Source organism: Emys orbicularis, chromosome 21 (genome assembly GCF_028017835.1).
Source record: "Emys orbicularis isolate rEmyOrb1 chromosome 21, rEmyOrb1.hap1, whole genome shotgun sequence".
Taxonomy (NCBI): Eukaryota; Metazoa; Chordata; order Testudines; family Emydidae; genus Emys; species Emys orbicularis.
This window is the reverse complement of record NC_088703.1, coordinates 15,957,458-16,101,636: the sequence shown is the minus strand read 5'-3', so window position 1 is coordinate 16,101,636 and position 144,179 is coordinate 15,957,458. Positions and strand designations below refer to the sequence as shown.

General features: G+C 44.2%; 2 protein-coding genes across 2 annotated transcripts; both read right to left on the bottom strand.

Moving 5' to 3' along the window:
* Positions 1–4,953: 4,953 nt before the first annotated feature.
* LOC135893191 (butyrophilin-like protein 2) lies at positions 4,954–23,445 on the bottom strand. The gene is made up of 4 exons (XM_065420990.1): positions 23,364–23,445; positions 11,764–12,105; positions 10,248–10,532; positions 4,954–5,549 (listed from the first exon to the last, which is right to left on the bottom strand). Exons 1-4 carry the CDS (start codon positions 23,443–23,445, stop codon positions 4,954–4,956), a joined length of 1,305 nt encoding a protein of 434 aa, XP_065277062.1.
* A 37,043-nt stretch (positions 23,446–60,488) lies between these two features.
* On the bottom strand, positions 60,489–106,606 carry LOC135893053 (E3 ubiquitin-protein ligase TRIM39-like). The gene is made up of 31 exons (XM_065420842.1): positions 106,603–106,606; positions 104,682–104,702; positions 104,007–104,027; positions 102,093–102,113; positions 101,437–101,457; positions 99,514–99,534; positions 98,858–98,878; positions 96,973–96,993; positions 96,298–96,318; positions 94,376–94,396; positions 93,720–93,740; positions 91,526–91,546; positions 90,876–90,896; positions 88,954–88,974; positions 88,298–88,318; positions 86,115–86,135; positions 85,443–85,463; positions 83,521–83,541; positions 82,865–82,885; positions 80,682–80,702; positions 80,010–80,030; positions 78,088–78,108; positions 77,432–77,452; positions 75,547–75,567; positions 74,872–74,892; positions 73,453–73,473; positions 72,786–72,806; positions 71,458–71,478; positions 66,162–66,182; positions 64,429–64,455; positions 60,489–61,015 (listed from the first exon to the last, which is right to left on the bottom strand). Exons 1-31 carry the CDS (start codon positions 106,604–106,606, stop codon positions 60,489–60,491), a joined length of 1,146 nt encoding a protein of 381 aa, XP_065276914.1.
* Between the last annotated feature and the right edge of the window lie 37,573 nt (positions 106,607–144,179).

Below are 144,179 nucleotides of genomic sequence, written 5' to 3'. Positions count from 1 at the left end.
AAAAGATGCCTTTTTATTTCTCAGTGCTTCTTTTACATGGTTGTTAAGCCATGGTGGCTCTTTTTTTTAGTTCTTATACTGTGTTTTTTAATTTGGGGTATACATTTAAGTTGGGCCTCTATTATGGTGTCTTTGAAAAGTGTCCATGCAGCTTGCAGGGATTTCACTCTAGTCACTGTACCTTTTAATTTCTGTTTAACTAACCTCCTCATTTTTGCATAGTTCCCCTTTCTGAAATTAAATGCCACAGTGTTGGGCTGTTGAGGTGTTCCTCCCACCACAGGAATGTTAAATGTCATTATATTATGGTCACTATTTCCAAGTGGTTCTGTTATAGTTACCTCTTGGACCAGATCCTGAACTCCACCCAGGACTAAATCGAGAATTGCCTCTCCCCTTGTGGGTTCCTGTACCAGCTGCTCCAATAAGCAGTCATTTAAAGTATCGAGAAATGTTGTCTCTGCATTTCGTCCTCAGGTGACATGTTCCCAGTCAATATGGGGATCATTGAAATTCCCCACAATTATTGAGTTCTTTATTTTGATAGCCTCTCTAATATCCCTTAGCATTTCATCATCACTATCAGGTGGCTGATAATATATCCCTATTGTTATATTCTTATTTGAGCATGAACTTACTATCCATAGAGATTCTATGGAACATGTGGATTCATTTAAGATTTTTACTTCATCTGATACTACATTTTCTTTCATATATAGTGCCACTCCCCACCAAGCACTTTAAAAACTTGTCCCTGTTTATTTGTCTGCCCTTTTCTAATGTGTCAGATTCTTTTCTTATGTGAATGTTTCTTGTCTGATGTGACCGATACTTTATCCTCTTCCATCCTCTCCTCCTGACTAGAACCCAGAGAATCTCTATCAATAGACTTTCCTCTAAGAGAAGTCTCTGTCCAATCCACGTGCTCCGCTGTAGCAATCGGCTTTCCCCCATCTCTTAAAAACTGCTCTGCAACCTTCTTAATGTTAAGTGCCAGCAGTCCGGATCCACTTTGGTTTAGGTGGAGCCCATTCTTCCTGTATAGGCTCCCCCTATCCCAAAAGTTTTCCCAGTTCCTAATAAATCTAAACCCCTCCTCTCTACATCATCGTCTCATCCACACATTGAGACTCTGAAGCTCTGCCTGCCTACCCGTCCCTGTGCATGGAACTGGAAGTATTTCTGAGAATGCCACCATAGAGGTCCTGGATTTCAGTCTCTTTCCTGGCAGTCTAAATTTGGGCTCCAGGACATCTCTTCTACCCTTCCCTATTTCATTGGTACCTACATGTACCATGACCACCAGCTCCACCCCAGCTCTACACATAAGTCTATAAAGCCCTGGCCTTCCTGATAGCCCCACCCCCTGACTAAAGCTCAGCCAATGAACAGAGGCTTCTAGATTTCAAACCTTGGTTAGAAGCTCACAGCTTCCAACTGCCGGCCACAGCACATAGTTCTTCAAAGAAACAATCAGACAGACAAACACAAGCTCAGCACACAGCAAGTAACCCCCAAACACAAACACACACTACAGACAGACACTTACCCCAAGGGTCCTGTATTTGCTCCTCCTTCACCTGGAGAACTCCCTTGCGAAAGTCCCTGTTAGCAGCCCCTGTTCGCAAAGACACAAACACTTTTCATTATATTCACTGTATGATCTGATGAGGAGCCTAATCCTGCTCATTCTCATGTAAATCTTTTCATTGATTTCATTGTGAGAAGAACTGGGCCCTTGATTACGTAATTATAATTCTCTGGGAAGAGCACAACCTGATACACCCTTAAATGTGTGATTGTAAATTTAATGTTTTCCCCTGTTTCTGTTCTATGAAACAGACACAAGGGTTTGCACATGTGATTCTGTCCTAGAAGAAAGAGGCCTCAAGGAAGACAAAGGAAACTTCTCTCATACATCTTATAGTGATACAAAATCAGTGCAGGACCAGATCCAAATTCACTGAAGTCAATGGGAGACTTTCCTTCACTTCAGTGGATTCTGAATCAGTCATTTGACACCAGATTCACAGAAGACCGTAGCCATCTCAATGCCTCTTTAGGTACCTAAATCCAGCATTGAGGCATCACTGACATTCTCAAACCCAAATCTCATCTACCAACTAACCCCATAGGTGACCGAAGTCTGCATGGTGTCTACATTTCTCTGGTCAGCAGGCACAAAGCAAATTAAATCCTGATTCAGCTCCACAGCTAATGAGCAGCTCGGAGCTCTCATGCATGTGTAACCCCCAGCATCCTCAAAGTGCTATTCAGAAAAGCGGTATCTCCCTGTCTATCCTGTCAGGGGGCCTTATCTCATAGCCTTGGTTAGAGTTGGCCAACAGGCTGAGGTCTGCACAAAAGAGAAGGGATGTGCTTGTCCCAAAATACCCAATAGCTCAATTACAAAGGGATCTGACAAAGCCAGATGAGTAGGAAACAGATTGGCAGGTGAAATTCAAGGTTGATAAATAAAAAGCAATGAACATTGGAAAACATAATCCCAAATACACATACAAAACGGTGGGGTTTAAATTAGCTGTTTCCACTCAAGAGAGAGATCTTGCTGTCATTGTGGATAGTTCTCAGAAAACATCCACTCAATGTGCAGCTGCAGTCAAAACAGCCAACAGAATGTTAGGAATCATTAGGCAAGGAATAGATAATAATAAGAAAATATCATAATGCCACTATATAAATCTATGGTACTCCCACACCTTGAATACTGTTTGCAGTTCTGGTCACCCTATCTAAAAAAAAGATATATTAGAATTGGAAGAAGTAGAGAGAAGGGCAACAAAAAATGATTAGAGCTATGGAACAGCTTCCATATGAGGAAAGATTAAAAAGGGTGGAACTGTTCAGCTTAGAAAAGAGACGACTAAGGTGGGATATGATAGAAGTGTATAAAATCATGAATCGTTGAAGAAAGTGAATAAGGAAACATTATTTACCCCTTCATATAACACAATAAACAGGGGTCACCCAATGAAATGAATAGGCAGTAGGTTTAAAACAAACAAAAGGAATGACTGCTTCCCAGAACGCTCAGTGAACCTGTGAACTTGTTGCCAAAGTATGTTGTAAAGGCGAAAAATATAATGAGGTTCAAAAAAACCAAAAACAAACAAACAAAAAAAGAATAAGAGAATAAGATAAGTTCATGGAGGATAGCTCCTTCAATGGCCATTAGCCAAGTTGGTCAGGGATGCAAGCCAGTGCTCTGGGTGTCCCTAAGCCTCTGACTATCAGAAGCTGGGACTGGATGTCAGGGAATGGATCATTAGATAAATTACCCTGTTCTGTTCATTCCCTCTGATGCATCAGGCACCGGCCACTGTCAGAAGACAGGATACTGGGCTGGATGGATTATTGTTCTGACACAATATGGCTATTCTTACGTTGCTTCCCTACAGCAGGGGTGAAAGTGAGCTGGTTGGGGCCAGTACTCTGTACTGGGAAGAACCCGCACCAGCCTATACCCAGCCCATATTAAAGCGCTGCTGCGGCAGTGCTTTAAAGTCCCTGCCCCTGCCGACGGGGGAGGCAAAAGGGGCAGGGACATTAAACTATTGTGTTGTTCGGGTGCTGGGTTATATTTCTTGTAAATAGATAAGTAGCATTAGTCATTTTCCAAAGAGACAGCATCTGTATGTCCCAAGCACAGGCGCTGAAATGAAGAACCCAGGACCCAATGCATGCCTGGAGGGAAGACAAGCCACTCCGATTAGCAAGCAGCAGGGAAGAGGCTTAAGCCACAAGGCGGGTGGGGGAGGGAGGGGGCTACATGAAATACAATGTTGGTATTTCCCTCAAAGAACTGTCTCTGCAGCAGGGGGGACTGAAGTAGCCTCTGACTCTTGTGTGGCACAACAAAATTGGCCGGGAGTCAGGGACTGCAGGGGATGGGGAATTCCCCTGCTGCCAGTGACAGACAAGTTTGATTCTGAACCCAGGCTGCAATCAGGTAGAGGTATCCGTCCCTTTGAAGGGAGCTGGGATCCCTAGTAAAATGAAGAAACACCCACATATCACTTTCTATACTAGGCGTTAGGTCTGTATAACTACGTCGCTCAGGGGTGTGGATTTTCAATACCCCTGTGTGACGTTGTTATACTGACGTAGAACTGTAGTGTAGACCTAATCTAAGTTTCCTGGAAAGTTAATGGGATGCCTCCAAAGTATCTAAGGACTTGTCTCCATGGGGACACTCAGGAAAGTTAATCTGGATCAACTTTTAAAATGGATTAGTTAAACCACAGTAAACACATGTTGACATTCTTATTCAGAATTAAAGTGGCCTTAATGTGATAGAGCTTAGTTCACAAATCAAATTCAGGCAACTTAAAATCTGACTAAGGATGTCCACACAGGGGGTTTATGAAATTTAACTAATCCACTTTACATTCAAACTTCAGTTAATTTGAATTAATTTTCTAGAGTTTTTCTGTGTAGACAACTCAGTAACTTTTGAAAATGGGAGTCAAGATCCTAAATCATTTTACCACTTTTGAGAATTGTATCCGTATGGAAAAAAATGTACTTTTTTCAACCTGAGTGTGGAAAGAAAAACATCTGTTCTCTGTTGTAAACAAATTGTTGCCAAAATAACTCTCATAAAATTCTTGAAATCCCTTCCAGCCACACATTTCTTTCATTCTATGTCGTTATGGCTGAAGGTTCTCCTGTTCTTAGGATGCTAACAAACTCTGTTATAAAATTAAGAATTCTTCAAAAGGGCCTATTAAAAAGTAGTTTAAATTACATTCTAACATCACTTTAATTTTTAGAAGATAGATTTAATAATACAGCTCCAAGAATTGGTATTTTAAAGGCAAATAAAGGGGAGAGTGATTATTATTGGTATCCCTTCTAACAGCAGACAGTCTGAAATCACTTCTGAAATCAGGAAACTGATCTCACAGTGACATGCATTAGAGCATCTAATAGCTACCCAATGGAAGAAGTGGAAATTCCATTATTTGGGGGTTTTAAAACAATAATAGACAAAGCAATAAAATGTGCTGTGGAGAAGGGACAAGCCTGCGCTGGCTCCTGGGGAGACAGAATAATAGAGTTTGATAAATCTGCTTTCTCCAGTTCTAGGCCTTTCTTACCTATAACCAAGACTTCAGTGATGATCTCTCTGTGAAATGAGTTGGCTGTGGCAGAACATACATATTTCCCTTTATCTTCCACATGAATATTGTTCAGTTTCAGAGAAATATTTCCTTTCCCAAACTCCTTTCCTTTAAAAACTTCTGCCTTTTTTTCATATTTCTTCCTGAGCCATTCTCTGCTGTTGACTCCATTTGGAGATAAATAACTCATTGAGCATTTGTCATCCTGTGGATAAGAATTAACCAGGGGGCTGATTGCATCATAGAGGTAGAGATAGATTGTCTTATTCTTCCCAGGTCCAACTTTCCTCCACTGCAGCTCCATGCTGGGGGGCAGATGTTTCGTAATCAGCCGGCAGGGAAGAATGGCATTTTCTCCAGTTACCGCAGTAATGATGCCATGTTCTGCCTCCACATCAAAGAAACCTGAAAAATGTTCAGGGGGTTATAATTGCACCAGCAGCACATAATGACTCATATTAATGTGTAAGAGAGAGTGAGTGAAAAAGAGGACAGCCCTAATTCTCCTCTTATTTATACTCTTTTTATAATAGTGTAAATTCAATAGCTTTGGAGGATTCACTCCTAATATACACACAGATAAGTAAAACAAGAATCCGAGCTATACTATCTTTTACATCTGTAGTGATCTCAAAAATAGTATTTGAAAAGAAACACTGAGTGGAACAGGTCTGAACTATGCTGCACCAAAGGCTTGTCTACACGGTGGGGTAATGCGCACTATGAGAGAGTGATTAATAAAATGCACCAATGTGTTGTGCATTAATTCGACTGTGTAGACTTTGATGACGCACACTAAAAGTTCCCTAGTGTGCTTTCCGGAATTACTGCTAACATAAGAACATAAGAACGGTCATACTGGGTCAGACCAAAGGTCCATCAAGCCCACTATCCTGTCCTCTGACAGTAGCCAATGCCAGGTGCCCCAACGGGAATGAACAGACAGGTTCTCATCAAATGATCCATACACTGTCACCCAATCTCAGCTTTTGTCTAACAGAGGCTAGGGACACCATTCCTGCCCATCCTGGCTAATAGCCATTGATGGACCTATCTTCCATGAATCTATCTAGCTCCCTTTTGAACCCCATTATAATATTTACCTTCACAATACCCTCTGTCAAGGAGTTCCAGAGGTTGACAGTGCGTTGCACAAACAAATGCTTACTTGTGTTTGTTTTAAACGTGCTACCTATTAATTTCATTTGGTAGCCCCTTGTTTTTGTATTATGAAAAGGAGTAAATAACACTTCCTTATTTACTTTCTCTATAATTTTACAGACCTCTATCATATCCCCCCTTAGTCACCTCTTTTCCAAGCTGAAGAGTCCCAGTTTTATTAATCTCTCCTCATATGGAAGCTGTTCAATATCCCTAATCATTTTTGTTGACCTTTTCTGAACCTTTTCCAATTCCAATATATCTTTTTTGAGATGGGGCGACCACATCTGCACGCAGTATTCAAGGTGTGGGGGTAACATGGATTTATATAGAGGTAATATGGTATTTTCTATCTTATTATGTATCCCTTTCTTGATGATTTCTAACATTCTGTTTGCTTTTTTGACTGCCGCTGCATATTGAGTGGATGATTTCAGAGAACTAACCACAATGAAAAGGGGAAAGCAGTGGATGTGTTATTCCTTGACTTTAGCAAAGCTATTGATATGGATTCCCACAGTATTCTTGCCAGCAAGTTAAAGAAGTATGGGCTGGATAAATGAACTATAAGGTGGATAGAAAGCTGGCTAGATCATCGGGCTCAATGGGTAGTGATCAATGGGTCCATGTCTAGTTGGCAGCTGGTATCAAGCAAAGTGCCCCAAGGGTCGGTCCTGGGGCTGGTTTTGTTTAATATCTTCATTAATGATCTGGAAGATGGCGTGGATTATACCCTCATCAAGTTTTCAGATGACACTAAACTGGGAGGAGTGGTAGATACGCTGGAGGGTAGGGATAGGATACAGAGGGACCTAGACAAATTAGAGGATTGGGCCAAAAGAAACCTGATGAGGTTCAACAGGGACAAGTGCAGAGTCATGCACTTAGGACGGAAGAATCCCATGCACTGTTACAGACTGTGGACCGAATGGCTAGGAAGCAGTTCTGCAGAAAAGGACTTAGTGGTTACAGTGGACGAGAAGCTGGATATGAGTCGACAGTGTGCCCTTGTTGCCAAGAAGGCTAACGGCATTTTGGGCTGTATAAGTAGGAGCATTGCCAGCAGATCGAGGGACGTGATCATTCCCCTCTATTTGACATTGGTGAGGCCTCATCTGGAGTACTGTGTCCAGTTTTGGGCCCCACACTACAAGAAGGATGTGGAAAAATTGGAAAGAGTCCAGCAGAAGGCAACAGAACAAGGAGTAATGGTCTCAAGCTGCAGTGGGGGAGGTTTAGGTTGGATATTAGGAAAAACGTTTTCACTAGGAGGGTGGTGAAGCATTGGAATGGGTTCCCTAGGGAGGTGGTGGAATCTCCTTCCTTAGAGGTTTTTAAGGTCAGTCTTGACAAAGCCCTGGCTGGGATGATTTAGTTGGGGATTGGTCCCGCTTTGAGCAGGGGGTTGGACTAGATGACCTCCCGTGGTCCCTTCCAAGCCTGATATTCTATAATTCTATGAATGACTCCAAGATCTATTTCTTGAGTGGTAACAGCTAATTTAGACCCCATCATTGTATACGTACAGTTAAGATTATGTTTTCAAGTGTGCATTACTTTGCATTTATCAACATTAAATTTCATCTGCCATTTTGTTGCCCAGTCACCCAGTTGTGAGAGATGCATTTGTAGCTCTTTGCAGTCTGCCTGGGACTTCACTATCTTGAGTAGTTTTGTATCATCTGCCGATTTTGCCACTTCACTGTTTACTCCATTTTCCAGATCATTTATAAATATATTAAATAGGACTGGGCCCGTTACAGATCCCTGGGGGACACCACTATTTACCTCTCTTATTCTGAAAACTGACCATTTATTCCTGCCCTTTCTTTCCTATCTTTTAACCAGTTACCAATCCATGAGATAAACTTCCTTCTTATCCCATGACTGCTTATTTTGCTTGAGAGCCTTTGGTGAGGGACCTTGTCAAAGGTTTTCTGAAAATCTAAATATACTATATCCACTGGATCTCCTTTGTTTGCTTGTTTACCCCCTCCAAAAATTATAGGAGATTGGTGAGGCATGATTTCCCTTTATAAAAACCATATTAACTATTTACCAACAAATTATGTTCATCTATCTGTCTGACAATTTTTTTCTTGACGATTGTTTAAACCAGTTTGCCTAGTATTGAAGTGAGGCTCACTCACCTGTAGTTGCCAGGGTCACTGCTGGAGCCCTTTTAAAAAATTGGCTATCCTCCAGTCATTTGGTACAGACGTTGATTTAAATGATAGGCTACAGATGACAGTTAGTAGTCCTGCAATTTCACATTTGAGTTCCTTCAGAACTCTTGGGTGAATACCATCAGGTCATGGAGACTTATTACAGTATAGTTTATCAATTTGTTCCAAAACCTACTCTAATGACACCTCAATGTGGGACAGTTTCTCAGATCTGTCACCCCAAAAGCATGGCTCAGGTTTGGGAATCTCCCTCACATCCTAAACAGTGAAGACCGATGCAAAGAATTCATTTAATTTCTCCACAATGGCCTTATCGTGCTTAAGTGCTCCTTTAGCATCTCGATTGTCCTTTGGCTCCACTGGTTGTTTCGCAGACTTTCTGCTTCTGATGTATTTAAAAATATTTTTGCTATTACATTTGAGTCTTTGGCTAGCTGTTCTTCAAATTCTTTTTTGGTCTTTCTAATTATATTTTTACACTTCATTTGCCCGAGTTTATGCTCCTTTCTATTTACCTCATTAGGATTTATCTTCCAGTTTTTAAATAATGCCTTTTTGCCTCTCACTGCTTCTTTTACTTTATTGTTTAGCCATGGTGGCTTTTTTTTGTTTCTCTTACTATGTTTTTTGGGGGTATACATTTAAGTTGAGCCTCTATTGTGGTGTCTTTAAAACGTTTCCATGCAGCTTGCAGGGATTTTACTTTTGGTGCTGTACCTTTTAATTTCTGTTTCACTAACCTCCTCATTTTTGCATAGTTCCCCTTTCTGAAATTAAATGCTACAGTGTTGGGCCACTGTGGAGTTTTCCCCGCCACAGGGATGTTAAATTTAATTATATTATGGTCACTATTTCCAAGCAGTCCAGCTATATTCACCTCTTGGACCTGATCCTGTGCTCTACCTCGGACTAAATCAAGAGTTGCCTCTCCTCTTGTGGGTTCCAGGACTAGCTCCTCCAAGAAGCAGTCATTTAAGGTGTCAGGAAACTTTATCTCTGCATCCTGTCCTGAGGTGATATGTACACAGTCAATATGGGGATAACGGAAATCCCCCATTATTACTGAGTTTTTTTTACGTTAATAGCCTCTCTAATCTCCCTGAGCATTTCACAGTCACTAACACCATCCTGGTCAGGTGATCTGTAATATATCCCACCTGCTATATTCTTATTTTTCAAGCATGGAACTACTATTCATAGATATTTTATAGTACAATTTAGTTCATTTAACATTTTTACTTCATTTGATTCTACGCCTTCTTTCACATATAGTGCCACTCCCCCACCAGCACGACCTGTTCTGTCCTTTCGACATATTTTATACCCTGGTATTACCGTGCCCCATTTTTTCCCTCATTGCACCAGGTTTCTGTGATGCCTATTATATTAACATCCTCATTTAATATGAGGCACTATAGTTCACCCATCTTATTATTTAGACCTTTTTAATTTTAAGTGCCAGCAATCTGGTTCCATTTTGATTTAGGTTCTGGTTTGGCTTTGGTTTACCATATTATTGCTTCAAACAATAATATGGTAAAGGAGACCTGGGAAACTTTAGTTAGCACCAGCTGGGGTCTACATGGACTAATTAATGTGCAACCCTTTAATGTGCTTTAGAAATCACACCCCATTCATGTGTGTTGGTGCTCCGTGTAGGCAAGTCTTGAATGACATGGTTGGCCACGAGGCAGGTGCATTTAGCCCGATTTTGTAAGAGCAGGAATATTTCCTTTGATGGTACTACATCTCTTACCAGAAATTGCAATAACTTTTTTGTGGTGCCTCTTCAGCAAGGGATTTCTTATAGTGCATGAGATAGTGTCAGAAGCAGTATCTGCTACCCTGAGTGTACTGTGGATTTGATACAGATCTGTCACATCTTTTTGGATTCTTGTTTCAGCCATAGCAGTTATTTTGTGTCCTGTGCTGTCAGTCCAGCGTACTTCAGGTTTTGGGTACCACCCTTGGGACGTACACCTCAGAGTGATTGAATTATTCTGCTGATGTTCTATAGTTAGGCGAGGTGCAGATCCAAAGCCTAGAGTGAAAACCAATTTCAGAAAATGTTAAACAGGCTGAAGAACTAGCTAACAAACCAAACAAAGAATGCTAATGATGAATGATCACCACTATCATTACAGTCACCATGTCCTATTGAATCTACACTGAACTATAATCTTACATTTCCAAGTATCTTAAATTCATAGAGAGCGATGTCCACCTCAAGAGATCACCAAACACTTCACCAGCTGATCCCAAACTGTATGTAGACATGATTTCATCGTATGTATGTGACAGCTTCACTTTTGGGATGGCAGCAGGTTAGTCAGCAAACAGTATTTTCAGAAATGGGGAGATCCACCTTTGTGCGGCCCATATTTTGGGCACATTCAGGGGCCCCACTAGGTCCCAATGTAAGTCAGAGCAGCTTTAGGGCTATTCTAACTTACACTTTGTTTCCCATTATCCCCTATGAGCCCTGGGAAGCAGAGTATAGCCAAAGCACAGTGTGCTCCAGCCATACCCCTACCAGCACTTAGCCTGCTCCCTCTCTCCCACAATCCTGACACACCCCTTACACCACATCCGGAAGCAAGGCCACTACAGAGCCCTTACATCAGTTCTACACTGGCCAAGGAGACCTTTCTCTGTACAAGGGGTAATATCAATGGTTCATTTCCATGTAAAAGGGCCTTAGTGTAACTGAGAATCAGGCGCAGTGTGTACAAACCACAGGTGGACAGTGACCTCACAGTTCCGCAGGACTCTAATGTACTGCCTGGGTGCATGTGCGTGCATGACGGGAGGTAATGGCCCAGCTTTCCCCCTTCCCTTTAGTCATTTTATTGCTGTTGTACAACAGCAGCACACACAATGCAGGGGGATGAGGATTGCACATGCCACCAGCAAAAAGCCAGAGAAAAAGGTACATGAGGTATGCATGTTGTGTGCATACACTGTGTATAATTTGCATATACTATGTGAGATGGACACCAAACTGCTGAAGCTTCTCTGACTCCCAGTCCAGCACTTCTCTCCTCTTCCTTCCCAGTCCATCACTTCCTCTGCCCACCTCCCATAACACTGCACACACATGGGTGTTTCTCCTTCCCCTGCCAGCTGATGAACCCTCCCTGTTGGGAGGAAAGGATTAAATGGAAATACAGCTGCTACACACAGTGCAAGGCAATGGAGAATCAGCGCCACTGTGATCAATGCAGCATTGTTCCCTGCCAGCAACACTCTTCTATCGACATCTCCATGCTTACCTGGAACAGTCACCTGGACGATGTCTTCTTTATAGACACCATTGCTTGTCACTGCACACACATACCGCCCACTATCTTCTACTTGCACTGGAAGGAGCTTCACCATAATGACTCCATTCCCATATCGTCCTTTGATCCTGTGCCGGTCCCCAGCCCAGCCCAGCTCAGTCCCTTTTTCTGTGCTATTGTAAAAATATAACGTCGTATTTTTGTTCCTTTCCAGTTTGTACCAATGCACTTGAATGTTAGCGGGGACCTTTCCTATGAGATGGCAGGACAATGTCATAGCTTGTCCAACCAAGACAACTGCAGGAGCAACATGCGCAGTGAGAGTAAAATCACCTGCAAGAAAGGAAATAAATCATGATCACTGATTTTCTTCAAAAGCTTGAAATTGGTGTAGACAGAACAAAAGAAAAACTAGATGCAATTTCTGAGATACAACAACAGTGCTATCTTTCCTGGGAGAAATTCACCCCATCTAACCTAATTACCCCCTTCAGAATGGAGAGAGTGTTTGAGCTCCTCACTGATAGCTCAGTTATGCACAGATTTGAGCACGAGGTGGTGCAGACTGAACTTCTCAGGGGTCAGTGCAGGATGCAGGGCCGGCTCTAGGTTTTTTGCTGCCCCAAGCAAAAAAAATTTTGTCTGCACCCCACCCCCTGGGCTCTCTCCTTCCCCCCTCCCAACTGCACCCTCCTGCCACCCCAGCCCTGGGTCACTGGTAACTCGCTCCCAGGGCGGGTCATTCAGCAGGAATTTTGGATGTTCACAGCACACAGACAGGATTGGTTCCCATATGGTTACAGAACTGCAGTAAAGTGGAACAATTTTCAGCTTGTGTGATGGGAGGATATCTGGATGCATATTATAAGACTGTCCTACATAAATGAGGAAAAGTTGAGGTGCCTTTATTATTCTTTGTTCCATTCTTTGTTTCTATGGGGAATTTGCCAATGCACTCACTGTCTTCCTTTTAAACAAATAAAACTAAAACTAAAAAAAAAAAAAAAAAAAGGCAATGGCTATTGAAAATAGCAATTCCAGTCCTAATAACCACTGGGAAGCATTTCTTGCTCAATTTATTCTACTTTTTCCTACAGCAAGTTACAGTGGATCAGTATATTTGATTTGGGAGAAATGAAGTAACGGCTGCCCAAATTGAGCTTGAGCACTCTTGAATTTTGAGGGTGTTCAAATCTGGAAGGCAGGTGCTAGATTCCCTTTCTGAATATTAGCTAAATCTGGAAAAGAAAAGACAATTTCTGCTTCCATGGCTCAGAAGTGTAAATCCTCCTATGTGCCTGGTACTGTATCTAAAGCTGCCCAGTCTAGTAGAGCCTCCCCTCCCTTACTTTTCATTTTAAATTCTAGTGGGATCCATGTACCTCCCTTGCTAGGCTTCAGATAGAGAGGTGCACTGTCCATTTAGTCCTTATCTTAGATCGACACCCCCCCCCCAGTGTAGACCAGGCCTCTTGTACACATGTATATACCATACCAGTAGCTCCTTTCCTAGATCACTGATAAAACCATTGGCAGGTAGCTACCCCTCCTTCATGTGCAGGTGATACAAAAGCCTTGCTAAGCAATCTCTCATCCTGAGTGACCCCCATCATTAATGATCTGGATGATGGGATGGATCAGCAAGTTCACAGATGACACTAAGCTGGGGGGAGAGGTAGATACGCTGGAGGGTAGGAATAGGGTCCAGAGTGACCTAAACAAATTAGAGGATTGGGCCAAAAGAAATCTGATGAGGTTCAACAAGGACAAGTGCAAAGTCCTGCACTTAGAACAGAAGAATCCCATGCACTGCTACAGGCTGAGGACCAACTGGCTAAGCAGCAGTTCTGCAAAAAAAAGACCTAAGTATTACAGTGGACAAGAAGCTGGATATGAGTCAACAGCGTGCCCTTGTTGCCAAAAAGGCAAACGGCATATTGGGCTGCATTAGTAGGAGCAATGCCAGCAGATCGAGGGGAGTGATTATTCCCCTCTATTCGGCACTGGTGAGGTCACATCTGGAGTACCGTGTCCAGTTTTGGGCCCACCACTACAGAAAGGATGTGGACAAACTGGAGAAAGTCCAGCAGAGGGTTACTAGGGGGCAGGGGCACATGATTTATGAGGAGAGGCTGATGGAACTGGGCTTATTTACTCTGCAGAAGAGAAGAGTGAGGGGGGATGTGATAGTAGCCTTCAACTACCTGAAGGGGGGGATGTTTTGGTGAATGTGATTTAAGATAAAGCCAGTGAAAACAATGGGAAATAATCTTCCTCTTTCCAGAGCAGATGCACTTCAGTCTGCCTGAACAAAGATGAAGGTTCAAGTGTTGCTCTCATTTACACCTGTACAACCTCAGTGAAGCTAATAAGGGGCTAATGGGGTTAACAGAGGGGAGAATTTGCCCTGGATATTTTCACTGCATTGAATGTGCTCCACAAAGAGAGAGACTGAGCTCCAGCCAAATCCCCAATCACTGCACCTTTACAGATTGTGCCTCAGCCTGAACAATCCCATCACTCTTCACAAACTTTAAAAGAAAAAAAAATCAATCAAAAAATGGACAAATATCACTGTTCTTTGTCCTTAATAGACGGTGTTAGGATACAGATACTCAGGCCTGACTGCAAAGGCCTATACTTTAAGAATTTAGGTGTATTCTTATCACTTAGCTAGTTATAGAGATAAAAGAATCAAAATCACTGTCTGCCAGTTTAGGAGGAGTGCTAGGCAGAGATGGGCTCCACCTTAGGAAGAGAGGGAAGAGCATCTTCGCAAGCAGGCTGGCTAACCTAGTGAGGAGGGCTTTAAACTAGGTTCACCGGGGGAAGGAGACCGAAGACCCAAGGTAAGTGGGGAAATGGGATACCAGGAGGAAGCGTGAGCAGGAGAGTGCAAGAGGGGAGGACTCCTGTCTCAGACTGAGAAAGCGGGACGATCAGCGAGTTATCTTAAGTGCCTATACACAAATGCAAGAAGCCTGGGAAACAAGCAGGGAGAACTGGAAGTCCTGACACAGTCAAGGAACTATGATGTGATTGGAATAACAGAGACTTGGTGGGATATCTTGCATGACGGGAGTACTGTCATGGATGGTTATAAACTGTTCAGGAAGGACAGGCAGGGCAGAAAAGGTGGGGGAGTTGCATTGTATGTAAGAGAGGAGTGTGACTGTTCAGAGCTCCGGTATGAAACTGCAGAAAAACGTGAGAGTCTCTGGATTAAGTTGAGAAGTGTGAGCAACAAGGCTGATGTCGTGGTGGGAGTCTGCTATAGACCACCACACCAGGGGGATGAGGTGGACGAGGTTTTCTTCTGGCAACTAGCAGAAGTTACTGGATCGCAGGCCCTGGTTCTCATGGGAGATTTTAATCACCCTGATATCTGCTGGGAGAGCAATACAGCGGTGCACAGACAATCCAGGAAGTTTTTGGAAAGTGTAGAGGACAATTTCCTGGTGCAAGTGCTGGAGGAACCAACTAGGGGCAGAGCTCTTCTAGACCTGCTGCTCACAAACCGGGAAGAATTAGTAGGGGAAGCAAAAGTGGATGGGAACCTGGGAGGCAGTGACCATGAGATAGTCGAGTTCAGGATCCTGACACAAGGAAGAAAGGAGAGCAGCAGAATACGGACCATGGTCTTCAGAAAAGGAGACTTTGACTCCCTCAGGGAACTGATGGGCAGGATCCCCTGGGAGAATAACATGACAGGGAAAGGAGTCCAGGAGAGCTGGCTGTATTTTAAAGAATCCTTATTGAGGTTGCAGGAACAAACCATCCTGACGTGTAGAAAGAATAGCAACTATGGCAGGCAACCAGCTTGGCTTAACAGTGAAGTCCTTGCTGATCTTAAAAACAAAAAAGAAGCTTACAAGAAGTGGAAGCGTGGACAAATGACCAGGGAGGAGTATAAAAATGTTGCTCAGGCATGCAGGAGTGAAATCAGGAAGGCCAAATCACACTTGGAGTTGCAGCTAGCAAGGGATGTTAAGAGTAACAAGAAGGGTTTCTTCAGGTATGTTAGCAACAAGAAGAAAGTCAAGGAAAGTGTGGGTCCCTTACTGAATGAGGGAGGCAACCTACTGACAGAGGATGTGGAAAAAAACTAATGTACTCAATGCTTTTTTTGCATCTGATTTCACAAAGAAGGTCAGCTCCCAGACTGCTGCACTGGGCAGCACAGTATGGAGAGGAGGTGACCAGCCCTCTGTGGAGAAAGAAATGGTTCGGGATTATTTAGAAAAACTGGACGAGCACAAGTCCATGGGGCCGGATGCGCTGCATCTGAGGGTGCTAAAGGAGTTGGCGGATGTGATTGCAGAGCCATTGGCCATTATCTTTGAAAACTCATGGCGATCGGGGGAGGTCCTGGATGACTGGAAAAAGGCTAATGTAGTGCCCATCTTTAAAAAAGGGAAGAAGTAGGATCCGGGGAACTACAGGCCAGTCAGCCTCACCTCAGTCCCTGGAAAAATCATGGAGCAGGTCCTCAAGGAATCAATTCTGAGGCACTTAGAGGAGAGGAAATTGATCAGGAACAGTCAGCATGGATTCACCAAAGGCAAGTCATGCCTGACTAACCTAATTGCCTTCTAAGATGAGATAACTGGCTCTGTGGATGAGGGGAAAGCAGTGGATGTGTTATTCCTTGACTTTAGCAAAGCTTTTGATACGCTCTCCCACAGTATTCTTGCCAGCAAGTTAAAGAAGTATGGGCTGGATGAATGGACTATAAGGTGGATAGAAAGCTGGCTAGATCGTCGGGCTCAATGGGTAGTGATCAATGGCTCCATGTCTAGTTGGCAGCCAGTTTCAAGCGGAGTGCCCCCAGGGTCGGTCCTAGGCCGGTTTTGTTCAATATCTTCATTATTGATCTGGAGGATGGCGTGGACTGCACTCTCAGCAAGTTTGCAGATGACACTAAACTCGGAGGAGTGGTAGATACGCTGGAGGGTAGGGATAGGATACAGAGGGACCTAGACAAATTAGAGGATTGGGCCAAAAGAAACCTGATGAGGTTCAACAGGGACAAGTGCAGAGTCTTGCACTTAGGACAGAAGAATCCCATGCACTGTTACAGACTGTGGACCGAATGGCTAGGAAGCAGTTCTGCAGAAAAGGACTTAGGGGTTACAGTGGACGAGAAGCTGGATATGAGTCGACAGTGTGCCCTTGTTGCCAAGAAGGCTAACGGCATTTTGGGCTTGATAAGTAGGGGCATTGCCAGCAGATCGAGGGACATTATCATTCCCCTCTATTCGACATTGGTGAGGCCTCATCTAGAGTATTGTGTTCAGTTTTGTGCCCCACACTACAAGAACGATGTGGAAAAATTGGAAAGAGTCCAGCGCAGAGCAACAAAAATGATTAGGGGGCTGGAGCACATGACTTATGAGGAGAGGCTGAGGGAACTGGGATTGTTTAGTCTGCAGAAGAGAAGAATGAGGGGGGATTTGATAGTTGCTTTCAACTACCTGAAAGGGGGTTCCAAAGAGGATGGATCTAGACTGTTCTCAATGATAGCAGATGACAGAACAAGGAGTAATCGTCTCAAGTTGCAGTGGGTGAGGTTTAGGTTGGATATTAGGAAAAACTTTTTCAGTTGGAGGGTGGTGAAGCATTGGAATGGGTTATCTTGGGAGGTGGTGAAATCTCCTTCCTTAGAGGTTTTTAAGGTCAGGCTTGCCAAAGCCCTGGCTGTGATAATTCAGTTGGGAATTGTTTCTGCTTTGAGCAGGGGGTTGGACTAGATGACCTCCTGAGGTCCCTTCCACCCCTGATATTCTATGATTCTATGATAAGGGCCTTCTCTTACTGTGACAGTCTGCGACCTGGTTCTTAGACTAAGCCTTTGGCTAAGCAGTAGAGGCAGCCATAAACTGGGAAATGTATGGTCACATCCTCACATTCCAAACTAGTCACATTGAAATAAGGTGTTATTGGGCTCTTAGGAATACAATTCTGTCCTGATATTCCTATCACCTCCAGAGAAAGGGAAGAGCCTAGAAGATGTAAAAGGAAACTTAGTTTGATAGCATCCTGTCTGGCAATGACTCACTTATCAATAGCTGGGATGTGAAATCCTCATTTCTGTATTGTTCTATCACTGTAGTCTCCACTTCCCTATTGTTTGTCTGTATAATCTCTGTCTGGTTCTGTAATTGTTTCTGTCTGCTGTATAATTAATTTTGTTGGGTGTAAACCAATTAAGGTGGTTGGATATAATTGGTTAAATAATCATCTTACAATATGTTAGGATTAAGCAACAGAGGGTCCTGTGGCACCTTTAAGACTAACAGAAGTATTGGAGCATAAGCTTTCGTGGGTGAATGCCCACTTCATCAGACGCAAGTTAGGATTAGTTAGTTAAATTTCAGTAAAATGATTAGTTAAGGTATAGCTAAGCAGAACTCAAGTTTTGCTATATAGTCTGCAGTCAATCAGGAAGTACGGGGGGAATGGGAACAGGGACTGGGGGTGGGGGAACTGGAATCATGTTTTGCTAAGGGGGGGAATGGGAACAGGGAATGGGAACAGGAACAGGGACACAGGTAAGGCTCTGTGGTGTCAGAGCTGGAAAGGGGGACACTAAGGAAGGAAACTGGAATCATGCTTGCTGGAAGTTCACCCCAATAAACATTGAATTGTTTCCACCTTTGGACTTTGGGTAGTGTTGCTCTCTATTCATGCGGGAAAGAAAGACCAGGGAAGTGAGAGGGTGAAGGGATAAGCCCCCTAACAGACGGCTGCCATACTAACAGTGGCATGGTTGAGCAAAAGGGCACATGAAGGACTCATGTTAGAATCATAGAATATCAGGGTTGGAAGGGACCTCAAGAGGTCATCTAGTCCAACCCCCTGCTCAAAGCAGGACCAATTCCCAACTAAATCATCCCAGCCAGGGCTTTGTCAAGCCGGGCCTTAAAAACCTCTAAGGAAGGAGCCTCCACCACCTTCCTAGGTAATGCATTCCAGTGCTTCACCACCCTCCTAGTGAAATAGTGTTTCCGAATATCCAACCTGGACCTCCCCCACTGCAACTTGAGACCATTGCTCCTTGTTCTGTCATCTGCCACCAATGAGAACAGCCGAGCTCCCATCCTCTTTGGAACCCCACTTCAGGTAGTTGAAGGCTGCTATCAAATCCCCCCTCATTCTTCTCTTCTGCAGACTAAACAATCCCAGTTCCCTCAGCCTCTCCTCATAAGTCATGTGCTCCAGACCCCTAATCATTTTTGTTGCCCTCCGCTGGACTCTTTCCAATTTTTCCACATCCTTCTTGTAGTGTGGGGCCCAAAACTGGACACAGTATTCCAGATGAGGCCTCACCAATGTCGAATAAAGGGGAACAATCACGTTCCTCGATCTGCTGGCAATGCCCCTATTTATACAGCCCAAAATGTCGCTAGCCTTCTTGGCAACAAGAGCACACTGTTGACTCATATCCAGCTTCTCGTCCACTGTGACCCCTAGGTCCTTTTCTGCAGAACTGCTACCTAGCCATTCGGTCCCTAGTCTGTAGCAGTGCATGGGATTCTTCCGTCCTAAGTGCAGGACTCTGCACTTATCCTTGTTGAACCTCATCAGGTTTTTTTTGGCCCAATCCTCTAATTTGTCTAGGTCCCTCTGTATCCGATCCCTACCCTCTAGTGTATCTACCACGCCTCCTAGTTTAGTGTCATCTGCAAACTTGCTGAGAGTGCAGTCCACACCATCCTCCAGATCATTAATAAAGATATTAAACAAAACCGGCCCCAGGACCGACCCTTGGGGCACTCCGCTTGAAACCGGCTGCCAACTAGACATGGAGCCATTGATCACTACCTGTTGAGCCCGACGATCTAGCCAGCTTTCTATCCACCTTACAGTCGATTCATCCAGCCCATACTTCTTTAACTTGGCGGCAAGAATACTGTGGGAGACTGTATCAAAAGCTTTGCTAAAGTCAAGGAATAACACATCCACTGATTTCCCCTCATCCACAGAGCCAGTTATCTCATCATAGAAGGCAATTAGGTTAGTCAGGCACGACTTCCCCTTGGTGAATCCATGCTGACTGTTCCTAATCACTTTCCTCTCCTCTAAGTGTTTCATAATTGATTCCTTGAGGACCTGCTCCATGATTTTTCCAGGGACTGAGGTGAGACTGACTGGCCTGTAGTTCCCCGGATCCTACTTCTTCCCTTTTTTAAAGATGGGCACTACATTAGCCTTTTTCCAGTCATCCGGGACCTCCCCCGATCGCCATGAGTTTTCAAAAATAATGGCTAATGGCTCTGCAATCTCATCCGCCAACTCCTTTAGCACCCTCGGATGCAGCGCATCCGGCCCCATGGACTTGTGCACATCCAGTTTTTCTAAATAGTCCCAAACCACTTCTTTCTCCACATAGGACTGGTCACCTTCTCCCCATATTGTGCTGCCCAGTGCAGCAGTCTGGGAGCTGACCTTGTTCGTGAAGATAGAGGCAAAAAAAGCATTGAGTACATTAGCTTTTTCCACATCCTCGGTCACTATGTTGCCTCCCTCATTCAGTAAGGGGCCCACACTTTCCTTGACTTTCTTCTTGTTGCTAACATACCTGAAGAAACCCTTCTTGTTACACTTAACATCTCTTGCTAGCTGCAACTCCAAGTGTGATTTGGCCTTCCTGATTTCATTCCTGCATGCCTGAGCAATAGTTTTATACTCCTCCCTGGTCATTTGTCCAATCTTCCACTTCTTGTAAGCTTCTTTTTTGCGTTTAAGATCTGCAAGGATTTCACTGTTTAGCCAAGCTGGTCGCCTGCCATATTTACTATTCTTTCTACACATCAGGATGGTTTGTTCCTGCAACCGCAATAAGGATTCTTTAAAATACAGCCAGCTCTCCTGGACCCCTTTGCCCTTCATGTTATTCTCCCAGGGGATCCTGCCCATCTGTTCCCTGAGGGAGTCAAAGTCTGCTTTTCTGAAGTCCAGGGTCCGTATTCTGCTGCTCTCCTTTCTTCCTTGTGTCAGGATCCTGAACTCGACCATCTCATGGTCACTGCCTCCCAGGTTCCCATCCACTTTTGTTTCCCCTACTAATTCTTCCCTGTTTGTGAGCAGCAGGTCAAGAAAAGCTCTGCCCCTAGTTGGTTCCTCCAGCACTTGCACCAGGAAATTGTCCCCTACACTTTCCAAAAACTTCCTGGATTGTCTGTGCACCGCTGTATTGCTCTCCCAGCAGATATCAGGGTGATTAAAGTCTCCCATGAGAACCAGGGCCTGCGATCTAGCAACTTCTGCTAGTTGCCAGAAGAAAGCCTCATCCACCTCATCCCCCTGGTCTGGTGGTCTATAGTCTATGTTGTGTAGCAACTAATGGGTGCAACTTCCCCCAACTGCTCAGAGATAAATACGTTATGTTAATAAGATGGCAAGAAAAGAAAGAAAATATATGGAATTGCCACAGGACTCTATTTGCAGGAAAATGACAGTAACCAGCTGCACCTGTCAATATATTGCACTAGGGTTACAGGGTCCTCTACCTGTTCCAGTCCTCTCCTGGAGCCGTCTCCTTCCTAGGCCCAAAAGAGCCAGTGTATCTCATGTATCTCTTTATTATCAATTTTAAGTTCACACATGAAGAGAAAATTACAATTCCATCATAACTCATTTGCTACTCTCAGCCTTTGGTTTTCTGTATTTGCTTTTGTATCTCTTAAATAATATCCAGAAGACAGCCCTGGTACCAGCGTCTCATCCGGTGAGAGAGATGAGGGGGTCAAGGACATAAAATGACACTAACTGACAACAACTGCTAATTATAACAGCACATTTAAAGATGGAACAAGATGAGAGCATGGTCCCACCATCGAGCCTTCACAGTAAGAAGGAACTGAAGGATGCGTGGAGTGGCTCCACCCTTTATCTCCCTGGCTCAGAGCATGAGGGACACCAGGGCACAGGTGAGGTCCCCTCTACTGGTACCATTAGCAAAAACTCTCTGGAACTGGCACATGAGAAACACAGCTAATGTAATGGGCATAGGCAATTACTCAAAGCACAACAAAGATGGCTTATCACAATGGAATCAAGTCTGACAGTCCAAAAAGATGAGAGAAAGAGCAAGCAAAAATACCTCCTTTTTCAGCCGATGTTTTTTGTTTATTTCTGTTTTGGCCAGAAAATGTTGATACTTACATTTACAACAAAAATTGAAATTTTCTGTGGAAACAATTGACTCCATTACTGAATGAGTTATTCTAACCAGGTTTAACTCTGTTTAGCTTAGTAGCTCTGAAAGTTCACAGGGCACTATGGAGTGGGTCTCTGCCAACAGTTAAAACTCCCCTTTAGACTGTGATGTGGGAAAGCACAGGTGCCTAACTTCTAGATTATGATGAAACTCCTCCATGCCGTATTCCCTGTTTATAGCAAAATTGCCCTTCTGCTTTTGCCCTGACCCCTGGGCTGCTCCAAGCCAGAGCAGAAAAGTCTCCCCATGGAAGGCAGCCCCAGAACATTTCATGGTGACAACTGAAACCTCAGCAGCTAAGGAGCAAACAAGTCTCACTGAGAATGATCGTGCATGGTGGGATGGAGAGCAGAGCTAGGCTTACACACACACACACACATACAGAGACACATGCACACACACACACACACATCTATAATCAATGTTTATTTTTAAGCATTTTTTCTATGTTTATCTATTGAAATTTTCAGAGTTTTGCAGAATTATGGGGTTTAGACTTTTAAATTTTTTTTTATCAATTTAAAATTTCAGAGTTTCGTGAAATTTGAGGGGAGACACACACCGACAATTATTTAATGACTGTAGATTCTGGGATTCAAAAAGTGAAAGCATATAACCATTAAAACAGAAACTGTCAACAGCATATGTTGAAATGTTAGCCTTAAATCAAACTCTAAGAAATTCTCAAGCCCCAGTTTTAGATTAGCAGCAATGGAAATATTTTCTCGTCAGTTTGTGTGCATACAGTGAAATCAACATTTACCGATACCAATAAAAATCTAATCCTTCCAAGCTTAGTTATGGTCCTGCTTTCTGCCTAACCCTTTTGGGTGGCTTGTGCATCTGGAAGAAGTAGGAGAGAGTAGTCCCTGAATGCAGGAAAAGCAATTGTACCTGGCCATTGCCAATCTTTCTGGTTCTTTGGAATAGGAACAATCATTCTGTTAGTTTAGGCTTCTCCTAACAATATCCACTGGTAGGGTAAATGTCCCATCTAAGCAGCAGTGTCACTGTGCTTTCATCCTGAAACACGGCTCTTTGTACTTTTCAGCAGCTTGAGGAGGGTGACTAATGACTTGTGTCCAGACAAGGAGCTTGTCTGGTCATTCCCCTCTCCCCCGGTTAATGAAGCAGGGTCACTGAGATTTTACACACATCTGAGATCATGTAAAAACAGCTGAAGAGATAGACAGGCTCCAGAACATAGTGATGTTATTCCCACCACAATGCCATTAGATCTCCCAAAATTTGTTTGGATTTTCCTCTTTATATTGCATCATGGTTTCCTTACACAGTATTTAGATAGGCAGCAATGGATATGTATATATTTATTATCTAATCAGTAGTTAATAAAAAATGGTGTTCTTACCCTGAAACCAGTTCATGTAATAAATAAATGGAACGCTGGAGAAAACGGTGGAGATGGACAATATTTTGATTCCCATGTGCATTGTGAAATGATTTCAATATAATTCATCCAACTCTCTGCCAATGAAAATTGTAAACATCACAAACTGTAACATGAGGTGTACACAGAACTAGAGCTGGTCAGGAATTCTTCTACAATGTGACTGCATCCAAAAATGCTTATTCATCAAAATCAAACAGCACGCCTGGCCAGGGGAGTCTGGACTTCTGTATCAGAGGACTCCCCAAACTTTAGGGGACTCCCAGGGCCGGTGCAAGGAAGTTTCACGCCCTAGGCAAAACTTCCACCTTGCCCCCCTCCAGCCCTGCTGCAGCTCCCCGCCCCCCCTCCGCCTTGAGGCGCTCCCCCCCCCCCGCAGCAGCTTTCCCATCCGCCCTGAGGTGCCCCCCACCGCGGTAGCTGCCCCCCGGGAGCCGTGCGGCAGCTCCCCACCCCAGCTCACCTCTGCTCCACCTCCTCCCCGAGCATGCCGCCCCCGCTCTAATTCTCCTCCCCTCCCAGGCTTGCGGCGCCAAACAGATGATTGGCGCTGGAAGCCTGGGAGACGGGAGAAGTGGAGCGGCGACCGTGCGCTCGGGTAGGGGGCATAGGAACGATGTAAAAAAAAATTTGGGGCACCGCTTTTTGGTGCCCCTAAATCTTGGCGCCCTAGGCAACCGCCTAGTTTGCCTAAATAGTAGCACCGGCCCTGGGTACTCCCCATATAGCTAAGGGAGTCTCTAGGACTTGGGGCAGCCAGCTGCTCGATTTCATTTTGGGAAAGCTGAATCAAAACCATTTGATTTTAAATAAATATTTTTTCAGAATTTCCTTTATCTGAGAAACTTCAAACTTTCCACAATGTGTTCGGAATCAAAATTAAAACTTTCAAAATTTCAGAATTTACAACAGAACGGAAGTTTTGAATTTTGACCAGATCTATACAAAACTGCATTCATTTTACATGGCAACTTTTACTTTCCTGAAAAACAAAACACTAAGAAAAAATTACTCTTTGTGGAAGTAGACTGAGGGAAGACAAGGTAATTCCTGTGATATTTAGTTAACCCTAGACACTTTCCCCTGTCAGTGTCTGCATGTGGGTGACGTAAACTCAGCACATTCAGTGATTCTATTCTGGGCTATGTGAAATATGCTGATTTTTCAAGCCAAGTTGCTAACAGGAAAATGTTCTCACTGAAAAAGTGAAACAAAACACACACAAAACAAATTAGTACAAATCTCCTCCTTTGCTGGATGGGGCTTGTGTAGAGTAAACATGACATGGCATTCACCCATTGTGGTCTGTAGAACAAGACTGGGGAATTTGTGCTTCTTTTTTATTATTATTTCTGCGGAAGATGTTATGAAGGAATTTATCCTCCGCTGATCTCACGTGAGAACTTTTCACTAACACAAAAATTATTTAAAAGAGAAAATTCAAATTCTAACTCACGATGTATTGTCTTGTATTGTCTTGTAAATTCACCGTATTTCTTTTTCCAACAATGCTGATTCAACTGCTACTCAGATGACAGTCACACACCTTGTAAAGTAGAGACCAACATAGGAGAAGTAAGTACTTAATGTCTCAGTGAGTGAGCCTTGAAGAAGCAGGCCATGTAGTAACAATTTATGTTCAGCTACTGCAGTATTTTTCTTTCCAGAGGGCTTCACAAACATAACAAATTCAAATATCAATTACTTCCTTGTACAAAGTACAAAGTACAATGCTGCTAGAACAGGAAATTTAACACTTCATTCACCTGAATGCTACCTTTAAAAACTGCCACTGCGTAATTGCTGCTAGTGAAGCCGGAGCAGTTATTTCCCAAAGTTATTTGTTAAGTGAGGAGTGAAAAATGAAAGCAGCTTTCTCGGTGGGGGATGGGTGGAAAGGGAGCAGGTAGGGCTGTGGATTTATTGCTCTGCAAAATAGGAATTTTGAGCTGTGCTCTGAAAACAGGGTGAGAACACAGTATAGCTGTGTACAGCAGTTCACCACAGATCTCACTGGTTTGTTGTTTAATGCACTCCAAGATCATTCCGTGGTGTCAGAAGTGCTGAATGAGAATGAGACTGCAGTCATTTTGAGGTTAACTTCTGTGTTTGAAACTGAAAGCACAGTCACCAGGACCAGATGGTACTCACCTAAGAGTAATGCACCTTGGAAAACATAATCCCAACTATATGTATAAAATGATGGGGTCTAAATTAGCTGTTACCACTCAAGAAAGAGCCCTTGGAGTCACCATGGATAGGTCTCTGAAAACATCTACTGCCTCACATGACCTTCTCATAAACAAACTTGGGAAATGCAATCTACACAAAGCTACTATAAGACGGGTGCAAAACAGGTTGGAAAAATGTTCCCAGAGAATAGTTATCAGTGGTTCACAGTCATGACAGAAGGGCATATCGAGTGGGTCCCTCAGGGATCAGTTCAAGGTCCATCTAGCTCAGTATCCTGTCATCCAACAGTGGCCAATGCCAGGTGCCCCAGATGGAATGAACAGAACAGGTAATCATCAAGTGATCCATCCCCTGTCGCTCATTCACATTTTCTGGCAAACAGAGCCTACGGACACCATCCTTGCTCATCCTGACTAATAGCCATTGATGAACCTATCCTCCGTGAATTTATCTAGTTCTTTTTTTTTAAACCCTGTTATAGTCTTGGCCTTCACAACATCCTCTGGCAAGGAGTTCCAGAGGTTGACTGTGTGTTGTGTGAAGAAATACATCCTTTTATTTGTTTTAAACCTGCTGTTTATTAATTTCATTTGGTGACCCCTAGTTCTTGTGTTATAAGAAGTAGTAAACAACACTTCCTTATCTAATTTCTCTACACAGTCGTGACTTTATAGACTTCAATCATCTTTCCCCTTAGCCATCTTGTTTCCAAGCTGAAAAGCCTCAGTCTTATTAATCTCTCCTCATACGGAAGCTGTTCCATACCCCTAATCATTTTTGTTGCCATTTTCTGAACCTTTTCCAATTCCAATATATCTTTTTTGAGATGGGGCGACTACATCTGCACACAGTATTCAAGATGTGGGTGTACCATGTATTTATATAGAGGCACAATGATATTTTATGTCGTATTACTTATCCCTTTCTTAATTATTCCCAGCATTCTGTTCACTTTTTTAACTGCTGCTGCACATTGAGTGGATGTTTTCAGAGAACTATCCATAATAATTCCAAGATCTCTCAACAAGGGCACACTGTCGACTCATATCCAGCTTGCAGATGACACTAAACTGGGAGGAGTGGTAGTTACGCTGGAGGGTAGGGATCAGATACAGAGGGACCTAGACAAATTAGAGGATTGGGCCAAAAGAAACCTGATGAGATTCAACAAGGACAAGTGCAGAGTCCTGCACTTAGGATGGAAGAATCCCATGCACTGCTACAGACTAGGTACCGAATGGCTAGGAAGCAGTTCTGCAGAAAAGGACCTAAGGGTTACAGTGGATGAGAAGCCAGATATGAGTCGACAGTGTGCCCTTGTTGCAAAGAAGGCTACGGCATTTGTGGCTGTATATGTAGGGGCATTGCCAGCAGATCGAGGGACGTGATCATTCCCCTCTTTTCGACATTGGTGAGGCCTCATCTGGAGTACTGTGTCCAGTTTTGGGCCCCACACTACAAGAAGGATGTGGAAAAATTGGAAAGAGTCCAGTGGAGGGCAACAAAAATGATTAGGGGGCTGGAGCACATGACTTATGAGGAGAGGCTGAGGAAACTGGGATTGTTTAGTCTGAAGAAGAGAAGAATGAGGGGGGATTTGATAGCTGCTTTCAACTACCTGAAAGGGGGTTCCAAAGAGGATGGATCTAGACTGTTCTCAGTGGTACCAGATGACAGAACAAGGAATAATGGTCTCAAGTTGCAGTGGGGGAGGTTTAGGTTGGATATTAGGAAAAACTTTTTCACTAGGAGGGTGGTGAAGCACTGGAATGGGTTACCTAGGGAGCTGGTGGAATCTCCTTCCTTAGAGTTTTTTAAGGTCAGGCTTGACAAAGCTCTGGCTGGGTTGATTTAGTTGGGAATTGGTCCTGCTTTGAGCAGGGGGTTGGACTAGATGACCTCCTGAGGTCCCTTCCAACCCTGATATTCTATGATTCTATGATTCTCATCCACTGTAACCCCTAGGTCCTTTTCTGCAGAACTGCTCCCTGGCCATTCCGTCCCTAGTCTGTAGCAGTGGATGGGATTCTTTCGTCCTCAGTGCAGGACTCTTCACTTGTCCTTGTTGACCCTCATCTTGTTTCTTTTGGCTAGGGTGCCCAGACGTCCCGATAAAATCGGGACCGTCCTGATATTTAAGTGTTTGTCCCGCATCCCGACCGATCTTTGGTCGTGACGCACTTTGGGTCGGCAGCACTCGGCTTTTTTTTTCTCTCTCTCTCCTGTTCAGCCGGCAGCATTCGGCTTTTTTTTTTTCTCTCACTCTCCTGCTCAGCCGGCACGAGCCGGCCTCTCCTGCCAGATCCGGAATGGGTTACTACTGGCCGCTCGGCCGGAAGTGACGCCTTGGCCGGTGGGGAGCCGCCGGTTCCCCCACCCCACTTATAGGACTTTGCCAAGAGCCTTGCGCACCATGAGGGGGCGCGGGGTGGGGCCAGCTGGGCTCCAGCGGCTCCCGGGCGCGGTACGGGGCAATAGCAGAGCCCTGCGGTAATGTCACCGGCTCCCCAGGGCATGAGGCAACGACAGAGCCCCAGGGCGGTGAATCGCGGGGAGCTCTGGGGGTCAGACCCCGGAGAAGCCTGTGGGAACCACGTGTCCACTTCGCGGCAGGGACGGCTCCGGACTGGCTGCCTGAGGGCCAGGCGCTGGGCTGAGCTGGCGAAGGCAGAACGGAGAGAGGCCTCGGGCCAAGCTGCTAGGACACGTGTGGGGGAGGCCGAAGGAAACTGGGCATCCAGCCAGGGCCTGTGGCCCCAAAGAACCCCCAGCTGTGCAGCCCGGGCGGGGGGTTTGCTACTCCTGGGGTGGGACGTTTGGCATGGGAGGCAGCAGTCTCCGCTTGAGGGTGCTCAGAAGAGACGTTTGAGATTTTTTTCTCTCCTGCTCTGCCGGCAGCAGTCGGCTTTCCCGCCCCCCCCTCCCCCCCGCCCCTTCGCCGGCAGCACTCGGCTTTTTTTTTTTCTTGCGACTTCCCCCCCCCCCCCCGTCCCGATATTTTCTTCCTCTCAACTGGTCACCCTACTTTTGGCCCAATCCTCTAATTTGTCTAGGTCCCTCTGTATCCTATCCCTGCCCTCCAGCGTATCTACCACTCCTCTCAATTTAGTTTTCTTCCCCCTTAAAGCTTCAGAGACAACTGCTAACTACCAGAAGAGCAATGCTATTAATCCGGTAAATTATGCATCTGCTCACTTGAAGCAACGCCAGTTAAACACAAATTATGCACAAGCCCCCCTTTCCCCTCTTTCTCTTCTTTTCACCAACTGACCCCCAGTTGCCTACCCATCCCATTTACACACAGTACCCTAGTATATTTTACATCAAGATATACTTTCTGAGATACTGCTGAGTGAGGAGGGAGAAACAATAATGGAAAATTTGGGAATGGCAGAGGTGCTTAATGACTGCTTTGTTTCGGTCTTCACCAAGAAGTTTGATGGTGACAGGACACCCAACATAGGGAATGCTAGTGGAAATGGGGTATGTTTAGAAGTTAAAATAAAAAAAGAGCAAGTAGCAAATTACTTAGTAAAGTTAGATGCCTGCAAGTCACCAGGGCCTGCTGAAATGCAAGAAGTAACTTTTAAAAAACCAAAATCAACAGTAAATATAAGAAACTTATTTTAGAAATCACTTCCCCAGATTATAAATTATATTCACACACAGCAAGTTTGTGTACTCACCTCAGAATTCTCTCTGCAGATAAAAATAAGCCCGCCAAAATCCGTTGGACTGTAAAAGCAGGTGAGGGCAAAGAGCAAATGTTTATACAAGCACTCAGGAAAATATGGGAGGGGCCTGGAAGAGAATGAAAGAAAAATGCTGTGAGTTTCTGTGTGTGTGTGTGTGTGTGTGTGTGTGTAGCGTTTGTATCCTACCCCATCCAGGTAGGAATTTTATTCCCAGAATCCACAGGCCCCAAGATCTCTACACTGGCTTTCCAAAAAAAGGACAAGTTAAAAATTAATTAGAAAAGTTAGATGTCTGCAAGTCACCAGGGCCTGATGAAATGAATCCTAGAATACTCAAAGAGCTGATAGAGGAGGTATCTGAGCCTTTAGCTATCATCTTGAAAAGTCATGGAAGTCAGGAGAGATACCAGAAGACTGGAAAAAGGCAAATATAGTGTCCATCTATAAAAAGGGAAATAAGAACAACCCAGCAAACTACAGACCAGTCAACTTAATTTCTGTGCCAGGGAAGATAATGGAGCAAGTAATTAAGGAATTCATCTGCAAACATCTGGAAGATAATAAGGTGATAGGTAACAGCCAACATGTATTTGTAAAGAACAAATCATGTTCAACCAATCTGATAGCTTTCTTTGATAGAATATCAAGCCTTGTGAATAAGGGAGAAGCGGTGGGCGTGTTATACCTAGATTTTAGTAAAGCGTTTGATACGGTTTCACATCACCTTCTTATCAATAAACTAGGGAAATACAACCTAGATGGGGCTACTATAAGGTGGGTGCATAACTGGCTGGATAAACATCTTCAGATAGTAATTATTAATGGTTCACAATCCTGCTGGAAGGGCATAGCAAGTGGAGTTCCGCAGGGGTCTGTTCTGGGACATGTTCTGTTCAATATCTTCATCAACAATTTAGATGTTGGCATAGAGAGTACGATTATTAAGTTTGCCAATGATACCAAGATGGGAGGGGTTGCAAGTGCTTTGGAGGATAGGGTTATAATTCAAAATGATCTGGAGAAACTGGTGAAATGGTCTGAGGTAAATAGGATGAAGTTTAATATGAACAAATGCAAAGTACTCCATTTGGGAAGGAACAATCAGTTTCACGCACACAGAATGGGAAGTGATTGTCTAGGAAGGAGTAGAGCAGAAAGGGATCTAGGAGTCATAGTGGACCACAAACTAAATATAAGTCAACAGTGTGACACTGTTGCAAAAAAAGCAAACCTGATTCTGGGATGCATTAACAGGAGTGTTGTGAGCAAGACACGAGAGGTCATTCTACTGCTCTACTCTGCATTGATTAGGCCTGAATTGGAGGCACCACATTTCAAGAAAGATGTGGAAAAATTGGAGAAGGTCCAGAGAAGAGCAACAAAAATGATAAAAGGCCTAGAAAACATGAGCTGTGGAAGAATTGGGCTTGTTTAGTTTAGAAAAGAGAAGACTGAGGTGGGACATACTTGAAAACTGTTATCTAAAAGGGTGTTACAAGGAGGAGGGAGAAAAAATGTTCTCCTTGGCCTCTGAGGATAGGACAAAAAGCAATGGGCTTAAATTGAAGCATGGCAGGTTTAGGTAGGACATTATGAAAAACTTCCTAACTGTCAGGGGTGGTGAAACACTGGAATAAATTGCCTAGGGAAGTTGTGGAATCCCCATCACTGGAGATATTTAAGAGCAGGTTGGATAGACATCTATCAGGGATGATCTAGATCAGGGGTCGGCAACCTTTCAGAAGTGGTATGCCAAATCTTCATTTATTCACTCTGATGTAAGGTTTCGCGTGCCAGTAATACATGTTAATGTTTTTAGAAGCTCTCTTTCTATAAGTCTATAATATATAACTAAACTATTGTATGTAAAGTAAATAAGTTTTTAAAAATGTTTAAGAAACTTCATTTAAAATTAAATTAAAATGCAGAGCCCCCCAGACCAGTGGCCAGGACCCGGGCAGTGTGAGTGCCACTGAAAATCAGCTTGCGTGCCGCCTTCGGGACGTGTGCCATAGGTTGCCCACCCCGATCTAGATGGTGCTTGGTCCTGCCGTGAGAGCAGGGGACTGGAGTTGATGATCTCTAAAGGTCCCTTCCAGTTCTAGTTTTTTCTATGATTTCTATGATCTGATACTCAAACTATTGTTAAAAATAAGTATTTTTTGTATTCGAAAGCTCTAAAGACACATGTCTAGTTCTCTCATCTCCACAGCTCTGTCAGAGCAAATTTCTGCCTTAAAGCTCTAATAAGAAAAGGTGAGAGTTTTTGGTTACAACTTGCCTCTTTTGAAAAAAACAATAAAATAAAACACGCCCAAAATGAAGTGCTTGCCTCTCCTTAGCATTACAACACTGAACCCTACATTATGTGACAAGGAAACTAGTGTCTCTTGCTCTCTTCTACACACTCAGCAAGATTCAGTTAATACAGATCAATGTTAGTCCAATCTCTGTATTTGCCCAAAACTTCTTCTGATCATATGCCACTGTTTTATGAATGAATTGCAATTTTTTCCCCATCTTCAGTTATAAAAACGTCCCTGTGATGCAAACTTTAACTTCAGTCATTCCAATTACTCTAGAAACAAGAAGTAACTTTTAAAAATCCAAAATCTACAGTAAATATAAGAAACTTATTTTAGAAATCACTTCCCCGGATTATAAATTACATTCACACACAGCAAGTTAGTGTACTCACCTCAGAATTCTCTCTGCAGACACAAATAAGCCCGCCAAAATCCGTTGGACTGTAAAAGCAGGTGAGGGCAAAGAGCAAATATATAAACAAGCACTCAGGAAACAGAGGAGGGGCCTGGAGGAGAATGAAAGAAAAATGCTGTGAGTTTCCGTGTGTGTGTGTGTGTGTGTGTGTGTGTGTGTGTATAGAGTTTGTATCCTACCCCATCCAGGTAGGAGTTTTATTCCCAGAATCCATAGGCCCCAAGATCCTACATTAGTGTACGTGACTACAGGAAGTGCAGGGCAATGATGAATTGTCTCAATGCACAATCTTCCCCATAAGGATAAAGACTAGTGAGGCCTCGAGGTGGCTATGCCTTGGCTTTCCAACCATGGAAATATCCCAACATAGAGGGGCACTTTCACAGACCTCAGTGCAGATGTTGAAGTGGCGGTATCCCTCCATGCGGACACTTCAGCCTGGCATCCACAGTGGTAGTCTGCCTCACTCAGGAGCCTGTGTTGTGTCTCCTTGTAACGGGGCTGGACTTATCAATTAGGTCCCCAGGTAACACTTTCCCCTGTCCCTAGCATCCGTTTCTGGTGATTGGTCCATTTAAATAGCAGCCCCTCTTCCAGCAGATACTAACTCAGACCTCCAGGCAAGTCACCTTTCAAGTCCACCCCTTTCCCAGGTGACGGATTCCAACAAAATATAGAAGTCTAACATCCCCAAAAAAGAGCCTCCAGCCCACTCCAGGCCTCCATAGGCCTTACACCCTTGGCTCAGGGCTTCCAGTGCCTTTATCCCCCTTATCTTTGGGGGGTCTGAGGGTCATGCCACCCTCTTGGGTGACTGCTAGAGGATACTGCATCCTCCCTATTCTTCGAGTTCCAAACCAGGGCCCCACAAGTGGCAGTGAGATCAAGGAGAGCCCCAAGGCTGCCTCCTGTTCCACTTCCTGCCACTTACTTTCCCAGTCCCGGGTGCAGAGGAAGTGTCACAACCAATCCAGCAGAAGATGGAAGGAAGGGTTCCCTAATCCTTAAAGACAAGCTAGTCACTCCTCTGGGGCCTGATGTAGCTGCTGTTTTCCGCTTCCTTCCTCTCAGCGGGGACTCCTGTTATACACTTACACAGGAGTTCTAGGATAAGTTTGTCCTATCCTATCTGCTGCCTTCTCCTGACCCCCCCACCACTCAGCTGTCTGGCTCTTTTTTCAAACTCCCCCTCCATCTACAACTGGTTCTGTTGGTGCAATGGAGCAGGGCTGCCTGAGTCCATTAGTGCTCCTTAACCCATCTGTCCTAGTGTGGGCTTTCTATACCTCCATCACACTCCCCTTCAGTGGCATGGGATGGGAGGAATGCAGGAATTTTGATCATTATTCACTCCTACTGGAATGTCTAGTTGAAATTTCATGAGGATATTCAAGACAAGGGGGATAATGGTACTCAAAATGTGTGTCTCCCAGCTCCACATCCTGCAGGCTGACACCCTGTTATATGCACCTCTGCAAATTCATATATTTCAAGGCCAGAAGGCACTGTTGAGATCATCTAGTCTGACCTGCATAACAGGACAGAGAACCTCTCCCAGTCATTTTTGCATCAAGCTGATAACTTCTGGTTGAACTGTAGCATCTCTTTGAAAAAGACATGCAGTCCTATTTTACTGAGGGCAAATTTACCACATCCCTAGGTAATTTGTTCCAAGTGTTAGCTACCCTCACTGTTGAAATCATCCCCTTATTTCTACTCTGAATTTGTCCAGCTTCAGCTTCCAACCAGTAGCACTCATGGTTTTTTTATCCTAAATTAAAAAACCCTCTCCTATCAGAAATCTTTTCCTCTAGAGAGTGGAGATGTGATGTGAACCCTGAGAAGTGTTATGAACTTCAGAGGTCTGTACTGAACAATGTGTTGGACAAGAATGGACTTTTGGGACAAACAGGGTCAAGTGGTTTGCCTGAGAAATCTCTAGTGAGAGGTAAATGCAAATTCCCCACCTCTGGGTATGCAAAAAAACAGCCTTTTGAAGCGACAACCTGAGGCAGGAAGCATTTTCTGCTGATTTCGTGATCCGGAGACTTAGGATCAAAGACCCAAGTTGTATAAAGGAAAGACTAACCTATTCATGGATCTGCTAGTTCCAAGCTCAGGTTGTTGTGAACTTGTAACCATAGGAAAACTGCTGTATGCATTTTGAAGTGCTGATCACCTACTGGAGCCCAAGGATGACGTTGGAGCGCCCTCTATTAAACTTGTTAGACTGTTGGTAGGTTGTTTTAATATGTTATCTCTGTAATGCTTTCACCTTTAGAATAAATGTGCTTGCTTAGAAACAACTGTGTGTTATCTTGTGGCAGTGGGCAATTACAGCTTTTCGTAGCCTCTACGAGAAAGCAAAGTGCAGATACTGGCCTATTAAGGCAATCTGGCCTCCTGCTGGGAATAACACAGTGTAGGCAGAAAAATGGGCAGCCTAAAAAAACTCTGGTCAAAAGGGAAACAGTTGAGGAGTTTCAGAGTAGCAGTGGTGTTAGTCTGTATCTGCAAAAAGAACAGGAGAACTTGTGGCACCTTAGAGACAAACAAATGTATTTGAGCATAAGCTTTCATGGGCTACAGCCCCCTTCATCAGATGCATACAATGGAACATATATAGAGAGAGACATGAAAAGGTAGAATGGATGTCCTCAAGGAACCATGGAGGGGGACTATAGGTTCAGTTACCCTGAACAGTGACATAGGGCCCTAGAGTTTTTAGATAGGGTTTTTTGAGAAAATAAATAAACAATGTTAATGTGAACTGTACTCACTTACTAAGAGAAAAACAGATATATGTTAAAGAGATGGAGACCATTTCAAAAGATTCCAGAGGAACATGGATTTAGCCTTGAAGTTGATCAGAGGCAGGGATGTCTGCGAAAGAAGGTGCTGTTTGAGACATTGAGATCAGGGAGGGGATCACCCTCTCAAGGGGTTGGGGAACTTGTAGCCCATAGGGCTAGCTTGCCTTTATTATAGTCGCTGACTTGCCTTTATTATACTCTGCTTTTATATTCAGTAGTAATGCAAAGAACCTACAGGCCTGTACCCTTTGGCTTCAGCAGTCAGCATAAGTCTTGAAGCCTATGAACTTTGTCACCGGTAAATGACCTAATGGTCACCGTTAAGTTTTCGGGAACTGGGAATAGAGCGTGAGGGGGAATTTTGTCCATAATGACATTGTGACAGGTTCGGTCACAGAGATCCCCTTGAGACTGTCACTTGATGCGCTGGGGTACCGCTGAGAACAACTCTCCTGCCAGAACGAGCGCCCCTCCACTTCTGTCTTGCTGAGCCAGACACTCCAGTCAGCTCCAGCACAGACCCAGAGGTTGGGCCACGCCCCTCTGCAGTTCACAGAAACTGAGATTCACTCAGCCCAGGGGCTTCTCAGTTAACAGGAATTTTCCCAGTGCCCAGTGTTCAGCCTTTCTGGGAGCCTGAACCCCAAATAAATCTGTTTTACTCTGTATAAAGCTTATACAGGGTAAATTCATAAAATGTCCGCCCTCTATATCATTGCTAGAAAGATATGCACAGCTGTTTGCCTCCCCCAGGTACCAATTACTTACTCTGGGCTTATTAATAAACAAAAATGATTTTATTAAGTATAAAAAGTAGGATTTAAGTGGTTTCAAGTAATAACAGACAGAACAAAGTAAGCCACAAAGCAAAATAAAACAAAACACGCAAAGCTAAGATGTAAAAAGCAACAGAGGGTCCTGTGGCACCTTTAAGACTAACAGAAGTATTGGAGCATAAGCTTTCATGGGTGAATGCCCACTTCATCAGATGCAAGACGGCTAAGATGGTTACACTAAGAAATCAGTTACAAATGTTAACTTCTCACCCAAGTTATTATTTCAGGTAAAATCCTTCTCAGGTCAGATACCTCTTCTGACCTGGGTCCAGCCTGTTCTCACCCACCCCTGAGGTTACAGTTCTTTTGTTTCCAGGTGCTTGCAGGTATCTCTGTGGGGTGGGGAGGCCCTCTCTTAAGCCAGCTGAAGACTCCTATTTTTTGCTTTCCCCACTTTATATTGAACTTCCCTAAGGCGGGAAACCTTTGTGTGAAATCCCCCCCCCCTCCCGGAAAAGTACCAGCTTCAAGATGGATTTCAGTACCAGGTGATATGGTCACATGTCTGTGAAAGACCCCACTCTCCATCCTTCCTGGGTTGGCCCACAGGTGCACAGGAAGGTTTGCAAGTAAACAAAGCCATTCACAACGCATTGTTTCTGAAGCACCCTTAATGGCCTTCACTTAATCTGTCTAAATCAGTAATACAAGTCTATATCTTATATTTCTAACTTCAGATATAAGAGTGATACATGCATACAAATAGAAAGATCAAATTAATCACATTATAACTTTTCCAGTGATATATTACATGAGACCTTTTGCATAAAGCACATTCCAGCTATGTTATTTTTATAAGAATATTTTCATAAAGCATATGGAGTGCAACACCACACCCTCTTCCTGAACTTACTGCCAAGTCTTGGACACTGTCCATGGTGGAGGCAGTACATGTAAAATTCCTGTTTGTCTCTGGTTACATGCCCTCCCAGTACCTTTAAACCCTATAATGTCATTCATAGGTGTTCTTACAAAGTTCTGGGTTCCTGGTCCCTGGTTGCATGAAAACATGTATGGGTGTAGTATTGCTAGCAGAATGCAGATAGCAATATCTGTTAAAGTGTCGGTGTCCTGGCATTCAGCCACCAATGCCATGAAGTGCTGTGCCTCAGTTTCCCCTTCCACACAGCAGTGTGGGTCTGATTTGCTCTTGCTGCTGTGCCAAGTTCTAAGCCTGTTTACAGGTATTAACTGAGGGTATGTCTACACCCAGCCGCTAGTTCGGCGGCTGGCAATCGAAGTTCTGGGTTCGACTTATCGCGTCTTGTCTAGACGCGATAAGTCGAACCAGGAAGTGATCGCCGTCGACTGCGGTACTCCAGCTAGACGAGAGGAGTACCGCGGAGTCGACGGGGGAGCCTGCCTGCCGCGTGTGGACCGAGGTAAGTTCGAACTAAGGTACTTCGAACTTCAGCTACGTTATTCACGTAGCTGAAGTTGCGTACCTTAGTTCGATTTGGGGGTTTAGTGTAGACCAAGCCTGAGAAGCATCATGCTTCTGGGAATGTCTTGTTACCATCCCTAGCATGTACAAAAGTTTTTCCCCAAAATCAGGTATGTCACACATTTTCACAGGGTTTATCATTAGCATCAACTCCTTTGTCTTGACCCATTGATGAAGTAGCAAAAGACACAAGATTAACAGCCAATTTATGTGAATTTATGATGAATTTATGTGAGAAAACGGGACTGGAGTGGGGGGGGGGGTAATAGGTGCCTATATAAGAAAAAGTCCTAAAAAATGGCAATGTCCCTTTAAAAATGGGACATCCAGTCACCCTATAGGTGTTCAGGTATGTGTTTGGGGTTTTGGCAAGGAAAGGGTGCATTGCAACCATGCCCGCCCTTGGACCCTCTCTCTGCTTGTGGAGGTTCCCAAATGCAAAGTTTTTCCTCCTCCTGCCTTGAAGAGACAGTGTTAGTTTTTACAAGCATAGCAGGAACAACAATATTTCCCCTTGTGACTGAAAATCACTGCTACTGCCACTGCAAATCCTTGACAGGATTATAGTCTGTGCAGTTGCACAGAACACATCATGTGTTAGCCCTAGGGTTACAGGGGAACATGCCACAGCTGAAGGCCCATTTCTGTAGATTGAGTAACAGTCAGGTTAGACCTCACATGCAAGGGCCATGACCGGAGAAGGGGAGAGACTGGGGCTGCCTTATGCCCTGGTGGTCCCCAATTAGTGAAATGGCCCCTTTGAGCTAACAGCAGCCAGCACAACTTAGAGCAGCCCCCACACTGCTCTAAATTGTATCAAGATGGCCCCAGGATTGGGGGATCACATAGGTGTCTTAACACCCCATTGGCAAGTCCCTTTCTTGAGTCACACACATCACTCCTTGCCCCCAACTCAGGATCTGGGCCTATCATGCTAAAAATTATGGATCTGAGTCTGCTCTGGCTTCCATGGGCGTAAATCACCGTTTTGCTTTACCATAGCAGCTGGGACATACTGGCCCACAGCTTTTATAGGCAAATGAGCTCCAACTGGTTGTTATACATCACTCTGCAGATGAAGCAGGTTAAGGGTAATAGGCTAATCAGCATCTTGTTAGCACATCACTGGTGTCTAATTAGGAACCTAGTTCACCTAATCTTTAAAAATAAAAATGGGTTAAAATGACTAAATAATTCATATTTTTTCTCTTGGGAACTATTTTTCACAGTAGAAGGATCAGTTGCATGATTAATAAAGTTAATTTCAAAAATAAAATGAATGTGCCAAACTCCACTAAGAACAACCCATGACCTGAGAGTGAATTCATTGGCTCCTGGTTGGGAGTATTGTGACAAAACATTTTTTTTTTCAATCAGAAAATTCTGATTAATCAGAATCAAAACTTTTTATGGGACAGGGATGATTCTGTGAAAAATATCACTGGGGAAAAAATTCAGGGTGTGTGTGTCCCAGAATAACCACCACGTTATGTCACTTGCCTGGGATGTAGGACACCCAGGCCCAAAACGGGCAGAGCAAGGTCTCGAACCCCACCAAAAGGGTATTGGCTATTCGTTTTTCATGAAACATCTGGATAAGTCTCAGGTTCATCCCATTGTTACACAAATGCCAAAAATCCACAATTTTTTGTGGGATAGAAATCCATTTTCCAGCCAGCTTGGCTTTTGGTTCACTGCTTGGTATAACTACATAGTTCAGCAGTATGGATTTTTCGCACTCCTGTGTGATGTAGTTAGACAGACATAGGTCTGTTGTGTAGACCAGACCTCAGAATTAAAGTGGCCTTAATTCAGTTTAGCTTAATTCGCTGTTAGTGAATTCCCGGAGAATTCTGTCTTGGTAGGAAGTGTCAGGAACATTGGATAACTTTATGGGACAGGGATGTGCGTAAAAAATTGGTTTATACTAGAAAACTACCTTCAGTCTAATTTTGGTCCAGACACTGCTTTTTCATAATACAATAGAAGACAGTCCCAACTTATGGTTATTAATGAGATATCCAAGTCATCTATCTTTTATTATAGAGGAAGATGCAGAAATTAGCAATGAGATTCTCGTTATTGTGCCTCCGAGGTGAAGTTGCCAATAAGGAACATTTGTGCCAATATGGTGTTTTCTTCTTTTTAACACCTGCATCAAATGCCCGAGAAACACTGTGATTTTGAGAGGCTAGACAAATAATGTATTGGACAAAAGTCACAAGCAAAAAAACAATAGGAAACAAAAACATTTTACTGCAAAATATGTAAAGACAGCATGACAATATACATTTTTTTAAAAATACAGCTTTTTTATCAAAATACATTAATGAAAACCTTGATTTCAGTTACATCAGTATAAAATCAGTGTCATGTTATTTTTATTCCTCTTTAATTGAACAAATTCTCATTGTTGTTTCCTTGTGTGAATTTTTAAAAAATGGATAAACCTCTCCTGAGAATGAACAATCGTTAAAAGAGAAAAACACAGACATGTCAGTTGCATTGAAAAAAGTCAGCTACCTCTCTTGGCGACTAAGGTAAATTCCAATTTTCTTGGGCTTTTTCTGCACCATGACCCGGGTCCATGGGTCTGTTTTGCCCAACAGTCTCTCCCACTCAGACCCAGAGCCCAGAATCCTGCCTTAGGGGACAGGGAAAGTTTTCCTTTTCTCTCTATGGATACTCTGGCCACTCCCAGGTCCCAGTCATTGCTGCTCCCGACATGCACCTCCCAGTAGTGCTTTCCGGAGGAGAATCCTTCAGAGCCCAACACACAGACAGTCTAATTGAACCTCTATGTACTGCTAACACAACTTTGTACTGCTAAAAAGGCAAATTCAGTGTGGATGGTCCATACTTAACAGATGATGGGATGGGAGGATCACTTCTTATAATGACTCAAGCCATCTTCTTGTCAACTGTTTGAAATGGGAAACATCCCCCCCCCCCGATTGAATTAGTCTAGTTAGCTTTTCATGTGCTGTATATTTAGGCCTGCCTCCTGTATTTTCCGCTCCATACATCTGAAGAAGTGGGTCATAGCCAACGGAAGCTTATGCTCTAATCAATTTGTTAGTCTTTAAGCTGCCACAAGACTCCTCCTTGTTTTTGCTGAAACAGATTAACACGGCTACCACTCTGAAACTTTTCTTTCTTGAGTAGCATAAAGAAAGGCCACAGCTAGTGAAGACTGCTCATAGATTACCTTTGGGAAATTAGCCCTTTTGAAGTCTAAACTATATGTATAATTGGTTGGGAATGCATTCTGTTTCCCCATCCTCAATGTGATCAGGTGTTAAACACAAGTGCCTAGACAACCAGTTCAGTGATTAATTCATCATTTCCCATCCCACTGTATATTTTAGAAATGCTAATGGTGTTTATGACAGTCTGCACAGGACTTCCAACAGTGGAGTGTAACTGGCAAGAAGTCAAACAGATTTACTGAGGAATAGATGTAAATACAGTTGCTCTGTGAAAAAAGACAACTTTTGCTAATGGATAAGGAGGGAGAGGGGAAATCTTACCTGCTTGAGAATGATCTTCTTTTGTTTCTGAATGTGGAGAAGAAAACAACATTTTTCATTGACTAATCATATTTGTATTTCTCAGGTCTACACACAGACACACACACATGCACACGCACAAACTCATCTTCCCATTGCCCAATCCCACAACCATTGATGCTAATGGAAAACATCTTTTAACTTTAATAGGTGCAAGACTGAGACTAGAGTGTCTGTCTATTGAAAACACCACTCTGCAGCTTACCATCTTCAGACTGAAATGTAAGTATCATTTCTCTGAACTGTGTTTCCTCAGGTAAAAGAGGAGAATTAACCCAACCAACCACAAATGAAAACTAAACTATACAAGGTGTCATAGATGTGGAGAAAGACAGAGGAAATTTGATAAGATTAGTATCAGAAATTGTAATGTGTGCAGAATTCAATAAACGACTAAAAAGAGATCAGAGTAAGTAGAAAAATGATCTGACACAGTTTCATCTAAAACAAATGAGCAATTGTTGGATCAGATTCCATTCTCAAGACCTCATAATGGTTCACTTAAAATTTATATTGATTTCAATGGGAAGTTAGAGTGTGGGAAAAGACATCACACAGTAAGGTACATGGTCTACTTACAGAGGAACCAGAATTTGCATTTTGTGGGAATTTCCAGGATTTTAAACTTACTTTTGTTTCAAAAGAGAACACACATATACACACAGAGAATTTTGCAATTCCCTGCAACATTTTTAAGTCAAACCATTCTGTTTTTATAAAATTAAAACACTTTTTTCCAACTTTGAAAATAAAAAATCAAAAAGTTCCATTTCAATATAGTCAAAAGGAAAGTTAGAATATTACTGAAATAATTTCTTGCTTGCTTGCCTGCCCCCAAACAGTTCTTTTTAGAAATAGACATGTTCCCATGGAAAGTTTTTGACCAGCCCTCAGTCTAGTAGTGAATACACTGAACCAGAAGGGACAATATTTGGGTTCTATTCCCTGCTCTAGCAAACATTTCTGTGTGACTATCAGCACATCATTTGTAAGGGAATTGTGAAAGAGCCTCCTCTCGGTCCTCTGCACAGGATGTGGGTTCCCAGTTTTGGGGAAGCTCTTTGGGGAAGATTATATCAGCCCCATCCTTGAGGCAGGGGTGTAGGGAGTCTCTGCCTGGGCCTGGCTATTATTGCAGAAGCACAGCTTTAGCAGCTCTGCCCTACTGCACCTCCCATCCAGAGCTTTCTTCTACAGAAGATATTTTCAGTTCATGGACTTCCTGGATGTTTCTTCTCTCATCCCCAACTGCCCTTGAAACTCTTCCCTTCTGGCCCTCTTTGCAAAGAGCTGGTGAGGTCTCAGCTACACAATGCACCACCAGCGATGCAGAGTCCCCTACATGGCCCCTCCTCCTCCCAGCCCTGAGGAACGATAACTTTCCTACTGCAGTTGGGGTTCTTAGATCCCAAGCAGGGAATGCAAGATTTGTTTTTTGGATGTAACAATTCAGTCAACTAGGTTAACTCACCCGTTTCCTCCTGCAGGTCTTCTACAAAAGAAAAATGGGGAGAAGAAGAAAAGAATTCAGTGTATGTACATTTAGTTACAAATTGAAGAGGGTGAATGAGATCCTTTCCTTCCTGACTAGCATAAATATTGGTCAGGGAGAGTGAGGAGCACAGAGCCTTAATAGACAATTCAATCTGTGGGCTAGTCTCATGCCTGTCCCCCTAAAAGCAGAAGGACAGGATTTTATCCTCATTTGAATAAATATAACAAGAAGCTTCATGGCCACAACTAATTAGCAAAAGAGTCAAATATGACACATGATGGTCCTCTACTAATATGGGATCTGTTAACAAAGGAGCAGTAATACCATTTATAGCATGACCTGCGTTTCATTTCAGCTTCAATGCAGAGTCCTGTCCATTTGTACAATTCCTTTCATACTGCGGTTCTTGTTGGTTTTTGTTTTTTTGTTTTGCAGGAAGGTTGAGCAGCACTGGTCAGATATAGCAAATGCTCAAATATGCTATTGATGAGGAAAGCAAAGGAAACTGTTCCATCAAAAGTGGGAGGGAGAGGAAGTTTAATAATCAGTCAATCATTTTTCTTTTCATTCTACAAGAGTCCTACATATTAGTACCCCACATGGAAGAAAAAGGATATAAACTTACAAATTCTCTTCTCCAAGTTCCCTTAAAATAATATAAAAATGTATTTAATGATAACAATAGCACCTTTTGTAATAATATGGCCAAGAATGAAGGTAACTAATAGTTAAAATATTGAAAGCTGTATTGTCTTTATTGGAGGAAGCAAGTAAGACAATGAACATCATAGATTTTAAGGCCAGAAGGGACCATTTTTATGATCTATCACACAGTCCAGAAATCTTCACTAAAATAATTCCTGTTTGTATTACAGGAGATGTTAGAAAAACATCCAATTTTGATTAAAAAATTACTACTTATGGACAATCTTCCATGACTCTTTGTAAATTGTTCCAATGGCTAATTACCTTGAATATTAAAAATGTACACTTTATTTCCAGTCTAAATTTCTCTAACTTCACTCCCAGCCATTGGATCTTGTTGGACCTTTCTCTGCTAGAGCCCATTGTCATATATTTGTTCTCCACATACGTACTTTTAAACTTTGATTGAGACACCCTTCACTTTGTTAAGCTAAATAGATTGAGATCTGGAGTCTATTAATATACGGCATATTTTCCACTATTTTAATAATTCTGATGGTTCTTCGCTGACACCCTCTTCAATTTATCAACTTTGTTCTTCAACTGGGCACACCAGAACTGGACACTGTTTTCCAATGGCAGGGCCAAATACAGAGCTAATATAACCTACCTAGTTCTAAGTATGAATATCACCATGCCCTGTGGCCAAGTGCCTAGCCAATCCTCACCTACTGAGGGGGCTTTGTGCACTCCGGGGAAAAGGGTACAGCCCTACTGAGACAGAAATTGCACCTAGTCCCATCACAGACAATGTGTGTGGGATAGGTCCAGCCGTCTGTCAGGAAAGGTGAGTGGGTTGCTGAACTGCACTGCCATTGGGAGCTCCAGGTGAGATTGTGCCTCAAGGGGTTAACAGTTCCTCCTGGAGATTCCAGGCATGGAGGCAACAGCACCCTCAGCACCCTGCTGCCAGGGGCAGGGGAGGCCAGGATGCTTTTCTTGCAGAAAAGCACAGAACATGAGGCCTGGCTTCCAGCAGACTTTTAGGCTTTGCTTTGAATCCAGGATGCTCTTCACTCTGCTGTGTGAGAAGAGAACCTCTCCCATCAGCGGAGGATGCAGTGAAAGGCCCCTAAAGTTCCCATCAGAAGTTTCTCATCCAAGGGATGCTTTGGCCCTTCATTATCAAGAGTTCCCCTTCATGGCATGGTATTTAACCACTCTGTGGGGTTTAAGACTTAGGGAGGGTTGCTTGGTGCAATCTAGAACTCTCTGCGGAACATTTCCCAGATAAAAGCCCATTCTGTGCAATCATCTCAGAAATCAAAGAAAACGCACCCTTGCCCTCTAGCCATTGCTTTGCAAAAGGAGACACATCATGATGTGTCACCTCTTTTGTCTTTTTTTTGTGCTTAAAATTGGGTTACTGAACATTTCTTTCCTCTCAACTACCCCAGACTGACATCCCAGCCTTGACCAGAGAGACAACCTGCCAGTGAATCATACCCAGACTCTCCTCAGTCCCAATTACAAAACTCATGAACTTCCTGCTCCCTGCAAAAGATTCTGACCCCTCAGCAGTTAATGAAACTCTGTCTTCTCCACTTCCCTCAATGGAAAAATGACTTACTGCTCCCCCCCATTGCAGAAATCAAAGCCAACTTATGCTTTTCTTCTTTGAGTTGAGCTGCAAAGAAAAAAACAAAAGAACACTTTTCAATACATGCACTTAATGTTATCAAATTAGGGGCCCGATCCTTCTTCTAGTGTAGCCAATGCAAGTCTTCCTATTGAATTCATTGATGGAATGGTCAAGTCTTGGATTCAATACTGCTGGTTATTTTGTTTGTTTGTTTTTCTGAAACACCTACTGTGCCTCCATATAATTGAGTAACTGAATGGAACTTTAACAATGCCTCTTTGGATTTGTTCTGTGGAATAGAACAATAGAACAAAGAGGAATAGGGTCAAAGTCACCACACACACACACACACACACACACAAGGAAAAGTCATTTTGAAATAAAAAAATCAGACTGTTCCAAAATAATTTGGAGGAAATAGAAAGATTTGACTCTACTGAAATGGTTTTGTCTCCTTTTTTTAACCCATCCCCAAAATATTTCCCCTGAAATACACACATTCCCATGGAAAGTTTCTGCCAACACCTTGGTCTTGGTGAATACACTGGACCAGAACCCAGAATAGCTAGGTTCTATTTCCTGCCCTAGCAAACGTTCCTGAGTGGCCATCACCTTTGGAGGGGGTTTGTCATAGAGACTCCTTTGGGTCCTCTCCACAGGACATGAGCTCTCAGTTTTATGGAAATCGATTGGGGAAGACAATTCTCCCTCCATCCCTGAGGCATGTGGTGGAGTGTCTGCATGGCCTCAGCTACTACAATGTCCGGCACAGCACTAGCAACTCGGTCCTGCCACACGCACCATACAGAGCTTTTTCATTCAGTGGATATGTTCTGTTCCTGGAGCACGTGGATGTTTTCACTCACATGCCCGACTGTCGTTGAACCCCTACCCCTCTGACTTTCTTTGCAAAGTGCTGGTGAGATTTCACCTCCATGTTATACCATGACTCTAGAGTCACCTACAGACACTCTCCTCTTCCCAGACCCATGGGCTGAGCAATGAGAGCATACCTGCTGCAGATAGGGCTCTTGGAAACCACACAGTGTCATCAGGGCTTGATCTTTGGACTGTAACTATTTGGTAAACTAGGCACACTCACCTGTTTCTCCCTGGAGTTCCTCTGCAAAGGAAAAATTGGGAGGAGAAGAAAACAGTTCAGTGTTTGTCCATGGACTTACAGATTGAAGATGGTGAATGAGAGCCTCTCTTTCTTGAGTAGCATAAATATTAGCCAGGCGTAGTGAGGGGCACAGAGCCTTCACTAGCTATTCAATGTGTTGGCTAGTTCCATGCCTGTCTACCTAGATAGTGGAAAGATAAGATTCTATTCTTGCTTAACATGGCCACAACTAATTAGTAAAAGAGGTGAATATGACACTCAGTGCTCCTCTGTTGGTCTGTTTTGCTGCCCCACATGATTGTGTAATTGAATGGAACTTTAACAATGTCTCCTTGGATTTACCATGTGAAAGAGGCACAGGGACTACACATGTTTCATGAAGGGGTAACATTTCCCTCATCTATCTGACCATAACTGATAGAAAGTGGCTGCAGACTTACTGATTTGCTTAGGCAGGACATCTGAACAAGAAATGTTGCAATGACATCAAAATGGTTATTTTTCTTGGAAAAACTTACTTTTATTTCTCTGCTAAAGCTTTCATGACACTCTATGTCACACTAAATGTGCAGTTTGGGGGAGCAATTGGGAAAAGCAGAATCTAAGAGCTGTTTTTTACATGGATCTTGAGAGGTGGGGCCATCCTGATTTTGTGCAGATTTGAGTTCTATAGTCTGAGTCCAGCTCCCACACAGGTTCATATTCTGTCTCACACGTGGAATGTAAGTGTCAGTGAGGATCTTGGTCACAGAGGGAGAAGTGTTTCTAAGATTAGAAGGTGAGATCTTATGGAAAGCTTTGAATGTTAATGCAGAGATCTTGAATTGGACTCCACATTCAATGGGAAGCAAGTCTTTACTCTGTTCCTACTAGCCGTAATGTAGGTATGAGCCTTCGAGTCCGAGGCTGCAGACTGAATAAATTCTGTACTTGACACACTGTTTTCAATGGGATTACATAAACAGGTAACGATACCTCACAGAACTGACAGTTTGCAGCCTGTTGATGTATAATGGATTGTGTAGGGAGTAGTACTGGGATTTACAAATACAGGATATAAATCATACTTCCGGAAAATAAAAACAGAGTAATACTGCTTAGAAATCCACACAAACTCACCAATTTGCAGTTCCTCTGCAAAAGAATAAACGTTATCAGTCACCGCTTGCAGATTTGCTGTTTTGAATGTGGAAAAAAAAAAGAACAGAACAGTTGTATACCTCATTTACTAACATCATGAACAGCATGAATTAGCCGTATTCAGTATGGCTCATTCCGTCAGCTAAATATTTACTCTAATATTTATCTAATGGTGTATTTCACCACATCCTGCTGCTCTCAGCCGTACACCACAGATTATCTCCCATTTATTACATGCCATCTAATCTACACATGTGTGCAATGTAACACTTCAAAATCTTCTGACAAAAACTTGCCAGCACAGGCCAGATTTCTGAAGACCTGAGGATTAACTGAGCTGAAAAAGGAGCACGCAATTAAAAATTCACATTCCCTGGCTGTGGCAACTTTTTGCAGCTAGCATAAGAACTAATCAGCCTCTCCTTCAGGACTTGTCTTCACTACCCGCCTGGATCGGCGGGTAGAAATCGATCTCTCGGGGATCGAATTATCGCGTCTCGTCGGGACGTGACAATCGATCCCCAAATCGACGCGCATACTCCACCAGCCCAGGTAGGAGTAAGCGCCGTCGACGGGGGAGCCGCGGTGGTCGATTTGCTGCCATCCTCACAGTGGGGTAAGTGGGATCGGATACGTCGAATTCAGCTATGCTATTCGTGTAGCTGAATTTGCATATCTAAAATCACCTAACTAACTATAAAAACTACCCTAAAACTTAACCAGCCTACAGGTAATACCACAGCTGGTGGAAAGAAGGAACTGGGGGGGGCGTGTTTTGAGGTGTTCAGGGCCCACATGTGACCAGGGCCGGCTCTGGCTTTTTTGCCGCCCCAAGCAAAAAATGCCCGGCTGGCCGGAGCAGTGGGGGGGGGGGGAGGGGAGGAGGAAAACAAACCTGCCCCTGGCCAGAGCGGCGAAGGCGGGGGGGGGGAAGAGAACAAACCGGCTGGCCGGAGCAGCAAAGGGGGCGGGAAACAAACCTGCCTCCGGCCGGAGTGGGAGGGAGACAACAAACCGGCTAGCTGGAGCAGCAAAGGGGCTGTGGGAGGGCCGGGAAACAAACCTGCCCGCGGCCGGAGCGGCGAAGGGGGGGGCGGGAAACAAACCTGCCCCCGGCCAGAGCAGCGGGGGGGAGAGAACAAACTGGCCGGCCGGAGCGGCGAAGGGGCAGCGGGAAACAAACCTGCCCCCGGCTGGAGCGGCGAAAGGGGGGGGGGGAACAAACTGGCCGGCCTGCCAGAGCGGCGAAGGAAAGAAAAAACAAAAAAACAAAAACAAAAAAAAAATACCTGCGGGGCGGCGGGAGCATGGGTGCAGGGGGACTCCCAGCCCTGCAGACCCCGGGCAGCGGAGTGCGCACCCCGGCTAGCGGGGGCGGGGAGAGAGAAGGGGGGCGGCCAGGGCTTCCTTATGCGGGGCACTTGCCACGCGGCCCCTCCTGCTGCGCCGCCTGCCGGGAGGGCTTGGCGCCGCTCTGGTCGGCAGGCAGGGAAGGACGCGGGCTGCTCTGCCGGGCTTGCTACAGGGCGCTCCCCTCCTCCGCTCCCTACAGGGCGGCGGGAGCAGCAAACCAAAAAGAAAAAACCTGCAGGGGCGGCCAAAGCGGTGAAGCGGAAAAAAAAAAAAGATTAGATGGAATGCCGCCCTTTGGAATCTGCCACCCCAAGCACCAGTTTGCTCGGCTGGTGCCTGGAGCCGGCCCTGCATGTGACTCTCGGGGATTCTATCCCTCCCCGCAGGCTCAGACAGACAGCAGGGAGTAGGCCACATTTCCCATGCTGCCTGGTATGTGTGAGCAGTGTGGGGAGAGGCAATGGGTCTGCCTGGAGCTGCTTTATTTCCTGCTATGGGTGTGGAAAATAATGGACTCTCAGGACCCCTTTCCCTATGAGAGGCAGTCAGGAAAATGGGAGAGAGAGAGGGAAAATGGCTCCTCTCCCCAAATATCCAAGCAATGGGAGTGGGGACATCAGCAAGGGTGAACATGGGTCTTCACTCACCTAATACCTTCCTCACTGCAGCTGGAAAAAAAAGAAGCCATCATTTATTACAGCCTTTTAAACTCTTGTTCAGTGTTTTCCCTAGTAACATATATTAACAATTACCCAGTAAATTATTTACATTCTGAAACATCTCTGATGACTTAAGTTAAGGAAGAGCTAGAGAAATTGATAGCTCGATAGCTGGAAAAATTTAAGTTTTGGATGATTAATCATCGCTGAGGGATATTTATGTGGAATTGAAAAAAAAGTGTTGCACTAAAGGGACTTTGAGGTCCAGGTAAGGGACTGCAGTACTGTATGCCTGCCCGAGCCCTTCTTCCATATACGGGGAGAGAAACCTGGCCTATTACAGCTCAGGCACAGCTCTAGCAACTTCATCCTACTGCACCCCCCACCCAGAGCTCTGTGATGCAGAGGATAAATTCAGTTTATGCGGTTTGCATATTTGCTCAGGCTTAGACTTCCCTTGATCCTCGTGCCTCTGCGCTGCTCTGCAGAAAGCTAGTGAAGGCTCAGCTCCATGATATACAAGGGCTCTAGAGACTCCCTGCTTGGATCCTTCTCTTCCAGTCCACCAGCCTGTGTAAATACTGTATAACATCCCTGCTGCTGCTGGCGCTGTCTGAACCCATGATGAAATTATAGGGTTTGGCTCTTTGACTGTCAGTGTCCAGTGAACTAGACAAACTCACCCGTTTCCTCTTCAAGTTGCTCTGCAAAAATATAATGGAGAGAAGGAGAACAAAAATTCAGTCTATTCCCATTTCTGTACAAACTGAGGAGATGGAATGGGATCCTTTTAAATACCATAAAAACTGGTTTGTAAACATCACAGAGCCTTCATCGGCCATTCAATCCATAGAATTGGTATTTCATGCCCATATGCTTACGTAGAAGAAAGAGTAGATTCTATTTTTTTTTTCAAAATGATACTTTTGTCTAGAATCTTCATGTTTACCATTAATTAGCAATGTGGCTAAATACAGAGTCACAGATTCCAAAGTTGGAAGGGACCATTGTGATTATCTAGTCTGACCTCCTGTACAACAGACCAGAGAATTGCCCTGAAATAATTCCCGTTTGAACTAAAGCAGATCTTTTAAAGAATCACAAATTTAAAGAATGACATTTAAATTTGGTTCTTCCTAGTATTTCCTTTTAACACACTTTGTTGCGAAGGGATGAGTATCAGATAGATTTAATCTTTATTTAAGGGTACAGAAAGTAGAGAGCAATCATTAAAGCTGGGATTTCCAAAGTACCCTACAGAAATTTGGCACCCAATTCAGTGTGATTTGGGTACCTAACTCCCTTTGGTCCCTTTGGAAATCCCAGCCTAAAGCATTGCTCCACAAATACAAATGCAGGTCTAGATCCTGAGCTCTAAGTTGCTGCTAAACAAGGAGGGGAGGGAGGTTAGGAATTCTCCTTTCCCACCAAAGCCTACATTTGGCAATATGCACATCACCTACAGACAGGGAAAATGCAGGGCTGCAACATTCCAGGGGGAATGCTGGGAAAAGGGCTGACCAAAAATTTTCCATCAAAACCTTTCACAGAAAAAAAAACAAAAAAACAAAAACCATTTAACAGAAAGAGTCGGCTTTCCTAGAAATGTTCTGATTTTTCACCAGAGTGGGGAAAATATGAAAACAGAACATTTTTATCAAAACCCAAAGTTTTCCCAGTTTTCAGATGAAAATATCCAGCCTTCAGAAGCTTTTGGCTGAAATATTTGTTTTTTAGAATTTTGACTTTTTGACAAAAAGTCAAAATTTTCTGCTAAAAAATTCCCTGGAAATTTTTTTGCTGTCACAGAAATTTTCTGCTGAGGGGAGAAAACAAATCTGACTGGCTGGGAGCAATTCTGATTCAGGATGGTGGATTGGTCAAGCACACCAAACTACACTCCTCCAAGGGGTGCGGCCTATTCCCCTCTGAATGACTGGCCAGCTGATTTACAAAGGGGCAGGACCATGGCAGGGGTAGAACCACCACTGTGAAGACAGTGCTCAGTTTCTAATGTCTGTAATAGTGCTGAGCAAATTATGTACAGAAGGTAATATGTTTGTATCTTTTTCTATTGGTGAATAATCTGTGAGCATTTCTCACTTTTCTCAAAAGTATTCGCTAGTCAGTTATTTTCTGAATAATTGCAGCTATTGACTTTGAGTAATTAACATTTGAAATTTGAGCTGCGCTGGTTAGAACTGTTTGGAAGGATATGTATTCTGTCTAGCCCTTGATCGGAGCCCCAATTCAGCAACCCATCCCTATTCAGCAAAGCACTAGAGTCCACTAACGTCAAAGGGAATGAAGTATATTCTTAAACTTTGCTGAAGAGGGACGGCCTTTGCTGCATTGTGCCCTGATGATCGTATCACTTGGCATCAGGTTTCTGGTGTGAATATTTGCATTTACTCATTCACATATTACCTGCTGTACATTCACAATTTACTTTCCACAAATATTCTGTCATCTTTCCTTCAAATGTGTTATTTCCGCTAGTATTCCTGCTAGTAAATTATTCCACTAGATACCTGATGAAAGTGGAAATAAAATGGACACAATCACAGCCCCACTTTATTCATTTTTTATTGAAGTCAATATTTCATGACAGACTGAGCTGTTCTGCAGGCTTTTATACCTGTTCTCCAGTTGGAGCATGCAGCAGAGCTTCCAGGGCGTGGCTTCCTCTGCTAGGAAAGAAGGGTTAACCCCTGCGGTACCAGTGCGAGGCCACTCTGCCCCGTCACACCCTACCTTTTGCATTGTGAAAGCAAATTATGTGGCCTATTATCTCTTCTCTTCTGAGATTGTGAAATATTCTCCTTTGATTATTAGTCTGTCTTGCTTAATACATTGCAATAAAGCTGTGGGCAACCATTATTAATAATAATATTTTATTATTACTTATTTGTATTATCATAACATCTAGGGGCCCCAGTAATGGCACTTTCTAGATGTTGTATATTATTTATTAGGTGAGTTACGGTAGCACCTAGGATCTGCATGCATGACCCAAGAACCCATAGTGTTAGGTGCTCTACATTATTTATTAGGTGTATTATAATAGTACCTAGGAGCCCCAGTTATGGAGCAGGACCCCATTGTGCTAGGTGCTGTACAAACACAGAACAAAAAGACAACCCTTGCCTCAAGGGGATTGCAATCCAAATAGGACTACAGATGTTACTATCCTACACGTCATGGCAACTTGGACCTCAGTGACGACAGCACAGATGGAACCCAGATCTCTCCTATTTCTATAACACAGGCCCCTATTGCTTTAGCTAAAAAACGTCTTCAATAGCTGTAAGATGTATAGGGCTTGTGAAATGCATTTGAATAGTTCTGATTCCATCCAGCAGAATGCACTGGTGATACACTTGCAAAATCATTAAAATATTCTGTCTCTGTATTCCTTAGGATTACAGCCTAAATGCTAAGTGTAATGAGATCTTTATACTTATACAGATTCAAGTATATAATGATAGTATGTGCATGAACCATAGTGCTGAGATTACCAACATTAGTGCTTGAGAGTTTTATTTTTATTTTGTTCATTTGGCATCCGCTGAACACCAGAAGGCTTTCCTGGGAACCACAGAGGCGAAAGGAGCAGAATGTGGGGCCGCTGGGTGCTCCCAAGCCGGCACCTCCCCTTCATGATGGGAGCTCTGGGATGCACTGTGCCTCTGGAAGATGAAGCCTGACGTAAGCCTCTTATTTAAAGACACATAAAGCAATTCCAGAATAGAGCTTCACTCCAGGATTTATTCACCCATTGAGCACAGTTTTTAAAGCAGTCATGATGTGTACACTGGAAATCCACATCCTTCTGGTTAGTTGTATGATTTTTTTCCTTTAGGTATTTATGTGTGTGTGTGCATGTTTTACAGCACATCGGGTTTGGTTTTGTAAGATGCTGAGCACTCTGACCAGATCCAATAAAGCAGCTGCAGTCAATTGAGCTATGCATGTTCTTCAGTGCTTTGCAGGGCAAGAGAGTTCGGCACTTTTCAGGATCGGACCCCTCGTACTTTTCATAATGATTTGTCCATAGCAACACTTAGACAGAATCCTGCTTCTCTTCATTAAAGGAGTGGAAGCATTTGAGTAACACATCCAGGATCCATCCAGCCAAAGCAAGGCAGGACGAGTCAAAGCGACGCACAGCCACTATGCTCCATATTGCTCCTTATTGCAGCTCACAAAGGAGCAGCTTGTATCTCACTTCCAGAAATTGTTTCCTCCTGGCCCCAAGCCAGCTGACATCTCTCCCTTAGAGCAAAGACGCAGCGGCAGAGACCTTAGCCAGGTCTGGGAGTGTAACGAAGTCTGTTCTCAGAGTGGTTGACACAAGGACAAGTTCCATTTCTTGGAAATCTGACCACTGCCCTTTCACTTTCCCTGCAGTAACTGATGTGTCAACGAGCAGCAGAGCTCTCTCCACTGCATACGGGCCAATCCTTAGGACTTTACTCAAGCTTTAATCAGGTTAAATTGCCACTGAAGTCAGGAACAGCTTGTCTGAGTAATGATCTTGAGATTTCCCCCATAGACGGGCAGGATCAAGCCCAATGGGACAAACCCCAAGAAGTGCTGGGTGCCAGCAACTCCCAATAAAGTCATTCGGCCAAATCCATAGGTCTTTATTTTTTACTCTGTCCTTCTGAGGCAAATTCCTACTGACTCCCTGAGTAAGGACTCAGTCAATGAGTGAATGAGGCCCTCAGGTTTGGCCTGATGAAAAGTGCAGGGGTCCAATGCACATCAAGATCCAGGTCCTGAGTCAGGAGACTTAGTTTGTGTGTTGACAAGGGCACCTCAACAAGAGCTAAGATGTTAAAGGGGGAGGGATAGCTCAGTGGTTTGAGCATTGGCCTGCTAAACCTAGAGTTGTGAGTTCAATCCTTAAGGGGGCCACTTAGGGATCTGGGGCAAAATCGGTACTTGGTCCTGCTAATGAAGGCAGGGCGCTGGACTCGATGACTTTTCAAGGTCCCTTCCAGTTCTAGAAGATAGGACATCTTCATTAATTAATTCATTTAGAACGTTGGCTGAAATCCTGGCCCCACTGAAGTCTGTTGGCCTGGCATAAAACAATGGAAGGAGACACAGAAGGAAACAGGTTAATAAAGGACAAAGCATAAACTCACATGTGGTCTTATGAATAACATGTATGTAACCCTTCTGCCCGTCTGAGTTGGCAGCAACAAGGGCCGGGTTCAGTATCTAGGGGTTCCATTTCAGTAACACAATGCAAAACCAGCTCGAGCCCCCACCCAGTGTCCTGGGACAATTACATACCACCCCCCGGGTGCCTCTAAGAGGCAATACTTCCCCTCTCGCAAGCACAGAGTCTGAGTGTAGCAAAATCCTTTTAATAAAGGAGGGAAACAGTGTGGCATTATGTTGGGGAAACACCACAAACAGGATTCATAACACAAACCATGAGCAAAAGACACCCCCCCACACACACCCAAGTAAGTTTGGCGGTATCCTTTTCCCCTCAGGGTCTTAAGACCAGCAACCCAAAAAATCACCCAAAGTCCCAAAAGTCTCTTGAGTCATAGAATCATAGAATATCAGGGTTGGAAGGGACCTCAGGAGGTCATCTAGTCCAACCCCCTGCTCAAAGCAGGACCAATTCCCAACTAAATCATCCCAGCCACGGCTTGTCAAGCCTGACCTTAAAAACCTCTAAGGAAGGAGATTCCACCACCTCCCTAGGTAACCCATTCCAGTGCTTCACCACCCTCCTAGTGAAAAAGTTTTTCCTAATATCCAACCTAAACCTCCCCCACTGCAACTTGAGACTATTACTCCTTGTTCTGTCATCAGGTACCACTGAGAACAGTCTAGATCCATCCTCTTTGGAACCCCTTTCAGGTAGTTGAAAGCAGCTATCAAATCCCCTCTCATTCTTCTCTTCTGCAGACTAAACAATCCCAGTACCCTCAGCCTCTCCTCATAAGTCATGTGTTCCAGCCCCCTAATCATTTTTGTTACCCTCTGCTGGACTCTTTCCAATTTTTCCACATCCTTCTTGTAGTGTGGGGCCTAAAACTGGACACAGTACTCCAGATGAGGCCTCACCAATGTTGAGTAGAGGGGAATGATCACGTCCCTCGATCTGCTGGCAATGCCCCTACTTATACAGCCCAAAATGCCGTTAGCCTTCTTGGCAACAAGGGCACACTGTTGACTCATATCCAACTTCTCATCCACTGTAAACCCTAGGTCCTTTTCTGCAGAACTGCTTCCTAGCCATTCGCTCCCTAGTCTGTAACAGTGAATGGGATTCTTCCATCCTAAGTGCAGGACTCTGCACTTGTCCTTGTTGAACCTCATCAGGTTTCTTTTGGCCCAATCCTCTAATTTGTCTAGGTCCCTCTGTATCCTATCCCTACCCTCCAGCGTATCTACCACTCCTCCCAGTTTAGTGTCATCTGCAAACTTGCTGAGAGTGCAGTCCACGCCATCCTCCAGATCATTAATGAAGGTATTTTTTTGTTTGTTTGTTTGTTTTTTTGTTTTGGAGATATCCTATCTCCTAGAACTGGAAGGGACCTTGAAAGGTCATCGAGTCCAGCCCCCTGCCTTCACTAGCAGGACCAAGTACTGATTTTTGCCCCAGATCCCTAAGTGGCCCCCTCAAGGATTGAACTCACAACCCTGGGTTTAGCAGGCCAATGCTCAAACCACTGAGCTATCCCTCCCCCCTTGAACAAAACCGGCCCCAGGACTGACCCTTGGGGCACTCCGCTTGAAACTGGCTGCCAACTAGACATGGAGCCGTTGATCACTAGCCGTTGAGCCCGGCGATCTAGCCAGCTTTCTATCCACCTTATAGTCCATTCATCCAGCCCATACTTCTTTAACTTGCAACCCAAGAATCACCTCCACCAGCTGTCCCATGAGTCGCTCCAGTCATCCCTCAAACTGCTCTGCTAGCTGCTCAGCAATATATCTTCAGGCCCCCCACAGTACTCAGTGATTTCAGCTCTTAGTAATTTTAGCTCTTTAGTGATTTCAGCTTGTAGTAGGGGAGCCTCAGTCCTGGTGCACCATCAGCCCAAAATGAATTCAGCTCAGCAGCCTGTAACTAGACTCCTAATGGAATTAAAATTAGCTCTGATATTCTACAGTAGAGAGAGAAGGAGGAGCAGTTGGTATTTCAGGCCTTCAAAAGGGGCCCATACCATCAGGTACAAACACCTGTCCCCAGCCTCTCTCAATTCACTGGGTTTTGGAACCCATGTCCCTTATCTAGCGAGTGCTACGTAGTTGATAGTGAGTCCCTCTGTCATAAAACAGTTTAATTGTCCTTGATTCACATAATCAAGGTAACAGCACTTTATTCTTCATGCCCCAATAACAGAGAAACTGGGGATCCCACAGCAGCCAAAGTGACCAGTACAACTGATGGCGATTATTGTCTCTCATTTATGTCCAGGCACCCCCGGCCAACCTCACCGAGGCCGGCCAGGAGCACACATATCTGCCCAGGTGCCCCCGACCAACCTCATCAAGGTCGGCTAAAAGAGTACCCAGGAGACGACGACGACAGCTACCAGTCATAATGCACCGTCTGCTGCCAAAAGGCAATGAGCTGCTGCTGTGTAGCAATGCAGTACCACGTCTCACAGCACCCAGGAGTCGTACGGTCATGGTGAGCTGAGTGGGCTTCATGCTTGCAGTGGTATGTCATCTGCACAGGTAACCCAGGAAAAAAGGCAAGAAACGATTTATTGCCGTTGCTTTCATGGGGGTGGGGGGCTGACGAGATTTACCCAGAACCACCCGCGACAATGTTTTTGCCCCATCAGACATTGGGAGCTCAACCCAGAATTCCAATGGGTGGCGGAGACTGAGGGAACTGTAGGAGAGCTACCCACAGTGCAATGCTCCAAAAGTCAACACTAGCCTCGGTAATGTGGACGCACTCCGCCAACTTAATGGTCTTAATGGTCTTAAGTGGGGACACACACAATCGATTGTATACAATTGATTTCTAAAAAATTGACTTCTATAAATTCGACCAAATTTCGTAGTGTAGACATACCCACAGTGTGTGTGTGAGAGAGACTGTGTGTGAGTGTGCATGTGAGAGAGAGAGAGGGAGACAGAGGCAGTGTGTGAGAGACACAAAGGCAGAGTGTGTGTGTGCTGGCTGCTGGGGAACTGCATGAGAGACCATGAGCTGTCTCTAAGCACAGTGGCAGTCACCAGTCTGAAGGCTCCTTCAGACCATAGCAGCTGCCAGCAGCTCCATCTAACTCCAGAACCCTATCACCAGTGCCCCCTTCCCCTCCCTTCCCCCACTCTGCACAGCCAGCAGGAGGGTGCCAGGAGTAGCTGGCCAGGGGCTCCAAAGCAGAGGGCAGGAGCAGTGCAGCAGGAGAGCAGCAGGGTGAGAGGCACCTAAACACAAATTGTCGGATGTGCACGGCTCTGCAAATCAAAGTGTGTGGGACTTGACTGACTCTTGTGTGGCCATGCAGGCGTGTGGCTTGGAGGGAACACTGATTATAACTCTCTGAAAATGAATAATAAAAACATCCATTTTAGCACAAACAGAGGCTGAGAGGAGTTGATGCAACACTGACCTTGATTTGTTTGTAGAAATCATCAAATATCTTTAGGACAACATCCTCCCAGTGTTTGAACAAAGGTTAGACACGACGAAGCAGAGGCAGAGTGGTGCTGGGATAGAATCATAGAATCATAGAATATCAGGGTTGGAAGGGACCTCAGGAGGTCATCTAGTCCAACTCCCTGCTCAAAGCAGGACCAATTCCCAACTAAATCATCCCAGCCAGGGCTTTGTCAAGCCGGGCCTTAAAAACCTCCAAGGAAGGAGATTCCACCACCTCCCTAGGTAACCCATTCCAGTGCTTCACCACCCTCCTAGTGAAATAGTGTTTCCTAATATCCAACCTAGACCTCCCCCACTGCAACTTGAGACCATTGCTCCTTGTTTTGTCATCTGCCACCACTGAGAACAGCCGAGCTCCATCCTCTTTGGAACCTCCCTCAGGTAGTTGAAAGCAGCTATCAAATCCCCCCTCATTCTTCTCTTCTGGAGACTAAACAATCCCAGTTCCCTCAGCCTCTCCTCATAAGTCATGTGTTCCAGCCCCCTAATCATTTTTGTTGCCCTCCGCTGGACTCTTTACAATTTGTCCACATCCTTCTTGTAGTGTGGGGCCCAAAACTGGACACAGTACTCCAGATGAGGCCTCACCAATGTCGAAAAAAGGGGAACGATCACGTTCCTCGATCTGCTGGCAATGCCCCTACTTATACAGCCCAAAATGCCATTAGCCTTCTTGGCAACAACAGCACACTGTTGACTCATATCCAGCTTGTCTTCCACTGTGACCCCTAGGTCCTTTTCTGCAGAACTGCTACCTAGCCATTCGGTCCCTAGTCTGTAGCAGTGCATAGGATTCTTCCGTCTTAAGTGCAGGATTCTGCAGTTGTCCTTGTTGAACCTCATCAGGTTTTTTTTGGCCCAATCCTCTAATTTGTCTAGGTCCCTCTGATTCCGATCCCTACCCTCTAGTGTATCTACCACGCCTCCCAGTTTAGTGTCATCTGCAAACTTGCTGAGAGTGCAGTCCACACCATCCTCCAGATCATTAATAAAGATATTTAACAAAACCAGCCCCAGGACCGACCCTTGGGGCACTCCGCTTGAATCCGGCTGCCAACTAGACATAATACACCGCTGCTACTACCTTAGACCATGGAGCATTCCACCCAGCAGAGACAGGTGCTGCGATTCTTTGACATCTTTTGTGAAAGTGATGAATTGTTTATGGATGAGGAAGATCATAATTAGCTCCAAGGCTGCAGCTGCTAACTCTGCCTTTCGGAGGAAAAAATCCAACATATGAATCTGGGAGCCAGCCCCATGTAGAGAGAATTAAGGCTAGAAAAAAGAGGATAATCTGGGAGCAAATGTATAGAAAACCCTGGGAGTCTATGATCAAATAACGGGGAAAAGTGAAGACGTCCCTAGTCCTGCTTTAAATTGGGCCAGAATTCCTAGTATACTTAGGCTGCTTCACATTGCACCAGTGTCCCAAAGCAGCCATAATTAATTAGCCAGTTAAACTGGGTGCACAGCTGCTCGTCATCACAGAATGGTGCAAAGCAACCAAACAGTACTGGTGAATCTGGCCCGTGGTACTGCAGTTTTGGGAGGTGTTTTATGGGAGCTCTTTACATTGCTGAGCTGTGTTTGGGCTCTTTTAAGAAGTTAGTTTCTTTGTACCTTGCTTGTGAAAAGAAACCTACTACCCAGTGGTGGATTAACAAATTTGCTGCCCCTAGGCCCTGAAAAAATTGCCGCCTCCCCCCCCCCCCCCACAGCAGCTCACCTCCGCTGCCCCGCGGCAAGCCTGGGAGGGAGGGGGGAGAAGGGCAGTTGCGGCGCACTCGGGGGATGGTGGTGGTGGAGCGGAGGTGAGCTGGGGCGGGGAGCGGTTCCCTGACCCCCCCAGGGGTTACTCCCCACGCCCGCCGGCCCCAGCTCACCTCTGTTCCACCTTCTCCTCTGAGGGCGCCACTACGCGCTTCTCCTCCCTCCCAGCGCTTTCGCGCAGCAAGCCTGGGAGGGAGGTAGAAGGAGGGAAGTGCGGTGCACCCGGGGGAGGAGGTGGGAAGGGGATTTGGGAATGGGCGGAGTTGGAGCGGGGCTAGGGGGGCACTAGCAAATTTGCCACCTCCGCAAATTTGCCGCCCTAGGCCATAATATGCCGATGCTACTTCCTTAGACCAGCTTCTTTCAAGTGTGCAACCCCATTAAACCCAATGGGTTTGTACAAGAGGCACTAAGGGCTGGTCTACACTGGGAATTTACATTGGCATAGCTGTGTCTCTCAAAATCCACACCCCTGGGAGACGTGGCTATACTGACCTAACCACCCTCAGTGTAGCCAGTGCTACATCAATGGAAGAATTCTTCTGTCAACCTAGCTACTGCCTCTTGGGAAGGTGCATTATCTACTATGCCAATGGGAGAACCCCTCCTGTCAGCAAGGTAGAGTCTACACTGTAGCACTACAGCAGCACTGCTCCAGCCCTGCAGCTGCACTGTTTCAGAATGTAGACATGCCCTAAAGATATGAATTAAAAGTGGATTAGCTAAACTGCATTAAATCCCTGTGTGGACACTCTTGTTAAGGTTACATCTGCATTTAAAACACTGACAGGTGGGAGAAGCTCTCCCATCGACGTAGCACTGTCTAAAAAAAAGTGTCAGGAAGATTGGATAACTTTATGGGGGAGGTGGGTGTGTAAAAATTGTGTCTATAGTGGAAATCTATCATCAGTCTAAATTTTGTTCCAGCCACTGCAACTTCATAATACAACATAATATCATCCCAAAATATGGTTTTTAGTGAGATATTCATGTTATCTATCTTTTATTATAGAGGAAAATGCTGAAATTAGCAATGAGATTCCTGTTATTTTGCCTCTGAGGTGAAGCTGCCAATAAGGAAAGTGTTAGAGTGGGTGGATGGATGGTGTTTTCTTGTTTTTAACATCTGCATCAAATTCCCTAGAAAGACTGTGCTAGTCAAATATTGTATTGGACAAAAGTCACAAGCAAAAAATAAATAAGAAATGAAAACATTTTATTGCATGACAATGTACATTTAAAAAAAAAGATTTTTTCATCAGAATACATTCATGAAAACCTTGATTTCAGTTACATCAGTATAAAATCAGCATCAGAGTCATGTTATATTTATTCCTCTTTAATTGAACAAATTCTCATTGTTGTTTCTTTGTGGGAATTTTTAAAGAATGGATAAACCTCTCCTGAGAATGAACAATCATTAAATGTGAACAACACAGACATGTCAGTTACATTGAAAAAGGTCACCCGCCCCTCATGGTAACTAAGGTAAACTCCAATTTTCTTGGGCTTTTTCTGCACTGTGACCCGGGTCCATGGGTCTGTTTTTGCCCAATAATCTCTCCCACTCAGACCCAGAGCCCAGAATCCCTTTTTAGGGGACAAGGAAAGTTTTCCTTTTCTCTGTATTGATTTTCTGGCCACTCCCAGGTCCCAGTCAGTGCTGCTCACAACCTCCACCTCCCAGTAGTGCTTTCCAGAGGAGAATCCTTCAGAGCCCAACACACAGACGGTTGAATCAAACCTCTCTGGATCTGATGGAACTTTTTGAGGTTGGGCTTCATGTGTAAAACTCTTTTTATCCCCAGAAATGGAGATGTTGGGGTGGGCCGTGACTCCATGAAGAGTGATGTCATCTACAGGAAGAGAGTTTTCTTTTTGAGAACCACTCCTATAATGCCAGTATACACTGGAATAGGAGTGAAATATACACGATAAGCCTTTTCCTGCCGCCTCGCCTCATGCATTATTTCAATGGGAGTTTTGCCTGAGTAAGGACTGCAGGACTTGACCAGTGCTACACACTTGCCAATTCAATGTTGCATTGAACTCTGTCGGAAATGAGACTTGTGTGATATTTGCACAAAAATGAAAGTGATCCTGAACTATTTATCACATTAGTACTCAAATTGGGCCAGATTCTGAGCTCAGTTATACAAGTGTGTATCCAGAGTAACTTCACTTAAACTAATGGCCAGAAAAGTACACCATCACCATCATAACTGAGAGCTGAATCAGGCCACTATGTGACTAGCATTATGGGATGTATGGCAAAAATATGTTTCCCGTGACAGCTAACTATGATGAGAAGTTTATCATGAAACACAGAATTGGATTATTAAGAACTCAAACACTGATCATATCAACATACCCCTATTAGCATCATTGAAAATAAATATGATGCACATAAATAATAAACCATTATAATTATTCATTAAAATAGAGTTTTACCTAATAATTAGACCTGGAATCAAGACCCCTAGGTTCTGTTCCCAGCTCTGCTGCGTGACATTGGTCATGTTACATAAGCTCTCTGATAGTTGGTTTACTCCTCAGTAAGCTCCATATAGTGCCAACCTAATCAGGTGTTTTAAAATTGCTTGTAAAGAACTCTGAGATGGTCAGCAGAAAACTGCTGTAACGAGCAAATTATTATCTGCACTATCTTCACTGTCAGATAACCATCACTGTGTCATTCCTCACCTCAGCATCATTTTAATTTTCTCTCACTATAATTATTATAATCAGCAACATTACAGTCAGTCTCTGTTATTACCAGAGCCAATGATCCCACCACTGTCTTCATCATGGTGCCCTCATAAACCTCATCGACTTGCTCCTAACCATGCCTGTCACCACTGCAGTCCCCTTCGTGGTCCCACAACCATTGCATTATGATTCTCATCGCAGTCCCCATTCCTGTCACCACATAATCTGTGCCTTCACCGTGGCCGAAATCCCAAAGTTCCTTCTTAGGCACTTTTGAAAACCCCGCTCCAAGTAAACACTGAGGCCCAGCTCCTCAAAGGTATTTAGGTGCCTAACTCCCATTGGGATCATTACCTTGAAGGAGCTGGGCCAAAGTGACTGGGGAGGTCTGTCAGAAGGTAGCTGGCCCTCTGAAGGGGTCTCATAGACTCATAGACTTTAAGGTCAGAAGGGACCATTATGATCATCTAGTCTGACCTCCTGCATGATGCAGGCCACAAAAGCTGACCCACCCACTCCTGGAATAATTCTCTCCCTTGACTCAGCTGTTGAAGTCCCCAAATCATGATTTAAAGACTTCAAGTCGCAGAGAATCCTCCAGCAAGCAACCCCTGCCCCATGCTGCGGAGGAAGGCGAAAAACCTCCAGGGCCTCTGCCAATCTACCCTGGAGGAAAATTCCTTCCCGACCCCAAATATGGCGATCAGCTGAACCCCGATCATGCAGGCAAGATTCTCCAGCCAGACCCTCCGGAAAAAGTTCTCTGTAGTAACTTTTAATATCCCATCATTGACCGTTGTTACTAATTACCAGCGATGGCACGTTATTGACCTATTGACTAAAATCACGTTATCCCATCAAACCATCCCCTCCATAAACTTATCAAGCTTAATCTTAAAGCCAGAGAGGTCTTTCGCCCCCACTGTTTCCCTCGGAAGGCTGTTCCAGAACATCACCCCTCTGATGGTTAGAAACCTTCGTCTAATTTCAAGCCTAAACTTCCTGACAGCCAGTTTATATCCATTTGTTCTCGTGTCCACATTAGTACTGAGCTGAAATAATTCCTCTCCCTCCCTGGTATTTATCCCTCTGATATATTTAAAGAGAGCAATCATATCCCCCCTCAGCCTTCTTTTGGTTAAGGTAAATAAACCGAGCTCCTCGAGCCTCCTTTCATAGGAAAGGTTTTCCATTCCTCGGATCATCCTAGTGGCCCTTCTCTGTACCCGTTCCAGTTTGAATTCATCCTTTTTAAACATGGGAGACCAGAACTGCACACAGTACTCCAAATGAGGTCTCACCAGTGCCTTGTATAACAGAACCAGCACCTCCTTATCCCTACTAGAAATACCTCGCCTAATGCATCCCAAGACCACATTAGCTTTTTTCACGGCCACGTCACATTGCCGACTCATAGTCATCCTGCGATCAACCAGGACTCCGAGGTCCTTCTCCTCTTCCGTTACTTCCAACCGATGCGTCCCCAGCTTATAACTAAAATTCTTGTTACTCATCCCTAAATGCATAACCTTACACTTCTCACTATTAAATTTCATCCTATTACTATTACTCCAGTTTACAAGGTCATCCAAATCTCCCTGCAGGATATCCCGATCCTTCTCCGAATTGGCAATACCTCCCAACTTTGTGTCATCCGCAAACTTTATCAGCCCACTCCTACATTCGGTTCCGAGGTCAGTAATAAATAGATTAAATAAAATCGGACCCAAAACCGAACCTTGAGGAACTCCACTGGTAACCTCCCTCCAACCTGACAGTTCACCTTTCAGTACGACCCGCTGCAGTCTCCCATTTAACCAGTTCTTTATCCACCTCTGGATTTTCATATCGATCCCCATCTTTTCCAATTTAACCAATAATTCCTCATGCGGTACCGTATCAAACGCTTTACTGAAATCGAGGTATATTAGATCCACCGCATTTCCTTTATCTAAAAAATCTGTTACTTTCTCAAAGAAGGAGATCAGGTTGGTTTGGCACAATCTACCTTTCGTAAAACCAGCCTTCCCCTGACAGGCTCCACAAGGGGGCATGAGGAAGCTCAAGTTCACCTGGGAGTAGTTACCTCACTGAGTAACTGGGAGAAGTGAATTACGCAGGGAAGCACCGGGAATTGATAAAAGGTTAAGGACCTCAGTGACAGGGGGAGCTCCTGGGAAGAAAGGCAGCAGCCAGAGATAAAAGGGTGTTTTGGAATATCACACCATCAGTCCTCACTCACGGAAATCTCTCACTGGGGGCTGATTCTGAACTGACTGTTGTAATTTAGGAGTAACTCCATATACATCAGGGGAGTTACAATGGGTGTGAAATTAATGTAAATGATGTCAGAATCAGGCCTTGAAATTAAATTTAGGAGCTGGGAAGGACCTTAGGAGCTGTGTCTCTGATAAGAACAGGCTGTTTTTCTAGTTTGATTATAGTATCAAACCTGCTGATTTCTTTAATAATGGAATAGCTTTTAATGTATTGAGGTTCTCACGCTGCATCTATCATGATAGTATCAGCACCTCTATCCATGTGCTGTGTATTCTCTTACCTGAATTGTTCCGAACCATTCTCCATTCTGAAATGAAAGTAAGAAAACAACAGACATTGAATTAAGAGAGGCATTGACTGCAAATTTCCTTCCTCCAGCAGCAGGGAAGTTCCAGACTGAGGGCAAGTGAGGATGCCAGAAGCATTAGGGGGTGATTCCTTTTGCAGGAGTTAATATAGACAAAAATGTCACTTGAATGGTCATTCTCTCTCTCTCTCTCTGTCACACACATGTGGGCTGTTCTGAGCTAAGATTAGAAACCAGGGAAGGAGTCCTGCTCTGTCTGAGCTCTGCTCTGTCTGTCTTGAACCTCCAGCCAATGAGTCACCTCCCCATGTTACCTGCTCTCATTGGCTTTGATCTAACTCCCTCTTACACATCCCCTCTCACTTGATCAAAAAATGAACCTTCCCGTCCACACACACAGTGTTTCCAACCACCAGAGGCTGTATTCACAGCAACGCAGCTCCTACTAGGCAGGACATAGAAGGACAATGTGTGTCTACATTGCAGCGGGGAGGTGTAATACCCAGCATGGGTGGAGGTATATGTGCCAGTTCTGTTTGAGCTAGTGCACTAATAATAGCAGAGTGACCACGCTGGCTCAGGTTAGCTGCATGAGTACAATTCCACCTGACCCCTGGGTACTGTAGAGGTGCGCGGACTCACCCCTGCGGTGCCTCCTACTGGTCTTCTGGGAATTAGCTCATTTCAGCTCCAGAGTGCCCACTGCAGGCCGGTGATCTGCCTGTTCTCTGGCCCCTGTGTCCCTCCCTGGACCCCGGTGCCCCTTTAACTGGGGTGCTGCCCCCAGGGCAGACTGCCGTGTATCAGCCACTCATCACAGGCAAAGGGGTTGGACCAGCTGCCTTGGCCTACCCGTGGCTACCCCTCTGTAGCCCCAGTACCTGTCTGGCCTTACACTAGGCCGCAGCCTGGGGGCTTTACCAGGCGGAGCCCTACAGCTGCCTTGCCCTATTCCCCAGCCCTGCTTCCCTCAGGTACTCTCTCTCAGCTTCCAGCAGCCAGGCCCTTCTCTCTCTGAACACAGAGAGAGAGTGAGACTGTTTCAGCCCAGCAGACCCTTTATAGGGCCAGCTGAGTCCATTTGGGGCGTGGCCACAGCTGCGGCTGTTTCCCCACTCAGCCTGGGCTGTTCTCCCAGCCTGCCAGCCCTCTCCCAGGGCTGGTTCCAACCCTGTCAGGGCTGGAGCGGGTCACCACCCCGCTACAGTTATGTATTCAGGCAGCTAGTCTGAGCTGCTACTTGTCTCATTGCACTTACACTGCTATTTTTAGCACACTAGCTCGAGCAGAGCTGGCATGTGTCTGTCTACTTGCACTGGGAATTACACACTCCAGCTGCTGTGCAGACATACTCTAAATCAGTCACACTACAACTGTGGCTACTGAGGTGTTTTGGACCCCATATGTAGCTCTCAAGGAGACAGTGGGTCTGTCCCACCCCCCCAGGCTGAGACAGACAACAGGGATCAGGCCACATCTCCCGTGCTGCCTGGTATGTGTGAGCAGTGTCGGGAGATGTAATGTGTCTGCCTGGAGCTGCTTTATTCCCTATATGGATGGAGAAGAAAATGGACTGTCAGGATCTCCTTCTCCATCAGAAGCAGACAGGGAGATGGAGGAGAGATAGGAGAAATGGCCCCTCTCTCCAAATATCCAAGCAATGGGAATGGGGACACCAGCAAGGGTGTACATAGGTCTTCACTCACCGAATTCCTTCTTCATTTCATCTGGAAAAAAACAAAACAATTATTACAGCCTTTAAAACTCTTGTTAGTGTTTTCCTTGGTACCATGCATCCAAGATTACCCAGTAAATGAATTAAATTGATCAAAATCCATGATGACTTAAATTTAAAAAGAGAGAGAGAAATTGATAGCCAGACAGCTGGAAGAATTTACTGTGATGATGGTTTATGGTTTGGATGATTAATCTCACAGATATTTATGGGGAATGGGGAAAAGTGTGGAGTTCGAGGGGCTCTGAGATCCAGGTAAGGGACTGCAGGTCTGAAGATCTATCTGAGCCCTTCTTCCACATAGAGGGAGAGGAATCTCAGATGCGCTGCAGAGGATATGGGTGCCCCATTTCTTTCGGGGGGGGGCACTGTCCTCTCCCAATTCCTATGCTGAAGATATTGTCTGTTTCATCACCAGTACCAAGGATGTTGATGACATCCACGTTGGCCCCAATGCTGAAGAAATTGAAGGGCCTGGAATAGCAGATGGTATCAATAGTCCTTCTGACTCCTGAGGTAGTGCTGAGGTTGGCATGACAAACAAAAAAAGTGCATTGCTGCCACACCTGTGTCTGCAGGTACTAGATTTCACAGCCATCCCCCAGATGCATCCAGAGTCAACAGTATGGTACAGGAAAACTCCTGTCCCAGTACAACCCTGGTTACCATCTGGACATCTCAAGGCTGTCTTTGAGGAGGAAGATGATGAATCCTTCCTTTCCCCAATCTGTCTCATGGGTCCTCTTTCAAGGTGGTTCCCGAGACATAGAGCAACTTCCCTCTTTGAGCAAGAATCAGAGTCCCAGGGTCTGTCCTCTGCCACTTCAGGGGTGGAAGGCAGCTGAGGGTGGTTAGATCCACAGGCGGTGGAGGGTATTGATACCGATACAGGCCTTATGGCTCGCTCCACCAACTGCTGCTTCAGATAAAGTTTACTTGACATCTGTGTTCGCTTTTTAAAAGAACAACAACTCTCTGAAATGTGACCCACTCCTGGGCGGAGCAAAAAGCAAGTGTGTGAGTCACTGATGTGGACAGAGACCCCACATGACGGGCAATGCTGAAGCCCGGAGAACACTGCATAACCCTTGTTGCTGGGCAACACAAACATTAAAAATGACTAACTCTAAAAACTACACTAAATCTAAACTAGACTGTAGGTTCTACCACGAACAACAATTAAAAACTATTTTGAAAGTGAAAAACTCAGCAAAACAGCCTGATGCAGAGCGAAAAAAACCGAAGAGAAAATGTACACGGGGAACTCCAACTAAGGCCCCTGGCATCAAGAAGGAACTGAGGGGGTCGGGGCAGTGCCGCCCTTATATAGCCTCTGGAGGGACCAAAAGGAGGTGTTGAGCACATGCGCTGCCCTGACAGGTACTGCTAGGGGAACATTCTCCAGCCTCAGTGCACTGAACACAAACACACCTGAGTGGAATACACGTCTGCAACCACCCCAAACAGAACTAATAGCTACAAAACTAAAGATTCTGTGAACAGGATTGTGTTTTATGGGGACTCTCTCTTTTGGTGAAGGAGAAAATGTGCATTATCCTCACACATACCCAACCCAGCCCCCGGCTCACTCTTTCTCTACATAAAATCCATGGATCTGAAGAAGGAGCTTTGAATACCAAAAAAGGGGCAACAGAAGAGCAGAGTGTGTTGAACCCTACTTCCCCACACACACACACACACACTTTGATTCTGGCACAGCAGGCCCTGAGGGTCTGAAAATGTTGCACAAAAGAAATTGCACCAGTTTCCATGCTATAGTGTTTGAGAGGCCACTTGCCAGTGGAAAATACTCTACAGCTCTGAATCTCAGCCGCAAAACTTACCCACCTTCCTCTCACTGCAAAAGAAGAAAGATGCTGATTAGCATGGGTTGGGGAGCCCTGGAGCTGGATCCTGGGCTTACCACGACCCAATCCCACAAGCTTTGAGCAGGGGGTTGGACTAGATGACCTCCTGAGATCTTTTCCAATCCTGATCTTCTATGATTCTATGATTCATGACAAGCACCTTTTGACTTCAATGGAGCAAGACTGAGTCCAGATTGTTTATTGAAAACACCCCTCTGGAGCTCATCATCTTCAGACTGAAATATATGAACCATTGCTCTGACCTGTGCATTTCCTCAGTTAAAAAAAGGGAAAACCAAACCAACCAACCAAACCAATAACCAAATAAAACAAGATGTCATAGCTAGGGAGAAAGACAAAACAACTTTGATATGTTTACTATTAGAAATTACAATGTGTTCAGAACCCATGTAGATGAGCACGGAATAAATAACAGAGAAATCAGAGTAAGTAGAAAAATGTTCTGACCCAGTTTCATCTAATACAAATGAACTAGTGTTGGACCAGATTTCATTCACAAAGCCTCGTAATGACAGTTCACTTAAAATTTGTATTGATTTCAATGGAAAGTTAGAGTTATGGAAACAGACATCACACACTGAGGTACAGATAAAAAAATGGTCCTATAAGAAAGAGGCTGAGAACATGGTTTAGTTAGAGCTGGGCAGAAACCAGAATTTCCATTTCATGGAAAATTCCATTATTGTAAAATTAGTTTTTTTCTTCTAAAAAGAACGAAAACAAAGAATTTTGAAATTTCCTCCAAAATGTTCAGGTCAACCAAAATATTCTGTTTTGATAAAATTGAAACATTTTGTTCCCTTTTTGAAATGAAAAAGATCAAAAAATCCATTTCAATGCAGTCAAAAAGGAAAGTTTTGACCTTACTGAAATGCTTCGTTTTTATTTTTCCCCAATTTTCTTTTTTTGAAACACACATGTTCTGATGAAAAGTTTTTAACAGCTCTTGGTCTAGTAGTGAATACACTGGGCTGGAAGCCAGAATATCTGAGTTGTATTTCCTACTCTAGCAAACATTCCTGTGTAACTATCAGCACTTCTCTTGCAGGAGAATTTTCAAGAATCTCCTCTGGGTGCTCTGCATAGGGCATGGGTTTCCAGTTGGGGGGAAGCTCCTTTGGAAAGACTATTCTCCTCCCAAACCTGCTTCCTGCTTTTGATGTACTTAAGTTTTCTTTGTTTAGTTTTTAAACCTTCAGCTAGTTGCTCTTCAAAATATTTTTTTGGCCTATCTAATTGTACTTTAACACTTAACTTGTCAGAGTTTATGCTCCTTTCTATGTTCCTCAGTAGGATTTTACTTCTAATTTTTAATGGATGCCTTTTTGCCTCTAACTGCTGCTTTTACTTTTTGTTTAGCCTTGGTGGCACTTTCTTGGTCTTCCTAATATGATTTTTCTTTTAATTTGGGGTATACATTTTACTTGAGCTTATATTATGGTGTTTTTAAAAAGTTTCTACCGCTTGCAGACATAACACTTTTGGGACTGTACCTTTTAATTTCTGTTTAAATAGTCCAATGATTAACTCATCTTTATCAGTCTTAAGCAACAAAGAGTCCTGTGGCACCTTATAGACTAACAGAGGTATTGGAGCATAAGGTTTCGTGGGTGAATACCCACTTTGTCAGATGCATGTAATGGAAATTTCCAGAGGCAGATATAAATATGCAGGCAGGAATCAGTCTAGAGATAACGAGGTTAGTTCAATCAGGGAGGATGAGGCCCTCTTCTAGCAGTTGCGGTGTGAACACCAAGGGAGGAGAAACTGCTTTTGTAGTTGGCTAGCCATTCACAGTCTTTGTTTAATCCTGAGCTGATGGTGTCGAATTTGCAAATGAACTGAAGCTCAGCAGTTTCTCTTTGAAGTCTGGTCCTGAAGTTTTTTTGCTGTAGGATGGCTACCTTTAAATCTGCTATTGTGTGGCCAGGGAGGTAGAAGTGTTCTCCTATAGGTTTTTGTATATTGCCATTCCTAATATCTGACTTGTGTCCATTTATCCTTTTATGTAGGGACTGTCCAGTTTGGCTCATGTACATAGCAAAGGGGCATTGCTGGCATATGATGGTGTATATAATATTGGTGGATGTGAAGGTGAATGAACCGGTGATGTTGTAGCTGATCTGGTTAGGTCCTGTGATGGTGTCGCTGGTGTAGATATGTGGGCAGAGTTTCCAGCAGAAGTTTCCCATCCAAGGGGATGGTCTGCTCTTTCAATATCAATTACCCCTCGGGGCACTGTATGAAACCCCACAGAGATGTTTAAGACTTACCATGATTTGCTGTGTGAAATCTAGAGCAGGACTGGAGCACGCATAGAAAAATAGAGTGGGTGCTCAGCAATCATCGGCAGCCCAGCCAATCAGCTTCTCCCCTTCCACCCCAGGGCCTCCTTCCCGCCACTTATCAGCTCTTCTGCAGAGGGCAGGAGGTGCTGGGCGGGAGGAGCAGGGGAAGAGTCCTTTGAATGTGTACATTGCCTTTCATACTATGTCTCTGAAATAGTGTTATGGTTCTTGGACAATACAGACCAATAGTGGGTGAGTGTATTTAAATGGGAGAGGGGGTGCAATGGGGAGAGGAGAAGTGGAGTGGGAGCGGAAAGAGGTGGGGAAGGGATGGGGCCTTGAGGGAAGGGGTATAGTAGGAGCAGGGACTGGGGCAGAGAAGTCATCAAGCACCCCCCGAGGAAATCAAAAAGTGGGTGCATGTGCCTACACTGCCCTCACATGATTGGGTAACTGAATCAAATGTCATTTTGAAGTGAAAAAATCAGAGTGTTTCTTTTTAAAAAGAAGGAAATAGAAACTTTTGCCTACACTGAGCTTTTTTTGCTACTTTCTTGTTCCTTTTTTCATCCAAAAAGTTTTTTTCCACCTGAAATAGACACATTACCATGGAAAGTTTCTGCCACACCTTGGTCTCATAGTGAATACACTGAACAGGAAGGCAGAATATCTAGGTTCTATTTCCTGCTCTAGGAAACATTCCAGTGTGACTATCAGCACTTCTTTGCAGGGGGATTGTCAAAGAGCCTACACTAGGTGCTCTGCACAGGATGTGAGTTTCCAGTTTGGGAGAAGTTCTTTGGGGAAGACATTTCTCCCTCCATCCCTGTGGAACAGGGTGCAGTGTCCGCATGGCCCCGCTACTACAAGGTGAGGCACAGCACTAGAAAGTCAGTCCTGTCACACTCCCCATCCACAGCTCTGAACCAGCAAGTGCTCATATATGTTATTGACAAAATTAGCGAAGTAATCTGCTCTATCAAAAACAGGAAAGTGGGGTGAGGTCTAATAACTCAATGATTTTTCTTTTAATTCTATAAGACTCTTACAAAGCAGTAGAGCACACGGAAGAAAAAGAACAAAGACTTACTTATTATCTTTTCCACGTCTCCTAAAAACGAAAAAAATATATTTAAAGATTAAAATATCACCTTTTGTAATAACATGGCCAAGAACAAAGGTAACTAATAGTTAAAAAACAAAAACTGTATTCATTGGAGAATAGCTATGAGGCAGCAAGTGACACAATGAAGATCATAGTATCTAAGGTTGGAAGGAAGCACTCTCATCATCTTTAACATGGGCCAAAGAACTTCCACACAAAAATCATGTTTGCATTAGAGCAGATCCTTTAGAAAAAGCATTCCAACTTGATTTCAAAAATTTCCACCACTGATCAGCTCTTCTGCAGAGCACAGGAGGTGCTGGGGGGGAGGAGCGGGGGAAAGAAGAGGCAGAACGAAGGCCAGGCGCTCTTCGGAGAGGGGGTGCAATGCGGCAGAGTGGGAAAAGGAGGGTAAGGGGTGAGGCTTTGAGGGAAGTGGTATAGTAGGGGCAAGGCTTGGGGCAGACAGGTGGTCAAGCCCCCCCGAGGAAATCAAAAATTTGGCACCAGTGCCTACACTGCCACCACATGACTGGGTAACTGAATTGAACCTTAATAATGTCTCCTTCATTCTGAAGTGAAAAATCAGAATGGTCCTTTTTAATACGGAGGAAATAGAAACTGTTGACTCTACGGAGATGCTTTTGCTTCTTTCTTGTTCTTTTTTATATCCCAACCTTTATTTCCACCTGAAATACAGACATTCCCATGGACAGTTTCTGCCAACACCTTGTTCTCATAGTGAATACACTGGACAGGAAGGAAGAATATCTAGGTTCTATTTCCTGCTCTAGCAAACATTCCTGTGTGCCTATCAGCACTTCCTTTGCAGGGGGATTCTCCAAGAGCCTGCACTGCATGCTCTGCACAGGATGTGGGTTCCCAGTTTGGGGGAAGCTCTTTGGGGAAGACATTTCTCCCTCCATTCCTGAGGAACAGGGTGGAGTGTCCGCCTGGCCTCAGCTACTACAAGGTTAGGCACACCACTAGCAATTCGGTCCTGCCACACTTCCCATCCAGAGCTTTTTCATTCAATGGATATGTTCAGTTCCTATGGGCATGGATGTTTTTTCTCACATGCCCGATTGCCCTTGATCCCCTATCCCTCTGACTTTCTTTGCAAAGCGCTGGTGAGGTCTCAGCTCGATGACATACCACGATTCCAGAGTAATCTACGCAGAACCTCCACTTCACAGATACATGGAAAATGCAATGACTTCATCCCTCCTGAAGTTGAAGTTATTAGAACTAATACAGGGAACAAGAAGTTTGGTCAGTGGTCAGTAAGAATTGAGTAAAGTAGGCAAACTCACCCATTTGCTCCTGCGGTTCCTCTGAAAAGAAAAATGGGGAGGAGAACAAAATAGTTCAGAATATGTGTATTGTCTTATGAATTGAAGAGGGTGAATGAGATCCTTTCTTTGTTGATTAGCATAAATAGTGGACATGCATAGTCAGCTATCTCTTCTATCCATAGGCTAGCCCCATTCCTACCCCGCTACGTAGTAGATAGAGAAGATTATGTTCTTGCTTTAATCAATTTAAGAAACAGCTCCACGGCTGCAACTAATTATCAAAAGGTGAGTATGACACACTACGCTCCTCTGCTAATATGGGCTCTGCTATGAAAGGAGCAGTAACACCATTTACATCACGTGCTGCATTCCATTTGCTATTTCAAGGCAGAGTCCTTTCAATATGTACATTGCCTTTCATACTTTGTCTCAGCAAGGATGCTATGGGTCTTGGAGAATACAGATCAATTGTGGGTGAGTCTATTTAAATGTCAACAACGTAAAAACAGCACTGCTCAGAACCAGCAAGTGCTCATATATGTTATTGACAAAATTAGCCAAGGAATCTGCTCTATCAAAAACAGGAAAGTGGGGTGACATCTAAAAAATCAGTAACTTTTCGTTTCATTCTACAAGACTCTTGCAAAGCAGTAGAGCACATGGAAGAAAAAGGACACAGACTTACTTATACTCTTTTCCAAGTCCCCTAAAAAAAGAAAAAAATATATTTAAAGATAACTATAGCAATAACCTTTTGCAATAATATGACCAAGAACAAAGGTAAGTAATAGTTAAAATATCAAAAGCTGTATTTATTGGCGAATAGCTGTGAGGGAGCAAGTGACACAATGAAGATCATAGTGTCTAAGGACTCTCATCATCTTTAACATGGGCCAGAGAACTTGCACAAATAATTCATGTTTGCATTAGAACAGATCCTTTAGAAAAAGCATTCCAACTTGATTTCAAAAATGTACAGTAATGGAGAATCCACCACAATCCCTGATAAATTGTTACAATGGCTAATCACCCTCACTCTTAAAAAAAGGTACGGCTTATTTCTAGTCTGACTTTCCTAATCTGAATTTCCAGCCATTGGATTTTGCTAGACCATTCTCTGCTAGACTAAACAGCCCATTACCAACTATTTGTTCTCATTCTATATACATATGGAGTGTAATCAAGTCACCCCTTTTCTTTAGTAAGCTAAATAGATTGAGTTCTTTGAGTCTATCACTATAATACATGTTATCTAATCCTTTAATGATTCTGGTTCTCTTATCTGAACCCTCTCCAGTTTGACAACTTCTTTCTTCAGTTGGGGACAACAGAACTGCACACCGTATTCCAACAATAGAGCCAAATACAGAGCTAATATAACCTCTATAGTCCTCATTAATATCATCATGCCGTCTGACCTTGGGCCCAGCGAAAACTTGCCTATTGAAGGGCTTGTGTGAGCGCCAGTGAAAGGGGAACAGCTTTGCCGAGACAGAAATTGCACTCACCACGAGGCCCCGCCAATGAGCTCCTCCCACTCCAACGAAGCGCCTGCTGCCCGCCACTGATCAACTCTTCTTCAGAGGGCAGGAGGCGCTGTGGGGGAGGAGCGGGGGTAAGAAGAGGCAGAACGAAGGTGGGCGCTCGAGGAGAGGGGGTGCAATGGGGCGTGGAGAAGCGGAGTGGAAAAAGGAAGACGTGGGGCAGAGGTGGGGTCTAGAGGGAAGGGGTACAGTAGGGGCAGGGCCTGGGTCAGAGAGGTGGTCAAGCCCCCCCGAGGAAATCAAACAGTTGTTGCCTGTGCCTACTCTGTCCCCACATGAATGGGTAACTGAATCGAACCTTAACAATGTCTCCTTCATTTTGAAGTGAAAAATCAGAATGTTCCTTGAACCCCTACCCCTCTGACATTCTTTGCAAAGTGAGCTCTCAGCTCGATGACATACCACGACTCGAGAGTAATCTACACAGACCCTCCACTTCACAGATACATGGGACATGCAATGATAGCATCCCTTCTGAAGTTGAAATTGTTAGAACTAATACAGGGCACACGAAGTTTGGTCAGTGGTCAATAAGAATTGCGTAAAGTAGGCAAACTCACCCATTTGCTCCTGGGGTTCCTCTGAAAAAGAAAAATGGGGAGGAGTAGAAAAGAGGTCAGAATATGTCCATTGTCTTATGAATTGAAGAGGGTGAATGAGCTCCTTTAAGAGGGTGAATGAGATTTATGCTAATCTTTGTTGATTAGCATAAATATTGGCCATGCGTAGTCGGGTAGCTCTTCAATCCGTGGGCTAGCCCCATTCCTACCCCACAACATAGTATATAGAAAATATTATATTCTGTCTTTAATCAATTTAAGAAACAGCTCCACGGCTGCAACTAATTAGCCAAAGGTGAGTATGACACACTGCTCTCCTCTGCTAATATCAGTAACACCATTTACATCATGTGCTGCATTCCATTTGCTATTTCAAGGCAGAGTCCTTTCAATATGTACATTGCCTTTCATACTTTGTCTCAGCAGGGGTGTTATGGTTCTTGGAGAATACAGACCAATTGTGGGTGAGTTTATTTAAATGTCAACAACGTATAAGCAGCACTGCTCAAAACCAGCAAGTGCTCATATATGTTATGGACAAAATTAGCCAAGGAATCTGCTCTATCAAAAACAGGAAAGTGGGGTGACATCTAAAAAAGCAATGATTTTTCTTTTCATTCCACAAGACTCCTACAAAGCAGTAGAGCACATGGAAGAAAAAGGACACAGACTTACTTATTCTCTTTTCCAAGTCCCCTAAAAAAGAAAAAATATTTTTAAAAATACCAATACCAATAACCTTTTGTAATAATATGACAAAGAACAAAGTTAACTAATAGTTAAAATAACAAATGCTGTATTTATTGGAGAATAGCTGTGAGGGAGCAAGTGACACAATGAAGATCATAGTGTCTAAGGACTATCATGATCTTTAACATGGGCCAGAGAACTTGCACAAATAATTCATGTTTGCATTAGGGCAGATCCTTCAGAAAAAGCATTCCAACTTGATTTCAAAAATGTACAGTAATGGAGGATCCACCACAACCCCTGATAAATTGTTACAATGGCTAATCACCCTCACTCTTAAAAAAACATTTAAGGATTATTTCTAGTCCGACTTTCCTAGTCTCAATTTCCAGCCATTGGATTTTGATAGACCATTCTCTGCTAGACTAAGAGCCCATTATCAACTATTTGTTCTCGATCTACATACATATGGAGTGTAATCAAGTCACCCCTTCTCTTTGGTAAGCTAAATAGATTGAGTTCTTTGAGTCTATCACTATAATACATGTTATCTAATCCTTTAATGATTCTGGTTCTCTTATCTGAATCCTCTCCAGTTTAACAACTTCATCCAACAATACAGCCAAATACAGAGCTAATATAACCTCTATAGTCCTCATTAAGATCACCATCATGCCCTCTGACCTTGGGCCCAGCGAAAACTTGCCTATTGAAGGGCTTGTGTGAGATCCAGTGAAAGGGGAACAGCTTTGCCGAGACAGAAATTGCACTCACCTCGAGGCCCCGCCAATGAGCTCCTCCCACTCCAACGAAGCGCCTGCTGCCCGCCACTGATCAGCTCTTCTGCAGAGGGCAGGAGGCACTGTGGGGGAGGAGCGGGGGAAAGAAGAGGCAGAACGAAGGCCGGTGCTCGAGGAGAGGGGGTGCAATGGAGCGGGGAGAAGCGGAATGGAAGCGGGAAGAGGTGGGGCAGGGGTGGGGTCTTGAGGGAAGGGGTACAGTAGCGGCAGGGCCTGGGGCAGGCAGAGAGGTGGTCAAGCCCCCCCGAGGAAATCAAAAAGTTGTTGCCTGTGCCTACTCTGGCCCCACATGAATGGGTAACTGAATCAAACCTTAACAATGTCTCCTTCATTTTGAAGTGAAAAATCAGAATGTTCCTTTGTAATACAGAGGAAATAGAAACTTTTGACTCTACTGAGATGCTTTTGCTTCTTTCTTGTTCTTTTTTTTATCCAAAACCGTTTTTTCATCATGAAATAGACACTTTCCCATGGACAGTTTCTGCCAACACCTTGCTCTCATAGTGAATGCACGGGACCGGAAGGCAGAATATCTAGGTTCTATTTCCTGCTCTAGCAAACATTCCTGTGTGCCTATCAGCACTTCCTTTGCAGGGGGATTGTCAAAGAGCCTACACTGGGTGGTCTGCACAGGATGTGGGTTCCCAGTTTGGGGGAAGCTCTTTGGGAAAGACATTTCTCCCTCCATCCCTGAGGCAAAGGGTGGAGCGTCTGCATGGCCTCAGCTACTACAAGGTCAGGCACAGCACTAGCAATTCGATCCTGCCACACTCCCCATCCAGAGCTTTTTCATTCAATGGATATGTTCAGTTCCTGTAGCGCGTGGATGTTTTTTCTCACATGTCTGACTGTCCTTGAACCCCTACCCCTCTGACATTCTTTGCAAAGTGAGCGCTCAGCTCGATGACATACCACGACTCGAGAGTAATCTACACAGACCCTCCACTTCCCAGATGCATGGGGCATGCAATGATAGCTTCCCTTCTGCAGCTCAAGTTGTTGGAATCAACAGAAGGAACATGAAGTTTGGTCAGTGGTCAATAAGTATTGCGTAAAGTAGTCAAACTCACCCATTTGCTCCTGGAGTTGCTCTACAAAAGAAAAATGGGGAGAATAAGAAAAAAGTTCAGTGTATGTCCATGGAGTTATGAATTGAAGAGGGTGAATGAGATCCTTTCTTTGTTGATTCGCATAAATATTGGACATGCATAGTCAGCTATCTCTTCTGTCCATGGGCTAGCCCCATTCCTACCCCGCTACGTAGTAGATAGAGAAGATTATATTCTTGCTTTAATCAATTTAAGAAACACGTCCACGGCTGCAATTAATTAGCAAACGGTGAGTATGTCACACTGCTCTCCTCTGCTAATATGGCTCTGCTATGAAAGGAGCAGTAACACCATTTACATCACGTGCTGCATTCCATTTGCTATTTCAAGGCAGAGTCCTTTCAATATGTACATTGTCTTTCATACTTTGTCTCAGCAAGGATGCTATGTGTCTTGGAGAATACAGACCAATTGTGGGTGAGTCTATTTAAATGTCAACAACGCAAAAGCAACACTGCTCAGAACCAGCAAGTGCTCATATATGTTATTGACAAAATTAGCCAAGGAATCTGCTCTATCAAAAACAGGAAAGTGGGCTGAGGCCTAATAACTCAATGATTTTTCTATTCGTTCTACACAGCAGTAGAGTTCACGGAAGAAAAAGGACACAGACTTACTTATTCCCTTGTCCAACTCTCCTAAAAAAGAAAAAAATATATTTAAAAATAACAATAGCAATAACCTTTTGGAATAATATGACCAAGAACAAAGGTAAGTAATAGTTAAAATATCAAAAGCTGTATTTATTGGCGAATAGCTGTGAGGGAGCAAGTGACACAATGAAGATCATAGTGTCTAAGGACTCTCATCATCTTTAACATGGGCCAGAGAACTTGCACAAATAATTCATGTTTGCATTAGAGCAGATCCTTTAGAAAAAGCATTCCAACTTGATTTCAAAAGTTTACAGTGATGGAGGATCCACCACAACCCCTGATAAATTGTTACAATGGCTAATCACCCTCACTCTTAAAAAACATGTAAGGATTATTTCTAGTCTAACTTTCCTATTCTCCATTTCCAGCCATTGGATTTTGCTAGACCATTCTCTGCTAGACTAAAGAGCCCATTATCAACTATTTGTTCTCGATCTACATACATATGGAGTGTAATCAAGTCACCCCTTCTCTTTGGTAAGCTAAATAGATTGAGTTCTTAGAGTCTATCACTATAATACATGTTATCTAATCCTTTAATGATTCTGGTTCTCTTATCTGAACCCTCTCCAGTTTGACAACTTCTTTCTTCAGTTGGGGACACCAGAACAGCACACCGTATTCCAACAATAGAGCCAAATACAGAGCTAATATAACCTCTATAGTCCTCATTAAGATCACCATCATGCCCTCTGACCTTGGGCCCAGCGAAAACTTGCCTATTGAAGGGCTTGTGTGAGATCCAGTGAAAGGGGAACAGCTTTGCCGAGACAGAAATTGCACTCACCTCGAGGCCCCGCCAATGAGCTCCTCCCACTCCAACGAAGCCCCTGCTGCCCGCCACTGATCAGCTCTTCTGCAGAGGGCAAGAGGCGCTGTGGGGGAGGAGCGGGGGAAAGAAGAGGCAGAACGAAGGCGGGCGCTCGAGGAGAGGGGGGTGCAATAGAGCGGGAAGAAGCAGAATGGAAGCAGGAAGAGGTGGGGCAGGGGTGGGGTCTTGAGGGAAGGAGTACAGTAGGGGCAGGGCCTGGGGCGGGCAGAGAGGTGCTCAAGCCCCCCCGAGGAAATCAAACAGTTGTTGCCTGTGCCTACTCTGGCCCCACATGAATGGGTAACTGAATCGAACCTTAACAATGTCTCCTTCATTTTGAAGTGAAAAATCAGAATGCTCCTTTGTAATACAGAGGAAATAGAAACTTTTGACTCTACTGAGATGCTTTTGCTTCTTTCTTGTTCTTTTTTTCATCCAAAACCATTTTTCGTCATGAAATAGACACTTTCCCATGGACAGTTTCTGCCAACACCTTGCTCTCATAATGAATGCACGGGACCGGAAGGCAGAATATCTAGGTTCTATTTCCTGCTCTAGCAAACATTCCTGTGTGCCTATCAGCACTTCCTTTGCAGGGGGATTGTCAAAGAGCCTACACTGGGTGGTCTGCACAGGATGTGGGTTCCCAGTTTGGGGGAAGCTCTTTGGGAAAGACATTTCTCCCTCCATCCCTGAGGCACAGGGTGGAGTGTCTGCATGGCCTCAGCTACTACAAGGTCAGGCACAGCACTAGCAACTCGATCCTGCCACACTCCCCATCCAGAGCTTTTTCATTCAATGGATATGTTCAGTTCCTGTAGCGCGTGGATGGTTTTTCTCACATGTCTGACTGTCCTTGAACCCCTACCCCTCTGACATTCTTTGCAAAGTGAGCTCTCAGCTCGATGACATACCACGACTCGAGAGTAATCTACACAGACCCTCCACTTCCCAGATACATGGGACATGCAATGATAGCATCCCTTCTGAAGCTCAAGTTGTTGGAATCAACAGAAGGAACACAAAGTTTGGTCAGTGGTCAATAAGAATTGCGTAAAGTAGGCAAACTCACCCATTTGCTCCTGGGGTTCCTCTGAAAAAGAAAAATGGGGAGGAGTAGAAAAGAGGTCAGAATATGTCCATTGTCTTATGAATTGAAGAGGGTGAATGAGCTCCTTTAAGAGGGTGAATGAGATTTATGCTAATCTTTGTTGATTAGCATAAATATTGGCCATGCGTAGTCGGGTAGCTCTTCAATCCGTGGGCTAGCCCCATTCCTACCCCACCACATAGTATATAGAAAATATTATATTCTGGCTTTAATCAATTTAAGAAACAGCTCCACGGCTGCAACTAATTAGCCAAAGGTGAGTATGACACACTGCTCTCCTCTGCTAATATCAGTAACACCATTTACATCATGTGCTGCATTCCATTTGCTATTTCAAGGCAGAGTCCTTTCAATATGTACATTGCCTTTCATACTTTGTCTCAGCAGGGGTGTTATGGTTCTTGGAGAATACAGACCAATTGTGGGTGAGTTTATTTAAATGTCAACAACGTATAAGCAGCACTGCTCAAAACCAGCAAGTGCTCATATATGTTATGGACAAAATTAGCCAAGGAATCTGCTCTATCAAAAACAGGAAAGTGGGGTGACATCTAAAAAAGCAATGATTTTTCTTTTCATTCCACAAGACTACAAAGCAGTAGAGCACATGGAAGAAAAAGGACACAGACTTACTTATTCTCTTTTCCAAGTCCCCTAAAAAAGAAAAAATATTTTTAAAAATACCAATACCAATAACCTTTTGTAATAATATGACAAAGAACAAAGTTAACTAATAGTTAAAATAACAAATGCTGTATTTATTGGAGAATAGCTGTGAGGGAGCAAGTGACACAATGAAGATCATAGTGTCTAAGGACTATCATGATCTTTAACATGGGCCAGAGAACTTGCACAAATAATTCATGTTTGCATTAGGGCAGATCCTTCAGAAAAAGCATTCCAACTTGATTTCAAAAATGTACAGTAATGGAGGATCCACCACAACCCCTGATAAATTGTTACAATGGCTAATCACCCTCACTCTTAAAAAAACATTTAAGGATTATTTCTAGTCCGACTTTCCTAGTCTCAATTTCCAGCCATTGGATTTTGATAGACCATTCTCTGCTAGACTAAGAGCCCATTATCAACTATTTGTTCTCGATCTACATACATATGGAGTGTAATCAAGTCACCCCTTCTCTTTGGTAAGCTAAATAGATTGAGTTCTTTGAGTCTATCACTATAATACATGTTATCTAATCCTTTAATGATTCTGGTTCTCTTATCTGAATCCTCTCCAGTTTAACAACTTCATCCAACAATACAGCCAAATACAGAGCTAATATAACCTCTATAGTCCTCATTAAGATCACCATCATGCCCTCTGACCTTGGGCCCAGCGAAAACTTGCCTATTGAAGGGCTTGTGTGAGATCCAGTGAAAGGGGAACAGCTTTGCCGAGATAGAAATTGCACTCACCTCGAGGCCCCGCCAATGAGCTCCTCCCACTCCAACGAAGCGCCTGCTGCCCGCCACTGATCAGCTCTTCTGCAGAGGGCAGGAGGCGCTGTGGGGGAGGAGCGGGGGAAAGAAGAGGCAGAACGAAGGCCGGTGCTCGAGGAGAGGGGGTGCAATGGAGCGGGGAGAAGCGGAATGGAAGCGGGAAGAGGTGGGGCAGGGGTGGGGTCTTGAGGGAAGGGGTACAGTAGCGGCAGGGCCTGGGGCAGGCAGAGAGGTGGTCAAGCCCCCCCGAGGAAATCAAAAAGTTGTTGCCTGTGCCTAGTCTGGCCCCACATGAATGGGTAACTGAATCAAACCTTAACAATGTCTCCTTCATTTTGAAGTGAAAAATCAGAATGTTCCTTTGTAATACAGAGGAAATAGAAACTTTTGACTCTACTGAGGCTAGGTCTACACTACAGCGGGGGTCCGACCTAAGATACACAACTTCAGCTACGTGAATACCGTAGCTGAAGTTGCGTATTTTAGGTCGGCTTACCTAGCGGTGAGGACGCGGGAAAGTCGACCGCTACCGCGCTGCCGCCGACTCCGCTGCCGCCTCCTGCCGAGGTGGATTTCCGGAGTCGACGGCAGAGCGATCAGGGATTGATTTTACCGCGTCTTCAGTAGACGCGGTAAGTCGATCCCCGATAAACCGATTGCTACCCGCCGGATCGGCGGGTAGTGAAGACAAAGCCTGAGATGCTTTTGCTTCTTTCTTGTTCTTTTTTTTATCCAAAACCGTTTTTTCATCATGAAATAGACACTTTCCCATGGACAGTTTCTGCCAATACCTTGCTCTCATAGTGAATGCACGGGACCGGAAGGCAGAATATCTAGGTTCTATTTCCTGCTCTAGCAAACATTCCTGTGTGCCTATCAGCACTTCCTTTGCAGGGGGATTGTCAAAGAGCCTACACTGGGTGGTCTGCACAGGATGTGGGTTCCCAGTTTGGGGGAAGCTCTTTGGGAAAGACATTTCTCCCTCCATCCCTGAGGCAAAGGGTGGAGCGTCTGCATGGCCTCAGCTACTACAAGGTCAGGCACAGCACTAGCAATTCGATCCTGCCACACTCCCCATCCAGAGCTTTTTCATTCAATGGATATGTTCAGTTCCTGTAGCGCGTGGATGTTTTTTCTCACATGTCTGACTGTCCTTGAACCCCTACCCCTCTGACATTCTTTGCAAAGTGAGCGCTCAGCTCGATGACATACCACGACTCGAGAGTAATCTACACAGACCCTCCACTTCCCAGATGCATGGGGCATGCAATGATAGCTTCCCTTCTGCAGCTCAAGTTGTTGGAATCAACAGAAGGAACATGAAGTTTGGTCAGTGGTCAATAAGTATTGCGTAAAGTAGTCAAACTCACCCATTTGCTCCTGGAGTTGCTCTACAAAAGAAAAATGGGGAGAATAAGAAAAAAGTTCAGTGTATGTCCATGGAGTTATGAATTGAAGAGGGTGAATGAGATCCTTTCTTTGTTGATTCGCATAAATATTGGACATGCATAGTCAGCTATCTCTTCTGTCCATGGGCTAGCCCCATTCCTACCCCGCTACGTAGTAGATAGAGAAGATTATATTCTTGCTTTAATCAATTTAAGAAACACGTCCACGGCTGCAATTAATTAGCAAACGGTGAGTATGTCACACTGCTCTCCTCTGCTAATATGGCTCTGCTATGAAAGGAGCAGTAACACCATTTACATCACGTGCTGCATTCCATTTGCTATTTCAAGGCAGAGTCCTTTCAATATGTACATTGTCTTTCATACTTTGTCTCAGCAAGGATGCTATGTGTCTTGGAGAATACAGACCAATTGTGGGTGAGTCTATTTAAATGTCAACAACGCAAAAGCAACACTGCTCAGAACCAGCAAGTGCTCATATATGTTATTGACAAAATTAGCCAAGGAATCTGCTCTATCAAAAACAGGAAAGTGGGCTGAGGCCTAATAACTCAATGATTTTTCTATTCGTTCTACACAGCAGTAGAGTTCACGGAAGAAAAAGGACACAGACTTACTTATTCCCTTGTCCAACTCTCCTAAAAAAGAAAAAAAAATATTTAAAAATAACAATAGCAATAACCTTTTGGAATAATATGACCAAGAACAAAGGTAAGTAATAGTTAAAATATCAAAAGCTGTATTTATTGGCGAATAGCTGTGAGGGAGCAAGTGACACAATGAAGATCATAGTGTCTAAGGACTCTCATCATCTTTAACATGGGCCAGAGAACTTGCACAAATAATTCATGTTTGCATTAGAGCAGATCCTTTAGAAAAAGCATTCCAACTTGATTTCAAAAGTTTACAGTGATGGAGGATCCACCACAACCCCTGATAAATTGTTACAATGGCTAATCACCCTCACTCTTAAAAAACATGTAAGGATTATTTCTAGTCTAACTTTCCTATTCTCCATTTCCAGCCATTGGATTTTGCTAGACCATTCTCTGCTAGACTAAAGAGCCCATTATCAACTATTTGTTCTCGATCTACATACATATGGAGTGTAATCAAGTCACCCCTTCTCTTTGGTAAGCTAAATAGATTGAGTTCTTAGAGTCTATCACTATAATACATGTTATCTAATCCTTTAATGATTCTGGTTCTCTTATCTGAACCCTCTCCAGTTTGACAACTTCTTTCTTCAGTTGGGGACACCAGAACAGCACACCGTATTCCAACAATAGAGCCAAATACAGAGCTAATATAACCTCTATAGTCCTCATTAAGATCACCATCATGCCCTCTGACCTTGGGCCCAGCGAAAACTTGCCTATTGAAGGGCTTGTGTGAGATCCAGTGAAAGGGGAACAGCTTTGCCGAGACAGAAATTGCACTCACCTCGAGGCCCCGCCAATGAGCTCCTCCCACTCCAACGAAGCCCCTGCTGCCCGCCACTGATCAGCTCTTCTGCAGAGGGCAAGAGGCGCTGTGGGGGAGGAGCGGGGGAAAGAAGAGGCAGAACGAAGGCGGGCGCTCGAGGAGAGGGGGGTGCAATAGAGCGGGAAGAAGCAGAATGGAAGCAGGAAGAGGTGGGGCAGGGGTGGGGTCTTGAGGGAAGGAGTACAGTAGGGGCAGGGCCTGGGGCGGGCAGAGAGGTGCTCAAGCCCCCCCGAGGAAATCAAACAGTTGTTGCCTGTGCCTACTCTGGCCCCACATGAATGGGTAACTGAATCGAACCTTAACAATGTCTCCTTCATTTTGAAGTGAAAAATCAGAATGCTCCTTTGTAATACAGAGGAAATAGAAACTTTTGACTCTACTGAGATGCTTTTGCTTCTTTCTTGTTCTTTTTTTCATCCAAAACCATTTTTCGTCATGAAATAGACACTTTCCCATGGACAGTTTCTGCCAACACCTTGCTCTCATAATGAATGCACGGGACCGGAAGGCAGAATATCTAGGTTCTATTTCCTGCTCTAGCAAACATTCCTGTGTGCCTATCAGCACTTCCTTTGCAGGGGGATTGTCAAAGAGCCTACACTGGGTGGTCTGCACAGGATGTGGGTTCCCAGTTTGGGGGAAGCTCTTTGGGAAAGACATTTCTCCCTCCATCCCTGAGGCACAGGGTGGAGTGTCTGCATGGCCTCAGCTACTACAAGGTCAGGCACAGCACTAGCAACTCGATCCTGCCACACTCCCCATCCAGAGCTTTTTCATTCAATGGATATGTTCAGTTCCTGTAGCGCGTGGATGGTTTTTCTCACATGTCTGACTGTCCTTGAACCCCTACCCCTCTGACATTCTTTGCAAAGTGAGCTCTCAGCTCGATGACATACCACGACTCGAGAGTAATCTACACAGACCCTCCACTTCCCAGATACATGGGACATGCAATGATAGCATCCCTTCTGAAGCTCAAGTTGTTGGAATCAACAGAAGGAACACAAAGTTTGGTCAGTGGTCAATAAGAATTGCGTAAAGTAGGCAAACTCACCCATTTGCTCCTGGGGTTCCTCTGAAAAAGAAAAATGGGGAGGAGTAGAAAAGAGGTCAGAATATGTCCATTGTCTTATGAATTGAAGAGGGTGAATGAGCTCCTTTAAGAGGGTGAATGAGATTTATGCTAATCTTTGTTGATTAGCATAAATATTGGCCATGCGTAGTCGGGTAGCTCTTCAATCCGTGGGCTAGCCCCATTCCTACCCCACCACATAGTATATAGAAAATATTATATTCTGGCTTTAATCAATTTAAGAAACAGCTCCACGGCTGCAACTAATTAGCCAAAGGTGAGTATGACACACTGCTCTCCTCTGCTAATATCAGTAACACCATTTACATCATGTGCTGCATTCCATTTGCTATTTCAAGGCAGAGTCCTTTCAATATGTACATTGCCTTTCATACTTTGTCTCAGCAGGGGTGTTATGGTTCTTGGAGAATACAGACCAATTGTGGGTGAGTTTATTTAAATGTCAACAACGTATAAGCAGCACTGCTCAAAACCAGCAAGTGCTCATATATGTTATGGACAAAATTAGCCAAGGAATCTGCTCTATCAAAAACAGGAAAGTGGGGTGACATCTAAAAAAGCAATGATTTTTCTTTTCATTCCACAAGACTACAAAGCAGTAGAGCACATGGAAGAAAAAGGACACAGACTTACTTATTCTCTTTTCCAAGTCCCCTAAAAAAGAAAAAATATTTTTAAAAATACCAATACCAATAACCTTTTGTAATAATATGACAAAGAACAAAGTTAACTAATAGTTAAAATAACAAATGCTGTATTTATTGGAGAATAGCTGTGAGGGAGCAAGTGACACAATGAAGATCATAGTGTCTAAGGACTATCATGATCTTTAACATGGGCCAGAGAACTTGCACAAATAATTCATGTTTGCATTAGGGCAGATCCTTCAGAAAAAGCATTCCAACTTGATTTCAAAAATGTACAGTAATGGAGGATCCACCACAACCCCTGATAAATTGTTACAATGGCTAATCACCCTCACTCTTAAAAAAACATTTAAGGATTATTTCTAGTCCGACTTTCCTAGTCTCAATTTCCAGCCATTGGATTTTGATAGACCATTCTCTGCTAGACTAAGAGCCCATTATCAACTATTTGTTCTCGATCTACATACATATGGAGTGTAATCAAGTCACCCCTTCTCTTTGGTAAGCTAAATAGATTGAGTTCTTTGAGTCTATCACTATAATACATGTTATCTAATCCTTTAATGATTCTGGTTCTCTTATCTGAATCCTCTCCAGTTTAACAACTTCATCCAACAATACAGCCAAATACAGAGCTAATATAACCTCTATAGTCCTCATTAAGATCACCATCATGCCCTCTGACCTTGGGCCCAGCGAAAACTTGCCTATTGAAGGGCTTGTGTGAGATCCAGTGAAAGGGGAACAGCTTTGCCGAGATAGAAATTGCACTCACCTCGAGGCCCCGCCAATGAGCTCCTCCCACTCCAACGAAGCGCCTGCTGCCCGCCACTGATCAGCTCTTCTGCAGAGGGCAGGAGGCGCTGTGGGGGAGGAGCGGGGGAAAGAAGAGGCAGAACGAAGGCCGGTGCTCGAGGAGAGGGGGTGCAATGGAGCGGGGAGAAGCGGAATGGAAGCGGGAAGAGGTGGGGCAGGGGTGGGGTCTTGAGGGAAGGGGTACAGTAGCGGCAGGGCCTGGGGCAGGCAGAGAGGTGGTCAAGCCCCCCCGAGGAAATCAAAAAGTTGTTGCCTGTGCCTAGTCTGGCCCCACATGAATGGGTAACTGAATCAAACCTTAACAATGTCTCCTTCATTTTGAAGTGAAAAATCAGAATGTTCCTTTGTAATACAGAGGAAATAGAAACTTTTGACTCTACTGAGGCTAGGTCTACACTACAGCGGGGGTCCGACCTAAGATACACAACTTCAGCTACGTGAATACCGTAGCTGAAGTTGCGTATTTTAGGTCGGCTTACCTAGCGGTGAGGACGCGGGAAAGTCGACCGCTACCGCGCTGCCGCCGACTCCGCTGCCGCCTCCTGCCGAGGTGGATTTCCGGAGTCGACGGCAGAGCGATCAGGGATTGATTTTACCGCGTCTTCAGTAGACGCGGTAAGTCGATCCCCGATAAACCGATTGCTACCCGCCGGATCGGCGGGTAGTGAAGACAAAGCCTGAGATGCTTTTGCTTCTTTCTTGTTCTTTTTTTTATCCAAAACCGTTTTTTCATCATGAAATAGACACTTTCCCATGGACAGTTTCTGCCAATACCTTGCTCTCATAGTGAATGCACGGGACCGGAAGGCAGAATATCTAGGTTCTATTTCCTGCTCTAGCAAACATTCCTGTGTGCCTATCAGCACTTCCTTTGCAGGGGGATTGTCAAAGAGCCTACACTGGGTGGTCTGCACAGGATGTGGGTTCCCAGTTTGGGGGAAGCTCTTTGGGAAAGACATTTCTCCCTCCATCCCTGAGGCAAAGGGTGGAGCGTCTGCATGGCCTCAGCTACTACAAGGTCAGGCACAGCACTAGCAATTCGATCCTGCCACACTCCCCATCCAGAGCTTTTTCATTCAATGGATATGTTCAGTTCCTGTAGCGCGTGGATGTTTTTTCTCACATGTCTGACTGTCCTTGAACCCCTACCCCTCTGACATTCTTTGCAAAGTGAGCGCTCAGCTCGATGACATACCACGACTCGAGAGTAATCTACACAGACCCTCCACTTCCCAGATGCATGGGGCATGCAATGATAGCTTCCCTTCTGCAGCTCAAGTTGTTGGAATCAACAGAAGGAACATGAAGTTTGGTCAGTGGTCAATAAGTATTGCGTAAAGTAGTCAAACTCACCCATTTGCTCCTGGAGTTGCTCTACAAAAGAAAAATGGGGAGAATAAGAAAAAAGTTCAGTGTATGTCCATGGAGTTATGAATTGAAGAGGGTGAATGAGATCCTTTCTTTGTTGATTCGCATAAATATTGGACATGCATAGTCAGCTATCTCTTCTGTCCATGGGCTAGCCCCATTCCTACCCCGCTACGTAGTAGATAGAGAAGATTATATTCTTGCTTTAATCAATTTAAGAAACACGTCCACGGCTGCAATTAATTAGCAAACGGTGAGTATGTCACACTGCTCTCCTCTGCTAATATGGCTCTGCTATGAAAGGAGCAGTAACACCATTTACATCACGTGCTGCATTCCATTTGCTATTTCAAGGCAGAGTCCTTTCAATATGTACATTGTCTTTCATACTTTGTCTCAGCAAGGATGCTATGTGTCTTGGAGAATACAGACCAATTGTGGGTGAGTCTATTTAAATGTCAACAACGCAAAAGCAACACTGCTCAGAACCAGCAAGTGCTCATATATGTTATTGACAAAATTAGCCAAGGAATCTGCTCTATCAAAAACAGGAAAGTGGGCTGAGGCCTAATAACTCAATGATTTTTCTATTCGTTCTACACAGCAGTAGAGTTCACGGAAGAAAAAGGACACAGACTTACTTATTCCCTTGTCCAACTCTCCTAAAAAAGAAAAAAAAATATTTAAAAATAACAATAGCAATAACCTTTTGGAATAATATGACCAAGAACAAAGGTAAGTAATAGTTAAAATATCAAAAGCTGTATTTATTGGCGAATAGCTGTGAGGGAGCAAGTGACACAATGAAGATCATAGTGTCTAAGGACTCTCATCATCTTTAACATGGGCCAGAGAACTTGCACAAATAATTCATGTTTGCATTAGAGCAGATCCTTTAGAAAAAGCATTCCAACTTGATTTCAAAAGTTTACAGTGATGGAGGATCCACCACAACCCCTGATAAATTGTTACAATGGCTAATCACCCTCACTCTTAAAAAACATGTAAGGATTATTTCTAGTCTAACTTTCCTATTCTCCATTTCCAGCCATTGGATTTTGCTAGACCATTCTCTGCTAGACTAAAGAGCCCATTATCAACTATTTGTTCTCGATCTACATACATATGGAGTGTAATCAAGTCAACCCTTCTCTTTGGTAAGCTAAACAGATTGAGTTCTTAGAGTCTATCACTATAATACATGTTATCTAATCCTTTAATGATTCTGGTTTCCTTATCTGAACCCTCTCCAGTTTGACAACTTCTTTCTTCAGTTGGGGACACCAGAACAGCACACCGTATTCCAACAATAGAGCCAAATACAGAGCTAATATAACCTCTATAGTCCTCATTAAGATCACCATCATGCCCTCTGACCTTGGGCCCAGCGAAAACTTGCCTATTGAAGGGCTTGTGTGAGATCCAGTGAAAGGGGAACAGCTTTGCCGAGACAGAAATTGCACTCACCTCGAGGCCCCGCCAATGAGCTCCTCCCACTCCAACGAAGCCCCTGCTGCCCGCCACTGATCAGCTCTTCTGCAGAGGGCAAGAGGCGCTGTGGGGGAGGAGCGGGGGAAAGAAGAGGCAGAACGAAGGCGGGCACTCGAGGAGAGGGGGGTGCAATAGAGCGGGAAGAAGCAGAATGGAAGCAGGAAGAGGTGGGGCAGGGGTGGGGTCTTGAGGGAAGGAGTACAGTAGGGGCAGGGCCTGGGGCGGGCAGAGAGGTGCTCAAGCCCCCCCGAGGAAATCAAACAGTTGTTGCCTGTGCCTACTCTGGCCCCACATGAATGGGTAACTGAATCGAACCTTAACAATGTCTCCTTCATTTTGAAGTGAAAAATCAGAATGTTCCTTTGTAATACAGAGGAAATAGAAACTTTTGACTCTACTGAGATGCTTTTGCTTCTTTCTTGTTCTTTTTTTCATCCAAAACCATTTTTCGTCATGAAATAGACACTTTCCCATGGACAGTTTCTGCCAACACCTTGCTCTCATAATGAATGCACGGGACCGGAAGGCAGAATATCTAGGTTCTATTTCCTGCTCTAGCAAACATTCCTGTGTGCCTATCAGCACTTCCTTTGCAGGGGGATTGTCAAAGAGCCTACACTGGGTGGTCTGCACAGGATGTGGGTTCCCAGTTTGGGGGAAGCTCTTTGGGAAAGACATTTCTCCCTCCATCCCTGAGGCACAGGGTGGAGTGTCTGCATGGCCTCAGCTACTACAAGGTCAGGCACAGCACTAGCAACTCGATCCTGCCACACTCCCCATCCAGAGCTTTTTCATTCAATGGATATGTTCAGTTCCTGTAGCGCGTGGATGGTTTTTCTCACATGTCTGACTGTCCTTGAACCCCTACCCCTCTGACATTCTTTGCAAAGTGAGCTCTCAGCTCGATGACATACCACGACTCGAGAGTAATCTACACAGACCCTCCACTTCCCAGATACATGGGACATGCAATGATAGCATCCCTTCTGAAGCTCAAGTTGTTGGAATCAACAGAAGGAACACAAAGTTTGGTCAGTGGTCAATAAGAATTGCGTAAAGTAGGCAAACTCACCCATTTGCTCCTGGGGTTCCTCTGCAAAAGAAAAATGGGGAGGAGTAGAAAAGAGGTCAAAATATGTCCATTTTCTTATGTCAATTGAAGAGGGTGAACAAGATCCTTTCTTTGTTGATTAGCATAAATATTGGCCATGCGTAGTCGGGTAGCTCTTCAATCCGTGGGCTAGCCCCATTCCTACCCCGCTAAATAGTATATAGAAAAAATTATATTCTGGCTTTAATCAATTTAAGAAACAGCTCCACGGCTGCAACTAATTAGCCAAAGGTGAGTATGACACACGGCTCTCCTCTGCTAATATCAGTAACACCATTTACATCATGTGCTGCATTCCATTTGCTATTTCAAGGCAGAGTCCTTTCAATATGTACATTGCCTTTCACACTTTGTCTCAGCAAGACTATTATGGTTCTTGGAGAATACCGACCAATTGTGGGTGAGTTTATTTAAATGTCAACAACGGATAAGCAACACTGCTCAGAACCAGCAAGTGCTCATATATGTTATTGACAAAATTAGCCAAGGAATCTGCTCTATCAAAAACAGGAAAGTGGGGTGACATCTAAAAAAGCAATGATTTTTCTTTTCATTCCACAAGACTCCTACAAAGCAGTAGAGCACATGGAAGAAAAAGGACACAGACTTACTTATTCCCTTGTCCAAGTCTCCTAAAAAAGAAAAATATATATTTAAAAATAACAATAGCAATAACCTTTTGGAATAATATGACCAAGAACAAAGGTAAGTAATAGTTAAAATATCAAAAGCTGTATTTATTGGCGAATAGCTGTGAGGGAGCAAGTGACACAATGAAGATCATAGTGTCTAAGGACTCTCATCATCTTTAACATGGGCCAGAGAACTTGCACAAATAATTCATGTTTGCATTAGAGCAGATCCTTTAGAAAAAGCATTCCAACTTGATTTCAAAAGTTTACAGTGATGGAGGATCCACCACAACCCCTGATAAATTGTTACAATGGCTAATCACCCTCACTCTTAAAAACATGTACGGATTATTTCTAGTCTGACTTTCCTAGTCTCCATTTCCAGCCATTGGATTTTGCTAGACCATTCTCTGCTAGAAGTAAGGAGCCCATTATCAACTATTTGTTCTCGATCTACATACATATGGAGTGTAATCAAGTCACCCCTTCTCTTTGGTAAGCTAAATAGATTGAGTTCTTAGAGTCTATCACTATAATACATGTTATCTAATCCTTTAATGATTCTGGTTCTCTTATCTGAACCCTCTCCAGTTTGACAACTTCTTTCTTCAGTTGGGGAGACCAGAACAGCACACCATATTCCAACAATAGAGCCAAATACAGAGCTAATATATCCTCTATAGTCCTCCTCATTTAGATCATCATTATTCCCTCTGGCCTGAGACCCAGCGAACACTTTCCTACTGAAGGGCTTGTATGAGCTCCAGTGAAAGGGGAACAGCTTTGCTGAGACAGAAATGCAGTCACGAGCAGGCCCAGCCAGTCAGCTCTTCCTTCTCAACCACTGTACCTCCTGCCCACCACTGATCAGCTCTTCTGCAGATGGCAGGAGGTGCTGGTGGTGAGGAGCAGGGAAAGGAAGGTGTGGAATGAGGGTGGGGTATTCTTCGTAGAGGTGGTGTAATGGGGCAGGAAGAAGAAGAGTGAGAATCGGAAGAGGTGGGGCAGGGGTGGGTCCTTGGGGGAAGGGGTACAGTAGGGGCAGGGCCTGGGTCAGAGAGGTGGTCAAGCCCCCCCGAGGAAATCAAAAAGTTGTTGCCTGTGCCTACTCTGGCCCCACATGAATGGGTAACTGAATCGAACCTTAACAACGTCTCCTTCATTTTGAAGTGAAAAATCAGAATGTTCCTTTGTAATACAGAGGAAATAGAAACTTTTGACTCTACTGAGATGCTTTTGCTTCTTTCTTGTTCTTTTTTTCATCCAAAACCATTTTTCGTCATGAAATAGACACTTTAGATAGCCAAATACAGAGCTAATATATCCTCTATAGTCCTCCTCATTTAGATCATCATTATTCCCTCTGGCCTCTGGATTTCCGGAGTCGACGGCAGAGCGATCAGGGATTGATTTTACCGCGTCTTCAGTAGACGCGGTAAGTCGATCCCCGATAAACCGATTGCTACCCGCCGGATCGGCGGGTAGTGAAGACAAAGCCTGAGATGCTTTTGCTTCTTTCTTGTTCTTTTTTTTATCCAAAACCGTTTTTTCATCATGAAATAGACACTTTCCCATGGACAGTTTCTGCCAATACCTTGCTCTCATAGTGAATGCACGGGACCGGAAGGCAGAATATCTAGGTTCTATTTCCTGCTCTAGCAAACATTCCTGTGTGCCTATCAGCACTTCCTTTGCAGGGGGATTGTCAAAGAGCCTACACTGGGTGGTCTGCACAGGATGTGGGTTCCCAGTTTGGGGGAAGCTCTTTTGGAAAGACATTTCTCCCTCCATCCCTGAGGCAAAGGGTGGAGCGTCTGCATGGCCTCAGCTACTACAAGGTCAGGCACAGCACTAGCAATTCGATCCTGCCACACTCCCCATCCAGAGCTTTTTCATTCAATGGATATGTTCAGTTCCTGTAGCGCGTGGATGTTTTTTCTCACATGTCTGACTGTCCTTGAACCCCTACCCCTCTGACATTCTTTGCAAAGTGAGCGCTCAGCTCGATGACATACCACGACTCGAGAGTAATCTACACAGACCCTCCACTTCCCAGATGCATGGGGCATGCAATGATAGCTTCCCTTCTGCAGCTCAAGTTGTTGGAATCAACAGAAGGAACATGAAGTTTGGTCAGTGGTCAATAAGTATTGCGTAAAGTAGTCAAACTCACCCATTTGCTCCTGGAGTTGCTCTACAAAAGAAAAATGGGGAGAATAAGAAAAAAGTTCAGTGTATGTCCATGGAGTTATGAATTGAAGAGGGTGAATGAGATCCTTTCTTTGTTGATTCGCATAAATATTGGACATGCATAGTCAGCTATCTCTTCTGTCCATGGGCTAGCCCCATTCCTACCCCGCTACGTAGTAGATAGAGAAGATTATATTCTTGCTTTAATCAATTTAAGAAACACGTCCACGGCTGCAATTAATTAGCAAACGGTGAGTATGTCACACTGCTCTCCTCTGCTAATATGGCTCTGCTATGAAAGGAGCAGTAACACCATTTACATCACGTGCTGCATTCCATTTGCTATTTCAAGGCAGAGTCCTTTCAATATGTACATTGTCTTTCATACTTTGTCTCAGCAAGGATGCTATGTGTCTTGGAGAATACAGACCAATTGTGGGTGAGTCTATTTAAATGTCAACAACGCAAAAGCAGCACTGCTCAGAACCAGCAAGTGCTCATATATGTTATTGACAAAATTAGCCAAGGGATCTGCTCTATCAAAAACAGGAAAGTGGGCTGAGGCCTAATAACTCAATGATTTTTCTATTCGTTCTACACAGCAGTAGAGTTCACGGAAGAAAAAGGACACAGACTTACTTATTCCCTTGTCCAACTCTCCTAAAAAAGAAAAAAAAATATTTAAAAATAACAATAGCAATAACCTTTTGGAATAATATGACCAAGAACAAAGGTAAGTAATAGTTAAAATATCAAAAGCTGTATTTATTGGCGAATAGCTGTGAGGGAGCAAGTGACACAATGAAGATCATAGTGTCTAAGGACTCTCATCATCTTTAACATGGGCCAGAGAACTTGCACAAATAATTCATGTTTGCATTAGAGCAGATCCTTTAGAAAAAGCATTCCAACTTGATTTCAAAAGTTTACAGTGATGGAGGATCCACCACAACCCCTGATAAATTGTTACAATGGCTAATCACCCTCACTCTTAAAAAACATGTAAGGATTATTTCTAGTCTAACTTTCCTATTCTCCATTTCCAGCCATTGGATTTTGCTAGACCATTCTCTGCTAGACTAAAGAGCCCATTATCAACTATTTGTTCTCGATCTACATACATATGGAGTGTAATCAAGTCACCCCTTCTCTTTGGTAAGCTAAACAGATTGAGTTCTTAGAGTCTATCACTATAATACATGTTATCTAATCCTTTAATGATTCTGGTTTTCTTATCTGAACCCTCTCCAGTTTGACAACTTCTTTCTTCAGTTGGGGACACCAGAACAGCACACCGTATTCCAACAATAGAGCCAAATACAGAGCTAATATAACCTCTATAGTCCTCATTAAGATCACCATCATGCCCTCTGACCTTGGGCCCAGCGAAAACTTGCCTATTGAAGGGCTTGTGTGAGATCCAGTGAAAGGGGAACAGCTTTGCCGAGACAGAAATTGCACTCACCTCGAGGCCCCGCCAATGAGCTCCTCCCACTCCAACGAAGCCCCTGCTGCCCGCCACTGATCAGCTCTTCTGCAGAGGGCAAGAGGCGCTGTGGGGGAGGAGCGGGGGAAAGAAGAGGCAGAACGAAGGTGGGCGCTCGAGGAGAGGGGGGTGCAATAGAGCGGGAAGAAGCAGAATGGAAGCAGGAAGAGGTGGGGCAGGGGTGGGGTCTTGAGGGAAGGAGTACAGTAGGGGCAGGGCCTGGGGCGGGCAGAGAGGTGCTCAAGCCCCCCCGAGGAAATCAAACAGTTGTTGCCTGTGCCTACTCTGGCCCCACATGAATGGGTAACTGAATCGAACCTTAACAATGTCTCCTTCATTTTGAAGTGAAAAATCAGAATGTTCCTTTGTAATACAGAGGAAATAGAAACTTTTGACTCTACTGAGATGCTTTTGCTTCTTTCTTGTTCTTTTTTTCATCCAAAACCATTTTTCGTCATGAAATAGACACTTTCCCATGGACAGTTTCTGCCAACACCTTGCTCTCATAATGAATGCACGGGACCGGAAGGCAGAATATCTAGGTTCTATTTCCTGCTCTAGCAAACATTCCTGTGTGCCTATCAGCACTTCCTTTGCAGGGGGATTGTCAAAGAGCCTACACTGGGTGGTCTGCACAGGATGTGGGTTCCCAGTTTGGGGGAAGCTCTTTGGGAAAGACATTTCTCCCTCCATCCCTGAGGCACAGGGTGGAGTGTCTGCATGGCCTCAGCTACTACAAGGTCAGGCACAGCACTAGCAACTCGATCCTGCCACACTCCCCATCCAGAGCTTTTTCATTCAATGGATATGTTCAGTTCCTGTAGCGCGTGGATGTTTTTTCTCACATGTCTGACTGTCCTTGAACCCCTACCCCTCTGACATTCTTTGCAAAGTGAGCTCTCAGCTCGATGACATACCACGACTCGAGAGTAATCTACACAGACCCTCCACTTCCCAGATACATGGGACATGCAATGATAGCATCCCTTCTGAAGCTCAAGTTGTTGGAATCAACAGAAGGAACACAAAGTTTGGTCAGTGGTCAATAAGAATTGCGTAAAGTAGGCAAACTCACCCATTTGCTCCTGGGGTTCCTCTGAAAAAGAAAAATGGGGAGGAGTAGAAAAGAGGTCAGAATATGTCCATTGTCTTATGAATTGAAGAGGGTGAATGAGCTCCTTTAAGAGGGTGAATGAGATTTATGCTAATCTTTGTTGATTAGCATAAATATTGGCCATGCGTAGTCGGGTAGCTCTTCAATCCGTGGGCTAGCCCCATTCCTACCCCGCCACATAGTATATAGAAAATACTATATTCTGGCTTTAATCAATTTAAGAAACAGCTCCACGGCTGCAACTAATTAGCCAAAGGTGAGTATGACACACTGCTCTCCTCTGCTAATATCAGTAACACCATTTACATCATGTGCTGCATTCCATTTGCTATTTCAAGGCAGAGTCCTTTCAATATGTACATTGCCTTTCATACTTTGTCTCAGCAGGGGTGTTATGGTTCTTGGAGAATACAGACCAATTGTGGGTGAGTTTATTTAAATGTCAACAACGTATAAGCAGCACTGCTCAAAACCAGCAAGTGCTCATATATGTTATGGACAAAATTAGCCAAGGAATCTGCTCTATCAAAAACAGGAAAGTGGGGTGACATCTAAAAAAGCAATGATTTTTCTTTTCATTCCACAAGACTCCTACAAAGCAGTAGAGCACATGGAAGAAAAAGGACACAGACTTACTTATTCTCTTTTCCAAGTCCCCTAAAAAAGAAAAAATATTTTTAAAAATACCAATACCAATAACCTTTTGTAATAATATGACAAAGAACAAAGTTAACTAATAGTTAAAATAACAAATGCTGTATTTATTGGAGAATAGCTGTGAGGGAGCAAGTGACACAATGAAGATCATAGTGTCTAAGGACTATCATGATCTTTAACATGGGCCAGAGAACTTGCACAAATAATTCATGTTTGCATTAGGGCAGATCCTTCAGAAAAAGCATTCCAACTTGATTTCAAAAATGTACAGTAATGGAGGATCCACCACAACCCCTGATAAATTGTTACAATGGCTAATCACCCTCACTCTTAAAAAAACATTTAAGGATTATTTCTAGTCCGACTTTCCTAGTCTCAATTTCCAGCCATTGGATTTTGATAGACCATTCTCTGCTAGACTAAGAGCCCATTATCAACTATTTGTTCTCGATCTACATACATATGGAGTGTAATCAAGTCACCCCTTCTCTTTGGTAAGCTAAATAGATTGAGTTCTTTGAGTCTATAACTATAATACATGTTATCTAATCCTTTAATGATTCTGGTTCTCTTATCTGAATCCTCTCCAGTTTAACAACTTCATCCAACAATACAGCCAAATACAGAGCTAATATAACCTCTATAGTCCTCATTAAGATCACCATCATGCCCTCTGACCTTGGGCCCAGCGAAAACTTGCCTATTGAAGGGCTTGTGTGAGATCCAGTGAAAGGGGAACAGCTTTGCCGAGACAGAAATTGCACTCACCTCGAGGCCCCGCCAATGAGCTCCTCCCACTCCAACGAAGCGCCTGCTGCCCGCCACTGATCAGCTCTTCTGCAGAGGGCAGGAGGCGCTGTGGGGGAGGAGCGGGGGAAAGAAGAGGCAGAACGAAGGCCGGTGCTCGAGGAGAGGGGGTGCAATGGAGCGGGGAGAAGCGGAATGGAAGCGGGAAGAGGTGGGGCAGGGGTGGGGTCTTGAGGGAAGGGGTACAGTAGCGGCAGGGCCTGGGGCAGGCAGAGAGGTGGTCAAGCCCCCCCGAGGAAATCAAAAAGTTGTTGCCTGTGCCTACTCTGGCCCCACATGAATGGGTAACTGAATCAAACCTTAACAATGTCTCCTTCATTTTGAAGTGAAAAATCAGAATGTTCCTTTGTAATACAGAGGAAATAGAAACTTTTGACTCTACTGAGATGCTTTTGCTTCTTTCTTGTTCTTTTTTTTATCCAAAACCGTTTTTTCATCATGAAATAGACACTTTCCCATGGACAGTTTCTGCCAACACCTTGCTCTCATAGTGAATGCACGGGACCGGAAGGCAGAATATCTAGGTTCTATTTCCTGCTCTAGCAAACATTCCTGTGTGCCTATCAGCACTTCCTTTGCAGGGGGATTGTCAAAGAGCCTACACTGGGTGGTCTGCACAGGATGTGGGTTCCCAGTTTGGGGGAAGCTCTTTGGGAAAGACATTTCTCCCTCCATCCCTGAGGCAAAGGGTGGAGCGTCTGCATGGCCTCAGCTACTACAAGGTCAGGCACAGCACTAGCAATTCGATCCTGCCACACTCCCCATCCAGAGCTTTTTCATTCAATGGATATGTTCAGTTCCTGTAGCGCGTGGATGTTTTTTCTCACATGTCTGACTGTCCTTGAACCCCTACCCCTCTGACATTCTTTGCAAAGTGAGCGCTCAGCTCGATGACATACCACGACTCGAGAGTAATCTACACAGACCCTCCACTTCCCAGATGCATGGGGCATGCAATGATAGCTTCCCTTCTGCAGCTCAAGTTGTTGGAATCAACAGAAGGAACATGAAGTTTGGTCAGTGGTCAATAAGTATTGCGTAAAGTAGTCAAACTCACCCATTTGCTCCTGGAGTTGCTCTACAAAAGAAAAATGGGGAGAATAAGAAAAAAGTTCAGTGTATGTCCATGGAGTTATAAATTGAAGAGGGTGAATGAGATCCTTTCTTTGTTGATTCGCATAAATATTGGACATGCATAGTCAGCTATCTCTTCTGTCCATCGGCTAGCCCCATTCCTACCCCGCTACGTAGTAGATAGAGAAGATTATATTCTTGCTTTAATCAATTTAAGAAACACGTCCACGGCTGCAATTAATTAGCAAACGGTGAGTATGTCACACTGCTCTCCTCTGCTAATATGGCTCTGCTATGAAAGGAGCAGTAACACCATTTACATCACGTGCTGCATTCCATTTGCTATTTCAAGGCAGAGTCCTTTCAATATGTACATTGTCTTTCATACTTTGTCTCAGCAAGGATGCTATGTGTCTTGGAGAATACAGACCAATTGTGGGTGAGTCTATTTAAATGTCAACAACGCAAAAGCAGCACTGCTCAGAACCAGCAAGTGCTCATATATGTTATTGACAAAATTAGCCAAGGGATCTGCTCTATCAAAAACAGGAAAGTGGGCTGAGGCCTAATAACTCAATGATTTTTCTATTCGTTCTACACAGCAGTAGAGTTCACGGAAGAAAAAGGACACAGACTTACTTATTCCCTTGTCCAAGTCTCCTAAAAAAGAAAAATATATATTTAAAAATAACAATAGCAATAACCTTTTGGAATAATATGACCAAGAACAAAGGTAAGTAATAGTTAAAATATCAAAAGCTGTATTTATTGGCGAATAGCTGTGAGGGAGCAAGTGACACAATGAAGATCATAGTGTCTAAGGACTCTCATCATCTTTAACATGGGCCAGAGAACTTGCACAAATAATTCATGTTTGCATTAGAGCAGATCCTTTAGAAAAAGCATTCCAACTTGATTTCAAAAGTTTACAGTGATGGAGGATCCACCACAACCCCTGATAAATTGTTACAATGGCTAATCACCCTCACTCTTAAAAAACATGTAAGGATTATTTCTAGTCTAACTTTCCTATTCTCCATTTCCAGCCATTGGATTTTGCTAGACCATTCTCTGCTAGAAGTAAGGAGCCCATTATCAACTATTTGTTCTCGATCTACATACATATGGAGTGTAATCAAGTCACCCCTTCTCTTTGGTAAGCTAAACAGATTGAGTTCTTAGAGTCTATCACTATAATACATGTTATCTAATCCTTTAATGATTCTGGTTTTCTTATCTGAACCCTCTCCAGTTTGACAACTTCTTTCTTCAGTTGGGGACACCAGAACAGCACACCGTATTCCAACAATAGAGCCAAATACAGAGCTAATATAACCTCTATAGTCCTCATTAAGATCACCATCATGCCCTCTGACCTTGGGCCCAGCGAAAACTTGCCTATTGAAGGGCTTGTGTGAGATCCAGTGAAAGGGGAACAGCTTTGCCGAGACAGAAATTGCACTCACCTCGAGGCCCCGCCAATGAGCTCCTCCCACTCCAACGAAGCGCCTGCTGCCCGCCACTGATCAGCTCTTCTGCAGAGGGCAGGAGGCGCTGTGGGGGAGGAGCGGGGGAAAGAAGAGGCAGAACGAAGGCCGGTGCTCGAGGAGAGGGGGTGCAATGGAGCGGGGAGAAGCGGAATGGAAGCGGGAAGAGGTGGGGCAGGAGTGGGGTCTTGAGGGAAGGGGTACAGTAGCGGCAGGGCCTGGGGCAGGCAGAGAGGTGGTCAAGCCCCCCCGAGGAAATCAAAAAGTTGTTGCCTGTGCCTACTCTGGCCCCACATGAATGGGTAACTGAATCAAACCTTAACAATGTCTCCTTCATTTTGAAGTGAAAAATCAGAATGTTCCTTTGTAATACAGAGGAAATAGAAACTTTTGACTCTACTGAGATGCTTTTGCTTCTTTCTTGTTCTTTTTTTTATCCAAAACCGTTTTTTCATCATGAAATAGACACTTTCCCATGGACAGTTTCTGCCAACACCTTGCTCTCATAGTGAATGCACGGGACCGGAAGGCAGAATATCTAGGTTCTATTTCCTGCTCTAGCAAACATTCCTGTGTGCCTATCAGCACTTCCTTTGCAGGGGGATTGTCAAAGAGCCTACACTGGGTGGTCTGCACAGGATGTGGGTTCCCAGTTTGGGGGAAGCTCTTTGGGAAAGACATTTCTCCCTCCATCCCTGAGGCAAAGGGTGGAGCGTCTGCATGGCCTCAGCTACTACAAGGTCAGGCACAGCACTAGCAATTCGATCCTGCCACACTCCCCATCCAGAGCTTTTTCATTCAATGGATATGTTCAGTTCCTGTAGCGCGTGGATGTTTTTTCTCACATGTCTGACTGTCCTTGAACCCCTACCCCTCTGACATTCTTTGCAAAGTGAGCGCTCAGCTCGATGACATACCACGACTCGAGAGTAATCTACACAGACCCTCCACTTCCCAGATGCATGGGGCATGCAATGATAGCTTCCCTTCTGCAGCTCAAGTTGTTGGAATCAACAGAAGGAACATGAAGTTTGGTCAGTGGTCAATAAGTATTGCGTAAAGTAGTCAAACTCACCCATTTGCTCCTGGAGTTGCTCTACAAAAGAAAAATGGGGAGAATAAGAAAAAAGTTCAGTGTATGTCCATGGAGTTATGAATTGAAGAGGGTGAATGAGATCCTTTCTTTGTTGATTCGCATAAATATTGGACATGCATAGTCAGCTATCTCTTCTGTCCATGGGCTAGCCCCATTCCTACTCCGCTACGTAGTAGATAGAGAAGATTATATTCTTGCTTTAATCAATTTAAGAAACACGTCCACGGCTGCAATTAATTAGCAAACGGTGAGTATGTCACACTGCTCTCCTCTGCTAATATGGCTCTGCTATGAAAGGAGCAGTAACACCATTTACATCACGTGCTGCATTCCATTTGCTATTTCAAGGCAGAGTCCTTTCAATATGTACATTGTCTTTCATACTTTGTCTCAGCAAGGATGCTATGTGTCTTGGAGAATACAGACCAATTGTGGGTGAGTCTATTTAAATGTCAACAACGCAAAAGCAGCACTGCTCAGAACCAGCAAGTGCTCATATATGTTATTGACAAAATTAGCCAAGGGATCTGCTCTATCAAAAACAGGAAAGTGGGCTGAGGCCTAATAACTCAATGATTTTTCTATTCGTTCTACACAGCAGTAGAGTTCACGGAAGAAAAAGGACACAGACTTACTTATTCCCTTGTCCAACTCTCCTAAAAAAGAAAAAAATATATTTAAAAATAACAATAGCAATAACCTTTTGGAATAATATGACCAAGAACAAAGGTAAGTAATAGTTAAAATATCAAAAGCTGTATTTATTGGCGAATAGCTGTGAGGGAGCAAGTGACACAATGAAGATCATAGTGTCTAAGGACTCTCATCATCTTTAACATGGGCCAGAGAACTTGCACAAATAATTCATGTTTGCATTAGAGCAGATCCTTTAGAAAAAGCATTCCAACTTGATTTCAAAAGTTTACAGTGATGGAGGATCCACCACAACCCCTGATAAATTGTTACAATGGCTAATCACCCTCACTCTTAAAAAACATGTAAGGATTATTTCTAGTCTAACTTTCCTATTCTCCATTTCCAGCCATTGGATTTTGCTAGACCATTCTCTGCTAGACTAAAGAGCCCATTATCAACTATTTGTTCTCGATCTACATACATATGGAGTGTAATCAAGTCACCCCTTCTCTTTGATAAGCTAAACAGATTGAGTTCTTAGAGTCTATCACTATAATACATGTTATCTAATCCTTTAATGATTCTGGTTTTCTTATCTGAACCCTCTCCAGTTTGACAACTTCTTTCTTCAGTTGGGGACACCAGAACAGCACACCATATTCCAACAATAGAGCCAAATACAGAGCTAATATAACCTCTATAGTCCTCATTAAGATCACCATCATGCCCTCTGACCTTGGGCCCAGCGAAAACTTGCCTATTGAAGGGCTTGTGTGAGATCCAGTGAAAGGGGAACAGCTTTGCCGAGACAGAAATTGCACTCACCTCGAGGCCCCGCCAATGAGCTCCTCCCACTCCAACGAAGCCCCTGCTGCCCGCCACTGATCAGCTCTTCTGCAGAGGGCAAGAGGCGCTGTGGGGGAGGAGCGGGGGAAAGAAGAGGCAGAACGAAGGCGGGCGCTCGAGGAGAGGGGGGTGCAATAGAGCGGGAAGAAGCAGAATGGAAGCAGGAAGAGGTGGGGCAGGGGTGGGGTCTTGAGGGAAGGAGTACAGTAGGGGCAGGGCCTGGGGCGGGCAGAGAGGTGCTCAAGCCCCCCCGAGGAAATCAAACAGTTGTTGCCTGTGCCTACTCTGTCCCCACATGAATGGGTAACTGAATCGAACCTTAACAATGTCTCCTTCATTTTGAAGTGAAAAATCAGAATGTTCCTTTGTAATACAGAGGAAATAGAAACTTTTGACTCTACTGAGATGCTTTTGCTTCTTTCTTGTTCTTTTTTTCATCCAAAACCATTTTTCGTCATGAAATAGACACTTTCCCATGGACAGTTTCTGCCAACACCTTGCTCTCATAATGAATGCACGGGACCGGAAGGCAGAATATCTAGGTTCTATTTCCTGCTCTAGCAAACATTCCTATCAGCACTTCCTTTGCAGGGGGATTGTCAAAGAGCCTACACTGGGTGGTCTGCACAGGATGTGGGTTCCCAGTTTGGGGGAAGCTCTTTGGGAAAGACATTTCTCCCTCCATCCCTGAGGCACAGGGTGGAGTGTCTGCATGGCCTCAGCTACTACAAGGTCAGGCACAGCACTAGCAACTCGATCCTGCCACACTCCCCATCCAGAGCTTTTTCATTCAATGGATATGTTCAGTTCCTGTAGCGCGTGGATGTTTTTTCTCACATGTCTGACTGTCCTTGAACCCCTACCCCTCTGACATTCTTTGCAAAGTGAGCTCTCAGCTCGATGACATACCACGACTCGAGAGTAATCTACACAGACCCTCCACTTCCCAGATACATGGGACATGCAATGATAGCATCCCTTCTGAAGCTCAAGTTGTTGGAATCAACAGAAGGAACACAAAGTTTGGTCAGTGGTCAATAAGAATTGCGTAAAGTAGGCAAACTCACCCATTTGCTCCTGGGGTTCCTCTGAAAAAGAAAAATGGGGAGGAGTAGAAAAGAGGTCAGAATATGTCCATTGTCTTATCAATTGAAGAGTGTGAATGAGCTCCTTTAAGAGGGTGAATGAGATTTATGCTAATCTTTGTTGATTAGCATAAATATTGGCCATGCGTAGTCGGGTAGCTCTTCAATCCGTGGGCTAGCCCCATTCCTACCCTGCTAAATAGTATATAGAAAAAATTATATTCTGGCTTTAATCAATTTAAGAAACAGCTCCACGGCTGCAACTAATTAGCCAAAGGTGAGTATGACACACTGCTCTCCTCTGCTAATATCAGTAACACCATTTACATCATGTGCTGCATTCCATTTGCTATTTCAAGGCAGAGTCCTTTCAATATGTACATTGCCTTTCATACTTTGTCTCAGCATGGCTATTATGGTTCTTGGAGAATACCGACCAATTGTGGGTGAGTTTATTTAAATGTCAACAACGGATAAGCAACACTGCTCAGAACCAGCAAGTGCTCATATATGTTATTGACAAAATTAGCCAAGGAATCTGCTCTATCAAAAACAGGAAAGTGGGGTGACATCTAAAAAAGCAATGATTTTTCTTTTCATTCCACAAGACTCCTACAAAGCAGTAGAGCACATGGAAGAAAAAGGACACAGACTTACTTATTCCCTTGTCCAAGTCTCCTAAAAAAGAAAAATATATATTTAAAAATAACAATAGCAATAACCTTTTGGAATAATATGACCAAGAACAAAGGTAAGTAATAGTTAAAATATCAAAAGCTGTATTTATTGGCGAATAGCTGTGAGGGAGCAAGTGACACAATGAAGATCATAGTGTCTAAGGACTCTCATCATCTTTAACATGGGCCAGAGAACTTGCACAAATAATTCATGTTTGCATTAGAGCAGATCCTTTAGAAAAAGCATTCCAACTTGATTTCAAAAGTTTACAGTGATGGAGGATCCACCACAACCCCTGATAAATTGTTACAATGGCTAATCACCCTCACTCTTAAAAACATGTACGGATTATTTCTAGTCTGACTTTCCTAGTCTCCATTTCCAGCCATTGGATTTTGCTAGACCATTCTCTGCTAGAAGTAAGGAGCCCATTATCAACTATTTGTTCTCGATCTACATACATATGGAGTGTAATCAAGTCACCCCTTCTCTTTGGTAAGCTAAATAGATTGAGTTCTTAGAGTCTATCACTATAATACATGTTATCTAATCCTTTAATGATTCTGGTTCTCTTATCTGAACCCTCTCCAGTTTGACAACTTCTTTCTTCAGTTGGGGAGACCAGAACAGCACACCATATTCCAACAATAGAGCCAAATACAGAGCTAATATATCCTCTATAGTCCTCCTCATTTAGATCATCATTATTCCCTCTGGCCTGAGACCCAGCGAACACTTTCCTACTGAAGGGCTTGTATGAGCTCCAGTGAAAGGGGAACAGCTTTGCTGAGACAGAAATGCAGTCACGAGCAGGCCCAGCCAGTCAGCTCTTCCTTCTCAACCACTGTACCTCCTGCCCACCACTGATCAGCTCTTCTGCAGATGGCAGGAGGTGCTGGTGGTGAGGAGCAGGGAAAGGAAGGTGTGGAATGAGGGTGGGGTATTCTTCGTAGAGGTGGTGTAATGGGGCAGGAAGAAGAAGAGTGAGAATCGGAAGAGGTGGGGCAGGGGTGGGTCCTTGGGGGAAGGGGTACAGTAGGGGCAGGGCCTGGGTCAGAGAGGTGGTCAAGCCCCCCCGAGGAAATCAAAAAGTTGTTGCCTGTGCCTACTCTGGCCCCACATGAATGGGTAACTGAATCGAACCTTAACAACGTCTCCTTCATTTTGAAGTGAAAAATCAGAATGTTCCTTTGTAATACAGAGGAAATAGAAACTTTTGACTCTACTGAGATGCTTTTGCTTCTTTCTTGTTCTTTTTTTCATCCAAAACCATTTTTCGTCATGAAATAGACACTTTCCCATGGACAGTTTCTGCCAACACCTTGCTCTCATAATGAATGCACGGGACCGGAAGGCAGAATATCTAGGTTCTATTTCCTGCTCTAGCAAACATTCCTGTGTGCCTATCAGCACTTCCTTTGCAGGGGGATTGTCAAAGAGCCTACACTGGGTGGTCTGCACAGGATGTGGGTTCCCAGTTTGGGGGAAGCTCTTTGGGAAAGACATTTCTCCCTCCATCCCTGAGGCAAAGGGTGGAGCATCTGCATGGCCTCAGCTACTACAAGGTCAGGCACAGCACTAGCAACTCGATCCTGCCACACTCCCCATCCAGAGCTTTTTCATTCAATGGATATGTTCAGTTCCTGTAGCGCGTGGATGTTTTTTCTCACATGTCTGACTGTCCTTGAACCCCTACCCCTCTGACATTCTTTGCAAAGTGAGCGCTCAGCTCGATGACATACCACGACTCGAGAGTAATCTACACAGACCCTCCACTTCCCAGATGCATGGGGCATGGAATGATAGCTTCCCTTCTGCAGCTCAAGTTGTTGGAATCAACAGAAGGAACATGAAGTTTGGTCAGTGGTCAATAAGTATTGCGTAAAGTAGTCAAACTCACCCATTTGCTCCTGGAGTTGCTCTACAAAAGAAAAATGGGGAGAATAAGAAAAAAGTTCAGTGTATGTCCATGGAGTTATGAATTGAAGAGGGTGAATGAGATCCTTTCTTTGTTGATTCGCATAAATATTGGACATGCATAATCAGCTATCTCTTCTATCCATGGGCTAGCCCCATTCCTACCCCGCTACGTAGTAGATAGAGAAGATTATATTCTTGCTTTAATCAATTTAAGAAACACGTCCACGGCTGCAACTAATTAGCAAGCGGTGAGTATGTCACACTGCTCTCCTCTGCTAATATGGCTCTGCTATGAAAGGAGCAGTAACACCATTTACATCACGTGCTGCATTCCATTTGCTATTTCAAGGCAGAGTCCTTTCAATATGTACATTGTCTTTCATACTTTGTCTCAGCAAGGATGCTATGTGTCTTGGAGAATACAGACCAATTGTGGGTGAGTCTATTTAAATGTCAACAACGCAAAAGCAGCACTGCTCAGAACCAGCAAGTGCTCATATATGTTATTGACAAAATTAGCCAAGGAATCTGCTCTATCAAAAACAGGAAAGTGGGCTGAGGCCTAATAACTCAATGATTTTTCTATTGCTTCTACACAGCAGTAGAGTTCACGGAAGAAAAAGGACACAGACTTACTTATTCCCTTGTCCAAGTTTCCTAAAAAAGAAAAAATATATATTTAAAAATAACAATAGCAATAACCTTTTGGAAATATATGACCAGGAACAAAGGTAAGTAATAGTTAAAATATCAAAAGCTGTATTTATTGGCGAATAGCTGTGAGGGAGCAAGTGACACAATGAAGATCATAGTGTCTAAGGACTCTCATAGAATCATAGAATCATAGAATATCAGGGTTGGAAGGGACCTCAGGAGGTCATCTAGTCCAACCCCCTGCTCAAAGCAGGACCAATTCCCAACTAAATCATCCCTGCCAGGGCTTTGTCAAGCCGGGCCTTAAAAACCTCCAAGGAAGGAGACTCCACCACCTCCCTAGGTAACGCATTCCAGTGCTTCACCACCCTCCTAGTGAAATAGTGTTTCCTAATATCCAACCTAGACCTCCCCCACTGCAACTTGAGACCATTGCTCCTTGTTCTGCCATCTGCCACCATTGAGAACAGCCGAGTTCCATCCTTTTGGAACCCCCCTTCAGGTAGTTGAAGGCTGCTATCAAATCCCCCCTCATTCTTCTCTTCTGGAGACTAAACAATCCCAGTTCCCTCAGACTCTCCGCATAAGTCATGCGCTCCAGATCCCTAATCATTTTTGTTGCCCTCCACTGGACTCTTTCCAATTTTTCCACATCCTTCTTGTAGTGTGGGGCCCAAAACTGGATACAGTACTCCAGATGAGGCCTCACCAATGTCGAATAAAGGGGAACGATCATGTCCCTCTCCATCTGCTGGCAATGCCCCTACTTATACAGCCCAAAATGCCGTTAGCCTTCTTGGCAACAAGAGCACACTGTTGACTCATATCCAGCTTCTCGTCCACTGTGACCCCTAGGTCCTTTTCTGCAGAACTGCTACCTAGCCATTCGGTCCCTAGTCTGTAGCTGTGCATGGGATTCTTCCGTCCTAAGTGCAGGACTCTGCACTTGTCCTTGTTGAACCTCATCAAGTTTCTTTTGGCCCAATCCTCTAATTTGTCTAGGTCCCTCTGTCTCCGATCCCTATCCTCTAGTGTATCTACCACGCCTCCTAGTTTAGTGTCATTGGCAAACTTGCTGAGAGTGCAGTCCACACCATCCTCCAGATCATTAATAAAGATATTAAACAAAACCGGCCCCAGGACCGAGCCTTGGGGCACTCCGCTTGAAACTGGCTAACAACTAGACATGGAGCCATTGATCACTACCCGTTGAGCCTGACGATCTAGCCAGCTTTCTATCCACCTTACAGACCATTCATCCAGCCCATACTTCTTTAACTTGGCCGCAAGAATACTGTGGGAAACCGTATCAAAAGCTTTGCTAAAGTCAAGGAATAACACATCCACTGCTTTCCCCTCATCCACAGAGCCACTTATCTCATCATAGAAGGCAATTAGGTTAGTCAGTCACGACTTCCCCTTGGTGAATCCATGCTGACTGTTCCTGATCACTTTCCTCTCCTCTAAGTGTTTCATAATTGATTCCTTGAGGACCTGCTCCATGATTTTTCCAGGGACTGAGGTGAGGCTGACTGGCCTGTAGTTCCCCGGATCCTCCTTCTTCCCTTTTTTAAAGATGGGCACTACATTAGCCTTTTTCCAGTCATCCGGGACCTCCCCCGATCGCCATGAGTTTTCAAAAATAATGGCTAATGGCTCTGCAATCTCATCTGCCAACTCCTTTAGCACCCTCGGATGCAGCGCATCCGGCCCCATGGACTTGTGCACGTCCAGTTTTTCTAAATAGTCCCGAACCCCTTCTTTCTCCACAGAGGGCTGGTCACCTTCTCCCCATATTGTGCTGCCCAGTGCAGCAGTCTGGGAGCTGACCTTGTTTGTGAAGACAGAGGGAAAAAATCATTGAGTACATTAGCTTTTTCCACATTCTCGGTCACTAGGTTGCCTCCCTCATTCAGTAAGGGGCCCACACTTTCCTTGACTTTCTTCTTGTTGCTAACATACCTGAAGAAACCCTTCTTGCTACTCTTAACATCGCTTGCTAGCTGCAACTCCAAGTGTGATTTGGCCTTCCTGATTTCACTCCTGCATGCCTGAGCAATATTTTTATACTCCTCCCTGGTCATATGTCCAACCTTCCACTTCCTGTAAGCTTCTTTTTTGCGTTTAAGATCAGCAAGGATTTCACTGTTTAGCCAAGCTGGTCGCCTGCCATATTTACTATTCTTTCTACACATCGGGATGGTTTGTTCCTGCAACCGCAATAAGGATTCTTTAAAATACAGCCAGCTCCCCTGGACACCCTTTGCCCTTCATGTTATTCTCATCATCTTTAACATGGGCCAGAGAACTTGCACAAAAAATTCATGTTTGCATTAGAGCAGATCCTTTACAAAAAGCATTCCAACTTGATTTCAAAAGTTGACAGTGATGGAGGATCCACCACAAGCCCTGATAAATTGTTACAATGGCTAATCACCCTCACTCTTAAAAAACATGTAAGGATTATTTCTAGTCTAACCTTCCTCGTCTCAATTTCCAGCCATTGGATTTTGCTAGACCATTCTCTGCCAAACTAAAGAGCCCATTATCAACTATTTGTTCTCGATCTACATACATATGGAGTATAATCAAGTCACCCCTTCTCTTTGGTAAGCTAAATAGATTGAGTTCTTTGAGTTTATCACTATAATACATGTTATCTAATCCTTTAATGATTCTGGTTCTCTTATCTGAACCCTCTCCAGTTTGACAACTTCTGTATACAGCCAAATACAGAGCTAATATAACCTCTATTGTCCTCATTAAGATCACCATCATGCCCTCTGACCTTGGGCCCAGCGAAAACTTGCCTATTGAAGGGCTTGTGTGAGATCCAGTGAAAGGGGAACAGCTTTGCCGAGATAGAAATTGCACTCACCTCGAGGCCCCGCCAATGAGCTCCTCCCACTCCAACGAAGCGCCTGCTGCCCGCCACTGATCAGCTCTTCTGCAGAGGGCAGGAGGCGCTGTGGGGGAGGAGCGGGGGAAAGAAGAGGCAGAACGAAGGCCGGTGCTCGAGGAGAGGGGGTGCAATGGAGCGGGGAGAAGCGGAATGGAAGCGGGAAGAGGTGGGGCAGGGGTGGGGTCTTGAGGGAAGGGGTACAGTAGGGGCAGGGCCTGGGGCAGGCAGAGAGGTGGTCAAGCCCCCCCGAGGAAATCAAAAAGTTGTTGCCTGTGCCTACTCTGGCCCCACATGAATGCGTAACTGAATCGAACCTTAACAATGTCTCCTTCATTTTGAAGTGAAAAATCAGAATGTTCCTTTGTAATACAGAGGAAATAGAAACTTTTGACTCTACTGAGATGCTTTTGCTTCTTTCTTGTTCTTTTTTTTATCCAAAACCGTTTTTTCATCATGAAATAGACACTTTCCCATGGACAGTTTCTGCCAACACCTTGCTCTCATAGTGAATGCACGGGACCGGAAGGCAGAATATCTAGGTTCTATTTCCTGCTCTAGAAAACATTCCTGTGTGCCTATCAGCACTTCCTTTGCAGGGGGATTGTCAAAGAGCCTACACTGGGTGGTCTGCACAGGATGTGGGTTCCCAGTTTGGGGGAAGCTCTTTGGGAAAGACATTTCTCCCTCCATCCCTGAGGCAAAGGGTGGAGCGTCTGCATGGCCTCAGCTACTACAAGGTCAGGCACAGCACTAGCAACTCGATCCTGCCACACTCCCCATCCAGAGCTTTTTCATTCAATGGATATGTTCAGTTCCTGTAGCGCGTGGATGTTTTTTCTCACATGTCTGACTGTCCTTGAACCCCTACCCCTCTGACATTCTTTGCAAAGTGAGCTCTCAGCTCGATGACATACCACGACTCGAGAGTAATCTACACAGACCCTCCACTTCCCAGATGCATGGGGCATGGAATGATAGCTTCCCTTCTGCAGCTGAAGTTGTTGGAATCAACAGAAGGAACATGAAGTTTTGTCAGTGGTCAATAAGTATTGCGTAAAGTAGTCAAACTCACCCATTTGCTCCTGGAGTTGCTCTACAAAAGAAAAATGGGGAGAATAAGAAAAAAGTTCAGTGTATGTCCATGGAGTTATGAATTGAAGAGGGTGAATGAGATCCTTTCTTTGTTGATTCGCATAAATATTGGACATGCATAGTCAGCTATCTCTTCTGTCCATGGGCTAGCCCCATTCCTACCCCGCTACGTAGTAGATAGAGAAGATTATATTCTTGCTTTAATCAATTTAAGAAACACGTCCACGGCTGCAACTAATTAGCAAACGGTGAGTATGTCACACTGCTCTCCTCTGCTAATATGGCTCTGCTATGAAAGGAGCAGTAACACCATTTACATCACGTGCTGCATTCCATTTGCTATTTCAAGGCAGAGTCCTTTCAATATGTACATTGTCTTTCATACTTTGTCTCAGCAAGGATGCTATGTGTCTTGGAGAATACAGACCAATTGTGGGTGAGTCTATTTAAATGTCAACAATGCAAAAGCAGCACTGCTCAGAACCAGCAAGTGCTCATATATGTTATTGACAAAATTAGCCAAGGAATCTGCTCTATCAAAAACAGGAAAGTGGGCTGAGGCCTAATAACTCAATGATTTTTCTATTCGTTCTACACAGCAGTAGAGTTCACGGAAGAAAAAGGACACAGACTTACTTATTCCCTTGTCCAACTCTCCTAAAAAAGAAAAAAAATATTTAAAAATAACAATAGCAATAACCTTTTGGAATAATATGACGAAGAACAAAGGTAAGTAATAGTTAAAATATCAAAAGCTGTATTTATTGGCGAATAGCTGTGAGGGAGCAAGTGACACAATGAAGATCATAGTGTCTAAGGACTCTCATCATCTTTAACATGGGCCAGAGAACTTGCACAAATAATTCATGTTTGCATTAGAGCAGATCCTTTAGAAAAAGCATTCCAACTTGATTTCAAAAGTTTACAGTGATGGAGGATCCACCACAACCCCTGATAAATTGTTACAATGGCTAATCACCCTCACTCTTAAAAACATGTACGGCTTATTTCTAGTCTGACTTTCCTAGTCTCCATTTCCAGCCATTGGATTTTGCTAGACCATTCTCTGCTAGACTAAAGAGCCCATTATCAACTATTTGTTCTCGATCTACATTCATATGGAGTGAAATCAAGTCACCCCTTCTCTTTGGTAAGCTAAATAGATTGAGTTCTTTGAGTCTATCACTATAATACATGTTATCTAATCCTTTAATGATTCTGGTTCTCTTATCTGAACCCTCCCCAGTTTGACAACTTCTTTCTTCAGTTGGGGACACCAGAACAGCACACCGTATTCCAACAATAGAGCCAAATACAGAGCTAATATAACCTCTATAGTCCTCATTAAGATCACCATCATGCCCTCTGACCTTGGGCCCAGCGAAAACTTGCCTATTGAAGGGCTTGTGTGAGATCCAGTGAAAGGGGAACAGCTTTGCCGAGACAGAAATTGCACTCACCTCGAGGCCCCGCCAATGAGCTCCTCCCACTCCAACGAAGCCCCTGCTGCCCGCCACTGATCAGCTCTTCTGCAGAGGGCAAGAGGCGCTGTGGGGGAGGAGCGGGGGAAAGAAGAGGCAGAACGAAGGCGGGCGCTCGAGGAGAGGGGGGTACAATAGAGCGGGAAGAAGCAGAATGGAAGAAGGAAGAGGTGGGGCAGGGGTGGGGTCTTGAGGGAAGGAGTACAGTAGGGGCAGGGCCTGGGGCGGGCAGAGAGGTGGTCAAGCCCCCCCGAGGAAATCAAAAAGTTGTTGCCTGTGCCTACTCTGGCCCCACATGAATGGGTAACTGAATCGAACCTTAACAATGTCTCCTTCATTTTGAAGTGAAAAATCAGAATGTTCCTTTGTAATACAGAGGAAATAGAAACTTTTGACTCTACTGAGATGCTTTTGCTTCTTTCTTGTTCTTTTTTTCATCCAAAACCATTTTTCGTCATGAAATAGACACTTTCCCATGGACAGTTTCTGCCAACACCTTGCTCTCATAATGAATGCACGGGACCGGAAGGCAGAATATCTAGGTTCTATTTCCTGCTCTAGCAAACATTCCTGTGTGCCTATCAGCACTTCCTTTGCAGGGGGATTGTCAAAGAGCCTACACTGGGTGGTCTGCACAGGATGTGGGTTCCCAGTTTGGGGGAAGCTCTTTGGGAAAGACATTTCTCCCTCCATCCCTGAGGCACAGGGTGGAGTGTCTGCATGGCCTCAGCTACTACAAGGTCAGGCACAGCACTAGCAACTCGATCCTGCCACACTCCCCATCCAGAGCTTTTTCATTCAATGGATATGTTCAGTTCCTGTAGCGCGTGGATGTTTTTTCTCACATGTCTGACTGTCCTTGAACCCCTACCCCTCTGACATTCTTTGCAAAGTGAGCTCTCAGCTCGATGACATACCACGACTCGAGAGTAATCTACACAGACCCTCCACTTCCCAGATACATGGGACATGCAATGATAGCATCCCTTCTGAAGCTCAAGTTGTTGGAATCAACAAAAGGAACACAAAGTTTGGTCAGTGGTCAATAAGAATTGCGTAAAGTAGGCAAACTCACCCATTTGCTCCTGGGTTTCCTCTGCAAAAGAAAAATGGGGAGGAGTAGAAAAGAGGTCAAAATATGTCCATTTTCTTATGTCAATTGAAGAGGGTGAACAAGATCCTTTCTTTGTTGATTAGCATAAATATTGGCCATGCGTAGTCGGGTAGCTCTTCAATCCGTGGGCTAGCCCCATTCCTACCCCGCTAAATAGTATATAGAAAAAATTATATTCTGGCTTTAATCAATTTAAGAAACAGCTCCACGGCTGCAACTAATTAGCCAAAGGTGAGTATGACACACGGCTCTCCTCTGCTAATATCAGTAACACCATTTACATCATGTGCTGCATTCCATTTGCTATTTCAAGGCAGAGTCCTTTCAATATGTACATTGCCTTTCATACTTTGTCTCAGCATGGCTATTATGGTTCTTGGAGAATACCGACCAATTGTGGGTGAGTTTATTTAAATGTCAACAACGGATAAGCAACACTGCTCAGAACCAGCAAGTGCTCATATATGTTATTGACAAAATTAGCCAAGGAATCTGCTCTATCAAAAACAGGAAAGTGGGGTGACATCTAAAAAAGCAATGATTTTTCTTTTCATTCCACAAGACTCCTACAAAGCAGTAGAGCACATGGAAGAAAAAGGACACAGACTTACTTATTCCCTTGTCCAAGTCTCCTAAAAAAGAAAAATATATATTTAAAAATAACAATAGCAATAACCTTTTGGAATAATATGACCAAGAACAAAGGTAAGTAATAGTTAAAATATCAAAAGCTGTATTTATTGGCGAATAGCTGTGAGGGAGCAAGTGACACAATGAAGATCATAGTGTCTAAGGACTCTCATCATCTTTAACATGGGCCAGAGAACTTGCACAAATAATTCATGTTTGCATTAGAGCAGATCCTTTAGAAAAAGCATTCCAACTTGATTTCAAAAGTTTACAGTGATGGAGGATCCACCACAACCCCTGATAAATTGTTACAATGGCTAATCACCCTCACTCTTAAAAACATGTACGGCTTATTTCTAGTCTGACTTTCCTAGTCTCCATTTCCAGCCATTGGATTTTGCTAGACCATTCTCTGCTAGACTTAAGAGCCCATTATCAACTATTTGTTCTCGATCTACATACATATGGAGTGTAATCAAGTCACCCCTTCTCTTTGGTAAGCTAAATAGATTGAGTTCTTAGAGTCTATCACTATAATACATGTTATCTAATCCTTTAATGATTCTGGTTCTCTTATCTGAACCCTCTCCAGTTTGACAACTTCTTTCTTCAGTTGGGGAGACCAGAACAGCACACCATATTCCAACAATAGAGCCAAATACAGAGCTAATATATCCTCTATAGTCCTCCTCATTTAGATCATCATTATTCCCTCTGGCCTGAGACCCAGCGAACACTTTCCTACTGAAGGGCTTGTATGCGCTCCAGTGAAAGGGGAACAGCTTTGCTGAGACAGAAATGCAGTCACGAGCAGGCCCAGCAAGTCAGCTCTTCCTTCTCAACCACTGTACCTCCTGCCCACCACTGATCAGCTCTTCTGCAGATGGCAGGAGGTGCTGGTGGTGAGGAGCAGGGAAAGGAAGGTGTGGAATGAGGGTGGGGTATTCTTCGTAGAGGTGGTGTAATGGGGCAGGAAGAAGAAGAGTGAGAATCGGAAGAGGTGGGGCAGGGGTGGGTCCTTGGGGGAAGGGGTACAGTAGGGGCAGGGCCTGGGTCAGAGAGGTGGTCAAGCCCCCCCGAGGAAATCAAAAAGTTGTTGCCTGTGCCTACTCTGGCCCCACATGAATGGGTAACTGAATCGAACCTTAACAACGTCTCCTTCATTTTGAAGTGAAAAATCAGAATGTTCCTTTGTAATACAGAGGAAATAGAAACTTTTGACTCTACTGAGATGCTTTTGCTTCTTTCTTGTTCTTTTTTTCATCCAAAACCATTTTTCGTCATGAAATAGACACTTTCCCATGGACAGTTTCTGCCAACACCTTGCTCTCATAATGTATGCACGGGACCGGAAGGCAGAATATCTAGGTTCTATTTCCTGCTCTAGCAAACATTCCTGTGTGCCTATCAGCACTTCCTTTGCAGGGGGATTGTCAAAGAGCCAACACTGGGTGGTCTGCACAGGATGTGGGTTCCCAGTTTGGGGGAAGCTCTTTGGGAAAGACATTTCTCCCTCCATCCCTGAGGCACAGGGTGGAGTGTCTGCATGGCCTCAGCTACTACAAGGTCAGGCACAGCACTAACAACTCGATCCTGCCACACTCCCCATCCAGAGCTTTTTCATTCAATGGATATGTTCAGTTCCTGTAGCGCGTGGATGTTTTTTCTCACATGTCTGACTGTCCTTGAACCCCTACCCCTCTGACATTCCTTGCAAAGTGAGCTCTCAGCTCGATGACATACCACGACTCGAGAGTAATCTACACAGACCCTCCACTTCCCAGATACATGGGACATGCAATGATAGCATCCCTTCTGAAGCTCAAGTTGTTGGAATCAACAGAAGGAACACAAAGTTTGGTCAGTGGTCAATAAGAATTGCGTAAAGTAGGCAAACTCACCCATTTGCTCCTGGGGTTCCTCTGCAAAAGAAAAATGGGGAGGAGTAGAAAAGAGGTCAAAATATGTCCATTTTCTTATGTCAATTGAAGAGGGTGAACAAGATCCTTTCTTTGTTGATTAGCATAAATATTGGCCATGCGTAGTCGGGTAGCTCTTCAATCCGTGGGCTAGCCCCATTCCTACCCTGCTAAATAGTATATAGAAAAAATTATATTCTGGCTTTAATCAATTTAAGAAACAGCTCCACGGCTGCAACTAATTAGCCAAAGGTGAGTATGACACACTGCTCTCCTCTGCTAATATCAGTAACACCATTTACATCATGTGCTGCATTCCATTTGCTATTTCAAGGCAGAGTCCTTTCAATATGTACATTGCCTTTCATACTTTGTCTCAGCAGGGGTGTTATGGTTCTTGGAGAATACCGACCAATTGTGGGTGAGTTTATTTAAATGTCAACAATGGATAAGCAACACTGCTCAGAACCAGCAAGTGCTCATATATGTTATTGACAAAATTAGCCAAGGAATCTGCTCTATCAAAAACAGGAAAGTGGGGTGACATCTAAAAAAGCAATGATTTTTCTTTTCATTCCACAAGACTCCTACAAAGCAGTAGAGCACATGGAAGAAAAAGGACACAGACTTACTTATTCCCTTGTCCAAGTCTCCTAAAAAAGAAAAATATATATTTAAAAATAACAATAGCAATAACCTTTTGGAATAATATGACCAAGAACAAAGGTAAGTAATAGTTAAAATATCAAAAGCTGTATTTATTGGCGAATAGCTGTGAGGGAGCAAGTGACACAATGAAGATCATAGTGTCTAAGGACTCTCATCATCTTTAACATGGGCCAGAGAACTTGCACAAATAATTCATGTTTGCATTAGAGCAGATCCTTTAGAAAAAGCATTCCAACTTGATTTCAAAAGTTTACAGTGATGGAGGATCCACCACAACCCCTGATAAATTGTTACAATGGCTAATCACCCTCACTCTTAAAAACATGTACGGATTATTTCTAGTCTGACTTTCCTAGTCTCCATTTCCAGCCATTGGATTTTGCTAGACCATTCTCTGCTAGAAGTAAGGAGCCCATTATCAACTATTTGTTCTCGATCTACATACATATGGAGTGTAACCAAGTCACCCCTTCTCTTTGGTAAGCTAAATAGATTGAGTTCTTAGAGTCTATCACTATAATACATGTTATCTAATCCTTTAATGATTCTGGTTCTCTTATCTGAACCCTCTCCAGTTTGACAACTTCTTTCTTCAGTTGGGGAGACCAGAACAGCACACCATATTCCAACAATAGAGCCAAATACAGAGCTAATATATCCTCTATAGTCCTCCTCATTTAGATCATCATTATTCCCTCTGGCCTGAGACCCAGCGAACACTTTCCTACTGAAGGGCTTGTATGAGCTCCAGTGAAAGGGGAACAGCTTTGCTGAGACAGAAATGCAGTCACGAGCAGGCCCAGCCAGTCAGCTCTTCCTTCTCAACCACTGTACCTCCTGCCCACCACTGATCAGCTCTTCTGCAGATGGCAGGAGGTGCTGGTGGTGAGGAGCAGGGAAAGGAAGGTGTGGAATGAGGGTGGGGTATTCTTCGTAGAGGTGGTGTAATGGGGCAGGAAGAAGAAGAGTGAGAATCGGAAGAGGTGGGGCAGGGGTGGGTCCTTGGGGGAAGGGGTACAGTAGGGGCAGGGCCTGGGTCAGAGAGGTGGTCAAGCCCCCCCGAGGAAATCAAAAAGCTGTTGCCTGTGCCTACTCTGGCCCCACATGAATGGGTAACTGAATCGAACCTTAACAACGTCTCCTTCATTTTGAAGTGAAAAATCAGAATGTTCCTTTGTAATACAGAGGAAATAGAAACTTTTGACTCTACTGAGATGCTTTTGCTTCTTTCTTGTTCTTTTTTTCATCCAAAACCATTTTTCGTCATGAAATAGACACTTTCCCATGGACAGTTTCTGCCAACACCTTGCTCTCATAATGAATGCACGGGACCGGAAGGCAGAATATCTAGGTTCTATTTCCTGCTCTAGCAAACATTCCTGTGTGCCTATCAGCACTTCCTTTGCAGGGGGATTGTCAAAGAGCCTACACTGGGTGGTCTGCACAGGATGTGGGTTCCCAGTTTGGGGGAAGCTCTTTGGGAAAGACATTTCTCCCTCCATCCCTGAGGCAAAGGGTGGAGCGTCTGCATGGCCTCAGCTACTACAAGGTCAGGCACAGCACTAGCAACTCGATCCTGCCACACTCCCCATCCAGAGCTTTTTCATTCAATGGATATGTTCAGTTCCTGTAGCGCGTGGATGTTTTTTCTCACATGTCTGACTGTCCTTGAACCCCTACCCCTCTGACATTCTTTGCAAAGTGAGCTCTCAGCTCGATGACATACCACGACTCGAGAGTAATCTACACAGACCCTCCACTTCCCAGATACATGGGACATGCAATGATAGCATCCCTTCTGAAGCTCAAGTTGTTGGAATCAACAGAAGGAACACGAAGTTTGGTCAGTGGTCAATAAGAATTGCGTAAAGTAGGCAAACTCACCCATTTGCTCCTGGGGTTCCTCTGCAAAATAAAAATGGGGAGGAGTAGAAAAGAGGTCAGAATATGTCCATTTTCTTATGTCAATTGAAGAGGGTGAACAAGATCCTTTCTTTGTTGATTAGCATAAATATTGGCCATGCGTAGTCGGGTAGCTCTTCAATCCGTGGGCTAGCCCCATTCCTACCCCGCCACATAGTATATAGAAAATATTATATTCTGGCTTTAATCAATTTAAGAAACAGCTCCACGGCTGCAACTAATTAGCCAAAGGTGAGTATGACACACTGCTCTCCTCTGCTAATATCAGTAACACCATTTACGTCATGTGCTGCATTCCATTTGCTATTTCAAGTCAGAGTCCTTTCAATATGTACATTGCCTTTCATACTTTGTCTCAGCAAGGATGCTATGTGTCTTGGAGAATACAGACCAATTGTGGGTGAGTCTATTTAAATGTCAACAACGCAAAAGCAGCACTGCTCAGAACCAGCAAGTGCTCATATATGTTATTGACAAAATTAGCCAAGGAATCTGCTCTATCAAAAACAGGAAAGTGGGCTGAGGCCTAATAACTCAATGATTTTTCTATTCGTTCTACACAGCAGTAGAGTTCACGGAAGAAAAAGGACACAGACTTACTTATTCCCTTGTCCAACTCTCCTAAAAAAGAAAAAAAAAATTTAAAAATAACAATAGCAATAACCTTTTGGAATAATATGACCAAGAACAAAGGTAAGTAATAGTTAAAATATCAAAAGCTGTATTTATTGGCGAATAGCTGTGAGGGAGCAAGTGACACAATGAAGATCATAGTGTCTAAGGACTCTCATCATCTTTAACATGGGCCAGAGAACTTGCACAAATAATTCATGTTTGCATTAGAGCAGATCCTTTAGAAAAAGCATTCCAACTTGATTTCAAAAGTTTACAGTGATGGAGGATCCACCACAACCCCTGATAAATTGTTACAATGGCTAATCACCCTCACTCTTAAAAACATGTACGGCTTATTTCTAGTCTGACTTTCCTAGTCTCCATTTCCAGCCATTGGATTTTGCTAGACCATTCTCTGCTAGACTTAAGAGCCCATTATCAACTATTTGTTCTCGATCTACATACATATGGAGTGTAATCAAGTCACCCCTTCTCTTTGGTAAGCTAAATAGATTGAGTTCTTTGAGTCTATCACTATAATACATGTTATCTAATCCTTTAATGATTCTGGTTCTCTTATCTGAACCCTCTCCAGTTTGACAACTTCTTTCTTCAGTTGGGGACACCAGAACAGCACACCGTATTCCAACAATAGAGCCAAATACAGAGCTAATATAACCTCTATAGTCCTCATTAAGATCACCATCATGCCCTCTGACCTTGGGCCCAGCGAAAACTTGCCTATTGAAGGGCTTGTGTGAGATCCAGTGAAAGGGGAACAGCTTTGCCGAGACAGAAATTGCACTCACCTCGAGGCCCCGCCAATGAGCTCCTCCCACTCCAACGAAGCCCCTGCTGCCCGCCACTGATCAGCTCTTCTGCAGAGGGCAAGAGGCGCTGTGGGGGAGGAGCGGGGGAAAGAAGAGGCAGAACGAAGGCGGGCGCTCGAGGAGAGGGGGGTCAATAGAGCGGGAAGAAGCAGAATGGAAGCAGGAAGAGGTGGGGCAGGGGTGGGGTCTTGAGGGAAGGAGTACAATAGGGGCAGGGCCTGAGGCGGGCAGAGAGGTGCTCAAGCCCCCCCGAGGAAATCAAACAGTTGTTGCCTGTGCCTACTCTGTCCCCACATGAATGGGTAACTGAATCGAACCTTAACAATGTCTCCTTCATTTTGAAGTGAAAAATCAGAATGTTCCTTTGTAATACAGAGGAAATAGAAACTTTTGACTCTACTGAGATGCTTTTGCTTCTTTCTTGTTCTTTTTTTCATCCAAAACCATTTTTCGTCATGAAATAGACACTTTAGATAGCCAAATACAGAGCTAATATATCCTCTATAGTCCTCCTCATTTAGATCATCATTATTCCCTCTGGCCTGAGACCCAGCGAACACTTTCCTACTGAAGGGCTTGTATGAGCTCCAGTGAAAGGGGAACAGCTTTGCTGAGACAGAAATGCAGTCACGAGCAGGCCCAGCCACTCAGCTCTTCCTTCTCAACCACTGTACCTCCTGCCCACCACTGATCAGCTCTTCTGCAGATGGCAGGAGGTGCTGGTGGTGAGGAGCAGGGAAAGGAAGCTGTGGAATGAGGGGGGGGTATTCTTCGTAGAGGTGGTGTAATGGGGCAGGAAGAAGAAGAGTGAGAATCGGAAGAGGTGGGGCAGGGGTGGGTCCTTGGGGGAAGCGGTACAGTAGGGGCAGGGCCTGGGTCAGAGAGGTGGTCAAGCCCCCCCGAGGAAATCAAAAAGTTGTTGCCTGTGCCTACTCTGGCCCCACATGAATGGGTAACTGAATCGAACCTTAACAATGTCTCCTTCATTTTGAAGTGAAAAATCAGAATGTTCCTTTGTAATACAGAGGAAATAGAAACTTTTGACTCTACTGAGATGCTTTTGCTTCTTTCTTGTTCTTTTTTTCATCCAAAACCATTTTTCGTCATGAAATAGACACTTTCCCATGGACAGTTTCTGCCAACACCTTGCTCTCATAATGAATGCACGGGACCGGAAGGCAGAATATCTAGGTTCTATTTCCTGCTCTAGCAAACATTCCTGTGTGCCTATCAGCACTTCCTTTGCAGGGGGATTGTCAAAGAGCCTACACTGGGTGGTCTGCACAGGATGTGGGTTCCCAGTTTGGGGGAAGCTCTTTGGGAAAGACATTTCTCCCTCCATCCCTGAGGCAAAGGGTGGAGCGTCTGCATGGCCTCAGCTACTACAAGGTCAGGCACAGCACTAGCAACTCGATCCTGCCACACTCCCCATCCAGAGCTTTTTCATTCAATGGATATGTTCAGTTCCTGTAGCGCGTGGATGTTTTTTCTCACATGTCTGACTGTCCTTGAACCCCTACCCCTCTGACATTCTTTGCAAAGTGAGCTCTCAGCTCGATGACATACCACGACTCGAGAGTAATCTACACAGACCCTCCACTTCCCAGATACATGGGACATGCAATGATAGCATCCCTTCTGAAGCTCAAGTTGTTGGAATCAACAGAAGGAACACGAAGTTTGGTCAGTGGTCAATAAGAATTGCGTAAAGTAGGCAAACTCACCCATTTGCTCCTGGGGTTCCTCTGCAAAAGAAAAATGGGGAGGAGTAGAAAAGAGGTCAGAATATGTCCATTTTCTTATGTCAATTGAAGAGGGTGAACAAGATCCTTTCTTTGTTGATTAACATAAATATTGGCCATGCGTAGTCGGGTAGCTCTTCAATCCGTGGGCTAGCCCCATTCCTACCCCGCTAAATAGTATATAGAAAAAATTATATTCTTGCTTTAATCAATTTAAGAAACACGTCCACGGCTGCAACTAATTAGCAAACGGTGAGTATGTCACACTGCTCTCCTCTGCTAATATGGCTCTGCTATGAAAGGAGCAGTAACACCATTTACATCACGTGCTGCATTCCATTTGCTATTTCAACGCAGAGTCCTTTCAATATGTACATTGTCTTTCATACTTTGTCTCAGCAAGGATGCTATGTGTCTTGGAGAATACAGACCAATTGTGGGTGAGTCTATTTAAATGTCAACAACGCAAAAGCAGCACTGCTCAGAACCAGCAAGTGCTCATATATGTTATTGACAAAATTAGCCAAGGAATCTGCTCTATCAAAAACAGGAAAGTGGGCTGAGGCCTAATAACTCAATGATTTTTCTATTGCTTCTACACAGCAGTAGAGTTCACGGAAGAAAAAGGACACAGACTTACTTATTCCCTTGTCCAAGTTTCCTAAAAAAGAAAAAATATATATTTAAAAATAACAATAGCAATAACCTTTTGGAAATATATGACCAGGAACAAAGGTAAGTAATAGTTAAAATATCAAAAGCTGTATTTATTGGCGAATAGCTGTGAGGGAGCAAGTGACACAATGAAGATCATAGTGTCTAAGGACTCTCATAGAATCATAGAATCATAGAATATCAGGGTTGGAAGGGACCTCAGGAGGTCATCTAGTCCAACCCCCTGCTCAAAGCAGGACCAATTCCCAACTAAATCATCCCAGCCAGGGCTTTGTCAAGCCGGGCCTTAAAAACCTCCAAGGAAGGAGACTCCACCACCTCCCTAGGTAACGCATTCCAGTGCTTCACCACCCTCCTAGTGAAATAGTGTTTCCTAATATCCAACCTAGACCTCCCCCACTGCAACTTGAGACCATTGCTCCTTGTTCTGTCATCTGCCACCATTGAGAACAGCCGAGTTCCATCCTTTTGGAACCCCCCTTCAGGTAGTTGAAGGCTGCTATCAAATCCCCCCTCATTCTTCTCTTCTGGAGACTAAACAATCCCAGTTCCCTCAGACTCTCCGCATAAGTCATGCGCTCCAGATCCCTAATCATTTTTGTTGCCCTCCACTGGACTCTTTCCAATTTTTCCACATCCTTCTTGTAGTGTGGGGCCCAAAACTGGACACAGTACTCCAGATGAGGCCTCACCAATGTCGAATAAAGGGGAACGATCACGTCCCTCTCCATCTGCTGGCAATGCCCCTACTTATACAGCCCAAAATGCCGTTAGCTTTCTTGGCAACAAGAGCACACTGTTGACTCATATCCAGCTTCTCGTCCACTGTGACCCCTAGGTCCTTTTCTGCAGAACTGCTACCTAGCCATTCGGTCCCTAGTCTGTAGCTGTGCATGGGATTCTTCCGTCCTAAGTGCAGGACTCTGCACTTGTCCTTGTTGAACCTCATCAAGTTTCTTTTGGCCCAATCCTCTAATTTGTCTAGGTCCCTCTGTATCCGATCCCTATCCTCTAGTGTATCTACCACGCCTCCTAGTTTAGTGTCATCGGCAAACTTGCTGAGAGTGCAGTCCACACCATCCTCCAGATCATTAATAAAGATATTAAACAAAACCGGCCCCAGGACCGAGCCTTGGGGCACTCCGCTTGAAACTGGCTAACAACTAGACATGGAGCCATTGATCACTACCCGTTGAGCCTGACGATCTAGCCAGCTTTCTATCCACCTTACAGACCATTCATCCAGCCCATACTTCTTTAACTTGGCCGCAAGAATACTGTGGGAAACCGTATCAAAAGCTTTGCTAAAGTCAAGGAATAACACATCCACTGCTTTCCCCTCATCCACAGAGCCGCTTATCTCATCATAGAAGGCAATTAGGTTAGTCAGTCACGACTTCCCCTTGGTGAATCCATGCTGACTGTTCCTATCACTTTCCTCTCCTCTAAGTGTTTCATAATTGATTCCTTGAGGACCTGCTCCATGATTTTTCCAGGGACTGAGGTGAGGCTGACTGGCCTGTAGTTCCCCGGATCCTCCTTCTTCCCTTTTTTAAAGATGGGCACTACATTAGCCTTTTTCCAGTCATCCGGGACCTCCCCCGATCGCCATGAATTTTCAAAAATAATGGCTAATGGCTCTGCAATCTCATCTGCCAACTCCTTTAGCACCCTCGGATGCAGCGCATCCGGCCCCATGGACTTGTGCACGTCCAGTTTTTCTAAATAGTCCCGAACCCCTTCTTTCTCCACAGAGGGCTGGTCACCTTCTCCCCATATTGTGCTGCCCAGTGCAGCAGTCTGGGAGCTGACCTTGTTTGTGAAGACAGAGGGAAAAAATCATTGAGTACATTAGCTTTTTCCACATTCTCGGTCACTAGGTTGCCTCCCTCATTCAGTAAGGGGCCCACACTTTCCTTGACTTTCTTCTTGTTGCTAACATACCTGAAGAAACCCTTCTTGTTACTCTTAACATCTCTTGCTAGCTGCAACTCCAAGTGTGATTTGGCCTTCCTGATTTCACTCCTGCATGCCTGAGCAATATTTTTATACTCCTCCCTGGTCATATGTCCAATCTTCCACTTCTTGTAAGCTTCTTTTTTGCGTTTAAGATCAGCAAGGATTTCACTGTTTAGCCAAGCTGGTCGCCTGCCATATTTACTATTCTTTCTACACATCGGGATGGTTTGTTCCTGCAACCGCAATAAGGATTCTTTAAAATACAGCCAGCTCTCCTGGACACCCTTTGCCCTTCATGTTATTCTCATCATCTTTAATATGGGCCAGAGAACTTGCACAAAAAATTCATGTTTGCATTAGAGCAGATCCTTTACAAAAAGCATTCCAACTTGATTTCAAAAGTTGACAGTGATGGAGGATCCACCACAAGCCCTGATAAATTGTTACAATGGCTAATCACCCTCACTCTTAAAAAACATGTAAGGATTATTTCTAGTCTAACCTTCCTCGTCTCAATTTCCAGCCATTGGATTTTGCTAGACCATTCTCTGCCAGACTAAAGAGCCCATTATCAACTATTTGTTCTCGATCTACATACATATGGAGTATAATCAAGTCACCCCTTCTCTTTGGTAAGCTAAATAGATTGAGTTCTTTGAGTTTATCACTATAATACATGTTATCTAATCCTTTAATGATTCTGGTTCTCTTATCTGAACCCTCTCCAGTTTGACAACTTCTGTATACAGCCAAATACAGAGCTAATATAACCTCTATAGTCCTCATTAAGATCACCATCATGCCCTCTGACCTTGGGCCCAGCGAAAACTTGCCTATTGAAGGGCTTGTGTGAGATCCAGTGAAAGGGGAACAGCTTTGCCGAGACAGAAATTGCACTCACCTCGAGGCCCCGCCAATGAGCTCCTCCCACTCCAACGAAGCGCCTGCTGCCCGCCACTGATCAGCTCTTCTGCAGAGGGCAGGAGGCGCTGTGGGGGAGGAGCGGGGGAAAGAAGAGGCAGAACGAAGGCCGGTGCTCGAGGAGAGGGGGTGCAATGGAGCGGGGAGAAGCGGAATGGAAGCGGGAAGAGGTGGGGCAGGGGTGGGGTCTTGAGGGAAGGGGTACAGTAGGGGCAGGGCCTGGGGCAGGCAGAGAGGTGGTCAAGCCCCCCTGAGGAAATCAAAAAGTTGTTGCCTGTGCCTACTCTGGCCCCACATGAATGGGTAACTGAATCGAACCTTAACAATGTCTCCTTCATTTTGAAGTGAAAAATCAGAATGTTCCTTGGTAATACAGAGGAAATAGAAACTTTTGACTCTACTGAGATGCTTTTGCTTCTTTCTTGTTCTTTTTTTTATCCAAAACCGTTTTTTCATCATGAAATAGACACTTTCCCATGGACAGTTTCTGCCAACACCTTGCTCTCATAATGAATGCACGGGACCGGAAGGCAGAATATCTAGGTTCTATTTCCTGCTCTAGCAAACATTCCTGTGTGCCTATCAGCACTTCCTTTGCAGGGGGATTGTCAAAGAGCCTACACTGGGTGGTCTGCACAGGATGTGGGTTCCCAGTTTGGGGGAAGCTCTTTGGGAAAGACATTTCTCCCTCCATCCCTGAGGCACAGGGTGGAGTGTCTGCATGGCCTCAGCTACTACAAGGTCAGGCACAGCACTAGAAACTCGATCCTGACACACTCCCCATCCATAGCTTTTTCATTCAATGGATATGTTCAGTTCCTGTAGCGCGTGGATGTTTTTTCTCACATGTCTGACTGTCCTTGAACCCCTACCCCTCTGACATTCTTTGCAAAGTGAGCTCTCAGCTCGATGACATACCACGACTCGAGAGTAATCTACACAGACCCTCCACTTCCCAGATGCATGGGGCATGCAATGGTAGCTTCCCTTCTGCAGCTGAAGTTGTTGGAACCAACACAAGGAACACAAAGTTTGGTCAGTGGACTGTAAGTATTGTGGAAATTAGGCAAACTCACCCATTTGCTCCTGGAGTTGCTCTACAAAAGAAAAATGGGGAGAATAAGAAAAAAGTTCAGTGTATGTCCATGGAGTTATGAATTGAAGAGGGTGAATGAGATCCTTTCTTTGTTGATTCGCATAAATATTGGACATGCATAGTCAGCTATCTCTTCTATCCATGGGCTAGCCCCATTCCTACCCCGCTACGTAGTAGATAGGGAAGATTATATTCTTGTTTTAATCAATTTAAGAAACAGCTCCACGGCTGCAACTAATTAGCAAACGGTGAGTATGTCACACTGCTCTCCTCTGCTAATATGGCTCTGCTATGAAAGGAGCAGTAACACCATTTACATCACGTGCTGCATTCCATTTGCTATTTCAAGGCAGAGTCCTTTCAATATGTACATTGCCTTTCATACTTTGTCTCAGCAAGGATGCTATGAGAATACAGACCAATTGTGGGTGAGTCTATTTAAATGTCAACAACGCAAAAGCAGCACTGCTCAGAACCAGCAAGTGCTCATATATGTTATTGACAAAATTAGCGAAGGAATCTGCTCTATCAAAAACAGGAAAGTGGGCTGAGGCCTAATAACTCAATGATTTTTCTATTCGTTCTACACAGCAGTAGAGTTCACGGAAGAAAAAGGACACAGACTTACTTATTCCCTTGTCCAACTCTCCTAAAAAAGAAAAAAAAATATTTAAAAATAACAATAGCAATAACCTTTTGGAATAATATGACCAAGAACAAAGGTAAGTAATAGTTAAAATATCAAAAGCTGTATTTATTGGCGAATAGCTGTGAGGGAGCAAGTGACACAATGAAGATCATAGTGTCTAAGGACTCTCATCATCTTTAACATGGGCCAGAGAACTTGCACAAATAATTCATGTTTGCATTAGAGCAGATCCTTTAGAAAAAGCATTCCAACTTGATTTCAAAAGTTTACAGTGATGGAGGATCCACCACAACCCCTGATAAATTGTTACAATGGCTAATCACCCTCACTCTTAAAAACATGTACGGCTTATTTCTAGTCTGACTTTCCTAGTCTCCATTTCCAGCCATTGGATTTTGCTAGACCATTCTCTGCTAGAAGTAAAGAGCCCATTATCAACTATTTGTTCTCGATCTACATACATATGGAGTGTAATCAAGTCACCCCTTCTCTTTGGTAAGCTAAATAGATTGAGTTCTTAGAGTCTATCACTATAATACATGTTATCTAATCCTTTAATGATTCTGGTTCTCTTATCTGAACCCTCTCCAGTTTGACAACTTCTTTCTTCAGTTGGGGAGACCAGAACAGCACACCATATTCCAACAATAGAGCCAAATACAGAGCTAATATATCCTCTATAGTCCTCCTCATTTAGATCATCATTATTCCCTCTGGCCTGAGACCCAGCGAACACTTTCCTACTGAAGGGCTTGTATGAGCTCCAGTGAAAGGGGAACAGCTTTGCTGAGACAGAAATGCAGTCACGAGCAGGCCCAGCCACTCAGCTCTTCCTTCTCAACCACTGTACCTCCTGCCCACCACTGATCAGCTCTTCTGCAGATGGCAGGAGGTGCTGGTGGTGAGGAGCAGGGAAAGGAAGGTGTGGAATGACGGTGGGGTATTCTTCGTAGAGGTGGTGTAATGGGGCAGGAAGAAGAAGAGTGAGAATCGGAAGAGGTGGGGCAGGGGTGGGTCCTTGGGGGAAGGTGTATAGTAGGGGCAGCTTGTTGATAAATGATGTTATGAATGTCAAAAATATAATGGGGATCCAAAAATATATATATAAGTTCATGGAGGATAGCTCCTTCAATTCTTATTAACAAAGATGGTCAGGTTTGGAAGCCAGTACTCTGGATCACCCTAAGCTTCTTACTATCAGAAGCTGGGACTGGATGTGGGGGAATAGCTCATTAGATAAATTGCCCTATTCTGTTCATTCCCTCTGATGCATCAGGCACTGGCCACTGTCAGAAGATAACAAGGAGTCTGGTGGCCACCAGACTCCTTGTTGTTTTTGTAGATACAGACTAACACGGCTACCCCCTGATACTTGTCAGAAGATAGGTTTCAGAGTAGCAGCCGTGTTAGTCTGTATCCGCAAAAAAAACCAGGAGTACTTGTGGTACCTTAGAGACTAACAAATTTATTTGAGCATAAGCTTTCGTGGGCTACAGCCCACTTCTTTGGATGTCAGAAGATAAGATACTGGGCTGGATGCACTATTGGTTTGACATAGTAAGGCTGTTATTATGTTGCTTCCCTAGAGCCTTTGTTCCCTGTCCCCAGTAAAGTTGTTATATTGCATTATACTGTTATTTATGTGTGTGGCCTTTCATTTCTTGAGTCTTATATTAGTGTATTGTGTTTTTCATGTGCTGGGTTATATTTCTTATAAATAGAAGAGTCATTTTCCCAAGATACAGCACACCTGTCTCCCAAGCACAGACAGGAGTCACCTTGGGTAGAGGCACCAGACACTGAAATAAAGATCCCCGGACCCAATGCATGCCAGGAGGGGAGACAAGCCACTCCGATTAGCAAGCAGCAGGGAGGAGGCATATGCCACATGGGGGGTGGGGGGAGGAAGGGGACTACATGAAATACAATGTTGGCATTTCCCTCAGAGAGCTGTCTCTGCAGTAGGGAGGGCTGAAGGAGCCTCTGACACCTGTGAGGCACAACAAAATTGTCAGGGAGTCAGGGACTGCAGGGGATGGGGAATTCCTCTGCTGCCAGTGACAGACAGGTTTGATTCTGAACCCAGGCTGCAATCAGGCAGAGGTAGCCCTCTCTTTTAAGGGAGCTGGGAGCTCTAGTAAAATGAAGAACCACCCATTATTCATACTTTTATCAAAAATGGAAGGTCTTAGATCTCACTCATTCCAGAGCAATTCTAGCTTTCCCAGCCACACCACAGAGAAAGAAGAGACAAGGAGAAAAAAAGAAAGAGCTAGATTAGGTAGGTAGCGTATGTCGATAACTTTGTGTGTCACTGCCTGCTTCTGTGAGGTACTGAGCATCCTCAATTCATATTTGGCCAAATCCATAAATCTTATTCAGGTGTAAGTCAGGTAAAAGTCTCAAAAGTGTAGAGAGTTCTCAGAAACCATCTGCTCAATGTGCATCAGTAGTAAAAAACGCTAACAGAATGTTAGGAACCATTCGGAAAGAGATAGATAATAAGACAGAAAATAATATAATGCCACCATATAATCCATGGTGCGCCCACAACGTGAATACCGTGTGCAGTCCTGGACACCCCATCTAAAAAATATATATATGTTAGAATTGGGAAAAGTACAGAGCAGGGCAAAAAAAATGATTAAGGGTATGGAACAGCTCCCATATGAGAAGAGATTTAAAAGACTAGGACTGTTCATCTTGGAAAAGCGATAATAAAGGGCGAATATGACAGAGATCTATGAAATCATGAATGCTGTGGAGGAAGAGAAAAGGGGAATATTATTTACCCATTTGCATAACACAAGAACTAGGGGTTACTTGATTAAATGAATAGGTTTTAATAAAATAAACAAACAAACAAAAGGAAGTTCTTTTCACAAAACACACAGTCAACCCGTGGAACTCATTGCTCGGGGATATTAAAATTCAATAATTGTATTTTAAACATCTTGAACATCATAAATTAGCCACCTTCAGTGAGGTTCATGTGGACAAATATTTGGATCCAGTACTTTTGCTATCAGGAAATTTGACCAGCATTGTGTTCTCTCTGCTGCTGTCAGTCAGCTTCTCCAGTGTTTCTTTCAAGCAAAATTAACCTCACTTGCAATATGACAGTTTTTTCATTCATTCCAAGGCCAAAAGGGACCATTGTGATCATCTAGTCTGATCACCTCTAGAACACAGGACAGAGAACTGCCCCAAAATAATACCTAGAGCAGAGGGTTTTTTTTTAAAAAAAACATCCAATCTTGATTTAGAAATTGCCAGGGTTGGAGACACCACCGCAAGACATGGTAAATTGTTTCAATGGTTAATCACCCTTCATATTAAAAATGTACACCTTATGCAAATTAAACAAAAGAAAATTAAGTTAACTTACTTTTGCATTTTACTAGAAAAAGGATGACGATCACATCAATACAAAGCAATAAACAGATTAAGGCACCTACGGAAAGACAGAACATGTTACTATCACCACCATGTAGCCTCAGACACGGGAGGTACTTCTAAGTGTTACAGTTTTGGACCTAAACAATGATGGACTTTTGATGGGGTATGAACAATGATGGGATATGAACAGATGTCCCTGCCAGGAGGTGTGGACTCTACCAAAGGTCCTCCAGTCTGGCTTAACCTGTTCCTCCCCACTGTTCAAAGACAGAGCTAAATAGGCTCCATTAAGAGTATTTTGTTATTTTAAGTGCTCAATAAGAGCTGAAATCACCTGTGGTGGGACAGCATTACTGCCCAGCCTGCTAAGAGCTGACAATCACTAAGAGTTGGGTGGACTCTCAAGAGACTGACCTGCAGAGGTCACAGCAGAGAGGCAGGTGGCAGAAGGTGACCGGTGAGTGGAACAAGTGGGGGAGGAATAATGACTGGTAGGGCGGCCAGCAGGGGAGAAACCGCAGCTGGCAGGGAGGGCAGTAGGGAGTAACAGCGACTGGTGGGGCAGCCAGCCAGAGCAAGTGCTGAGATGGCGGAGCAAGCAAGGTGCCTTCTTCTCCGGATGGGAAGTGAACTCACACAGATGCACCTCTGAACCCTGGGTTCTCACCAAGGGCAATCTCTGTGGGTGGGGTATGGTTAAGGAGCAGAGAGGGGCACAGAAAAGGAAGTTTTGGTTGTAGAACTCAAGAACAGGAGGCAGAAGACTCTGCCCCACGCACTCTGGGGTGCGTGTCCTACTCACAGTTTTATCTTTATCAAACCACCTTGTGGCATTTTCCCGAATTAATGTTGAGTGACTTCCCTCCTTTCATTAAAAGTTTCTTTCCTACACTCAGACTCTGTGCTTGTGAATGGGGAAGTACTGCCTCTCAGAGGCACCCCAGGGTGTAATTTTCCCAGGTTACTGGGTGCAGGCTCAAGCCAGTTTTGTGTTGTATTGTTGAAAAGAAACCTCTAGATATTGAACCCAGCCCTGACTGCTGCCGGCTCCGCCTGGCAGAAGGGTTACAATAGAATAAATATTAGCCATGTTGGTGATCTCCTCTTCCTGCTGAGTGTCTCTTACATGGTCCGGTGAGCCTCAGCCAAACTAAACCCCTCCACACTAAGGTTTTCTCCCCCACAAAAGAGGAGGGTTCAGTTGACTACAGTGCTGTCGCCCTTCACCGAGATGTAACAAAGCCCTTTAGCTGGTCCTGGGATCCATACAACTGCAAATGCTGGAGAGACTGGTGTGGGGGTAGTGGGGATAATGCACATTGCTCCCCTCCCTACCCCCTCTGATTGCACAGACAGGACAATACCATACATCTTTAACGTTTAACAGGCAGCTACCTTCCTGCCTGGCCCTTACACAATGAAAGTTTCAGTCACTATCACTGAACATTTCTTTCATTTTCAGCGAATGACTGCTGCCTAGTCATTCACTCCCTAGTCTGTAACAGTGCATGGGATTCTTCCATCCTAAGTGCAGGACTATGCACTTGTCCTTGTTGAACCTCATCAGGTTTCTTTTGGCCCAATCCTCTAATTTGTCTAGTTTCAGAGTAGCAGCCGTGTTAGTCTGTATCCGCAAAAATAACAGGAGTACTTGTGGCACCTTAGAGACTAGCAAATTTATTAGAGCATAAGCTTTCGTGGGCTACAACCCACTTCTGAGAAAAACTTACTGAAGCATCTCTGAGGGTGAGATTATCTGTATTTAGTTTGATTAGGCATAGATTTGCGCATTTTATTTTATTTTGCTTGTGACTTACTTTGTTCTGTCTGTTACTACTTTGAACCACTTAAATCCTACTGTCTGTATTTAATAAAATCACTTTTTATTTAGTAATTTACTCAGAGTATGTATTAATACCTGGGGGAGCAAACAACTGTGCATATCTCTCTACCAGTGTTATAGAGGGTGAACAATTTATGAGTTTGCCCTGCATAAACTTTATGCAGGGTAAAACGGATTTATCTGGGTTTAGACCCCATTGGGAGTTGGGCATCTGAGTGCTAAAGACAAGCACACTCCTGTGAGCTGGTTTTCAGGTAAACTTGCAGCTTTAGGACAACTGATTCGGACCCTTGTTCTGTGTTGGAGCCAGACAGGAGTGTCTGACTCAGCGAGACGGGGTGCTGGAGTCCCGAGCTGGCAGGGAAAACAGAAGCAGGGGTAGTCTTTGCACATTAGGTGGCAGCTCCCAAGGGGGTTTCTGTGATCCAACCCGTCACAGATATGCATCCGAAGAAGTGGGTTGTAGCCCACGAAAGCTTATGCTCTAATACATTTGTTAGTCTCTAAGGTGCCACAAGTACTCCTGTTAATTTGTCTAGGTCCCTCTGTATCCTATCCCTACCCTCCAGCGTATCTATGACTCCTCCCAGTTTAGTGTCATCTGCAAACTTGCTGAGAGTGCAGTTCATGCCATCCTCCAGATCATTAATGAAGATATTGAACAAAACCAGTCCCAGGACCGACCCTTGGAGCACTCTGCTTAAAACCGGCTGCCAACTAGACATGCAGCCATTGATCACTACCCATTGAGCCCAACGATCTAGCCAATTTTCTATCCACCTTATAGTCCATTCATCCAGCCCATACTTCTTTAACTTGCCAGCAAGTGGGGTTTAGTGTGCGAGTTCCAGCCCTGCAGAGACCAGCAATCAAGGGGAAGAAAACCAACCCAGGGGCAGCTACCTAGAGCTAGCTGGGACCTCCCCAAGACTCCAGACCAGGGAGCCAGGAGAGGGCCTAAAAGGTGTTTGTGAGAAAGGGCCCTGAAGAGGGACGTGTGGAGGGATAGGTAGGAGGGATAGATATGGAATCGGGTATCCGTTGCTGATAAATTCCAACGCCCACTTGTCTGAGGTGATATTCCACCATGTTGGGCAGAATGGGGTCATATGGTCAGCCAACTGATGGATAGTTTCTGATGGTGGCAGCACGTGGTCTAGGTGGAGGTGTTTCGGGGACTCGACCAAGTTCTTATAACTGCAGTTTTGAGGTAGGTGGGTGAGATGTAGATGATAGTGGAGGGGGCTCTCTGCATTTAGAAGGAGGTCTCTGTTATCTCCATGGCAGGTCATAGTGTCATTAAGCTAGAAGGAAAGCCAGAGGTCAAGAGCTTGGGGTAGGATGATATCTACCCGATTTTTTCTTCCGTGTTGTGTATAAATGCTGAGTGATCTCAATGTTGCTTTTAAATCTTTTAGGGAATGGAGGAATTCATCAAACCATCTGGCAAATAGTTTGGAGCTTTTGAATGGCAGATCCTCTACTGCGTCCTACATTTCCTTCAGGAACCCCAACAGGTGTAGACATGAACTCCATCTCATGACCACAGACGTTGCTACTGACAAAGCCTCATAATAGGAAATTCTGAATTATAGAGTTGCCGTTGAGAGATCTAATCTCTTCCAGTCTTTATCACTGGGCGCCATTTTGGAGTAATGTTGTCTCACCCTTTCATTTACCACATTGACCAGCAAAGAGTTTGGTGTGGGGTGTGACAATAAGAAGTCCCTGTGGCATTAGCAGATGTTGGGGGGTTGGGGTTAGCATCACTGCGTGGTCCGGTGAAGACAATGAGAAGTTTGTTGGAGGTGAATGTTCGTCCTCTAGTCTCTCCTCCTGCTCCTCGAAAAGTCCTTCTCTAGGTTCAGGAGGTCTGGATACAGACAAAGATGGGGAATGTCTAGGTCTCTCCCTCTGACTAACCAGACTGCCAATCTCTCTGTCTCAAGCCTTTGTCAGTGTCTATCTAATGCCGCACAATCAACCCCTCCTCAGTTCCTTCTCTACCACTTGGTTCATAAATTGAACTAAGAAGGAAAGGTAGGTAGTGGAGCACCCACTGAGTCACCATCTTGAACGGCCTCAGTTACAACATAGAGTGAGTAATCTTCTCTTCTTAGATGAGTGTCCCTGTGGGTGCTCCACTTCAGGTGATTGTCAAGCAGTGTCCCACGGTGGATGGAAGGCGCTTTGGAGTTGCGTGAGTAATTGACAATAATACAGTAAGTCTATCAATGCGTCCAATCTTGAGCTTTGATCTCTCGCCTAATTTTTTGTAAATGTGTTTGTGGATGCCCAGGTGACCACTTTACATATGTCCTTGATTGATAAGAGAAAGGCTACATTGATAATGACCTGGTTGAGTCGGTTGGGATACCTGGTGGGAGTTGTATATCCTCCTGTTGTACCAAAGGTGGATGCATCCAGAAATCCATTTACACAGTCACTGCTTGAAAATGGTGAAACCTTTAGATCCTTCTAAAGTTGAAATAAAAAGTCTTGGTGACTATCTGCAGGACTCAGTTCTCTCAAGATAGAACGCTAGTGCGTTTCTGATGTCCAGAGTATATACTATTTAATCCTGTTTTCTCCCATGAGGTTTAGAGAAGAATGAGGGAAGGTGGATTGGTTGGTTCAATTGGAAAGAAGAGGATATAGCGCCAAAAATTTAGTTTGATGTCAAATATTTGTTCCTGATGTACTTAATTATAGAGTGTGATCAAGTCACCCCTTTTCTTTGTTTAGCAAAATAGATTGAGTTCCTGGAGTCTATCAAAACAAAATATGTTTTCTAATCTTTTAATCATTTCCCTGATTCTTCTCTGAACCATCTCCTATTAATCACCTTCCTTCATCAACTGGGGACACGAGAACTGGACACAGTATTCCAATGGCAGAGTCAAAGACACAGCTAATATAACCTTTAGAGTCCTACTTGAGATCATCCCCATGCCCTCTGGCCTACTGCCTACCCAACCTAGTGGGGTAGGCAGTCATAGATACTCTAGGGCTGGAGCACCCATGGAAGAAAAGAGTGGGTGCTCAGCACTCACCAGCAGACCCTGCCAATCAGCTCCTCCCCCTCCACCCCAGCGCCTCATGCCCGCCACTGATCAGATCTTCTGCAGAGGGCAGGAGGTGATGCGGAGGAGGAGCTGAGGCAGAATGAAGGTGGGGCTCTCTTCGCAGAGGGGGTGGAACAGGGCAGAAAGAGGCAGAATGGGAGCAGGAAGAGGTGGGGCAGGGGTGGGGCCTTGAGGGAAGGGGTTTAGTAGGGACAGGGCCTGGGGCAGAGAGGTGGTCAAGCACCCCAGAGGAAATCAAAAAGTTGTTGCCTGTGCCTACACTGCCCCCACATGATTGGGTAACTGAATCAAACCTTAACAATGTCTCCTTCATTTTGAAGTGAAAAATCAAAATATTGCTTTTCAATATGGAGGAAATAGAAACTGTTGACTCTACTGAGATGCTTTTGCTTCTTTCTTGTTCTTTTCTTCACCCAAAACCTTTTTTTTTTTTACATGAAATAGACACATTCCCATGGACAGTTTCTGCCAACGCCTTGCTCTCATAGTGAATACATGGACAGGAAGACAGAATATGTAGGTTCTATTTCCTGCTCTAGCAAATGATCCTGTGTGACTATCAGCACTTCCTTTGCAGGGGGACAGTCAAAGAGCCTACACTGGGTGCTCTGCACATGATATGGGTTCCCAGTTTGTGGAAGGTATTTGGGGAGGACAATTCTCCCTCCATTCTGCCCCAGGCACAGAGTGGGTGTCTGCATGACCTCAGCTACTACAAGGTCAGGCACAGCACTAGCAACTCAGTCCTGCCAAACTCCCCATCCAGAGCTTTTTCATTCAATGGATATGTTCAGTTCCTGTAGCGTGTGGATGTTTTTTCTCACATGCCTGACTGTCCTTGAACCCCTACCCCTCTGACATTCTTTTCAAAGCGCTGGTGAGGTCTCAGCTCGATGACATACTATGATTCCAAAGTAATCTACACAGATGCTCTACTTTCCAGATGCATGGGGCGTGTAATGATAGTGTCCCTTCTGCAGCTGAAATAGTAGGAAACCATACAGGGCACACAAAGTTTGGTCAGTCAACTGTAAGAATTGAATAAAGTAGGGAAACTCACCCATTTGCTTCTGGAGTTCCTCTGCAAAAGAAAAAAGGGGAGGAGAAGAAAACAGTACAGGGTATGTCCATTGACTTATGAATTGAAGAAGGTGAATGAAATCCTCTCTTTGTTGATTATCATAAATATTGACCATGCGTAATGAGCTAGCTATTCAATCCGTGGGCTACCTCAGTCCTCTCCGGCTACGTAGTAGATAGAAAGATTATATTATTGCTTTAATAAATTTAAGAAACAGCTCCATGGCCACAACTATTTAGCAAAAGGTGAATATGACACACTACACTCTTCTTCTAATATGGGATCTGCTATGAAAGGAGCAGTAACACCATTTACATCCTGAGCTGAATTCCATTTGCTTATTTCAATGCAGAGTCCTTTCAATGTATATATTACCTTTCATGGTGTGTCTCTGCAAGGGTGTTATGGTTCTTGGAAGATACAAACCAGTAGTGGGTGAGTCTATTTAAATTTCAACAATGTATGAGCAGCACTGCTCAGAACCAGCAAGTGCTCATATATGTTATTGACAAAATGAGCCAAGTAATCTGCTCTTTCAAAAAGAGGAGTAGAGCACATGGAAGAAAATAGACACAGACTTACTTATTGTCTATTCCAAGTCTCTTAAAAAAGAAAAAACATATATTTAATGATAACAGTGGCACCTTTTATAATAATATGGCCAAGAACAAAGGTAACTAATAGATAAAATATAAAAAGCTGTATTCATTGCCTAATGTCTGTGAGGGAGCAAGTGACACAATGAACATCATGCTGTCTAAGGCGGGAAGGAAGCACTCTCATCATCTCTAACATGGGCCAGAGAACTTCCCCCAAACAATTCATTTTTGCATTAGTGCAGATCCTTTAGACAAAAATATATAATTTTGATTTGAAAAATTTCCCATGATAGAGGCTCCACCACAACCCCGGGTAAATTGTTAAAATGGTTAATCACTCTCACTCTTAAAAATGTACACCTTATTTCTAGTCTGACTTTCCTAGTTTCAATTTCTAGCCATTGGATTTTGCTAGACCATTCTCTGCTAGAATAAAGAGCCCATTATCAAATATTTATTCTCTATCTACATACTTATAGAGTGTAATCAAGTCACCCCTTCTCTTTGGTAAGCTAAATAGATTAAGTTCTTTGAGTTTATCACTATAACACATGTTATCTAATCCTTTAATCATTCTAGTGCTCTTCTCTGAACCCTCTCCAGTTTGACAACTTCTTTCTTCAGTTGGGGACACTGGAACTGCACTCAGTATTCCAGCAATAGAGCCAAATACAGAGCTAATATAACCCCTAAAGTCCTAATTAAGATCATCCCCATGCCCTCTGGTTTGTGGCCTAGCGTAGACTTTCCTACTGAAGGGCTTGTGTGAGCGCCAGTGAATGGGGTACAGCTTTGCTGAGACAGAAATTGCACTCACCAGCAGACCCCATCAATCAGCTCCTCCCCCTTCACCCCATCACCTCCTGTCCTCCACTGATCAGCTCTTCTGCAGAGGCAGGAAGTGCTGGTGGGGAGGAGCAGGGGAAGCAAGCAGTGGAACAAGGGCTGGTCGCTCTTGGGATAGGTGGTGTAACGGGGCAGGAAGAGGGATAGTGGGAATGGGAAGAGGTGGGGCAGGGGTGGGGCCTTGAGGGAAGGGGTATAGTAGGGGCAATTTTTTGCCAAAGGATGTTGTGAAAGCCAAAAATATAATAGGGTTAAAAAAAGAAGAATGAGATAAGTTCATGGAGGATAGCTCCTTCAGTGGTTATTAACCAAGATGATCAGGGATGCAAGCCAGTGCTCTGGGTGACCCTAAGCCTCTGACTATCAGAAGCTGGGACTGGATGACAGGGAATGGATCATTACATAAATTGCCCTGTTCTGTTCATTCTCTCTGATGCATCAGGCACCGGCCTCTGTCAGAAGACAGGATACTGGGCAGGATGGATTGTTGGTCTGACACAGTATAGCTGTTCTTATGTTGCTTCCCTACAGTCTTTGTTCCCTGTCCCCAGTAAAGGTCCCTGTCTTATACTGTTATTTTTGAGTGTGGCCTTTCATTTGTTGGGACTTGGATTAGTGTATTGTGTTGTTCATGTGCTGGGTTATAGTCCTTGTCAATAGATAAGTAGCATTAGTCATTTCCCCAGGAGACAGCACCCCAGTGTCAGAAGCACAGACAGGAGTCACCTTGGGTGGAGGCACCAGGTGCTGAAATAAAGAACCCAGGACCCAATGCATGCCAGAAGGGAAGACAAGCCACTCCGATCAGCAAGCAGCAGGGAGGAGGCTTAAGCCACAAGGGAGGTGAGGGGGAAGGGGGCTACATGAAATACAATGTTGGCATTCCCCTCAGAGAGCTGTCTCTGCAGCAGGGGGGGGCCGAAGGAACCTCTGACACCTATGAGGCATAACAAAATTGCCAGGGAGTTAGGGACTGCTGGGGAATGAGAATCCCCCTGCTGCCAATGACAGACAGGTGTGATTCTGAACCCAGGGTGCAATCAGACAGAGCTAGCCCTCCCTTTTAAGGGAGCTGGGAGCCTTATCAAAATGAAGACACACCCATTATTCATACTTTTATCAAAAATGGAAGAAAAGGTTTTTTTAAGCTTTCCAGAAGAAAAACAAAATCATTGCCTTTGAGGAAAGGCAGTGACTGAGCACTTGCAACTCCAACTGTGGTTATTTCACTAAATTATGAGGAACTGATAATAGTAGAGTTTTATAATGGAAAGTCCATATCCTCTTTCTCTAGAAAGGTGATTGCCATATGAGCTGTGATGTACAATAGTTTTAAGATCAGTGAATGACTGTATTCACTAGAAATATATGGAAATACACTCCTCTTACCTAATCTTGTGTTCATAGAAGAGCAAAAGACAGGTAAAACTTCATACTCCCCTATAGTGGCTCTTGGCGCATGAAATAATTAATCATATTTTCATGCGTGCTCTATCTTTGTGACTGGGTGAAATGTGCCCCTTGCTGATGTATTTATGGGTATATAGAAAATCTTACATTCTTCAGAATGCTCTTTTTTTCTTTCCTAGAAGAGGAGAAGCAAGCAAACTCAAAGAAGCTCAATTTTAAGGAGGTTTTCGATATGTAAACAAGATGTGAAAGAATACACTTGTCTATTCATCCAGTCTGATCACCTCTAGAACACAGGCCAGAAAACTGCCCCAAAATAATTCCTGGAGCAGAGTTTAAAAAAAAAATCCAATCTCGATTTAGAAATTGTCAGAGCTGGAGACACCAACGCAACTCTCGGTAAATTGTTCCAATGGTTAATAAGCCTTGCTATTAAGAATTTACATCTTATGCAAATTAAACAAAAGAAAATTAAGTTAACATACTTTTGCATTCTCCAAGAAAAAGGATGACGGTCTCAGGAATAGACTGCAATAAACAGATTAAGGCACCTACGGAAAGATAGAACATGTTACTATCACCACCATCTAGCCTCAAACATGGGAGGTATTTCTAAGAGTTACAGTTTTGGACCTAACCAATGATGGACTTTTCATGGTGTATGAACAATGATGGGATATGAACAGATGGAGTCTTTTGTTATTTTAAGTGCTAAATAAGAGCTGAAATCACTTGTGGTGGGACAGCATTTCTACCCAGCCTGCTAAGAGCTAAAAGTCACTAAGAGCTGACAATCACTAAGAGTTGGGTGGAGGGGGAGGGATAGCTCAGTGGTTTGAGCAGTCATCTGTTAAACCCAAGGCTGTGAGTTCAATTCTTGAGGGGGCCATTTAGGGATGTGAGGTAAAAATCTATTGCATGATTTAATTGGGGATTGGTCCAGCTTTGAGCAGGGTATTGGACTAGATGATCTCCTGAGGTCCCTTCCAACCCTGATATTCTATGACTCTCAAGAGACTGACCTGAAGAGGTCACAGCAGGGTGACAGGTGACTGACAAGTGGGTGAGGAATGATGACTGGTAGGGCAGCCAGCAGGGGAGAAACTGCAGCTGGCAGAGAGTGCAGTAGGGAGTAACAGTGACTGGTGGGGCGGGCAGCCAGCCAGAGCAAGTGCTCAGATGGAGGAGCAAGCAAGGTGCCTTCTTCCCCAGATGGGAGGTGAACTCCCACAGATGCACCTCTGAACCCTGGGTCCTCACCAAGGGCAATCACTTTGAATGGGGTACTGTGAAGGAGCAGAGAGGGGCACAGAAAAGGAACTGTTGGTTGTAGAACTCAAGAACAGGAGGCAGAAGACTCTGGCATGGGTGTCCTGCTCACAGTTTTATCTTTATCAAACCTGCTTGTGGCATTTTCCCCATAAATGTTGGGTGACTTCCCTCCTTTCATTAAAAAAGTTTCTTTCCTACACTCAGACTCTCTGCTTGAGAATGGGGAAGTATTGCCTCTCAGAGGCACCCTGGGGTATCATTTCCCCAGGTTACTGGGTGGGGGTGCAAGCCAGTTTGTGTTATATTGTTGAAAAGGAACCCCTAGATATTGAACCTAGCCCTGACTGCTGCCAGCTCCACCTGGCATAAGGGTTACAATAGAATAAATATTAGCCACGTTGGTGATCTCCTCTTCCTGCTGAGTGTCTCTTACATGCGCCAGTGCGCCTCAGCCAAACTAACCCTCCCACACACACTAAGTTATTCTCCCCCACGAAAGAGGAGGGTTCAGGCTGACCACCATGCTGTGGCCTTTCACCAGGATGTCAGAATGCCCGTTAGCTGGTCCTGGGATCTGTACAACTGCAAAAGCTGGAGGGACCGGTGTGGGGAAAGTGGGGATAATGTACTTTGTTCCCCTTCCTACCCCCTCTGATTGCATAGACAGGGAAATACCACACATCTTTAACCTTTAACAGTTATTCTGCTCCTACTCATGATGTGGGATGCAATTAAAGGCCCCTGAAGTTTCCAGCAGAAGTTTCCCATCCAAGGGGATGCTCTGGCCTTTCAATATCAAGAGTTCCCCCTCAGGGCACTGTATGAAACCCCACAGAGATGTTGAAGATTTACCATGATTTGCTGGGTGCAATCTAGAGCTACCTGCTAAATATTTCCCTGATAAAATCCCCCTCTGTGTGATCACCTTAGATATTAAAGCAAACTCATTCTTTCCGTCCTGCCATTGTTTGCAAAAAAAGATACAGGCTCAAATATCACCTATTTGTCTTTTTTTCTGAAAATTGGGTTAATGAACATTTCTTTCCTCTCAACAGCTCCATGGGGCCAACTTCATCGGTGCTCTAGGGCTGGAGCACCCATGGAAGAAAAGAGTGGGTGCTCAGCACTCACCAGCAGACCCTGCCAATCAGCTCCTCCCCCTCCACCCCAGCGCCTCATGCCCGCCACTGATCAGATCTTCTGCAGAGGGCAGGAGGTGATGCGGAGGAGGAGATGAGGCAGAACGAAGGTGGGGCTCTCTTCGCAGAGGGGGTGGAACAGGGCAGGAAGAGGCAGAATGGGAGCAGGAAGAGGTGGGGCAGGGGTGGGGCCTTGAGGGAAGGGGTTTAGTAGGGACAGGGCCTGGGGCAGAGAGGTGGTCAAGCACCCCAGAGGAAATCAAAAAGTTGGTGCCTGTGCATACACTGCCCCCACATGATTGGGTAACTGACTCGAACCTTAACAATGTCTCCTTCATTTTGAAGTGAAAAATCAAAATATTGCTTTTCAATATGGAGGAAATAGAAACTGTTGACTCTACTGAGATGCTTTTGCTTCTTTCTTGTTCTTTTCTTCATCCAAAACCTTTTTTTTTTTGACATGAAATAGACATATTCCCATGGACAGTTTCTGCCAACAGCTTGCTCTCATAGTGAATACATGGACAGGAAGACAGAATATCTAGGTTCTATTTCCTGCTCTAGCAAATGATCCTGTATGACTATCAGCACTTCCTTTGCAGGGGGACAGTCAAAGAGCCTACACTGGGTGCTCTGCACAGGATATGGGTTCCCAGTTTGTGGAAGGTATTTGGGGAGGACAATTCTCCCTCCATTCTGCCCCAGGCACAGAGTGGGTGTCTGCATGACCTCAGCTACTACAAGGTCAGGCACAGCACTAGCAACTCAGTCCTGCCACACTCCCCATCCAGAGCTTTTTCATTCAACGGATATGTTCAGTTCCTGTAGCGTGTGGATGTTTTTTTCTCACATGCCTAACTGTCCTTGGACTCCTGCCCCTCTGACATTCTTTTCAAAGTGCTGGTGAGGTCTCAGCTCGATGACATACTACCATTCCAAAGTAATCTACACAGATGCTCTACTTTCCAGATGCATGGGGCGTGTAATGATAGAGTCCCTTCTGCAGTTGAAATAGTAGGAAACCATACAGGGCACACAAAGTTTGGTCAGTCAACTGTAAGAATTGAATAAAGTAGGGAAACTCACCCATTTGCTTCTGGAGTTCCTCTGCAAAAGAAAAAAGGGGAGGAGAAGAAAACAGTTCAGTGTATGTCCATTGACTTATGAATTGAAGAAGGTGAATGAAATCCTTTCTTTGTTGATTAGCATAAATATTGACCATGCGTAATGAGCTAGCTATTCAATCCGTGGGCTACCCCATTCCCCTCCGGCTACGTAGTAGATAGAAAGATTATATTATTGCTTTAATAAATTTAAGAAACAGCTCCATGGTCACAACTATTTAGCAAAAGGTGAATATGACACACTACACTCCTCTTCTAATATGGGATCTGCTATGAAAGGAGCAGTAACACCATTTACATCCTGAGCTGAATTCCATTTGCTTAATTCAATGCAGAGTCCTTTCAATGTGTACACTGCCTTTCATGGTGTGTCTCTGCAAGGGTGTTATGGTTCTTGGAAGATACAAACCAGTAGTGGGTGAGTCTATTTAAATTTCAACAATGTATGAGCAGCACTGCTCAGAACCAGCAAGTGCTCATATATGTTATTGACAAAATGAGCCAAGTAATCTGCTCTTTCAAAAAGAGGAGTAGAGCACATGGAAGAAAATAGACACAGACTTACTTATTGTCTATTCCAAGTCTCTTAAAAAAGAAAAAACATATATTTAATGATAACAGTGGCACCTTTTATAATAATATGGCCAAGAACAAAGGTAACTAATAGTTAAAATATAAAAAGCTTCATTCATTGCAGAATGTCTGTGAGGGAGCAAGTGACACAATGAACATCATACTGTCTAAGGCGGGAAGGAAGCACTCTCATCATCTCTAACATGGGCCAGAGAACTTCCCCCAAACAATTCATTTTTGCGTTAGTGCAGATCCTTTAGACAAAAACATACAATTTTGATTTGAAAAATTTCCCATGATAGAGGCTCCACCAC

Bases quoted from the DNA above. Each gene is read 5' to 3' on its own strand.
- LOC135893191 (XM_065420990.1), bottom strand. From the start codon at position 23,445: ATGCACATGGGAATCAAAATATTGTCCATCTCCACCGTTTTCTCCAGC. The intron at 10,533-11,763 runs GTAAGCATGGAG...TTTTCACTCTAG, and splicing joins CGTCCAGGTGACTGTTCCAG to GCTTTGGATCTGCACCTCGC. The intron at 5,550-10,247 runs GTAAGAGATGTA...AACATTTTTCAG, and splicing joins AAAAGTTATTGCAATTTCTG to GTTTCTTTGATGTGGAGGCA.
- LOC135893053 (XM_065420842.1), bottom strand. The intron at 99,535-101,436 runs GTGAGTTTGACT...TTTCTTTTTTAG, and splicing joins GCAACTCCAGGAGCAAATGG to GAGACTTGGACAAGGGAATA. The intron at 82,886-83,520 runs GTAAGTCTGTGT...TTTCTTTTGTAG, and splicing joins AGAGTTGGACAAGGGAATAA to AGCAACTCCAGGAGCAAATG.